The 140,965-nt window shown below is 49.8% G+C and overlaps 5 protein-coding genes, 2 long non-coding RNA genes and 2 other non-coding genes across 17 annotated transcripts in view; 4 read left to right on the forward strand and 5 right to left on the reverse strand.

Annotated features, from left to right (window-relative positions):
* Nucleotides 1-20,125: 20,125 nt before the first annotated feature.
* On the reverse strand, nt 20,126-31,038 carry NQO2 (N-ribosyldihydronicotinamide:quinone reductase 2). 6 transcript variants are annotated; one of them, XM_005223859.5, is made up of 8 exons: nt 30,880-31,038; nt 30,170-30,236; nt 29,648-29,756; nt 27,693-27,857; nt 23,236-23,366; nt 22,513-22,626; nt 21,617-21,718; nt 20,130-20,394 (listed from the first exon to the last, which is right to left on the reverse strand). In XM_005223859.5, exons 3-8 carry the CDS (start codon nt 29,652-29,654, stop codon nt 20,218-20,220), a joined length of 696 nt encoding a protein of 231 aa, XP_005223916.1. In that variant the 5' UTR covers nt 29,655-29,756; nt 30,170-30,236; nt 30,880-31,038; the 3' UTR covers nt 20,130-20,217. The 6 variants fall into 6 exon arrangements, with proteins under 6 accessions (NP_001029495.1, XP_005223916.1, XP_005223915.1 ...); XM_005223858.5 differs by having other exon boundaries at nt 30,050-30,236; XM_005223857.5 differs by lacking the exon at nt 30,170-30,236 and adding an exon at nt 30,304-30,490.
* A 165-nt stretch (nt 31,039-31,203) lies between these two features.
* LOC112443728 (uncharacterized) lies at nt 31,204-38,563 on the forward strand. The gene is made up of 2 exons (XR_003032139.2): nt 31,204-31,498; nt 31,796-38,563. It is a non-coding gene; the product is annotated as an uncharacterized lncRNA (long non-coding RNA).
* A 2,531-nt stretch (nt 38,564-41,094) lies between these two features.
* On the reverse strand, nt 41,095-46,939 carry LOC100848642 (uncharacterized). The gene is made up of 3 exons (XR_009492608.1): nt 44,838-46,939; nt 42,335-42,455; nt 41,095-41,949 (listed from the first exon to the last, which is right to left on the reverse strand). It is a non-coding gene; the product is annotated as an uncharacterized lncRNA (long non-coding RNA).
* A 49-nt stretch (nt 46,940-46,988) lies between these two features.
* Nucleotides 46,989-68,373, reverse strand: LOC617406 (serpin peptidase inhibitor, clade B (ovalbumin), member 6-like). Its single transcript, XM_010818631.4, has 7 exons — nt 67,578-68,373; nt 61,494-61,668; nt 61,156-61,305; nt 50,314-50,431; nt 49,240-49,382; nt 47,679-47,834; nt 46,989-47,499 (listed from the first exon to the last, which is right to left on the reverse strand). The coding sequence occupies exons 2-7, from the start codon at nt 61,656-61,658 to the stop codon at nt 47,095-47,097; spliced, it is 1,137 nt and encodes a 378-aa protein (XP_010816933.1). The 5' UTR covers nt 61,659-61,668; nt 67,578-68,373; the 3' UTR covers nt 46,989-47,094.
* LOC112443922 (U6 spliceosomal RNA) lies at nt 51,537-51,642 on the forward strand. Its single transcript, XR_003032323.1, has one exon. It is a non-coding gene; the product is annotated as a U6 spliceosomal RNA (small nuclear RNA).
* An 11,649-nt stretch (nt 68,374-80,022) lies between the features above and the next one.
* LOC132342099 (serpin B6-like) lies at nt 80,023-88,868 on the reverse strand. Its single transcript, XM_015460020.3, has 6 exons — nt 88,568-88,868; nt 88,248-88,397; nt 83,506-83,623; nt 82,408-82,550; nt 80,850-81,005; nt 80,023-80,662 (listed from the first exon to the last, which is right to left on the reverse strand). Exons 1-6 carry the CDS (start codon nt 88,730-88,732, stop codon nt 80,258-80,260), a joined length of 1,137 nt encoding a protein of 378 aa, XP_015315506.2. The 5' UTR covers nt 88,733-88,868; the 3' UTR covers nt 80,023-80,257.
* LOC112443920 (U6 spliceosomal RNA) lies at nt 84,729-84,834 on the forward strand. Its single transcript, XR_003032321.1, has one exon. It is a non-coding gene; the product is annotated as a U6 spliceosomal RNA (small nuclear RNA).
* Nucleotides 88,869-102,531: 13,663 nt separating the features above from the next.
* Nucleotides 102,532-111,560, reverse strand: LOC617396 (serpin B6). The gene is made up of 6 exons (XM_010818632.4): nt 111,296-111,560; nt 109,406-109,555; nt 106,597-106,714; nt 105,495-105,637; nt 104,038-104,193; nt 102,532-103,851 (listed from the first exon to the last, which is right to left on the reverse strand). The coding sequence occupies exons 1-6, from the start codon at nt 111,458-111,460 to the stop codon at nt 103,450-103,452; spliced, it is 1,134 nt and encodes a 377-aa protein (XP_010816934.2). The 5' UTR covers nt 111,461-111,560; the 3' UTR covers nt 102,532-103,449.
* Nucleotides 111,561-133,467: 21,907 nt separating this feature from the next.
* SERPINB6 (serpin peptidase inhibitor, clade B (ovalbumin), member 6) overlaps nt 133,468-140,965 on the forward strand; it is a 14,183-nt gene continuing 6,685 nt past the window's right edge. The window contains exons 1-3 of one of the 4 annotated variants that reach the window (XM_059880221.1): nt 133,468-133,564; nt 139,197-139,332; nt 139,831-140,005. In XM_059880221.1, coding sequence (XP_059736204.1) covers nt 139,268-139,332; nt 139,831-140,005 — 240 coding nt within the window. In that variant the 5' untranslated portion in view covers nt 133,468-133,564; nt 139,197-139,267. 4 annotated transcript variants of the gene reach the window in all.

Raw genomic sequence — 140,965 nt, forward strand, 5'->3', positions numbered from 1 at the left:
AGAAAACTATGTGCAGGTCAGGAAGCAACAGAACTGGACGTGGAACAACAGACTGGTTCCAAATAGGAAAAGGAGTACATCAAGGCTGTATATTGTCACCCTGCTTATTTAACTTCTATGCAGAGTACATCATGAGAAACGCTGGGCCGGAAGCAGCACAAGCTGAATCAAAATTGCTGGGAGAAATATCAATAACCTCAGATATGCAGATGACACCACCCTTATGACAGAAAGTGAAGAAGAACTAAAGAGCCTCTTGATGAAAGTGAAAGAGGAGAGTGAAAAAGTTGGCTTAAAGCTCAACATTCAGAAAACGAAGATCATGGCATCTGGTCCCATCACTTCATGGAAATAGATGGGGAAACAGTGGAAACAGTGTCAGACTTTATTTTTTGGGCTCCAAAATCACTGCAGATGGTGACTGCAGCCATGGAATTAAAAGACGCTTACTCCTTGGAAGGAAAGTTATGACCAACATAGCATATTCAAAAGCAGAGACATTACTTTGCCAACAAAGGTTCGTCTAGTCAAGGCTATGGTTTTTCCTGTGGTCATGTATGGATGTGAGAGTTGGACTGTGAAGAAACCTGAGTGCTGAAGAATTGATGCTTTTGAACTGTGGTGTTGGAGAGGACTCTTGAGAGTCCCTTGGACTGCAAGGAGATCCAATCAGTCCATCCTAAAGGAGATCAGTCCTTCGTGTTCATTGGAAGGACTGATGCTAAAGCTGAAACTCCAAAATTTTGGCCACCTCATGCGAAGAGTTGATTCATTTGAAAAGACCCTGATGCTGGGAGGGACTGGGGGCAGGATGAGAAGGGGATGACAGAGGATGAGATGGCTGGATGGCATCACCGACTCAATGCACATGAGTTTGGGTAAACTCTGGGAGTTTGTGATGAACAGGGAGGCCTGGCGTGCTGCGATTCATGGGGTTGCAAAGATTCAGACACGACTGAGCAACTGAACTGAACTGAATAAAGGGGAAACTGTATCCATGGGCGTGCAGAAATTCTGCCCTATCTTTCAATTAGTCTATAAATCTAAACTGTTCTTTTAAATGGTCTATTAATTTTTAAAATGCTAAAAAAGATCAGTCGGCTGTACTTGTGTGGGTGTATCCCTCTCTCTTTAGTTGATCTTGTGTTCATTACTGCAGCTTTAGGGTAAGTCTTCAAGCTGGGCAGTGTGGATCCAAATGTATGCTTTCTCAAAACTGTTTTAACTATTACAGCTTCTTTGCCTTTTTCTATACACTTGAGCATCAACTTCTCTGTATTTACCAAAAATCTAGGATTTTGACTGGAACTGTATTAAATGGATGTATAAGGGAATGTGTAAGGGGGTGGCTGGGGAGAACTGACTTACTATTGATTCTTCCAATCCACAATTATGGTGTGTTTCTATATTTAAGGATCTACTCTAATTTTTTGTTATCAGTGTATAGTTTTCAGCATAGAGACAGTGTTCATGTTTTGTTACATTATTTCATTTTTCTCTCATAAATATTTTAGTTTCAGTTTCCAACTGTACATTGCTATTATATAGAAATACAGCTTGCTATTGTATCTTGTGACCTCACTAAACTCTCTAATTTGTTCTGGAAGTTTTTTTTGTATATTCTTCAAATTTTTTTATGTAAGCAATCATATAATCTGCAAACAGGGACAGTTTTAGTTTTTCCTTTGCTGTGTGTGTAACTTCCATGTCTTTTCCTTGTTGCCCTGACTAGGTCTTCTAGGGTGATATGGAATAGGAGTGGTGGGTGGACATCTTTGCCCTAGTCTTTATCAGAAAAAGTTTAACATTAGCTGTAGGTTTTTGTGAAAGTGAAAGTCACCCAGTCGTGTCCACCTCTTTGTGACCCCATGGATTATACATATACAGTCCATGGAATTCTCCAGGCCAGAATACTGGAGTGGGTAGCCTTTCCCTTCTCCATGGGATCTTCCCAAACCAGGGATTGAACCCAGGTCTCCCAAATGCTCCGTATCAGCTTGCTGTTGCTGCTGCTAAGTCGCTTCAGTCGTGTCCAACTCTGTGCAACCCCATAGACGGCAGCCCACCAGGCTCCCCCATCCCTGGGATTCTCCAGGCAAGAACACTGGAGTGGGTTGCCATTTCCTTCTCCAATGCATGAAAGTGAAGAGTGAAAATGAAGTCGCTCAGTCATGTCTGACTCTTCTCGACCCCATGGACTGCAGCCCACCAGGCTCCTCCGTCCATGGGATTTTCCAGACAAGAGTACTGGAGTGGGGTGCCATTGCCTTCTCTGCTGTATCAGCTTAGGGACATTTCTTTCTATCCACATTTGCTGAGAAAGTTTTGTTTTTGTTTGTCATGAAGGATTCTACTGTGCTAATTAACGTAATCATTTACTTTTTCTGCATTAATGTATAATGGATTGCATTGATTTTTAATTACTGGACTGCCTTGCATGCCTGAGATATATACCCACATTGTCATGCCATTTATAAATTTGACCTTGGAGTACAAAATGAAGCCATTCAAAGGCTAACAGAGTTTTGCAAAGAGAATGCACTGCTCATAGCAAACACCCTCTTCCAACACAAGAGAAGACTACACATGGACATCACCAGATGGTCAACACCAAAATCAGATTGATTATATTCTTTGCAGCCAGAGATGGAGAAGCTCTATACAGTTAACAAAAACAAAACCGGGAGCTGACTATGGCTCAGATCATGAACTCCTTATTTCCAAATTCATACTTCATTGAAGAAAGTAGGGAAAACCACTAGACCATTCAGGTATGACCTAAATTAAATCCCTTATGATTATACAATGGAAGTGACAAATAGATTCACGGGATTAGATCTGATAAACAGAGTGCCCGAAGAACTATGGATGGAGGTTCGTGACACTGTACAGGAGGCCGGGATCAAGACCATCCCCAAGGAAAAGAAATCCAAAAAGGCAAAATGGTTGTCCGAGGAGGCCTTACAAATAGCTGAGAAAATAAGAGATGTGAAAGGCAAAGGAGAAAAGGAAAGATAAACCCATTTGAATGCAGGGTTCCAAAGAATACCAAGAAGAGATAAGAAAGCCTTCCTCAGTCATCAATGCAAAGAAATAGAGGAAATCAATAGAATAGGAAAGACTAGAAATCTCTTCAAGAAAATTAGAGATACCAAGGGAACATTTCATGCAAAGATGAGCACAATAAAGGACAGAAATGGTATGGACCTAATAGAAGCAGAAGATATTAAGAAGTGGCAAGAATACACAGAAGAAATATACAAAAAAGATCTTCATGACCCAGATAACCATGATCGTGTAATCACTCACCTAGAGCCAGACATCCTGGAATGCGAAGTCAAGTGGGCCTTAGGAAGCATCACTACCAACAAAGCTAGTGGAGGTGATGGAATTCCAGTTGAGCTATTTCAAATCCTAAAAGATGATGCTGTGAAAGTGCTGCACTCAATGCCAGCAAATCTAGAAAACTCAGCAGTGGCCACAGGACTGGAAAAGGTCAGTTTTCATTTAAATCCCAAAGAAAGGCAATGCTAAAGAATATTCAGAGTATCACACAACTGCACTCATCTCACATGCTAGCAAAGTAATGCTCAAAATTCTCCAAGCCAGACTTCAACAGTATGTGAACTGTGATCTTCCAGATGTTCAAGCTGGATTTAGAAAAGGCAGAGGAACCAGAGATCAAATTGCTAACATCCATTGGGTCATCGAAAGAGCAAGAGTTCCAGAAAAACATCAACTTCTGCTTTATTGACTACGTCAAAGCCTTTGACTGTGTGGATCACAACAAACTGGAAAATTCTTCAAGAGATGGGAATACCAGACCACCTGACCTGCCTCTTAAGAAATCTGTATGCAGGTCAAGAAGCAACAGTTAGAATTGGATATGAAACAACAGACTGGTTCCAAATAGGAGAAGGAGTACGTCAAGGTTATATATTGTCACCCTGTTTATTTAACTTATATGCAGAGTACATCATGAGAAACACTGGGCTGGATGAAACAAGCTGGAATCAGGATTGCTGGAAGAAACAGCAATAACCTCAGATATGCCAGGAGAAGTAAATGGCCACTCCATTATTCTTGCCTGGAGAATCCCATGGGCAGAGGAGCCTGGTAGGCCATGGTCCATAGGGTCACAGAGAGTCAGACACTACTGAAGCGACTAAGCACGCCCGCAGATATGCAGATGACAGCACCCTTATGGCAGAAAGCAAAGAAGAACTAAGTCTCTTAATGAACGTGAAAGAGGAGAATGAAAAAGTTGGCTTAAAACTCAACATTCAGAAAACTAAGATCATGACATCCAGTCCCATCACTTCATGGCAAATAGATGCGGAAACAATGGTGAACAGTGACAGACTTTATTTTTTGGGCTCCAAAATCACTGCAGATGGTGAGTGCAGCCATGAAATTAAAAGACACTTGCTCCTTGGAAGGAAAGTTATGACCAACCTAGACGGCATATTGAAAAGCAGAGACATTACTTTGCTAACAAAGGTCAGTCTAATCAAAGCTATGATTTTCCCAGTAGTCATGTATGGATGTGAGAGTTGGACTATAAAAAAGCTGAGCACTGAAGAACTGATGCTTTTGAACTGTGGTGTTGGAGAAGACTCTCAAGAGTCCCTTGGACTGCAAGGAGATCCAACCAGTCCATCTTAAAGGAAATCTGTCTTGAATATTCATTGGAAGGACCGATGCTGAAGCTGAAACTCCAATACTTTGGCTTCCTGATGCGAAGAGCTCACTCATTTGAAAAGATCCTGATGCAAAAAATGGGCCAAAGAACTAAATAGACATTTCTCCAAAGAAGACATACAGATGGCTAACAAACACATGAAAAGATGCTCAACATCACTCATTATCAGAGAAATGCAAATCAAAACCACTATGAGGTACCATTTCACACCAGTCAGAATGGCTGCGATCCAAAAGACTACAAATAATAAATGCTGGAGAGGGTGTGGAGAAAAGGGAACCCTCTTACACTGTTGGTGGGAATGCAAACTAGTACAGCCACTATGGAGAACAGTGTGGAGATTCCTTAAAAAACTGGAAATAGAATTGCCTTATGATCCAGCAATCCCACTGCTGGGCATACACACTGAGGAAACCAGAAGGGAAAGAGACACGTGTACCCCAATGTTCATCGCAGCACTGTTTATAATAGCCAGGACATGGAAGCAACCTAGATGTCCATCAGCAGATGAATGGATAAGAAAGCTGTGGTACATATACACAATGGAGTATTACTCAGCCATTAAAAAGAATACATTTGAATCAGTTCTAATGAGGTGGATGAAACTGGAGCCTATTATACAGAGTGAAGTAAGCCAGAAGGAAAAACATAAATACAGTATACTAACGCATATATATGGAATTTAGAAAGATGGTAACAATAACCCTGTGTACAAGACAGCAAAAGAGACACTGATGTATAGAACAGTCTTATGGACTCTGTGGGAGAGGGAGAGGGTGGGAAGATTTGGGAGAATGACATTGAAACATGTAAAATATCATGTAAGAAACGAGTTGCCAATCCAGGTTCGATGCACGATACTGGATGCTTGGGGCTAGTGCACTGGGACGACCCAGAGGGATGGTATGGGAAGGGAGGAGGGAGGAGGGTTCAGGATGGGGAACACATGTATACCTGTGGCGGATTCATTTTGATATTTGGCAAAACTAATACAATTATGTAAAGTTTAAAAATAAAATAAAATTAGGAAAAAAAAAAGAAAAGATCCTGATGCTGGGAAAGATTGAAGGCAGGAGGAGAAGGGGACGACAGAGGATGAGATGGCTGGATGGCATCACTGACTCGATGGACATGAGTTTGAGTAAGCTCCGGGAGTTGGTGATGGACAGGGAAGCCTGGTGTGCTACAGTCCATGAGGTCGCAAAGAGTTGGACATTACTGAAAGACTGAACTGATAAGTCACTGGGTCTGATTTGCAAACTTTTTGCTGAGAATTTTTGCTTTTATGTTAAAAACACACAGTGGTATAGTGATATGCCACAGGTATAGTGAGAAAGAATTATTTACTTACTTAATTGCTGTTATGGTAATGTTAGCTTTGTAAAAGGAGTTGGGAAATATTGTCTCTTTTATTTTCTGGATCAGATTGTGTAGAATTGATTTTTTCCTCATTTAAATAGTTGGTAGAACTCACCAGCAAAACTATATGGACTTAGAGACTTCGTTTTTGAAAGGTTATAAATTCAGTTTCTTCAGTAATCCTAGGACTATTAATTCTGTCTATTGCAACTTGGGCACATTTTAGTGGTTTGTAGTTTTCAAGGAATTGGTCCATTTCATCTAAAGTTTATGTGTGTAAAAATGTTTATAGTATTATTGGCATCTTAGTTTTTTTATTGTCTGCAGGTTTGTAGTGACATCCTGTCTTTAATAATTGTATCAATAATCTGTCTTTTCCTTTGTTGCTTTCTCAGTCTTTCTAGAGATTTATCAATCTCACTATTGTTTTAGAGAACCAGCTTTGAATTTAATTGATTTTCTCCATTGTTTTTTTTTTAATGTCACTTCTACTCCTATCTTTATTATTTCCTTACTTTTGTTTCTGTTGGGTGTATGTAGCTCTTTTTATTTTTACTTCTTAAGGTGGATGCTTAGATTGATTCAAGACCTTCTTTTCTAATATAAGCACTGAATGCTATAAATTTCTCTCTGCTGCTGCTACTGCTGCTAAGTCGCTTCAGTCGTGTCCAACTCTGTGCGACCCCATAGATGGCAGCCCACCAGGCCCCTCCGTCCCTGGGATTCTCCAGGCAAGAACACTGGAGTGGGTTGCCATTTCCTTCTCCAATGCATGAAAGTGAAAAGTGAAAGTGAAGTCGCTCAGTCGTGCCCGACTCTTAGCGACCCCATGGACTGCAGCCCACCAGGCTCCTCCATCCATGGGATTTTCCAGGCAAGAGTACTGGAGTGGGGTGCCATTGCCTTCTCTGAAATTTCTCTCTAGGCACTTCTCTAGCCGCATCTCACAAATTTTCATGTTGTATTTTCATTTTCACTTAGTTCAAAATATTAAAAAAAAATATTTTCTAATTTCTCTCAAGACTTCCTTTTTGACCCATGAATTATTACCGTATTTATTATTTTGGGCTATTCTGGGTCTCTTGCTTTGCACGGGCTTTCTCTAGTTGTATCAAGCGGGGCCTACTCTTCCCTGCAGTCCGCAGGCTTCCCATCGTGGTGGCTTCTTACTGCGGAGCGCAGGCTCCAGGGCTGGGGGCTCCAGTGCTGTGGCGTCCGGGCTCCAGAGCAGAGGCTCAGTAGTTGTGGCACGTGGGTTTGGTTGCCCTGCAGCGTGTGGGCTCTTCCCCAAGTGAAGTCTCTGTGTCAGCTCATCCTCACATCTGTGTCCTCTTGGTGTTAGCATCTCTTGATTTTCTTTTCCATGCAATTTGAGATCTTCCTGGTTCTTTGAACTCCAAGCAGTTAGTTTTGAACTGTGTTCTAGCTAAGTTTCATATTATGTCATGAAACCCTGGGTCTTACTGAAATCCCATGGAGAATTGTTAGTTTTTTTTTTTTTAAGCAGGTAACCAACCTGCAATGAGGGAGACCTGGGTTTGACCCCTGGATTGGGAAGATCCCCTGGAGAAGGGAAAGGCTACCCACTCCAGTATTCTCACCTGGAGAAGTCCGTGGACTGTGTAGTCCATGGGGTTGCAAAGAGTCAGACACGACTGAGCGACTTTTACTTTCCCTTTAAACCTGGTTAGGTTCAGCCCGGTAGTCCCAGAGGCCATCAGTGGGCTGTGGTTCCAGGCCGTGCAGGTCTTAAAACCTCGGCCGGGCTGTTCCGACCCAGCTCGTGTGTGCCACCTAGTGTCCAGTCTGGAACCTGAGCTGTGCTCTGCTCTCAGTCCTGGGTCAGGGGACGGGAGTCAGAGCTACATGGTGGTAGCTTGCAGGTGAGCCCAGGAGTTCACAGGCAACTTTAGGCTATGAATTTCCTGTGCTCCTGTCTCTGCCTCTCCATGGTCTCCCCAGTACTCTGTGGTACTATGGGACCTTATTTCCAGTGTGCAGAGAGAAAGCTGGGACTTTAATTTTCACAGACTCTGACACATGCCCCACTAAGTGCACCCGTCTGGAGTCAAGAGATGGGAGGAGACAAATGGAAAGAGTCACGGGGTCTGATCCCAGGGTCTTGGGGCCATGGTGTCACTGACTGGAGAGGAAGGCTTTGGGATATCCCAGGCTTCATTAATTGCCATGGCAGGATTACTTGCAAGCTGGATTGCTAAAGAAAAAGAATGGAATATTTCACACTTCCCTGAAAAGGAGCAATTCTCATTCTTGCCATTCAACCCAGAACCAGAGGGCTTCTCCTGGAGATGTTCTGTCCTTCAACCTGTGCCTACTTCAGGGTCTGGGGCTGTGCTGAGTTCAGGGGGATTCCCATTGCCAGGCTGGTAGGACTTCAAGCACTGGCCGTCCCCAATCTGTCTGCAATTTCACTTGCTACACTCCTGTAATAGCTTCTCAAAGCATCTCTCCCTGGTGGCTCAGAGGTTAAAGCATCTGCCTGCAATGTGGGAGACCTGGGTTCGATTCCTGGGTCAGGAAGATCCCCTGGAGAAGGAAATGGCAACCCACTCCAGTATTCTTGCCTGGAGAATCCCATGGACGGGAGAGCCTGGTGAGCTACAGTCCACGGGGTTGCAAAGAGTCGGACACGACTGAGCGACTTCACTTCACTTCACTTCAAGCATCTCTCCAGGCTTTACAGCCGCAGTCAGCAGGAGAGACTAGGTAGAAGACTGTGCCTTTCTTACCTAATTCAGAACCATAAAATCAAGCCAGAACTTCACATCCAGATGGTTCTACAGGACAGTTCTACCAAACATTCAAGGAACAAACAATTTCACTCTTAATCAAGTTAATCCAGGATACAGAGAAAGAGGCTGCACTCCCAACTCATTTTTTGCGGTTAAGTTTCATATTAAAATCTGACAAGGAAAGAGGAAAGAAAATTACAGGCTAATCTTAACTCATCAACATAAATGCAGAATCCTCTATTAGCAAACAATTCATAGAGATATAAAAAAGATAATACACAATGGCCCAAGTAGGTTTCCCAAGAAAGCATGGTTAGTTTATAATCAGGAAAGCAATCACTAAAATTTACTGAGTCAAGAGACTGAAGTTTAAAACATGCTTACCTTAATACATTTATACAAATAATGGAGAAATTCATCAATGATTCTTCATACTAATGGTGAATCCTTAAAAGCATTCACATTAAGATTAGTAATAAGACAAGGATGTCCAGCTATGGTATAGGAAGTTTCCCTAAAAACACAAGAAGGCGAAAGTGGACAAGAGTTGGAAAAGAAGAAACGAAGCAATCCTGTCCATGGATGAATGATGCCTCTGGTGGGGGTGGGGGCAGCTCAGAGCTGGCGCTCACAGGGTACCCCCGGGAGGTGCAGAGCTGTGCACCACGGGGACGTGGGGAGATGACGTGTCCTCCCGGTGGCCGGCAGCGAGGACAGTGACAAGCTGCGTGCACCTCTGGCAGAGGAGAGGCAGAGGCGGCACTGGCAGGAAGAGCTCTCTTGCTTGGTTTTCTGAAAACAGACGGACGGTGCTTATTGCCCAGTCCTCGTACACAAATATGCTTACACACACATGTACACACACATGTACACATTGCACACAGAACAATGCCAAAGCAAACAGGACCACGTCAACAAAACTAGTTTTTCATGCCTTTTTCCTTCTGTCTCCGCGCTTCATGCCTACTTTACATTCTGCTGTTGGGAAGGGCGAGGCCCCGAGGGCACTGAGCCTGCTGAGTGTTCCCCGCGCTCCAGTCCTGTCCCTTCACCCAGGGGCTTCCCAGGGCCGTGTCTGCAGTGGGCGGCTGCCAGGGAGGTGCTAGCATCCCTGTTCAGGAAACAGCAGGCTCGCCTTGGCTTCCTCTAAATGCAGTGACTTCTCTTTTTTTCCCCCCCCGTTTAGGAAGCATAAGCTAGGGTTCTGCTTCTATAGAGCTGCCCTCTGCCGGTGAAGGCACCCTCGGGAGGGTCCTGGGGAAGGGAGGGGAGGGGGACCCACCACAAAAGAAGGATAAGCTCTAGCACCGTTCTCGCTGTGGGTCACAGCATCCTGTGTCTTGCCCAGAGTCTCACGACTTCTGCCGAAATAGGATGTGACAGGCTGGCTTGTCAGCCCTAGGAGGTGCCCCTTCTTTGGTAAAAAAAAAAAATAGTAAAAGTGTTAGTCACTCAGTTGTATCTGACTCTCTGTAATCCCATGGACTGTAGCCCCTCAGGATTCTCTGTCTGTGGAATTTTCCAGGGAAGAATACTTGAGTGGGGTGCCATTCCTTTACGCCAGGGGATCTTCCTGACCCAGGGATTGAACCTGGGTCTCCTGCATTGTAGGCGGATTCTTTACTGTCTGAGCCACCAGGGAAGCTCATTCTTCTTCATCTTTTTTTATTTTGATGTATTTCTTTTTCACTGAAGGATAATTGCTTTACAATATTGTGTTGGTTCCTACATCAACATGAAGCCCATTCTTAATGATTGCATAATCCTGCTTCACCTGATTCCAACTCACAGTGAGCAGGTTTCTAGGCCATGAGTAACACCATGTATTTTTCCTCTCAGTTTGTGCCATTATGTCAGTGTGATACAGTGAAACTTGCTTCATCAAATAATACTTAGAATTTTCTTCATTAAAAAAAAAGTAACTTGGTGATTTTTAAACAATTTTCTTTAGATAAGTCCTCAAGAATGAACTTAAGACTCTGATGCTGGGAGGGATTGGGGGCAGGAGGAGAAGGGGATGACAGAGGATGAGATGGCTGGATGGCATGACCGACTCAATGGACATGAGTTTGAGTGAACTCTGGGAGATGGTGATGGACAGGGAGGCCTGGCGTGCTGTGATTCATGGGGTCACAAAGAGTCGGACACGACTGAGCGACTGAACTGAACTGAACGGAATATTTTCTTCATACATTCTCATTACTTCCAGAAAGGAGAAACAGCAAGGGTAGAAGAAAACACGGCTCCGCACACGTATCTGTGATGAGAAATCACCGTAGTGGAGAATGAGGTCCATGAAAGCACCAGACAGCATCATGGGACGTGAACCCAGGGGTCTCGGGAACAGCCTTTGAAGATGTGGAAAGGCTCGACTTGACTGGAAGGTATCAGTCACCCTAATTCATGGAAGTTTCTGACCATGTGGGTTATTGATCATGAAGCCTTTATGTGCAACGTGAAATGGAGCTGTCCCAGTGCTGTCAGGAGAGTTGGGCCGTAAAGAAGGCTGAGCGCCGAAGAACTGATGCTTTTGAACTGTGGTGTTGGAGAAGACTTGAGAGTCCCTTGGATCCAACCAGTCCATCCTAAAGGAAATCACTCCTGAATATTCATTGGAAGGACTGATGCTGACGCTGAAACTCCAATACTTCGGCCACCTGATGTGAAGAGCTGACTCATTAGAAAAGACCCTGATTCTGGAAAAGATTGAAGGCAGGAAAAGGAGGTGACAGAGGATGAGACGGTTGGATGGCATCACTGACTCAATGGACATGGGTTTGAGTAAACTCCGGGAGTTGGTGAAGGACAGGGGATCTGGCGTCCTGCAGTCCATAGAGTCACAAAGAGTTGGACGCGACTGAGCAACTGAACTGAACTGAGGAGGTAGAAGGCACATAGGAGGTTAAATAGGAGTTTAACATGAGGAATGTATCAGAGGAGCAATGAAAGAGCGCATGGAAGCCCTCAGCAACTCTCCAGGCGCCCCCGGGCCGAGGGACACAGCCCGCCAGAGCACAGCTGGCGGGGGGTTCAGGCCCAGTGGAGAAGGTGCGCCTCAGGCTGGCGTGGCTCTGGAGCTGCTGGGCGAGCAAGAGGCCACCCTGGGGAGCAGCCCCGAAACCCCAAGTGAGCAGGGCCGAGGCCTCCACGCACGGGCTGCATAGACCCTCCCTCCCAGCCACAGGTGGCTGGGTGCGACCGGGGGTCTGGTTCCCCTGCGGAGGGGGCCGTGCTGGTGGCATGTTCAGCTCCCTGCTGGGTAGGATCCAGTGGGTGTCCTGACACTGTGCCGTGGACCCCTGGCCTCCCTGGAGACTGCCCCAGAGCCAGTGGCCCCCTCTGTGGGCTGAGTGCCTGGCTGGTTACTGCCCAGGTTATTGGTTATTGTCCTCAGAGGACTGCCAGCCCCGGGGCCACAGTGCCCGTCACTTTCCTTTCTCTGAGGCGGCCTCGGGAGCAAAACTCATGTGACGGCAAGGACCTCAGACGTACAAATGTGCAGCCCACAGCACGGACATCACACAGGACTGTCAGCTGGAACCACCCCCCCCGCCTCCCCCGCCACGTTCACTCAGAGAAATGAGCATCCCAAAGCCCCTTCAAGACAGGCTGAATGCCCCTAAGCTCAAAGCAGACCCCCTAATGCGGCCTAGCCAAGCAGACCGAGCGGGGTCAGGCCCAGTGCACAGGATGTCCTGGAGTGACGCCTGCGGTTTTTCTGCCTTCTGCCTGCGGCTGAGACCAGCTACGGTCCAGGTCCCATGGAGCAAGAAGGCAGTTTCCCGTGGTGGCCATCACACTTCAGAATTCCACTCTCAGAGCCTCCAGCCACCCCCTTTCTGAGCAGACACGCTTCCTCCTGGAGACGGTCTTCTCTTCGGCCTTTGCTCCACGTAGACGTCCTGCATCCTGCAGGGAGCAGCATGAGGTGGCTGCACTTGGTTCCAGATGCCCTGGGGGCACCATGCTGGCATGTGTCATCCTGCTGCAGCCTCAGCCTGGGGGTGCCTGGTGCACCACACGTCAGAGAACGCACCCAGAAGGGCTGCCCTGGGCTCCGTCCCGAGGACTCAGGGGGTCAGTGCTCAGCGGGCATCGCTGGAAGGTGCTGTCCTTTATTAGCACAGTGGTCCCCAACCTTGCTGGCACCAGGGACTGCTTTCGTGGAAGACAACTTTTCCCTGGATGGTGTGGGTGGGGGATGGCTTCTGGATGATTCACGTGTATTACACTTATTGTGCAGTTATTCCTACATCAGCCCCACCTCCGATCATCAGGCATTGGCCCCCGGAGGCTGGGGACCCTTGCTTTAGCACAAAGCTTCACACAGCGCCAGAGAGGCGGCCACGAGGGCAAAGTAGGTGATCACGTCCCAACTGGAGTTTCGTCTTTATGTTCAGATTCAGCTCTTCAAGCTGATGACTGATTGTCCAGGCTGACTGTCAGGGCTGATGGGGGAGGGCCGGCTCACACCCCTGCCGCAGGGAGCAGGGCCGGGAGGAGGTGAGCTCAGTGGGACCTGCTTGGGCTGGGGTGTCTGTCGTGCTGCACCCCTGGGAATGAAGGAGGGGAGGGAACAGTTGGGGGAAGAGCCGTGGTGACACCCAGCACAGGGTGTTCATGATAGACTGGGATGGGAGGAACCCAGGGGACGGGGGAGAGTCACGGAGCCCCTCCAGGGAGGCCACTTGGTCCCTGCTCCCTCCAGCACCCGCCACCAGAGGGAAGCAAACGCCCAGCCCAGCCCGTCCCCCTCGGTGCTGGGGAGTGGGTCAGAGGCCCAGGCTCGGGGCTTCCTTCCCTCTGAGTCACTGGAGACCCAGACACCCTGGGGCTCATCTGCTCTTCCACAGGCCCAAGGCCAGGACGTACAGTAGGGGGCTTGCCACAGGGGGCTCCATGGCTTAGGGTGGCCGCACCTCAGATGAGAATTGATACGTGGGCAGGTGTTGACTCTCTCAGGCCAGTGTCCATGTGTGAAGATCACAAGCAGGGGACAAGCGTCAGGGTGCACAGAGACAAGGGGGACTCTCCTCCAATCCTCCAGCCTTGTCGGGCAGGAGTCCTGGGATCCCAGGGACCAGGACAATGGTGGCAAGGCCAGGTCCAAGCTGGCCACAGCTGGGTGGAAGGAATGCGGCTGACTGAGAAGCCTCAGCTGTGTTTGGCTTGGAGACTCAGAACATCAACTTTGTGGTCCTTGCGGTTCTGACTGTGTCCCCAGGACCACCCTCCCGTGGACTCGGACATCAATAACAACTAAGTGTGGACGCGTGTGAAGTACTAGATGGTGTACGACACGGAATGCCTGCTGCATAGAGACATTCTTTTCTGTAAAATACACAAGGCTGAAGCTTGTTATCTCCATCCTACAGACGCTGACACCAAGCTGCTGAGAAGATGACCTGCTCAACATCCCAGACTCAGCATCTGGCAGGACCAGGATGGCAGAGTCGGAGATCAGAACCATTAGCGGTGGAGCACGTGCCTAAGAGTTGATGAGCACGCTTTGTCTTGAGTGGGCAAAGTCCGAACCTGTTCTGATATCCTAAGTTTAAAACTCTGCTGTCCTTTTTTTTTTTTTGGACCTGTTATTTGGATAGGAAAGAGAGAGGGAGAATGACGGAGCATGAGGTCTTGTATTTATGAGAAAACCTGCCCTTATGAGAGCTTCCAGTCACTTGTGACCTACAGGCTCGAGGTATCAGGTAGTGCTGTGTTAATGAACAATGTCGTGTGCATACACATACTTCATGCAAACGTCTGTGCTAGGTGCTCCATCTTTTGAGGACAGCAAACAGAACCAGTACAAGCTGTCGGGTCAGATGAGACTGGTCTAGTCCAGCAGCGCTGAAAGCCCATCTCAGGCCCATGAGCTTGGTCAGTCGGTAGCTCAAAGGGCTCATTTGTCTGCACTTGGACTGGAAACGGATGTTCATGGCTTTGAAATGTAAGGGGGTACCACCAGCTCCTCTCCCTAAACCCCACTCCTGGATCTTGTTTTGCCATTCAACACGTGGTCACAGCTGGATAATTTCTTATGAAGAAAAAGAAGGGAAACCTTTAGAGAATGGGTGTAAATATCAACTGTAAACTCACCAGAGGCATCTTCTCTGCAGCCCTCAGCTCCGCGTCCACCACACAGAGATGGCACGGTACAGCCGCGGCCCTGCCGGCTCAGCTCAGCCACCTCCGGGGCACTTCAGGGATCCACTGAAAGACACGGACAGTGACCACCTTCTTACCTAAATCTGGAAAGAAATCCTCCCGGGAAAAAATTCCTCTCGGTGGTAATTCAAGGAAGAAGAAAAGCATCAGCAGCCTTACTGCGGCCCAGCTGAGCAGGAAGGCTTGCTCAGTGCACACTCTTTAACACAGAGATCGTTCACACTCAGTGGTAACTTGCACTGTTCACTGTCACTCGATTTCACAACACATACACCTGGAAAATAGGACAGCCTAAGTCACATCCTCTCATGATGAAACAAGCAAACCATTAGAAATCTTGTCTAACTTTGTTATTTTAGGTGATCAGTTTTGTGCTCTTCTGAAGATAAAAGAAGTTCACGTTGTAGACCCAGGCTGATGGGGCACTGATTCTGCCCTCAGCCACAGCCACACCCCGACAAGTATCGACCTGATTGTATTGTCTTCTCCTCCAGTCCTGGACTCAACCCACAGTGGGAAGGACTGGCCTAAGCTCCCCGAGACTGAGACCCATTACACTCAGATGGCAGGGTGACCACAGAGGTACAGGACCTGGGAAGGCCTGCAGGCTCGCTTGTCCTGTGCCTTGCTGTCCCAGGCCAGGGGCTCTGGACTCTCGGATGCCCCTGTGAGGATGTTCGTCCTCCCAGGAGGTGGAATGGGAAATACCCCCATGCCAGGGGGCAGCACCAAAGGCCAAACGCTGGGCTGGGGGACAGAGCGATGCAATTACATCATCAATTCTTGTTCTGCATCAGACCTTAAAAAGATAATACATACATAACCCAAAAATGTTTTAGGTCATTCTTCCAAGGAGTTTGAAATTCAAGTAAAATTCTTGTCAAGGCTTTTCATCCTCATCTCCAATAGCCCATGCTTCTAAACCTGCCACCTCTTGGAAAGATGGTTTTCTTCTTCCTGAAGAATTTATTCAGGGTTCCCAAATGGATGTTGCCAAAGGGGCCCTCTGTGAGCTCTGGCTTGTCTGCCAGCCCCAAACCCAGGGCCGTGGGCTGGGAGAGGACGGTCTTCAGAGGAGGGGTGGACAGAAAGGCCTGGGCTGGCAGGGCCCTGCTCCAGCAGCAGCTCAGGCCACCTGCGGCACCAGCTTCGGGCACAAATCCTTCGTGTTCCTCCAGTCAATCCCATGGGTCCTTAAATGCCCTTATTCACTGGGCTCCCCACTTCTACCCAAACTGCACAAAATTCTTGTTTGTTTTCTAGGGGTTTTCACTTATAACCCCTAAGAGGTGAAGGGCTTAGAAGTCTGAACTGCCCGCCAGCACTGTGTCTCTGACCCGGCCACCTGGGGGTCACGGTCAGGTTTGGACTTAGCACAGCCTCTGGACTTAGCCCACTGAGACAGTCACGTCTTAGATGGTTCAGAGCCCACCCAGCCCCTGGGGCTCCCACGGTAGGCTCTGAAAAAGCAACTCTCTCAGCTCATTCCCTCAGAAGGCTTTACAACAGTAAATACCTAGACTGACTCTTGTTACTTTTGCAAATGATTTCGAATGTATAGCTGTCATAGCTGATTTCTCAAAGGTCAGTAAAGACCTTTGTGCCCCTCCCATCACACTCCTATTCTGAATATCTCATTTTCATTCTACCACCTCAGTAGAATCTCCAGATGAGTTTGTGTCTGGCGTGTTTGTACACTTGGTCACGCGATCTTCTGTGACACTCGACATTATGCCTGAAGTGCGTACATCCACTCTCTCTCTATCCGTGTCTAACCAACTGCTTCACCTAGTCACTATTTTTTCAAACCCATTTGGTCACTTTTGAGTGTCTCTTGTTTGCTGCTCAGGTTTGATTCCATTTCCATTTCTTTAAATACCTTATACGCTGTTACTTTGTGTTATCTATCTCATAGCACTGATATCTGAAGCTCCTGCGTGGTAAAATCTACCACCTGGTGTTTCTGCTGATTTTCATCTCGTGTGGTCTCTGCATGTATTTGGCCATTTGGGGGTTTCTGTGAGGCTGACTTGCTCAGGGAGCATCCTCACAGGCGTAAGATGATGTTTTTCTCTGGAGCAAATCTGTTGACTTCTTCCTCTGCTGAGGACATTGTGAAGTGAAAGTCACTCAGTCATGTCTCTTTGTGAGCCCATTTGATTATACAGTCCATGGAATTCTCCAGACCAGAATACTGAAGTGGGTAGCCTTTCCCTTTTCCAGTGGATCTTCCCAACCCAGGAATTGAATCGGGGTCTCCTGCATTGCAGGCAGATTCTTTACCAATTAAGTGGGCCCACTTAATTTCTTTAGATTTCCCCTTGCTCTGTAGATGCGGGCAGAATTAGTCCCACTCCAGGACCCCACAGTGCAGGAGAGAGACTCTTCTACCCAGAGCTGAGACGGAGACAGCTCAGCGTCCTGTCTTACTGTGAGAAGGGCCTCCTTCTCAGGTGGGCAGCCCTCTCTCTGCGAGGTCTCAACTGAGCTGCCCCCAGTGCACACACCCAGGGCCTGGTCTCTCGCTTCTTTCTGTGCTGGAATACTGGTATCGTAGAGCACTGCTAGTAGAGAGTACTCGTAACACAGGGTATTGGTGTCGGCATGTGACCCGGAAGGTCCGTATTTCTGTCCATTCTGCCACCAGCAGCTCGTTAGGTGTTGTTATGGGACAAGGCTGCTGTGTGTGTTGCGGGGGGAGGGTGGACAGAGCTGGGACATTTCCCTGTTTCCTAAGATGTGTTTTTAGAAGTGTGTTTCTTGCATTTAAATGGGCTGTGGGGGCAGTGCTGCAGGAGGCCTTTTGAGAAATCTCATCTGCCATCTGCCAGAAGGAACTGGAAGTCTCAGTAGGATTTCAGTCTCAGTAGGATTTCAGTCTCAACCAGAAACTCTGTGGAGGCACCCGTATGACCCACAAACATGGGGCCCTTGCTGGGCTGGGCACTTGGCTCAGATTTCCTCTTTACCCACGATGAACTCGCCATGGGGTCTCTGTACACCATTTCTCAAAAAGGGCCTCTGTTCAGTGCTGCCCCAACCTCTGCCAGGTTTCTGAACCTGAGTGGCTGTGAGCCCAGGTGCCCTGCTGTGAGCCCAGGAGATCCCAGCAGAGAAATCCATCTCCTGGGCAGCAGCCAATGACACCCCCGGAAAGAAGGCTGGTTCCCCGACACTGCTGAAGACATCAGCTCCATACATCAGGCTACCTGGCTTCTCCGTGATGGCGCGTCGGTCAGGTTCCTCTGCAGACACACACGATGGTGTAGCAAAGCCGAGACACCTCTGCAGAGAAAACCCAAACCCCCAACCTCAGGAGCAGGGGAGCAGGGGAGAAAGGCCTTGGGCTGATGGCTGGCTTGTCCCCAGACATCGCAGCAAAGCCTTCCACGCCCTTTCTAGCCAACGCAGCATGACCACCAAGGAGATGATCTTAACAGGAGATGGCGCTGCCGTTTTCTGAAGAGTGAATCACATGTGAACATCTCCGCATGGAGAAGAAATCAAGTGAGGGCCTGGATACTGAAGGGCAGAACGAGGCTCAGGAGAGGTGCAAGCTCCCCAGGAAGTGGTCTCTCAATAAAAGCCGCAGGACTGTCCCGAGCAAGCTGTGACTGAGCTGTGACCGAGCCAACATCATCAAAGATGCTTTGTTGTGTGGATTCTGAGGATGGTCCACACGTGCTGAAGGGGGCAGAGGAAACCTCCGAGGAGTGTGTCCAAGGTCTGGGCCAGTTAGGAAGCTCCTCCTCTTGGACAGATGTCCAGATACAACCTGTGTCCCAAGGGCACAGAGGAGACTGGTGGCTAGATTCAAACCCTCCATGGGAAGGACATTTGGTGGTTCTCACACCTTTGTCCCAGGATGGGACCAGGCTGAGGAGACCCCAAGAGAACGAGGGTCGCTTCAGTGTCCTGAGGCCACAAGGGCAGTCAGTGTTCAAACCCCATCTTTGCTTCAAAGCACAGGGTCTCCTATGTAAGGTCCTGCCTGAACATCCCAGCACACCAGGATGAAGGCTGAAGAAGCTGCAGCAAGCACGGCATTTAAAGAATTGACACATGAAAGAGAAAACACAGAAGACGGGAGGTTTTGAAGAAGATGCGTCTGAAAAAGTTGCTCAAAAAGAGGGCCCAAAGAGTGTCTGAAGAAGCCAGTTCCAACGGTTTGAAAAGAACGATCTCGAGAGAACCGAGGCTCAAAAGAGATGATGAAGACAGTCTGGAGGGGACCCTGAGCAGGCACCTGGGGGGACAGCCCCAGAGAGGGTCTGGGATGGTGGCGCTGAAAGAAAACGCGGGGACGCTCTGAAAAAGCCTGAAGAAAATGGTGTCGAGAAAGGCAGAAAGAAATGACCCTGAAAAATCAATCTGATTCGAAGATAACAGCTCTGAGAGAGGGATGAAGATGTGAAGGGAAGCTAAGAACACGGAACACCGTCTGGTGGTGGATCAGATGAAGAGAAGAAAGAAAATGAGGGTGGAGGAGGGTCTGAAGACACCTGTGGGGCCAGGGGGGTGGACAGGGAGGAGGCAGGTGAGGGCGTGTGACCAGGAGGTGCAGCTGGGAGTGTGATGGGGGTGGTGGTGGGGCTGCTGAGGAGAAGGGCCCTGTCCTGGGCAGTGATGACGACCATGAAGAGGAGGGGCGGGGGGCGGGGAGACACTCTGGCTACATGTGCCCGCACCTCGGGGCCACGGCCAGTCCCATTCCCGGGACTCGTGCACACTGACAGACGCCTTCTCACTAAGGCCGGTGCCCTCACTTAGTAACCGGCCCTCAGGAATTGTAAAGAGATGCTGAGTAGTGCTCAATTAAAACTTAACACTCATGATATAAAAAGAAAAATGCACAAGAAGTTTAAACAGAGCACTACGACACAAGCTGTGAACAGATTACATTTTCCTCTGAAAAACAGAAATTCAAGTCAGTTGCAGAATAAAACAAATATCTAACAAATCCAGTTTCGTGCCAAAACTACAGACAAACACTACCTGCGAAGGCTGAATAAAGGAGAAGGAAAGGTATTAGAAACAAAAAGCGAGCCTGGGAGAAGGACCTGCCACCCCTCAGCAGAGAATCTGGGACAGCCAGCGGGGGGTGGGAGCCAGCCCGCAGGACCCTGGAGACACAGTCACACCCTGGCTGTCGTGACATCCTTTATTACATGCGCCTGAGTGGCATTACACGCGTCACAGCTCCCGTGTGGCCCCCGCAGTGTGGCGTGGCCTCCGTCACTGCCCAAAGTACCACGGGGGCGAGCACTGGATGGGCTCCTCCTCCCAGAGGGTCTTCAGCCTCTGCGCCCAGGAGGCCACCATCCTCTTTCTTTCTTCTTCGGACGCCATTTCAGGACCAAAACTGATCTGAGGGGCAAGGACTTTAAATCCGCAGAAGTGCAGTGTGCCGTGCTACAGCGCAAACAGGGGAGCGCGGTGAGAAGCCGCCCACCGCTCAGTCACCGGGAGAACGTGCACAGCTGGCCTCCAGGGAGCTCAGAGAACCTCCCACCACCAGGGAGCCGAGAATGCGGGCGCTGCCCTGCAGCCTCAGGGCCTGGCCGCTCCTGGGGGGCAGCGAGTGCTGGGTGGCTCCGACACAGCTGTCTAATCTCTGCTGCTGAGTCGCACACTAAGTTTTATTGTTTTGATTGCTTAGGTAAATTATGGCAACTCATGAAAGGGAAAGTTGCTCAGTCATGCCGGACTGTGCAACCCCATGGACTATACAGGCCAGAATACTGTAGGGTAGAATAGGGTAGCCTATTCCTTATCCAGGGGATCTTCCCGACCCAGGAATCAAACTAGGGTCTCCGGCATTGCAGGTGGATTGTTTACCAACTGAGCCACCAGGGAGCCCTGAATGAGGCTATTCCAGCTAAATGTGCCACCACGGAAGGCTGCTCAAGACATGTGTTAGGTGTAACAACAAGAAATGTGAAGCAGTACTTGCGGTGCACTGTTCATGTAAGAAAAGAAAGAAATATGATAGGCTGAGTCATCAAATGGACATGTGTAAGAACACAGGGCCCTCCCTGGTCCAGCCAGCCCAGTGGCCGGCACTCCATGCTCCCCGTGCAGGCGCCTGGATCCCATGTGCTGCAGCTGAGGGTGAGCATGCCACAGCTGAGGAGTCTGCATGCCCTGGTGGAGACCTGGCTCAGCCAAATAAATACGTGGATAAATGTTTTTTAAAAAGAATATACATGGGCTGTAAGGAAATACATTAAATCATTGAAAGTGATTGTTTTCAAAGGCATTAAGAGAACTGAATTTCTCTTTTTCACAGTCTCTTTGTTCCCATATGTACTTTTGCAAACTGAAACAAATGTGAAGAGTTTTAAAGCAGGAAGAATTGAAGCTCATGACACACGGAGCCACCTCAGGGCTCCTGTTTACCCAGAGCGGATACCGGCCAACCGGGCTCGGCTTGGCCTCTGGCCAAATAGCATCAAAGGTTCTCATGATCACAGAGTTTTCTCCATCAGGCAACCTTTTCAGGGCTGCCAAGTAAAACATCCAAAAGGCTAAGAGGTTATGATATCCTGTTTCCAGGGGAGTCAGCATGGCCTGGCCTTCAGGCCCCCCTCTCACCCGGGAGGAGCTAGGAGAGCTGTGTGTGGGGGGCGCATACCTGGAGGGGCCACAGGAAGTACCGGAAGTCTCCGTTCACCCCAGTCTTGGAGAACATGCTGGCCGTGCCGCCTGTGGTTAAGGACAGGATGGCCAGCTTACCCTGTGGAGGACAGCACGGGATTGGGTGTGGACCCCAGGGAGGGTCATCTATAGTGACTGGAGGGAAACCGAGGCCAGCTCCCCCGCCCCACCTTCCCTAATGGACGGACACACACTCCCATCTCTGTCCGGCCCAGCGGCAGGCGACAGCGACATCTGACAGGGCAGGGGAGGGGCAGCCAGAGGGAGTGGGCTGGATGGACAGCGCTAACAGGCCTGATGCTGGGGGAGTGGGCTTCGGGGGTGTGGGTGCAGGGGTTGGCTGGGAGGGTGCATGACGCCTGCGGCCAGCAGGGCCAGGCTCCCGGGGCTGGTCAGCAAAGGGCTGAGTCTCTTCACAGCCTGAGACACCTCTCACGTCTCAGCGCTCTGTTTGTGCACACTTGTTTTCTGAGGCTTTTGGAACTTGAACATCATCTGCTTGCACAGGAAATCCACAGCTACCACATCCTGTGCAGCGGCTGGGTCCACCATCCACTAGGGTTATCCTGCTTTCAAGGTGGGTCCAGGTGCTGAGAGGCGAACAGGTGCATGGCCAGGCACGAGTCCACGCTGCAGGGCAGGTGCCCCAGACCCCTGGCAGAGCACGCCGCCGGACGTGGACACCCTGCACCCTTTGCTGGAGGAAAGGGCTGTGACCCCAGGAGCCGTGCTTTCTCACCCGTGTAAGCCCTGCACACAGATGGTGCTCCGTGGGAGTTTGGTTAACAAAGGCAAACCAGAGGTGACTTGCTGAGATGCCCCGTCCTTCTCTGATGGACAAGGGTCCCTCATCCCGGTGGGTAGGGGTCATACCTTGAGGAAGCCGTCATCGTAGGAGCCGGGGAAGTCGAAGGCAAAGCCCTGACAGAGCACCCTGTCCATCCAGCCCTTCAGCACGGCGGGCACGCTGAACCAGTACAGCGGGAACTGTGGGGGAGCAGGAGGGGGTGCTGGGGTGTCCGTCTGCCTGGGGCTTCGGGGGTGCCGCCCCCTCTCCAGCCTGGGCAGGCGGGTGCCCCCTGGGGCCACACGCGTGGGCAGCTCTTCCCCCTGCTCTGAGGTGTGTAGGGTGGCGGCGGCGGCGGGCTGGGCGGGCAGGGCTGACAGTGTTTTGGTGGCTGCCGCAGGTGGCTCTGGGTCCCCCTGACGTCGCGACTGCGGGCCCCTGACTGAGCCCACTCTGGGGCAGCAGAACCATGACCCCAACCACGGGGCCAGGGGGAGGGTGCGGGAAGGAGCCTGCCCCCTCTCCGCCTGGGGTGAGACGTGGCATCTGGGAGTTGGGCCCAGGGGTTCTGAGGAGCTGAGCCTGACTCCACACTGCAGCAGGGAGGTCTCCCTGGAGCCACTGTGGTCCCCACAGAAGCCCCAACACCGCGTCCAATGACAGTGTCAGGGAAAAGAGACGAACACAGGCAACAACCCGTTCCCAGAGGGGGAAGGGAACCCGCGCTGGGGGCCGTACACCGTGGCCAGCAGCGTCTCTGGACAGAGTCTGCACACAGAGCCGGTACAGCAACGAAAGGGAAAACCAACCTGGAATATCACCAGGTTGGCCTCCTGAAGCTTCTTCTGCTCCTCAATGATGTCACTGCTCAGAGACTGCTTCTTGTAGGCCTTGTGGGCCTCCACGCCATAGTTGAAGAAGCCAGGGTTGGAGAGGGTGCCTGGGAAGCAGGACAAAGGCTCCCACTCAGCGGGACATCCACGGCCCGCCAGCCCCACAGTGACACTGCTGCCTGGACGCCCCCCAGCAAGGTCACTGAGACCTGACCGGGGGGTGGGCCCTGGGGTCAGACTGTGGACACAGAGGAACAGCTAGGGTCCTCACCTTCGAGGGGCCAGAGTCCAGGAGGGACAAATAACCACATGATTAACACGGAGCACGACAGGGCAGTGAGCTCAGGGCAGCCCCATGGCACACGGACCTCACTGCCCAGACGCGGGGGCCTCGCCCATGTGGGCAGCAGGTGAGCAAAGCGTCACGGGGATTTGACGATGGAGCAGGAGTTCTGCAGGCGGTGTGGAGGACCGGAGGGGAGGGGGCTCCAGTGCGTGATACACAGGGGACCGCAGCGCTGGCCAGAGGCAGGCCTCGGGGAGCTGCCGGGCCAGGGCGGGAGGCCGGGGGCCGCGGGTGGCCTGGCTGCAGGGCTGCAGCTCGGCCACGGGGGCTCAGCTCTGCGTGCACATGGGTTGCAGAGGGGGCCCATGGTTTATGCAGGAAACAGCCATTTTCTCGATTCAGCTCTGAAAAAGCTGTGGCCTCAGCAATTCTGGAGCAGGCCTGGTTGCAGGGGTGGGCTCAGGCAGCAGCAGGGCTGGGCCCTGAGGCAGGACCCCCACAGTTAAACGGAAAGACGAGGCCTCGGTGGGTTCCTGTCCAGCAGCACGACTCGCCTAAGCACTGCCCCCTGTTAACTGGTGGTTGAGGGTCTCCTCGTACCTCACTGGGCTCTAACCTCATCGTAACAGGCTGTTTCTACCTTTCATAACAACACGAGGGGCCAGGTAATTCCCAAGCGACCAGAGAGGAGTGGGGGGCTCAGGGTGGCCCCCCAGCACACAGGCCTTCAGGGTGGCCTGAGTAGAGCCGGCCCCACCTTTGGGCACCACGGCCGAGAGCATCCCAGGGCCCAGACTCCCCGGGCCTCACCTTCACTCAAAAGCTTGGCTGGGACCCTTCTGTGCGTGAGGTTGTGTGCTGACCAGAGCCCACAAGGAGGAGAGCCTGTGTCTCAGGCAGGCTGCCACCCCCAGGTGTGGAGCCCACCGCGGCCTCTGTGTGCTGCTGAGAGTGGTAAACAGATAACACGTATGTGGGCCACATGTACTCCAGGTAGAGTTTAAAGGTGAGAGCAGAGCAGAGGTGTGCAAGCGTCGGGGAAACGGGGATGTTTTATATGTGTGGGTGTGGATGCACTTTTTAGTAAGGCAGGAAATCCAGAGTCATGCAGACATATTGACTCACAGATTGAAACCAAAGATGGAGACAAAGCTAAATCAACATGGGAACTGGTAAGTTATAACATGTACCCTGAAGTGACACGGTCGTTAATAAGACTCCTGAAAGCTCCTCTGAAGGAGTAAATCCCTGTTTGTACCTGTATCTACAGAGCTCCTAAGCTCTACAGGAATGTGCGCTTTGTTAACATCTGGAGTAAGATCTACAATGAGCCACACCAAAGAGTTCTGCCTGCTTGACCTTGGGGCCGCGGGACAAGGAGGGTGTGTGAAGGGGCTGCTAGTGTTCACCCTCTGCCCACTGTTTACCACACTTAAAATGCTGTTTCTGCAGAGCCCGTGTCTTACCTGATTCCCTGAAACGCCAGTGGCCCCAGCACACAATACTCTGTGCCTCCCCAGCCCCTGCTCTGTTGCTTTTCAGTGAAAAGAGCTGTTTGGTTTATTAAAAGGGAAGGAAGACAAGGAGAGGCAAGGATACAACCATTACCACCAGTACTAAATGCTAAATCTGGAGTCTTGTTAACACAATTGCAAACAGGAGGGACCTAAAGGTATTTAATTTACTGGGAATTACTGGAAAGGCACGGGTGAAATTATTACTTGCAGATGGTTTGACTGTGTATCAGGAAAGACCCAGAGAATTGGCTTAAAACTACAAACAGTGAGAAAGTTGTAGCAGCCGCATGCATGCACGCACACAGACATGCACAGATCAGTCCTCTTCATGTAGAGGAACAAAACCCAGTAAGTAAGATTTATGCAAGATCTGCGTGAAGAGAACTCATAAATACACCTGGAGGGTTATAAAAGAACGTGATCACATGAGGAACCACGCCTGTTGCTGGAACAGAAAGATGTGGCACTGAAGTTCCGCTGTAAACAATCCGTTACCTTTAGAATCTTGCCAACTAAAGGCTGGAGCTTGCCATCTGCTCTATAGGGATTAAGTCACAAGCTGCTGTAGCCATTGATCTCCAACACCCCCCTGGAAGGAGTTCAGGGTGGAGATCAGGAATGAGGCGCTCTGTGCTCCGGGAAAAAGTAGAAAAACATGCCTTCAGATAGGTGTTTTCAGAAGGTTTTCTGAGCCCAATTCTTGTAAGTCTTCATGTCTTTAAAGCACTAAAATCATTAACGGTGGCATCTGCTCCTCATGGCTAGCAGCAATCTTCTGCCAAAATGAGCGCCTGATGACTGCATGACCCCTCTTCACCAAATCCCACACATCCTGACCTTCCCTCCACCTCTCTGGAGCAGTTTCAGAGATAGCCGAGAGGCCATCTCCCAGGCCATAGTCCTCACTTTACCCCACACAAAACTTAACTCACAGCTGTCTTTCCTGGTGGTTCAGACAATGAAGAATCTGCCCACAATGCGGGAGGCCTGGGTTTGATCCCTGGGTTGGGGGCGCCCCCTGGAGGAGGGCATGGCAACCCACTCCAGTCTTCTTGCTTGGCGAACTCCATGGACAGAGGAGCCTGGTGAGGTACAGTCCACGGGGTCACAAAGAGTCGGACATGACTGAGTGACTAAGCACAGCACAGCTGGCATGGTGTGCTTTTTATTTTTTCAGTCAACAATCTGGAAAGATAATTCAAAAAATCTTTATGGAAAAGTCAAAGTAGCTGTAAAAAAAAGTAAGACAAATGAAGGTGACCTAACTCTATGAGATAGTAAATGATTTGCCAAAATAATGAAAGTCATATGGTGCTGAGTCATGGACAGGAAAACAAACCAGCGCACAAAGGCAGAAGACGCCAAAACATGGGAATTCACGTCACAACAAGGGCGGCTTTTAAGTCAAGGCAAACAGCTAGATAATGTAATAAATGGGGATGAGTACATACTTGGGAAAAACTGAATCCACACCTCACATCACACATTGAGAGAAATTCTGAGTAGAGAAAGTATTTAACTTTAAAAAGTGGAACCTGCCAAATACTATAGCACCTTAAAAAAAATAAGCTTCGAGTTTATATAACACAAAATGCACAGGTCTAAATTAAAAGAGAAGCCACCACAGCAAAGCCAAAACAAAAATTAGGTATAAATGGATTTACAATTCATATTTCAAACCCTATACCAGAGACCATTTTCCACCTGTCTGATTGGCAGTTATCAAAAACTCGGTAAAACAAGGAAACGAGCACTTGCGAGCACTGTGGGCTGGAGAGTGAGCTGGTACAGCACTCACGGAAAGCAGTTTGATATTGTCTATGAACATTCGAGACACACATTCCCCCTGCCCAGCAGCTCCGTCTACTCGCACACGCAGGAAAGCGCCGGCCACCGTTCTTGCCGCAGTCCTGCTATCACAGCCAAAGAGAGAAGCAGCCGACACGGCCTGAGTGCGCACTACGGAAACCGCGGTGCCTCCAGACAACGGGGGTTCTGAGGCAGAAAGAGACAGCAACACGCAAAACAACTCGTGGGAACGCATGTTCCCATTTTTAAAAAGCGGAGAGAAAAGCCGTTATACTGTGAATTGCTTTAGGCACACCCAGAGACAGCACAAACTCGCCCCAGAAAGATGCAGAGGCGGTGGGAGACCCTGGTTCCTGTGGGAGCAGAGAAGCTGGCTGGCTGGGCGTGCAGGAAAAGCCACGCACTGCAGACCTTTTCCACATGAGACTTGTACATCACGTCCAATGATGAGTTTTGTTTACAAACTTTTTTAATTAAAAAAATAATTCAAAGAAGGCAAAAATCTCCTAACAATCTGATTTAAAAACGGGCAGAGGATTTGAACAGGTATCTTTCTGAGGAAAACACAGATGGCCAACAGGCATGTGAAAAGACGCTCAACATCACTGATTATCAGGGACACAAAGCAAAACCACGGCGAGATACCACCTCTTGCCGGTCAGAATGGCCGTCAGCAAGACAAGACACACCCAGCGCTGGTGAGGACGTGGAGGACGGCGGACCCTCGTGCGGCTGGCGTAAAGTGAAGCCACCGTGCGGAACAGTGTGGAGATTCCCCAAGAAAGTTAAAAAAAAAAAAACCCAGAGCATTTATGACTCACCAGTGATATCCTTCCCTGTGGCCCTGGGCTCAAAGTTCATGGCATAGAGGTCCGAAACGATGACGCTGCAGCCCTGCTGGCTCAGTTCAGCCACCGCCACGTCCTTCAGGGACCCGTTCAAAGACCTGGGCTCTTGGTGTGCGTAGACGATGAGCACTTTCTTACCTAAACCCAGACAAGAAACCATTTGTCTTGAAGAATAATTCCTCTCTGTCAAAGCTCCACAAGGACCAAGCTGACAAGAGGGCGCACACAACGGTTGAAGCTAAGTATGGAAGACCAACGCTTTTTACGGGAGACGGCTGTAAAACAAGGAGCATTTTAGGAACCTGGTTGTATCAGCTCACTTGAGTTTACTTGAGTTTACTACTTGAGTTTACTAACACAGGAGTCCAGTTACGACTCCCCAAGAATGACATGACTGCATTCTTTCAAAGCCCAATCTACTCTGGTTATCCACCAGGAGACGCTTTAGCCACGTTGCCTAAGCTCAGAATAAGAAACCACTGTGACTAATCTTTTGTGCTAACCCCTTGTTGGCAGGCCAGTCGCTGACACACAGCTCTGCTTCCTTCGTCTCCGCTGAAAACTGACACATAAGGTATTTTAAAAAAAAAAAAATCAGATCCTGAGTCCCATGGGAAGGCAGGGCCTATATTAAGCCCGGCTTCAGTGGACAGCCTAACAACAGAGGCTCCATCCACTACCTGGCGGTGTCATTCATACCAACAATCTCTGAAGCTGCACAGAGAAGGCAATGGCACCCCCCTCCAGTACTCTTGCCTGGAAAATCCCATGGACAGAAGAGCCTAGGAGGCTGCAGTCCACGGGGTCACAAAGAGTCAGACACAACTGAGTGACTTCACTTTCACGCATTGGAGAAGGAAATGGCAACCCACTCCAGTGTTCTTGCCTGGAGAACCCCAGGGACGGCGGAGCCTGGTGGGCTGCCGTCTGTGGGGTCGCACAGAGTCGGACACGACTGAAGCGACTTAGCAGCAGCAGCAGCTGCAGCTGCACTGTCCTCCTTCAGGACATTCTCCAAGGTCACGTACCAGTTCCTTCTAGAAGGCAGCTGTGGGGATGTGTTTAAATTTTCTGTGGGAACCTCTTAAAACTAAGATATTTAAACTCTTGATCCATATTATTCTGTTTAGGCCCTTAAGGAGAAAATATAAATGTTAGTTTGAAGCAAAGAGCTTTGGGGCACTCAGCAGAGTGTAAAGGCTGAACTGCACGAGTGAAATTAATGATTAACAGTTTTAACTTCTCAGACTCATTTGTTATAAAGGAACTTGGGGGCTTAACGGGAAACAGGATACAAATGAAATATCCACACTGATGGTTCTCAGCCAGGGAGTGCTACCTCCCAGGGAGTGTTTCACAACATCTGGAGACATTTCTTGGCTGTGGCATCTGGAGGGAGGCGCTGCTGGGTCGTGGAAGACAGAGAGCAAGGCTGCTGCGGAACGCAGCTGGGGACAGGCCCCCGACAGAGCGCTGATGCCAGCAGCGCCGCAGGTGAGAAACCCTAATGTACAACATATGCGTAAAATAACGTGAATTTTTATGTTATGAAATGCAAGGATTTTCATGCTATGGTGTTGAACAAAAAAATGTCACAATGGGATGCATGAGTCATGCGGTATTTCTAACCATGGTCACTCTTGGGGCTCAGTCACTCCATATCTATTGACTGAGCGGCTATGATGTCCCAAGGGGTCATCCCAGAGGCTGGAGGCAAAGCAAAGACAAGGTAAGCATTCTACTTTGGTGGGGCTGAAATGAACAATAAAACAAGTAAGAAAATACAAAACAAGATAATTCCAGGTAGCAGTCCACATTATAAACAAGTTTTATACACCAGTGTTGTCTGGAGTTTTTATAACAAAGTATTCAATTTCTACTAAATTTTTCTTTTAACAAAGTTTAACTCCCCCATAGCTAATAGTCACCTGCCATGTCCCAGGAAGATGGGTATTTTCTCTCTGAATCCTGCCGAGAAGAGGGTGTGCAGGGGGCCCTGAGCTCTCAGGCACGGTCACGCTCAGTGATGCCAACGACCTAGAAGAGGAAACAAATGCTAAGGGAGGTGGGGAGACACGGTGGGCAGCTGAGCATGCAGCCGTGGGCAGGCTGAGGCAGGGGAACAGCAAGCGTGAGGCAGCGTTGGGACTGGCCTGGGGTGCTCAGAGAGCCTACACGGTGGACATGTGGTTACAACAGAGCTGGGTGGTGGGAGATTCCGTCCAAGGGCTGGGTGGGTCAGTAGTGCAGGGGTGAGGACTTTATCCTGAGCCTAGCAGAAGCCCCCGGAGCATGTCCAGAGAGTGATGGGCTGCAGACTCAGGGAGCACCTGGTCCTGAATTCCCCGGGGTCAGGGCCCAAAGACAGTCTGGTTTAGGAAGAAAAGCTTTCATTTCAGTGCTGACAGCAGGGGAGGCATCCCCTTATCGCGCTGCCTGGTCCAGTGTACCTAGTCACGTCACCTGCCAGGCCGCTGGAGGCCTTGGAGTTCTGACTCCTCGTGGGGTCCAATTCTCCTAGTTGTACAGAATGAGAAACTGAGGCTCAAGAAGCAGGCCACTTGCCCAGCACTTCCCCACTGACCTTGCGCCACAGCAGGGAGAGCCGTCTTCTTCCGTGGAGAGGGTGCCCTTATCAGGCCGACAGGAAAACAGAAGCGTGCGGCTGCTAAACTACGTACATCAGGCCACACCAAACGCACTGACACCTTTTATGCACTCTATTTCGTTCCAGCCTCCTCGATCGCTCCTCTCGTGTTCCCTCCATCCCCCTAGAACCATAAACATCGGCGCAGGAAGCACACACCACATACATGTCCCACTTCTTGGATTTTCTGGCTGAGATTCTCAGGGACTAAGGTTGGAGAAGCTGAGTTTCGGGTCCTGGCACCCGGGGCAAAGGCCGAGCCGGAACCCCGAGGGCCCAGGCCTGGTCTCCGCGCCGCCCGCTCGCCGACCCCAGGCGGCCCCTTGCCGTCCGCGCGTGGGGTCAGCGCGGGCCGAGTCCAGGGCGGAGGGCAGCGGCTGGGGGCAGTGACGGGCCTGCGCACACCTGCGCCCCAGGCCTCGCAAGTGCAGGGGGAAGCTTGGGCACGCGGGGGTGGAAGCCCGCGGAGACCCCGGTCCCGGGAAGCGGCCCCCGGAGAGCGCGGACACTCACCTCGGCCAAAACGCCCGAGACGACCGGCAGGACGAGACTTCCCTCTGGGAGAACGTCCGGCGTCCACGCCACGATCCGGCCGCGCGGACTACGCACTCGCAGGCGTCGCGAGCGGACAATGCAGACGCTCTCCTCTGGGCAGGACGCGGGGGCAAGGCCGGCGGGGCCCCGCCCATGCCCCGCCCACGAGCGCCGAGGCCACGCCCCTCCCCTCCTCTCTCCGGAGCGCAGCCCCGCCCCCGACCTGTCTGGACCTCTCCTCGCGCTCGGCGTCCCGCCCCGGCATAAGCCCCGCCCACACGCCCTTCGCTCCGCCCCTGCCCTGTCGTAGCCCCTGGGAGCCGGACCGGGTGGCTCCGCGCCGCGGCGGCTGAAGGGATGGCAGTTTTAGTTCTGGGAAGGGGGGGCGCCGTGTCTGCCCCTCCCGCCGCCTCCGCCCCTAGACCCACTCAGGGTCAAAACACTCAGCCGTGAAAAGGATGAACGATCGGGGCCCCAGCAGCTGGGGCGAATCTGCAGAGAAATACGCTGCATGAAAATCGCCAATCCCTGAGGGTCCCCTCTGAACGATCACGTTTATGTAACATGCTTGAGATGAGATTCTAGAAACGGAGAACAGGTTAGTGGTTGCCGGGTTTCTGGTGGGCAGGTGTGATTCTAAGAGGGACCTTGTCGTGTCCCTCTTAGTCGTGTGCTGATGGGAATGTGCGGTGTGTGATCGTTCAGGCGGTGGCGTTGTTCTGTGGTCTGGCCTGACGTTCTTATTGGGGAGTCTGGGGGTAAAGGGCACACAGGCTGGTTCAAGGCCAAGGAGATGCCCGGAAGGCAGAGAGGCACCGAACTGGAGCCTGCAGACATGTGTGGGAGGGCTGCTGGTGGGCACTTTGGGCCAACTGTCTCTTTTCTCTCTTTCCAGCACTTTCTGGCCTGCACCACCTCATTTGTAGATCGCCCTGCCATTGGGACTCACTCAAGGACCCTCCCAAACTCTGCCTTGATTTCTGGTGTCCCGGGATGGCCCTTGGGGCTCTCCTGGTGGCTCAGACGGTAAAGAATCTGCTTGCAATTCAGGAGACCCAGGTTTGATCCCTGGGTCAGGAAGATACTCTGGAGATGTTCATGGCAACCCACTCCAGTACGCTTACCTGGAGAATTCCATGGACAGAGGGTCCATGGGGCTGCAAAGAGTTGGACACCACTGAGCGACTAACTCTTTCACCTTCAGGATGGGCCTAGAGAGCGAAGGCTGGTTCCCCTTGGAGCATAACCTTCCTGATGCAAACAGCTGCAGCGTCCGCAGCGTCTGGGTGGTCTGTCCGAGGCTGCTGTCTTTCTTGGGTTCAGAGTGAGGACGTGGCCTCTCTATGCGTGACATGCCCTCATGCCAGCAGTGGACAGGCCACCTTGTCTTGTGAGCCTGGGAGGTGCTGGAGGCCACTTTCATTTTAGAATGACCTTCACCTGAGGGAAAAGTTGTGGAGGCATTTCCAAATGTTCCAGAATGTCCTCAAAGATGAGATCTGGCTTAGTTTTCTTCCCTCTTTCTTGTCAGACTGAGATGATGTCCGCAAATCATCTTTGAGTCACGTGAAATGATTGCGACTAAGAAAGGCGGATGCAGGGACTCTGCGGCGACCTTCCAAGGGGGGTGACTGACGCTGTTGTCCCTTGGGAGGGGGGTTGTTCACGTCTTTGGTGCTGTGAGGTTGTGGTTGTTTATGCAAAGTCGTGTTCAACTCTTGCGACCTCATGGGCTGTGTAGCCTGCCAGCCTCCTCTGGGATTTCCCAGACAAGAATACTGGATTGGTTTGCCATTTCCTCCTCCAGGGCATCTTCCCAACCCAGGGATGGAACCTGCATCTCCCACTTGACAGGCAGATTCTTTACCACTGAGCCACCAGGGTGGTGTGAGGACCAATAAGGAAAGCAGCCAGATCTCCCGGTGACTGTGGAGCCGCAGGCAACCAGCCCGGGAGCCGTCTAGACCCTGGTGTGTGGGTGGAAGTGCTGGGCCGGAAAGGAGACCAACGTGCGACCCCGCCTCTGAAAACTCGCAGGTGCAGGGAGCTTCTGGGTCCAGCCGCGCTTTGATCCTAGTCCGCGACGAGGCAGCACCATCTGGCGGCCGCACGCGGGAATCGCAGGTGCGGAGGGGACGTCGCCCTCCGGACAAGGTCAGCTGGCCAGCCGGCAGGCCCTCGCCTGGGTCTTCAGGATGGTGAAAGCGCCAGCGGTGGATTGGATAGGGGCCCGTCTGACGAAGAGAAACATGATTCCCTGCTAATCTGGCATTTACTGCAAACAAGACATTCCTACCGTGAGACTAAGGAGGAGGCGGTGCTATTAAAATGTAGATGTAGCAAGCATGACCTCTAACGGTCACGAGTGGACTGTTCGTTTCACTTCTTGCAGTGGAGAAATACGCTTAGGCTTTCCGGCAGGTTGGGGGCGGGGGAGGCAGTTAAGCCAGCTGCATACTTCTTTCCCTCAGCTGCCCCTTATTTTGTGTTTCAGATGAAAATTAATACCGAGGGTTACCTTAAGACTAATCGAAGTAGCTTGAACGTTTTCCTAGAGAAGTAGTTCCTTTTGGTTTTATTTAATGGCTTTTCTTTCCTCTACGAACAGCATCTGCCTTCTTTTGGGAAACAAACTTCCTGAGAACTCAGGTTGTGTTTATAAATATATTTATCCATCTCTCTGCCTGGCCGCACTGGGTCTTGGCTGGGCGTGTGGGATCTAATTCTCCCACCAGGGATCAAACCCCGGGCCCCTGCATTGGGAATGTGGAATCCTATCTCCCGATCACCAGGGAAGTCCCTCTAGTTAATCTTTTTTTTTTATGGTGGTAAAATCTCTGTAACAAAGATCTGTCATTTCAACCATTGTAAGTACACAATGGCATTAATTCTATCCAGTGGCATTAATTACACTCATAATGCTATGCAATGTCACTATTTTTATTTCTGACAATTTTTCTTCACCCCGAACAGAAACTCACTAATCCTTAGGCAGTACCTCCAAACTCCCCACTCCCCACCCAGGTTCTGCACCGATAATCTTTCTGCTTTCTGTGAATTTGCCTTTTCTAGGTATTTCATACAAGTGGAATCATACAACAGGCGGCCTTTTGTGACTGGGTTCCTTCACTTAGCCTAATGTTTTCAAGGTTCATCCATATCGTAACACGTATCAGAACTTCACTCCCTTTTACTGCTGACTAATATTTTATTTTATGCATATACCACATTTTATCCGTTCATGTTGTTTTAACCTTTCACAGGTTGGTGGACACTTGGGTCATTTGGCTGTTGTGAATAATGCTGAAATAATTATTGGTGCACAAGTGTCTGAGCCCCTTTTAAACATCTTTTGGGTGTATGCCAAGGAGCGACATCGCAGCGTCATGTAGTAACGATTTTGCTTTTTAAGGAGCTGCCAAACCGGCTTTCACAGTGGTTCCACTGTTTTGGAGTAGGATCTGGCAATCCACTCCAGTTTCTTGCCTGGAGAATTCCATGGACTGGCTACAGTCCATGAAGTTGCAAAGAGTCAGACACGACCGGGAGACTAACACGTCACGTCCACTGCTTTACATTCCGATTGACTTCACTACATTTCTCATCAACATTTGTTATGTTGCTTTTTTTATTGTTGCAGCGCCCTAGTGGTTTTCGTACTGTCTCACTGTGGTTTTGTTCTGCTTTTCCCTGGTGACTAATGATGTTCAGAAGCTTTTCTTGTGCTCACTGGCCATTTGTTTACCTTTGATGAAATAGCTATACAAATCCTTTGTCTATTATGTAATTGGGTTGTTTGTCTATTTGTTGTTGAATAATAGGAGCTCTGTATATATTCTGGATGTTATCAGATTTATAATCTGCATTTTCTCCCATTCTGTAGGTTGTCTTTCACTTTTGGGGGGAGGGTCCTATTCCTCTAAAAGCAATTAACCAGACTTTTTCTTAGTTCCCTCTTATGGTTACTTCTCTTGATGAAAATGAAAGAGGAGAGTGAAAAAGTTGGCTTAAAGCTCAACATTCAGAAAACGAAGATCATGGCATCTGGTCCCATCACTTCATGAGAAATAGATGGGGAAACAGTGGAAACAGTGACAGACTTTATTTTGGGGGGCTCCAAAATCACTGCAGATGGTGAATGCAGCCATGAAATTAAAAGACGCTTACTCCTTGGAAGGAAAGTTATGACCAACCTAGATAGCATATTCAAAAGCAGAGACATTACTTTGCCAACAAAGGTCAGTCTCGTCAAGGCTATGGTTTTTCCTGTGGTCAGGTATGGATGTGAGAGTTGGACTGTGAAGAAAGCTGAGCGCCGAAGAATTGATGCTTTTGACCTGTGGTGTTGGAGAAGACTCTTGAGAGTCCCTTGGGCTGCAAGGAGATCCAACCAGTCCATTCTGAAGGAGATCAGCCCTGGGTGTTCATTGGAAGGACTGATGCTAAAGCTGAAACTCCAGTACTTTGGCCACCTCATGCGAAGAGTTGACTCATTGGAAAAGACTGATGCTGGGAGGGATTGGGGGCAGGAGGAGAAGGGGACGACAGAGGATAAGATGGCTGGATGGCATCACCGACTCGTTGGACGTGAGTTTGAGTGAACTCTGGGAGATGGTGATGAACAGGGAGGCCTGGCGTGCTGCGATTCATGGGGTCACAAAGAGTCGGACACGACTGAGCAATTGACCTGAACTGAACTGATAGTTGCTTCCAGCTTGCTGCTGAGTTCCCCAGGATAAGACTTGGAAGATGGTTGGAGGCATTGTCTTTGCTCAGGGAACAGGCTGGTTGTCTGAATCTCTTCAGGTTTCTTTGGACATTTCAGGATTAGCAGATGTCTTGTGTTTTCAGGGTGTCCCTTGTCTCCCTTTGAAGATCATCCAAACCCGGAAATTTCAAGAAGCAACATAGTGGCTTTTCTCAAATGTAACTAGAAGACATCGACCTGGCCAGTTTCGTTAGGAAATTAGCTATTATGATGATTCCCTTACAAAACCCCTGGTTTCTGAGAACTTTCACTTCCTGTGGTATTTTGGGAAGACCTGCTGCTTGTCAAGAGTGATCCATCTTGATTCCTCAAATGCTATGGCTGGGATTCTAATGACAACATGTCATGAACTGGCTTTTTCATTAATAAGTCGTACATGGATAATGTCCTAACAAAATGGTAATCTGGAGACCAGATTCAAGTAAAAAACTCTGTGGCTAACTAGGTTTTTGATGTTAAATGGCCAGTCATGCCATGAATAATTGACTCATTAAAAACGAGAACGCAGGCATCTCATATTTTAACTTATTTTAAATCATTGGCTCAATGGACATGAGTTTGAGCAAACTCCAGGAGATAGTGAAGGACAGGGAAGCCTGGCATGCTGCAGTCCATGGGGTCGCAAAGAGTGGGGCATGACTGAGCGACTGAACAATTCAGCAGTTAGTTGACAATCAAATACTGGCAAATTCAACATGCTTTTTAAAATTACTTTTGCATGTGCTTGGACCCAAGCAAACCTATAACTCCCTGTTTTTACCCCAAACCAATCGTGTTTTGGCAACTGTAGGAATAGAGATATTAGGCTCTCACGGTACACAGTGATCTATGGTGAGTGAGAGTTTGACTGAAAATTAAAAGTAAAGGGTACTTTCAAGCGTACTACTGGAATTGCAAAGATATTCGAGCAGAATTCTGTTCTATGACTTGTCTTCCTACTTCATGACTCAGTGATGAGTGTTGGATGAGAGGATGTGAATTGAATAAGTCCCTCTGCTATTCAAGGACAAGCTAGAACGGCACTTGATACTTCTGAGTAATTACTAGAAATAAGAACAGTGTGGGTTCGTGCCATTAGCATCAACACAGCGCTTACTGAATTCCCGCAGTGTGCTGCGTTCTTTATGTGGATTAGCTGACTTAGTCCCAACAGCAGCACCCAATGCAGTTTCTATTGTTATTTCCATTTCACAGATGAGAAAACTGAGGTCCAAAGAGTCTAGTAATGGTGCAAAGCACCCTAGCTCGAGAGCCCACCTTAAACTACGATACTGAATTAAAGATAAGTGTCCCCAGTGATAGGGCTGAAAGGGGGTGCAGGGACGTAGGAGGTTGTTCATTTCTCATAAGGTTAAAAAAAAGAACATCAGCCCAAACCACATTCCCTGCAACAGTAGAGGCTCGTAGGGGCGGGAGCAGCCTCCGACGTGCATGAACGTGACTCAGAGCACTGAGCGCGCAGCAGTCCTGTGCCTGTGTGCATCATGGGTGGCCCTTAATTCAAGCTTGGTTTCCGGCGTCCCTTACTTTCTTGATAATGTCCTTAGACACATGCAGCTTTTCAATTTTGATGAAATCCAATATATCTGTTTTTGTGTGTTTATCTTGAATGTTTGGTGTCATATCTAAGAGCCCACTGCCAAGTCCAAAGCTCCTGGACATTCGCTCCTGGGTTTTCTTCTAACAGTTTCATAGTTTAGTTCTTATATTTAGGTTTTTGATCAATTTTGAGTTTTTTTGGTAAGGGGAGAACTTCATCCTTGAGTATGGAAATCCAGTTGTTCAGAATCACCTACGGAAGAGAACACCCGCCCCCCACTGAATGGAATCAGTTGACCATAGATGTTTTAAACGAGGTCTCTCGTATTTGTTTTCACAAAATGATCGTGTGTGTTTTTCCCCTCTTCATGCTATTCCTGTGACGTGTGGCAGTGATAGCCTCTCTTATGTTGAGTCACCATTGTGTCCTGGACGAAGTCCCTCGTGGTCATGACGTGTAATCCTTTTAATATCTTGTTGGATGCGATTTGCTAGTGTCTTGCTGAGGCTTTTGCATCAATATTCATACGGAATATTGTCCTGTAATTGTATTTTCCCCTGGCGTCTGTGTCTTACTTTGGTGTTGGCCTGTGAGTTCACAAGTCCTCCCCACCCGGTTTCCTGTAAGAATTTGGGAAGGGTTAGTGTGAGAATTTGCCAGTGGGCTACCTGGTCCTGGAATCTGTTGGGAGGTTTTCCTTTTCCTTTTTAAAAAAACTTAACATTGAAGTGAGATATTTGGTTTGTGGGGAGTCAGTGAGGGAACTTGAGGAGTCAAGAATTATGTGTAATTTAATTCAGGCCCATACGACCTCATAATGATGTAACAGTTTCTTAATTTATTTCCTGTGATAGACTTTCCCATATTCTGGTTGTTCCAAATATTATGGTAATTATGTTTCCTAAATCATTGCTTTTCCTTGTCACACAATACTCAAAAAGCACGAATGTCTTCCTGTTGCTTGTAGAATTATTCATAATTTTTAAAATTTCATGAATTTTAAACAGATAACTTATTAATTCAAATTAATAATTTTAAAAGTGTAAATAATTGTAGAATTATTAATAATTTCAAAAAATTTTAGCATTCTACTCAATCTTCCTTTTGACTCTTTCTCACCTAACCTCTAAATAAGCTGCTTCTCCTGCCCTTATGGGAACTGTGTTCCAGGGAGACTGGTTCATTCATTCTCACTTCCATAACTACTTCTTTCTGGTTAAACCTGAAATAAGGAAGTGTTTAAGAGCAAAGCTCTACCAATTATAAGCCATGATCTTGAGCAGTCATTCCAAAGATACATATGTGTGCATTTTTCATTCATGTTGGGCTTTTTAAATAAAGAGGCTTTAAGTGGAGACTCTTATGCTGATGTTACATGTTCTGCCTCAGTGCAAATGTACATTGCCTGTGTTTTTCCTAGACCTTAGGAACAGAAGCTAATGATCAGGCTCTGCGAACGCCTTTTGTTCCCAGGGAGAAGTGAAACGAGTTTAGTGTAATGTCTCCGCCATTCATCTGCCGGTGTGTCGGCAGTCTGAAAGTCCCACTGGAGCCTCCTTCCCCTCCCTCCTTCCAGCAACTCTGGGCCTAACTAGGTCGCCCTCATCAGCTGTTCCTTCCAGGCCCCAGGCCCCAGGCACGGCCTGCTCACTGCCTGCCGCCTTTCCTCTGAAGCATCGCTGCACGGACACCCCGCGCCCAGGGAGCAAACCTCCGCTTCCCCACCCCGCGCTGCTGCAGAGCCATCTTCCCGATGCACCTCTCTGCTGTGTGACCCCAGCGCTCAGAATCCTCCAGGGACTCCCGCTGCCCGTCAGACAAAATACACACGTGTAGGCTGACAGACGAGGCCCTTTGTAGGTGTCCGGCCCGAACTGCCTCATATTTGTGGCCCAGCAGTAGTGACTTGTGTGTCTCCCCAGCCACGTGCACTTTTCCGTTTTCCCACCGCTGGTTTGGAAGCCCCTCCTCCTGCGGGCCTCTGGGCTCATCCTCCTCTTCACATCTCCACTGAGGGCAGTGGGTTCAGGACCCCTCGCTGAGTCTCCAGCCAGGCTTCTTGCTGTGTCTACTCATGCTGCCTCTCAAACGCAGCGTCATCACAGCACTGTGGTTTAGTTGCTAAGCCACACGATGTCAAATGCCGTTTATTTGCATGTCTGTGCGAGGAAAAACCTCAGTTCAGTCTTTCCCTAAATGGGGAAGAACCCAGTTCCTCCCTCCCGGGGTCTCTCTTCCTTATTCCTCACACAAAGCACTTCCCTGCTGACTCTTCTGGTGACCAAATGCGTGGAAGGCTTTCCCATACCAGTCAGTTCTCACGACACCAGCTGGGCGTCCTACAGTTTAAGTCGATTCCGACACTTTGTACCTGGAGACAGGGTCAGATCCCAGAGGCTAAGGGCTCAGCCCCACAAGGCCGCTCACTTGTCCCCCAAGTACCAGTCTGTCGCAGGTGACCCAGAGCTCCTGTCTGATACGAAGACAAATCAGAGGTTCCCACGGCCCCCTCCTGAGGCTTGATTAACTTGCTAGAATGGCTCCTAGAACTCAGTGAAAGGCTTACTCATCTTTACCTGTTTACTAAAGGATGTGATAAAGGACACTAATAAAGAGCCACCCACGGTGAGGTCTGGGTGGGTCCCGAGAGTCTCTGTCCCCATGGACTTAGGGTGCGTCCCCTCCCCGTGTGAATGTGTTCATCCATCTGGAAGCTCTCCAGGCCCCACACTATTCGGATTTTATGTGCAGAGGCTTGATCAATTATTAACTCCATTTTCAGACCTTCTCCCTTCTCAAGAGAATGTGGGGGTGAGGCTGAAGTTTCCAAGCTTCTCATCATGGCTTGGTCTTTCTGGGGAGCAGCCCTCATGCAGGAGCTCCACCCAGAGTCATCTCATGAGAACTGAAGACACTCCCATCAACCAGGAAATTACACAGGTTCCAGGAGCTCCATGTCAGCAGCTGGGGTCAGAGACCAAATTCTAGAACAAGAGACACTCCCAGTGTTCTTATCACTTAGAAAATTACCAGAGTTTCAGGGACTCTGTGCCAGGGGCTGGTGGCAGACACAAATCACGTATTTTTCTACTATCTCACAATATCTATCTGGTATCCTGAGGCCGGGACTATGTCTCTTACCATGACGTCCCCAGACCCCAGGGCAGCTCCTGGCCGACAGCGGGTACTCAATAGCAGGCTGTGGAAGGGGGCCTTCCCTGGGGGTCCAGTGGTGAAGAATCTGCCTTTCAATGCAGAGAACTCGGGTTCAATCCCTGGTTGGGGAACTAAGATCCCACCCACCTCGGGGGCAACTCTGCACACAGCAACTAAGACTCCATGTGGCAGAATAAATAAATAAATAAGATGAAAAAGAATAAAAAGTTCTGTAAGTTACACATTAAAAACAAAAAGTTTGTGGGATGAATGAAATAATTAGTTGTCGCACCGGCTGGTGTTGTCACCGTGGGCATTTCATGAATTCTGGGTGTTCAGGTAAAAAGTCATTGAGGGCGACGCAGTCACACGTCATCTGAGAATACTCTGTAGACGAGCCCAGGGCTGGCCGCGGCCCAGACGGCTCACCGGAGGAGCGGCCCCAGGTCCTCGCGCAGGTCCGCGCTGCCTTTGGAGTCGGGCAGCCCCGGAAGCGGGGGCAGTGTGAGCGCTGCTGCGACTTGGCGGGGAGGGGAGGGCGGCCCCGAGGCGAAGGCAGAGCACTTCCCGCCCGCGTTGCGCTCTGTCCCCTCCTGACGAGGGGCTGGTGGGCGACCTACGGGCGCATGGGCACCTAGAATGTGCTGAAAGCGCTTGCTTTCTTTAGAAAGAAGGAAAACGTTCTGAGCACCCTCCCCAAGCAGGAATAAGGAAAAATGCGTATCTCATGTCCCTTTTGGCTTCCGTCCGGACGCCGGTGAAACTTTAATGAATGGAAACCCTGGGTAGACAGACAGGGGTCCAGCAGGGGGCGCTCTCGCCCTGCAGCCACAGCGGAGCCCCACCGTGGAAGGGAGAGTCCCCTTCCTCCCCGCCAGGACTCCGCCGTGAGAAGCCCAGGCTCTGTTTACCCAGCCGGCCCGGCCCGTGTCCCCTCTATGAAAGCTGCTCCTTCCCTTGCCGGGTGCGGTCTTGCATGTGGCCGCCACGGCAGAGAGCCTTAAGTGCAATTCCCTGCTGATCCCGAATTGAATAAACCCAACTTTGCTGCAGAAACACCTGCGGTCTGTTTGCTTCAGGTCAACAGACGCAAGCTTGCATTTTGGAATGTAACCTCCTGCCCTTTGTGGGAAACCCAGCAAGTCTTCAAGGCCATCCCGCTCCCGGAGCACTAGGCCTGGCCAAGAAGGCACCCCCCTGAACCTCCAAGCCCACGCCCTACAGAGCAGGTCCCATTTCAGGCCCCGTCCCCCAGGGCACCACCTGCTGGGGTGGCAGCATCTGGGCGGTCTTGGCGGAAATTGGCCTCGTAACAGCTGAGCCCTGCTTGCCACAGCTTTTGTTTGTTTAGTTTTGGCAGATTCGTTGCCGCAGGGCCCGGTGAGGGCTGCTCTGATCAAACCACTAGGTCTCTCTTGGCATTTGAGGAGGCAGTTCTTGGAGCTCCTCACGAAGATTCACCCAGCTCCCTTCCGTGACGCTGCCCGGTGGCGGGCCCCATCCTGGACAGCGGGCCCTGGCTCATCTTGCTCTTCACTTCTTGTGACATGAGTCACCCAGGTGATTCCAGAGAAAGTGAGTGTCTCTAGATAAGAAAAGGAAAGAGAAAAAAGTAAGGGTGGGGGACCTTCTATTCAGTTATTTCACTATTTCTTAAAATTTTATGATCAGCAATGTTAAAAAATCTTGAGTAACAAGATTCCCTTAATTTATCTTAGATTTTAAGTGAGAGCATAACTGCAAAATAGATGACAAGTGAATAACTGGATCCAGTAAAATGGTGAGACCCAGATTCTGAAGGACCTCTTCCAGGTTTCAGGTGATTCAAGCCCAAGTAAAGCCCCTCTGTGCCTCACAGACCTTGCTGTGGGCACCTGTCTTTCAGATGCTGGGTTGACATGTACAGCTGGAAAGTACAAGTTTCATCTGAGCCACTAGATTAAAGACCTAAAATAATGACAAATACTTACCAAGCTAGAAAAAGCAGGGTTACTTTGCTTTGCTCTTGTGAAAGTGGAAGTTGCTCAGTCGTGTCTGACTCTTTGTGACCCCAGGCACCGTAGCCAGCCAGGTTCCTCTGTCCGTGGAATTCTGCAGGCCAGAATACTGCAGTGGGTAGCCATTCCCTTCTCCAGGGCATCTTCCCAACCCAGGGATGGAACCCAGGTCTCCCGCATTGCAGGTGGATTCTTTACCAGCTGAGCCACCAGGGAAGCCCAAGAATACTGGAGTGGGTAGCCATTCCCTTCTCCAGGCGATCTTCCCAATCCAGGAATCAAATCAGGGTCTGCTGCATTGCAGGCAGATTCTTTACCAGCTAAACTACCAGGGAACCCTGGCTCTTGTACTCTTGACAAAATAATCATTTTCCGGTTTAGATTTTCCTAATTTCCTAATATTTTACAGTTGTTTCTGATTGTCACCATTCAGAAGGCAAGCGACACGCTCCTCTCCATTCTGTCCTTAGAACACAACCTTCCTTCCAGTTCCTGCGGCTCCAGCCAGCATGCTCCCTCTCCCTCCTCCCTCTCCCTCATCCCTCTCCCTCCTCCCTCTCCCTCCTTCCTCTCCCTCCTCCCTCTCCCTCCTCCCTCTCCCTCGGATTCCCCGATTCTGGGGCTTGTAGGGCAGTGTTGATCTGTGGTGAGGAGCAACCCCCCACCCTCCTAACTCGCCACTTCCTCCTCAATTAAAGCAGACAGTACCGGCCCCTTCTGGACACTACAGTCCAGCTTCCACCTGCCCTTCTCCTCCTCAGTCTTCCTGGCTAGGTGCCCTTTCCGCTTTTTAACTGCTGATTAGCTCAGCTGAAAAAGAATCTGCCTGCAGTGCGGGAGACCTGGGTTCAATCCCTGGGTTGGGAAGATTCCCCTGTAGAAGGGAAAGACTACCCAGTCCAGCATTCTGGCCTACAGAATACTATACATGACCATACAGTCCATGGGGTTGCAGAGTCGGACATGACTCAGTGACTTTCACTTGCACTCTGGCGGAGCCTCAGCTTCTGTCCTCAGCTATGACTCTGACACACAGGCGCAGCTGGGCCGGTGAATCCCGCACGGGGCTCCTGCACCTACGTTCCATATCCTGTTCTGTTCCTACTTGTCTCCTGGACACCTTCACCTAATGCTCCGCAAGCACCACGAGTCCTCTTTGACAGAAGATGCGGGTTTGATCCCTGGGTCAGAATTCCCTGGAGCAGGAAATGAAAATCCTACGGGTGGATTTTCAGTCCATGATGGGCGACAGTCCACAGGGTCTCAAGCAGTCCGGCACGACTGACGACTGAGCACAGCAATGCTATGTTACACCCCTGACCCTCCCCTTCCCCGGGAAGCTCTCTTTCAGTTAATCACATCACAATGAGTACAGATACCTGAGTTACACTAGTAACTGGCACCTGCATCTCCACTCCTTTCCTGGCCCCTTGCCCCCAGTCCACCTGGTTCTCACATCCTGTGATGCCCGCCCTCATCAGCTCTGGGCAGCATCCCGTCACTGCTGCACTGCCCAGGCTCAGGCCCTCCTGGCTGTGCCCTGGTCCCCAGAGCCGAATCCTAGGGGCCCCTGGGTCCTCTCCCCCTGCACCCAGTCCATCCTGAGGGCCGGTGCTGGAGTCAGAAAGGAAACGGGAGGGAAGGAGGGGAGGATATGGATGAATGAAGGAATCACATTACTCGTCCAGTTTCAATCTTACAGTGGTTCCCAATGTTCTTGTTCAGTCCCTCAGTCGTGTCTGACTCTTTACAACTCCGTGGTCTGCAGCACGCTAGGCTTCCCTGCTCCTGGAGCTTGCTCAAACTCATGTCCATTGAGTCAATGATGAATCCAACCATCTCATCCTCTGTCGTCCCCTTCTTCTCCTGCCTGCAATCTTTCCCAGCATCAGGGTCTTTTCCAATGAGTCAACTCTTCACATCAGGTGACTAAAGTATTAGAGCTTCAGCTTCAGCCTCAGTCCTTCCAATGAATATTCAGGATTTACTTCCTTCAGGATTATCTGGGTGATTGCCTTGCAGTTCAAGGACTCTCAAGAGTCTTTTCCGACACCACAGCACCATGACTGACAGATAAAACCCCAATTCCTCAGAACGGCCTCCAGGTTCTTTCCAGTCCAGCCCTGCTCAATCCTTCCAGCCCGCCTGCCTCACCTTGGGCGCTCCCCGGCCCACACCCTCTGCCCGGTCCTGAGTGTACCTCCTGGGAGCGGGAGCCCTTTCCCACCAGTGACTCCGCCTGGTTGTTCCTCCTCCAGCCACCCCTGGACCTCACCCCTCCCTCGGGCTCGGCTCCTCTGTCACCCGGGGAGCCCAGCCCACGCCCCACCGCATCACTAGCTCTGACCCTCTGGCCCCTTCGGGCCGGCTACGTGCCCATCAGAGCCTCCACCCGCTGCACAGAAACACAACCTCTTTCCTGTCCCTCTGAACCCACAGAAGAGGAAGAGCGTGTTTGATCAGTTCTATCCCTCACCTCCTTTGTGACCAGACAGAGTCTTCCATACAATCAGCTTCCAACCCATAGAGCGTGGGGGTTTCCAGCTCTGCTACCTAGTGGGGCTTCGGGGGTAGGAAGATCTGTTGCTCCCGGGGCAGGTCTGTCTGTTGCCCCGCCCTCCTACATGGACCGGTCCTCCCCGCCCCTCCCGCTCTGCCCCGCCCCCCGGTCGTCCCGGCCCGCCCCGCCCCTCTGGTCGCGATATTTGGGCCCCAGAGCCGCGATCCCCGCCCAGCCCGCTCCTGTCGCACTCCGTAGCATATGTGTGGGGCGGTGGGGCCGCGGCAACTGCCTGTGCGAGGCGGAAGGCGGGCGGACCGGGCGGGAACTCGCGCTGGGCTGGGTTTCCTTTCGGACCCGGTGGCCGCGGCAGACGTCACGACGCTGTGAGTGTGGATCCTGGACCCCCGTGCCCGCTCGGGATCCTGGTGCAACGTGTATGGTTCTTACTGGCATGTGCGTGCAATGCAGAAGAGCTGTCCCTTAATGTGAAAGTCCCACTAGATGGTTTATCGTTTTTTTTTTTGATATCTGCAATGTCTTTATGATAAAACTGCTTAAATTTGGTCCCAAGTTTTTTTTCTTTTTTAGGATAAGACTTCTTTAATCTTTTTATGATTGACTAACCCTAACCCTAACCCACTCCAGTACTCTTGCCTGGAGAATCCCATGGACGGAGGAGCCTGGTAGGCTGCAGTCCATGGTGTCACTAAGAGTTGGACACGACTGAGAGACTTCACTTTCACTTTTCACTTTCATGCATTGGAGAAGGAAATGGCAACCCAGGACTGAAGCGACTTAGCAGCAGCAGCAGCAGCAGCAGTAAGGATTTTTATGTTATTACAAAGTGATCATGAAAGTCAGCTTATGATTATGTGACAGGTTATTTTCAAATTCATGGCTCAGGACAAACAAGAAGGATCTTAGTAAGTGGTACTCAGTGTTTGGAGATTTACTTCACAGTTGACAGAGGAACTAGGTAATGAACGAAGAAGTGGTTTTTAAACGTGAAAGTATTGTTTTCCTCTGCTCATAAAAGTAGTTTGTAGATGTGTGACCATGTGTTCAGCTTCTGTCTCTTGTGTTGTTCAGTCGCTCAGTCATATCCGACTCTTTGTGACCCCATGGACTCCAGCCCGCCATGCCTCCCTGTCCTTCACACACTCCCGGAGTTCATCCAAACCCAAGTCCATTGAGTCGGTGATGCCATCCAACCATCTGATCCTCTGTTGTCCCCTTCTCCTCCCGACTTCAGTCTTTCCCAGCATCAGGGTCTTTTCAAATGAATCAGTTCTTCGCATCAGGTGGCCAAAGTATTGGAGCTTCAGCTTCACCATCAGTCCTTCCAATGAATATTTAGGTCTGATCTCCTTTAGAATGAACTGGTTGAAACCTTAGCTGCCTCTTTATCTCCAGTACCAGCAGCAGGATGGAAAGTCACCCGGTGTACATCCATGACGTGGTCAGAACCGACCCCATCTCGTGAACAGGACCTGTCTGCTCATCTCTGACCCCGGGGGCAACTGAACATGCTCAGGGAATGTGCACGGTCAAGCAGATCCTCCAGTGCAGACACAGTGGCTCATTGATGGACATCTCCCGGTCTGGGTTCATGGCCCTCCCCTCTTCTGCTGCTTTATGGAGGGCTCACATTTGGTCTCCCCTCGGCTGCCATAGCCTCTGCTTCGCTCTGGTCTCAGGAGCAGGGCCACTGAGCAGAGGAGAAAGGGAAGCCCCGCTCATCCTTCCAGGCCTGGAGCAGACAGCGCTCTCCCCGAGGGCCTGGACGGGGTGGGCGGAGGGAGGACCCAGAGAGCAGGCAGCCAGTGCTCTCCACCGACGGGACCACCGAGCACCCGCCTCCGATGGCAGCTGCAATTTTGAGAAGGCACGGGACACGAGAACACATGGGCACACGCACACGCACACAGACACACACAGACACACACAGGGGCGCCCACACACACACATACAGACACATACATACACAGACACAGACACACAGACGTACACACACACACAAGTCACACACACAGACACACACAAAGACACACACACACAGACACACACACAGACACACACAGCACGCGCACACACACACACACACACAGAGACACACACAGGCGGTCTCGATCAGCCCTTTATTTGTGGACCTTCGCCAAGGTCACCGGGGTTCCAGCTCTTCGCAGAGATCGGGGAGAGCGGTGAGGAGCACTGGGCGCCCCCCACCTCGTCACGGCGAGCAGAAGCGGCCGCAGAACAGGATGGCCCCGGTCCTGCTGTGCTGGATGAAGAAGAGGAAGGGGTGGTCGGCACAGAACCGGGGCACGATCCTCAGGATTCTCGGGGTGATCCTGGCCACTGTGGCGGCTGCGGCCTCTGTGCCCTCTTCAGTGACCTCCACGAAGGACTTGTGCACGATCTTGGACAGATGCAAGTCTTGCTGGCACGACATCCCGCTGAAGTCAGCCTGGGCCGCCTCGAAGGCGTCGGTCACGCCCAGGTCTCGGAGGACGCACTCCATGTCGTAACTCTCCTCCAGCGTGAAGCGGGGCAGGAACACCTCCACCTCGTCCTCGTCCATCACATCCAGCTTCGTCCAAGTGACGAATTTCTCATAGGTCAGGGCCTTCTCCACCTGGAGGAGAAGGTAGATCTCAGGGTCTGCAGCAGCGCTACCCCGGGCACCTTCCACTGTGACCCGCACACTGTGCCTTGCGGGCCCGGGGCAGCCTGCCGGCTGCACACGAGTTCCCAGAGCCCAGTGCCCAGCAGGGATCCCGATGAGACCCCAAGGGGCCACGGCTGGCTGGTTACCGTGTTCAAGTCTGTGCTCTCACTGGGCAGCAGGATGACCATGTTCAGTTCTTTGCCTACGTAGGGAAGCACCAGAATCTGGGTGCTTATTTCTCCAATGTAGGTTGATTTAAAGGTGGACTTCTTGAACATCATTTGCACAGGTTTCTCCATGTTCTATAAAAGGAATACATAAATGTTAAGTTGAAACAAGACCTGTGGACACGCTGGATGAGTCATCAGAGCCGTCCACCTGAGCCCACACATTCTGTCCTGTCTTCCAGACCCACCCCAGCTCCGTGTCGTCAGCTCGTCTGCACGGCTCCAGCTCCCACCCCTGGTTCCCAGCACTCAGGCCTCAGGCTGCTGTTCTCCTGCTGACCCAGGAGGGCTCCACACAGACTTACCCAGCAGGACCTCTTCCCCGGCACCTGCCCACCTGACATCTGCATCTGGATGCAAAGGAGCCTCCAGGTTGGCTCCCACACTGGCGTCTTGTGTTCCCCTCTACCTGTTCCATCTATACTTTCCCATCTCTGCTCATGGCGACACCACTCATCCCCCAGGCAGACCCTAGAGTGTCTTGGGCCCCTGTCCTTCTCACCTGATAGCTGACCCATGAACAACCATGTTGGCTCTACTTTTAAAGACAACAGGGCTGCCCTGGTGGCTCAGGGGTAAATAATCTGCCTTCCAATGCAGGAGACACAGGCTCCATCCCTGGTCTGGGAACACCCCACAGCCCAGGGGCTTCTAAGCCCATGGGCCACAACTACTGAGCCTGGGCTGAGAGCCCGGGAGCCGCAGCTCCTGAAGTCACGGGCCTGGAGCCTGAGCTCTGCACCAACAGAAGCACCGGCAGGAGAAGCCCGAGCACCGAGCCAAGAGGGTCTCTGCCACGGCAGCTGCAAGAAAGGCTCTGCGGCAACAAGACCCTGCACAGCCAAATAAATAGATACAATTATTAAAAAACAAAACAAAACAATCTGACTTGTGCTTCCTACCCCCACCACTCTCAGCCCAGCCATGGTCATCAGGAAAACTTCCAAGTAACCTCCCTGGTCCTGCACACGGGCCCGCAGGGCTCTGGGGGATCAGAGCCACTGTGAGAGGCCACAGGCTCTGTGAGAGCTCAGAGGAGGGACACAGGAACCAGGAACCTGGGCTGCGGAGACCGCTAGGAAGGTTTCTGGACAGCCCTGCAGAGAAAGGCGTCTGTGTAGGTAGCTCCTGACGGGAGGGGGACAGACGGTAGGAACCAGGCCCAGGGAGCGTCACAGCCACAGTCTGAAGTTTGAACTGGATCTCAGGGGTTCTAGGAGGCCCAGAGACCTGCGAGCTGCCCCGTGGGATGTGTGATACAAGACGGAACACCGGCCGCACAGACCTCCCCTGATGATACAGCAGAGGAGGAGCAGGGGGAGAGGAAGCCAGGGTTTGCCCAGGTCTACATCTGGGCTGCCAAGGCCACGAGAGGCACAAGTTCCTTGAGGTCAGCCTCCTGGCAGGCTCCGTAAACCAAGGGGACCCCAGGGACCGTTTCCAAGAACCTCCTCCCTTATTATGACGCATTCTTGTTCACCTTGCTGACTCTGAAAGGCCTTTCCTTGGTGTGCTCTTTGTTAAACTGTGTGTCCCAGTTCCCTTTGAAGTAGATGGCATTCACGAGAACGAGACGTGTCATGGCGTTAACTGAATTTGCAGGGAGCAAGTCTCTAATTTTACCTGCAAAGAAGATTTAAAGACACCAGTTAGCTAACAGGGTTTCCTGGTGCAGGTGCTGGGCACAGTACTTACTGGTCCGTCCCCTGGAGGAGTCCCCCATACAACCACGTACAGGGAGTTGTCTGTTTACTCGTTAAGTTGGGTCCCACTATTTGTGACCCCATGGACTGTAGCCCACCAGGCTCCTGCGTCCATGGGATTCCCCAGGCAAGAATACTGGAGCAGGTTTCCATTTCCTTCTCCAGGGGATCTTTTGACCCAGGGATCCAACCCGCCTCTCCTGAATTGGCAGGTGTATCTTTACCATCCGAGCCACCAGGGAAACCCATGCAGGGAGCCTGGCCCCTAAAGCTAAATCAGCGACAAAAACCTTAAAGTCTCCACTCAGTAAAATACCATGAGTTGCATAAAACACATACAATGAACAAATAATAGGGCAGGATAATTCACAGTGACAGAAAAAGGAATGTTCGGTCTACAACGTGAGGGGACTGTCCTGAAGGGGAGAGGCCGAAGCCAGCGTGCAGAGCACGAAAACGAAGAAGCGCAGGTGGACGAGGGCTTGACCGAGTGTCCTGCAGTGATGCTCAGCGACCCGCAGAGCATGCGCTCTGCTGCACAGGCAGGGAGGTGGAGCCCGATCCAGAGCCTTCCTCCCACCCTTTGTGAAAAGGCAGACTATATGAACATTAACTGCAACAGCCAAAAGTCAAAGTGTGATTGCTCCGGAAGAGGTGCACCAAATATTGATGAGGAGGGGGGAAGCTAGAGAAATTGATTACTGATTAAATTTCAGAAGTGGATTTGAAAGTTTCCAGTTCTTTAGAGAAAAAAGCCATTTCTGTTTACATTTGATGGTCTTGGGAAGGAACTGATGGAAAATAAGACTCATTCAAATACTGTGTGAACAGAAGTAGTGACACGTCCTCACCTTCTGTCTTTTCGGCTACCCAGGTATTTATGTGCTTCCTGGACTCCTCCGTAGCGCTGAGAAAGTCCAGCTCTTCCATCTCTGCTTGGTAGAATATGCGGCAGGAATCTTTGAAAGACTAGGAGAGATGGAATGACAGAATCACATGGCTACAGAAACAGACAACGCCAAGAGCTTACTTCTTCACCGTGCCGACCTCAACACTGATCATTTGACGGTTACTTGTGTAATGTACAAACGAATGTGCAGAATTAACCTTCAATCTGGTTTCTCAGTTTTCAGCTACATTGAATAAATAACTGAGTAAAATCACAGGCTTCCCAGGTGGCACAGTGGTAAAGAATTCGCCTGCAAACGTTGGAGACAAGGGTTTGATCTTGTGCGGAAGATGCCCTGGAGAAGGAAATGGGAATACACTCCAGTATTCTTGCCTGGACAGTCCCATGCACAGAGGAGCCTGGAGGGCTACAGTCCATGGGTTGCAAGGAGTCAGACACGACTTAGCGACTAAACAACAACAACACAGCCATTCAAGAGAGGCGATGCGGCAACACTGCCGCCAGCACACGTTCCGGGCATCACTGCCGTGTGACCCTGGAAAGGTTGCTGCGTCTCTCTGGCTTCCTCGCCCCCTGGAAGCAAGGACACAGCAGTAGCTACGTCTCAGAGGTGCTCTGAGGACCAGGAGAATTGGCTCTGTCCGATGTCACGTGGCTGAGTTCTCCGAACACCGTGGACCCTGCATGTCGTGGTCCGGGTGCCTCCTTTCATAGAACCCTCACATCATTCAGGCTCTGCCAACCTACTGCTCCACTTCTTAATCGGGGCTTTTGAAAAAGATGTCAGTCTCCCAGTCTAAGAAAATGGTCTGGAAGCAAAGTGGTCACCTACAAGTCGATACCTCATCATACCCTTGGTGATTTCAACAGCTTTTAAACATATCTGAAAACAAGTGCCTGCTTCTTAAAATACTATTTAGTAAGTAATGACCAGTCAAAAAGCAAACTAAAGCAATATCTAATCATACATTGTGATTGGTATTGGATTCTTGGATACTTGATCAGTATGAAATAACTGACAAATATTTCTCATCTTTTGATTTTATATTCCATACCAAAATAATGTTCTAAATATCAGTGCTTTTCTTGGGATTTCCTAAGAAGGCAGAGGAATAGGATGGGGAGACCACTTTCTCCCCCACAAATTCATCAAAAGAACAATGAGTGCTCACTTCGGCAGCACATACAGTAAAATGGAACGATACAGAGAAGATTAGCATGGCCCCTGCGCAGGGATGACATGCAAATTCATGAAGCATTCCATATTTTACCCAAAGCAATCTATAGGTTCAATGCAATCCCTATCAAACTACCAACGGTATTCTTCACAGAGCTAGAACAAATAATTTCACAATTTGTATGGAAACACAAAAAAGCTCAAATAGCCAAAGCAATCTTGAGAAAGAAGAATGGAACTGGAGGAATCAACCTGCCTGACTTCAGGCTCTACTACAAAGCCACAGTCATCAAGACAGTATGGTACTGGCACAAAGACAGAGATCTAGATCAATGCCACAAAATAGAAAGCCCAGAGATAAATCCACGCACCTATGGACACCTTATCTTTGACAAAGGAGGCAAGAATATACAATGGAGAAAAGACAATCTCTTTAACAAGTGGTGCTGGGAAAACTGGTCAACCACTTGTAAAAGAATGAAACTAGAACACTTTCTAACACCATACACAAAAATAAACTCAAAATGGATTAAAGATCTAAACGTAAGACCAGAAACTATAAAACTCCTAGAGGAGAACATAGGCAAAACACTCTCCGACATAAATCACAGCAGGATCCTCTCTGACCCACCTCCCAGAATCTTGGAAATAAAAGCAAAAATAAACAAATGGGACCTAATTAAATGAAAAGCTTCTGCACAACAAAGGACACTCTAAGCAAGGTGAAAAGACAGCCTACAGAATGGGAGAAAATAATAGCAAATGAAGCGATGGACAAAGAACTAATCTCAAAAATATACAAGCAACTGCTGCAGCTCAAATCCAGAAAAATAAATGACCCAATCAAAAAATGGGCCAATGAACTAAACAGACATTTCTCCAAAGAAGACATACAGATGGCTAACAAACACATGAAAAGATGCTCAACATCACTCATTATCAGAGAAATGCAAATCAAAACACAATGAGATACCATTTCATGCCAGTCAGAATGACTGCTATCCAAATGTCTACAAGCAATAAATGATGGAGAGGGTGTGGAGAAAAGGAAACCCTCTTACACTGTTGGTGGGAATGCAAACTAGTACAGCCACTATGGAGAACAGTGTGGAGATTCCTTAAAAAACTGGAAATAGAACTGCCTTATGATCCAGCAATCCCACTGCTGGGCATACACACTGAGGAAACCAGAATTGAAAGAGATGCCTGTACCCCAGTGTTCATCGCAGCACTGTTTATAATAGCCAGGACATGGAAGCAACCTAGATGTCCATCAGCAGACGAATGGATAAGAAAGCTGTGGTACATATACACAATGGAGTATTACTCAGCCATTAAAAAGAATACATTTGAATCAGTTCTAATGAGGTGGATGAAACTGGAGCCTATTATACAGAGTGAAGTAAGCCAGAAAGAAAAACACCAATACAGTATACTAACGCATATATATGGAAGTTAGAAAGATGGTACTGATAACCCTGTATGTGAGACAGCAAAAGAGACACAGATCTATAGAACAGACTTTTGGACTCTGTGGGAGAGGGTGAGGGTGGGATGATTTGGCAGAATGGCATTGAAACATGTATAATATCATATATGAAAGGAATCGCCAGTGCAGGTTTGATGTAGGATACAGGAAGCTTCGGGCTGGTGCACTGGGATGACCCAAAGGGATGGTATGGGGAGGGAGGTGGGTTGGGGATTCAGGATGGGGAACGTGTGAACACCCATGGCGGATTCATGTTGATGTATGGAAAAACCAATACAATATTGTAAAGTAATTAGCCTCCAATTAAAATAAATAAATTTATATTAAAAACAACACAAAACAGAAGAACAATGAACACTGAGTAAATTCCATAAAACAACTTCTGAATGCTGGCAGAGGACATCAGGCACCCAGAAGAGTAGCCCATTGTCTTTGAAAGGAGGTCGGAAAAAAATACAAAAGATAAAAAGAGAGACAAATGAGGTAGGTACGGAGATCCATCCCAGGAAGGGAGTCTTAAAAGAGAAGTTTCCAAACACCAGGAAACACTCTCACTGGAGAGTCTGTGGCAAGCTTTGGAACTTCAGAGGGCAACATAACTGGGAGGAAGAATAAATAAATAATTAAAACTCACAGATTACGTGCCAATGGAGGAGCAGCGCAGACGCCTGCATCGCCACTCGCAAGTGGGGGCTGGGCAGGAAGGTGCGGGCTGCATTGATTAGAGTAAGGACCGGGCCTGAATGCCCCGAGGACAATCTGAGGAAACTAGCTTGAGATAGCAAACCAGACTGTGGGATAGCTACCCCGCGAAAAGCTCTCACCTAAGACACCGCCAGGCCCGCTCACAGGAACAAAGGAGTGACTAGAGCTAGCCGGCTGCGGACCAGCCCATCCCCCGTGGAGACAGGCAGGTGAGGGCAGACAGACCCAGACGGGGGCAATCATGGCCCCAGAGAGGCATCATCTACCAAAATGCAAGCAGGCCTCGTCGCTAACCAAGACTTCTTGGGATTCTGGACGGTCGACATCTGCTGGGAGGGTCGCAGCCAGAGATCAGCTCCCCAGAAGAGACACATGGCACACCTGAGAAGGCACACCTACTGTACACCCAGAAAACGGAGCAGCAGGGATGGGGGAGGCCATAAGTCGCAGCCTTCAACTGGGGGCGACTGCTCTCCAAGCACCTGGTCACCTGAGCTGCTTGGACCTGGGAAGGGCACAAAACACAGGCCCAACCAAGTCTGTGCCTTTGAAGAGTATCCAAGCACCCAAACCTGAGCGGCTTAGACCTGGGAGGTGCATGCAGCCCAGGGCCAGCCTCAGACAGTTCCCGGCAGAGCAACCTAGAGCCTAAGCAGCATAGACAGGGAAAGCACACATGCCGTGAGCGGTGGCAAACCCAGTGTGGCCGAGACACGGCGAGCACTCCCCACACACGCCAGTGATATTTGATTTCAGCGTCCCTCCCTCCCCACAGCACAACTGAACCAGTGAACCTAAAAAAGTGTCCACTACCGTCCCCTTGTGTCAGGGCAGAAATTAGACACTGAAGGGACCAGCAAATAGAAGAAGCTAAAACAGAGGGAACCGCCTTGGAAGTGACAGCTGCAATAGATTAAAACCCTGTAGTTAGCACTGACTACATAGGAAGGGGCCTATAGATCTTGAGAAATATAAGCCGGATCAAGGAACTATCTGAAAATGAACTGACCCCACACGTCCACAACAACACCAGAGAAAGTCCTAGATATATTTTTACTATTATCATCCTTTAAATTAAAAAAAAAAAATTGTTTTTGAGTCCTCTATTACTCCTTTAATTTTCATTTTTATAACCTACTATTACTTTGCAACAAAAAAGGCCATATTTTTTAAAGGAAACTTCATATATATCTATTTTATAATTTTTGTGACTTTTTTGTCCTTTAATATTGTATTTTTGAGAATCCAACCTCTACTCTTGATTTTAATCTTTGCTTTTTGGTATTTGTTATCAATTTTGTACCTTTAAGAACCCAATCTTCAATACCCATTTTTACCTGGGAGCAAGATTACTGGCTTGACTGCTCTCTCCCTTTGGATGCTCCTTTTTCTCCACCAGGTCGCCTCTATCTCCTCCCCCCCCCTTCTCTTCTCTACCCAACTCTGTGAATCTCTCTGTGTGTTCCGGAAGGTGGAAAACATTTAGGGAACCGATTACTGGCTGGATCTGTCTCTCTCCTTTTGATTCCCCCATTTATCCTCCTGGCCACGACTGTCTCCTTCCTCCCTCTTCTCTTCTCTGTGTAAATCTGTGAACATCTCTGAGGGATCCAGACTGTGGAGAGCACGTAGGGATGTGATTACTGGCTAGCTTGCTCTCACCTCTTTTGATTCCCCTTCTCCTACTGGCCACCTCTGTCTCCTTCCTCCCTCTTCCATTCTCTGTATAACTCCATGAACATCTCTGAGCAGTCCAGACTGTGGAGAGCACATAGGGACGTGATTACCAGCTAGCTTGGTCTCTCCCCTTTTGATTCCCTCTCTTCTTCTCCTGCTCACCTCTATCTCCCTCCACCCTCTTCTCTTCTCCATGTAACTCTGTGAACCTCTCTGGGTGTCCCTCACCATGGAGAAACTTTTCATCATTAACCTAGATGTTTTATCATCGGTGCTGTATGGATGGAGAAGTCTTGAGGCTACTGTAAGAATAAGACTGAAAATCAGAGGCAGGAGGCTTAAGTCCAAATCCTGAGCACACCAGAGAACTCCTGACTCCAGGGAACATTAATTGATAGGACCTCATCAAACGCTTCCGTAACTACACTGAAACTAAGCACCCGCCAAGGGCCAACAAGTTCCAGAGCAAGACTTACCACGCAAATTCTCCAGCAACACAGGAACACAGCCCTGAGCTTCAATATACAGGCTGCCCAAAGTCACTCCAAACCCAGTGACATCTCATAACTCACTACTGGACACTTCATTGCACTCCAGAGAGAAGAAATCCAGCTCCACCCACCAGAACACCGACACAAGCTTCCCTAACCAGGAAACCTTGACAAGCCACCCGTCCAACTCCACCCACAGTGAGGAAACTCCACAATAAAGAGAACTCCACAAACTGCCAGAATATGGAAAGGCCACCTCAAACACAGCAATATAAATAAGATGAAGAGGCAGAGAAATACCCAGCAGGTAAAGGAACAGGATAAATGCCCACCAAACCAAACAAAAGAGGAAGAGATAGGGAATTTACCTGGTAAAGAATTACAAATAATGATAGTGAAAATGATCCAAAATCTTGAAAACAAAATGGAGTTACAGATAAATAGCCTGGAGACAAGGATTGAGAAGATGCAAGAAACGTTTAACAAGGATCTAGAAGAAATAAAAAAGAGTCAATATATAATGAATAATGCAATACATGAGCTCAAAAACGCTCTGGAGGGAACCAACAGTAGAGTAACAGAGGCATAAGATAGGATAAGTGAGGTAGAAGATAGAATGATAGAAATAAGTGAAACAGAGAGGAAAAAAGAAAAACGAATTAAAAGAAATGAGGACAATCTCAGAGACCTCTGGGATAATGTTAAACACCCCAACATTCAAATCATAGGAGTCCCAGAAGAAGAAGACAAAATGAAAGACCATGAGAAAATACTTAAGGAGATAATAGTTAAAAACCTCCCTAAAATGGGGAAGGAAATAATCACTCAAGTCCAAGAAACCCAGAGAGTCCCAAACAGGATAAACCCAAGGCAAAACACCCCAAGACACATATTAATCAAATTAACAAAGATCAAACACAAAGAACCATATTAAAAGCAGCAAGGGAAAAACAACAAATAACACACAAGGGGATTTCCATAAGGATAACAGCTGATCTTTCAATAGAAACTCTTCAGGCCATAAGGGAATGGCAAGACATACTTAAAGTGATGAAAGAAAATAGCCTACAGTCCAGATTACTGTACCCAGCAAGGATCTTATTCAAATATGAAGGAGAAGTCAAAAGCTTTATAGACAAGCAAAAGCTGAGAGAATTCAGCACTACCATACCAGCTCTCCAACAAATGCTAAAGGATCTTCTCTAGACAGGAAACACAGAAAGGGTATATAAACTCAAACCCAAAACAATAAAATAAATGGCAATGGGGTCATACTTATCAATAATTACCTTAAATGTAAATGGGTTGAATGCCCCAACCAAAAGACAAAGACTGGCTGAATGGATACAAAGATAAGACCCCTATATATGTTGTCTACAAGAGACCCACCTCAAAACAAGGACACATACAGACTGAAAGTGAAGGGCTGGAAAAAGATATTCCATGCAAATAGAGACCAAAAAAAAAAAAAAAACCAGGAGTAGCAATACTTATATCAGATAAAATAGACTTTAAAACAAAGGCTGTGAAAAGAGACAAAGAAGGACACTACATAATGATCAAAGGATCAATCCAAGAAGAAGATATAACAATTATAAATATATATGCATCCAACATAGGAGCACAGCAATATGTAAGACAAATGCTAACAAGTATCAAAGGGGAAATTAACAATAACACAATAATAGTGGGAGACTTTAATACCCCATTCATACTTATTGATAGATCAACTAAACAGAAAATTAACAAAGAAACACAAACGTTAAATGATACAATAGACCAGTTAGACCTAATTGATATCTATAGGACATTTCACCCCAAAACAATGAATTTCACCTTTTTCTCAAGCACACATGGAACCTTCTCCAGGATAGATCACATCCTGGGCCATAAATCTAGCCTTGGTAAATTAAAAAAAAATTGAAATCATTCCAAGCATCTTTTCTGACCACAATGCAGTAAGATTAGATCTCAATTACAGGAGAAAAACTATTAAAAATTCCAACATATGGAGGCTGAACAACACGCTGCTGAATAACCAACAAATCACAGAAGATATAAAAAAAGAAATCAAAATACGTGTAGAAACGAATGAAAATGAAAACACAACAACCCAAAACCTCTCGGACACTGTAAAAGCAGTGCTAAGGGGAAGGTTCATAGCAATACAGGCATACCTCAAGAAACAAGAAAAAAGTCAAATAAATGACCTAACTCTACACCTAAAGCAACTAGAAAAGGAAGAAATGAAGAACCCCAGGGTTAGTAGAAAGAAAGACATCTTAAAAATTAAGGCAGAAATAAATGCAAAAGAAACAAAAGAGGCCATAGCAAAAATCAACAAAGCCAAAAGGTGGTTCTTTGAAAGGATAAATAAAATTGACAAACCATTAGCCAGACTCATCAAGAAACAAAGGGAGAAAAATCAAATCAATAAAATTAGAAATGAAAATGGAGAGATCACAACAGACAACACAGAAATACAAAGGATCATAAGACACTACTATCAGCAATTAATGCCAATAAAATGGAAACTTGGAAGAAATGGACAAATTCTTAGAAAAGTACAACTTTCCAAAACTGGACCAGGAAGAAACAGAAAATCTTAACAGACCCATCACAAGCACGGAAATTGAAGCTGTAATCAGAAATCTTCCAGCAAACAAAAGCCCAGGTCCAGATGGCTTCACAGCTGAATTCTACCAAAAATTTAGAGAAGAGCTAACATTTATCCTACTCAAACTCTTCCAGAAAATTGCAGAGGAAGGTAAACTTCCAAACTCATTCTATGAGGCCACCATCACCCTAATACCAAAACCTGACAAAGATGCCACAAAAAAGGAAAACTACAGGCCAATATCACTGATGAACATAGATGCAAAAATCCTTAACAAAATTCTAGCAATCAGAATCCAACAATATATTAAAAAGATCATACATCATGACCAAGTGGGCTTTATCCCAGGGATGCAAGGATTCTTCAATATCCACAAATTAATCAATGTAATACACCACATTAACAAATTGAAAAACAAAAGCCATATGATTATCTCAATAGATGCAGAGAAAGCCTTTGACAAAATTCAACATTCATTTAAGATAAAAACCCTCCAGAAAGCAGGAATAGAAGGAACATACCTCAACATATAAAAGCTATATACGACAAACCCACAGCAAACATTATCCTCAATGGTGAAAAATTGAAAGCATTTCCCCTAAAGTCAGGAATAAGACAAGGGTGCCCACTCTCACCACTACTATTCAACATAGTTTTGGAAGTTTTGGCCACAGCAATCAGAACAGAAAAAGAAATAAAAGGAATCCAACTTGGAAAAGAAGTAAAACTCTCACTGTTTGCAGATGACAAGATCCTCTACATAGAAAACCCTAAAGACTCCACCGGAAAACTACTAGAGATAATCAATGAATATAGTAAAGTTGCAGGATATAAAGTCAACACACAGAAATCCCTTGCATTCCTATACACGAATAATGAGAAAATAGAAAGAGAAATTAAGGAAACAATTCCATTCACCATTGCAATGAAAAGAATGAAATACTTAGGAATATATCTACCTAAAGAACAAAAGACCTATATATAGAAAACTATAAAACACTGGTGAAAGAAATTAAAGAGGACACTAATAGACGGAGAAATACACCGTGTTCATGGATCGGAAGAATCAATATAGTGAAAATGAGTATATAACCCAAAGCAATCTATAGGTTCAATGCAATCCCTATCAAACTACCAACGGTATTTTTCACAGAGCTAGAACAAATAATTTCACAATTTGTATGGAAATACAAAAAAGCTCAAATAGCCAAAGCAATCTTGAGAAAGAAGAATGGAACTGGAGGAATCAACCTGCCTGACTCCAGGCTCTACTACAAAGCCACAGTCATCAAGACAGTATGGTACTGGCACAAAGACAGAGATCTAGATCAATGGAACAAAATAGAAAGCCCAGAGATAAATCCATGCACCTATGGACACCTTATCTTTGACAAAGGAGGCAAGAATATACAATGGAGAAAAGACAATCTCTTTAACAAGTGGTGCTGGGAAAACTGGTCAACCACTTGTAAAAGAATGAAACTAGAACACTTTCTAACACCATACACAAAAATAAACTCAAAATGGATTAAAGATCTAAACATAAGACCAGAAACTATAAAACTCCTAGAGGAGAACATAGGCAAAACACTCTCTGACATACATCACAGCAGGATCCTCTATGACTCACCTCCCAGAATCTTGGAAATAAAAGCAAAAATAAACAAATGGGACCTAATTAAAATGAAAAGCTTCTGCACATCAAAGGACACTCTAAGCAAGGTGAAAAGACAGCCTGCAGCATGGGAGAAAATAATAGCAAATGAAGCAATGGACAAAGAACTAATCTCAAAAATATACAAGCAACTGCTGCAGCTCAAATCCAGAAAAATAAATGACCCAATCAAAAAATGGGCCAATGAACTAAACAGACATTTCTCCAAAGAAGACATACAGATGGCTAACAAACAGATGAAAAGATGCTCAACATCACTCATTATCAGAGAAATGCAAATCAAAACACAATGAGATACCATTTCACGCCAGTCAGAATGGCTGCTATCCAAAAGTCTACAAACAATAAATGATGGAGAGGGTGTGGAGAAAAGGAAACCCTCTTACACTGTTGGTGGGAATGCAAACTAGTACAGCCACTATGGATAACAGTGTGGAGATTCCTTAAAAAACTGGAAATAGAACTGCCATACGACCCAGCAATCCCACTGCTGGGCATACACACTGAGGAAACCAGAATTGAAAGAGATGCCTGTACCTCAATGTTCATCGCAGCGCTGTTTATAATAGCCAGGACATGGAAGCAACCTAGATGTCCATCAGCAGACGAATGGATAAGAAAGCTGTGGTACATATACACAATGGAGTATTACTCAGCCATTAAAAAGAATACATATGAATCAGTTCTAATGAGGTGGATGAAACTGGAGCCTATTATACAGAGTGAAGTAAGCCAGAAAGAAAAACACCAACACAGTATACTAACGCATATATATGGTCCTACAGGCAATGACCAAACGGTTCCAGGAAGCGTGAGGTCGTGACTGGGGTCCCACACCCCACCCTCCGTGTGGGTCTCAGCCCACAAGGCCAGTCTGCAACACAAGGCCCGCCTCCCGTCTCCACACGTCCTCGGTCTCTATCTGCTTCGGGCAATCAGGAGTATGACTTACCGAGAGGAAATCGTAAGTCTTCTCTCCAAAAAGCCTGTTGGCGGTTCTGAGCAAGTACTGTGTGTCCGTCCTATTAACTTCGCTGAGAAGGTTCTGGAAACCCTGGTGGACATCTTCACCTCCCCCACTGCTCTTGTTTAGAGAAAGCGTCTGAAAAAAAAAAAAAACCAGATAAAAAAGCACAAGTGCAGTACGCCCTGACTACAGGAGAGTGAGGCCTGTCTGCCGAGCGAGGCCTGTCTGCTGAGCAAGGCCTTTGGGATTCGGATCACGGACACCGGCTCACGGGCCAAGGAAAGAGCATCGGCCGCCGCCCAGAACCGGCTTCCCGAACGTACCTGGCACATCTGGGCTGCGGTGTTGCCCCTGGCTCCCATGAGGACCATGGCCAGGGCAGAGGAGATGCTTAGGGGCGAGATAAACACATTTTCCGAGCTGCCCTCACCCAGCTTTTTCAGAAGGGTCAAGGCGAAGGTGCCGTTTGCTTCTGACAGCGCATCCATGGTGGCGAGGCTGAAAGGATGGATTTAAAATCAGTGTCACGCAAATTCAGGCCACAGGTCGGCCACGTCTCACTCCGCTCTTAACTGTTGTTAGCACTGACGCTCTGCTTGGACGAGCAAACAGGTACACGCACAAAACTCGGTTTCCTCGGGGCCTCAGACCCCCCCGTGGGCTTCTGACACGTGAACACGGCTGAGACACGCTGCCGACACACAGAGTGTGCTGGGACACAGCCTGGGAGGGTCGGGAAGGAGCTGTGGGCTTTTGCTCCCATTTCTAGATTGTTCGGTGTGTTTGGGGCCTATAGGTACGATTTTATAACAAGAATCATTCAAAATGATCAATCAAAATGCACAGTTACACAAGTTGAACATTATGTAAAGAGAGAGAAAGACCCCAGCCTTGAGATAAAAGAAGTAAATCCCGTACAAAGAAGCATGAAAGCCTCAAAGACAAACCCCCTGAGGCCCATGTCTCCTCCTATGGGACCTCCACCTGTGCCAAAGCCCGAATCCAGGGCCCTGTGCCCAGGCCCAGGGTCTGCTCACCCTGCTTGGGACAAGGGCTTGGGATGCCCCCATGTCCATCTCCAGGGCCCGGCCTCAGAGGTCGACAGCCCCGCCACGGAGGGCGTTTGGTCCAGAACAGGACACTGTGGGGAGGGGCGGGGGTACGTGAGGGTTCAGGGCCTCTCTGCCTGGTGGGAAGGGATGACAGCTGAGAGATCCCCAGTTCTTCAACAGAAAGCAGCGTCAGTCCTAGATACCGACGTGGGAGAAACAAGCAGGTGAGCCCGAGGAAAGGGTGCGAAGCCGCAGGGCGTGCAGGCTGGCAGCCCCGCTCCGGGCCCTGCGTCAGCTCCCTGATTTCTGCTCCTTGCATGAGGACAGGGACGCACCAGGTAATCTGTGCTCCTGATGGCGTGCAGGGCAGCTCACCCCAAAACACTCCACGGCAGCACACTGATTGCTCTGAAGTAAAGAGACTTGAGAAACAGCTGGTGCAAAAAGCGTGCTCTGCCCTTCTTCTGCTCACCCTGAAAGCTGAAAATAAATCTCCATGTGGAAATATCGTCCCTGTACCAGAGGTAGAGAGACATCTTTATGGCCAAAGAGGGAAACAAAAGGCTGAAAAGGCTGTACAAGGAACCAGCAAACCCTGTTTCTTCACAAACTTGCTCCCCAGGCAAAAACCCCTTGTTTTGTCAAATCTTCACACACACACAAAGCTGCCTGCCTTGTCACTTCTTGAGTCTTATATCTTCGAGGTTCACACAAAATTCAGTGGCGTTGGTTTTTTGCTATTGATTTGTCTTAGGTCAATTTAATTTCTAGACCAGCCAGGAAGAATGTAGAGGAGAGGAAACACTCCCCCCACACACATTCTCTTCCATCTTTAATATCCAATTTCTTGCTTAGTAGCTAAGTCATGTCTGACTCTTTGGTGATTCCATGGACTACAGCCTACCTGGCCCCTCTGTCCATGGATTTTCCAAGCAAGAATACTGGAGTGGGTTGCCATTTCCTTCTCTAGGGGATCTTTCCGACCCAGGGCTGAACCCGAGGCTCCTGCATTGCAGAAGAATGCTTTCCACTGAGCCAGCAGGACAGGCCTTAATATCCAATACCTTAACACTAATACAGAAAAAAGCAGAGTGCACTTGTCTTCAAAGGCCACAGTGAGGCTGCTGGTAGTTCTTTCCATCCACTGACAACAGTTGCTGATGGTCATTAAAGGTGAGCGCACACCCACTCCCTGTGAAACCGCTAAACTGAAAAGGAAGGAATGAAGCAGTGAGGCCCAGAGGTTTGTTCAGGGTACTCTGACGGCAGAAAATACGTCCATCGCAAGATAAGTGAACAGCCCACGCTGATACAGGCCCTGAAATCAGACTGGAAGCGGTGCTTCGTGCACTCCCCGGGGCACTGAGACAGAACACCAGAGGCAGCACCGTGCTCCCCAGGCAGGAACTCGGGAGGGTCCTGTACCCAGGGCTGGTGTGAATTGCTCTGATAGTTCAGGCCCTGCAGACTCAACTCAGGAAACAGTGCAAAGGAAAGTTATCAGAAACAACACGAAATGAGCATAATTAGCAAACTATGTGATGGCTGACCTGCAGAGCAGCCAGAATCAAGGAAGAAGTCTTAAAACAGGGAAAAGGATGGAGCAAAACCAGCTCCAGAAATAGCTGATTTAAAAAGCAGCTTAGCTCTGCTGGGCTCCAAGGAACAGAGTGAGAGCTGAGCACCAGGTCATGACTCTGCAGTCCAGCCTTCATCATTATGGCAGCGCCCCCTCCCCAAAAAGACACACAGAGACAGAGGGGTGGAGAGCAAACCAAAACACCCTTTTTCAAACAGAAACGTGAAGAGGTTGAGAACCATTCGTTTCCAATACTGACAAAGTAAGACAGGGATTCTTCTCACCCTGTGCAAGTGACGCTATAAAGTGCTGCCCCAGTGTTTCCAGTGTAATTAAGGATTGCTGTTGCTGTTCAGTGACTAAGTCGTGTCCGACTCTTTGATGACCCCGTGGGCTACAGCCCGCCAGGCTCCTCTGTCCATGGGATTCTTCAGGCAGGAATACTGGAGTGGGTTGCCTCCTCCAGGGGATCTTCTGGACCCAGAGATCAAACCTGAGTTTCCTGCACTGGCAGGTGGATTCTTTCACACTGAGCCACCTGGGAAGCCTCAAATACATTTCAAAGTGCAGAGAACAGCACAGCGTCTATGAAATGCATTTCTGCAGCTGTGCTCAAGTCAAGTGCAAAGAAAGGTATTCGTGAAAGTGAATGTCGCTCAGTCATGTCCGACTCTCTCGCCCCCATGGACTATACAGTCCATGGAATTCTCCAGGCCAGAATACTGGAGTGGGTAGCCTTTCCCTTCCCCAGGGGATCTTTCCAACCCAGGGATTGAACCCAGGTCTCCCACATTGCAGGCGGATTCTTTACCAGCTGAGCCACAAGGAGGCCCAAGAATCCTGGAGTGGGTAGTCTATCCATTCTCCAAGGGATCTTACCGACCCAGGAATCAAACCAGGGTCTCTTGCATCGCAGGCAGATTCTTTACCAACTGAGCTATCAGGAAAGCTCATTATCACCTTTAGGGAAGGTATACGAAGATATAACAAAGATAAGATAGACCCATGGACTTCCCTAGTTGCTCAGTTGGTAGAGAATCTGCCTGCAATGTAGGAGACCCCACTTTGATCCCTGGGTCGGAAAGCTGTGCTGGAGAAGGGATAGGCTACCCACTTCAGTATTCTTGGGCTTCCCTTGGTTCAGCTGGTAAGGAATCCGCCTGCTTATTAACAGTCTCACGACTTGGTGAGACTGTTAATGAGATATTTCAGATGAGATGAGATATTTCAATTAGCTTAGATAGATAATGAAGTTGGACTTCCCTGGTGGCTCAGATGGTAAAGAATCCTCCTGCAGTGCAGGAGCTCCAGGTTCGAGCCATGGGTGGGGAAGATCCCCATTAAGGGGCAGCTCTTCTCCATTCAATGCACATGCCAGTAAGAAGCATACACATTTCACAGGACCCCAAGAGAGCGCAGGGGCCAGGATCCACACTCACTGCGTCGTGACGTCCACCGCTCCACCTGGTCCGAAAGGAAACCCAGCCCGGTGCCAGCCCCCGCCCAGCCCACTGCCTTCTGCCTCGGGCAGGCCGGTGCCACGGCCCCACCGCCCCACACGTACCAAGCACGGTAGGAACAGGCTGGGCAGGGATGGAGGCGCTGGGGCCCAAATACCTGGGCTGGAGGGGCGGGGCTGAGCTGAAGACGGGAGATGTGGGCAGAGCGGGAGGGGCTGGGCTGACCCAGCCATGCTGGAGGGCGGGGCAATAGCCCTGCACGGGGAGCAACAGCATCTTCCTACCCTGCAGCCCCACTAGGTAGCAGAGCTGGAAACCCCACGCTCTATGGATTGGAAGCTGATTGTATGGAAGACTGTATCTGGTCACAAAGAGGCGAGGGATAAAACTCATCAAACACGCTCTTCCTCTTCTGTGGTTTCAGAGGGACGGGAAAGAGGTTTTGTCTCTGTGCAGTGGGTGGCAGCTCTGATGGGCAGGTAACCAGCCCAATGGGGTCAGAAGGATGGAGATAGTGATGCAGTGGGGCTTGGGCTGGGCTCCCCGGGTGACAGAGGAGCCGAGCCCGAGGGAGGGGTGAGGTCCAGGGGCGGCTGGAGGAGGAACAACCAGGCGGATTCACTGGTGGGAAAGGGCTCCCGCTCCCAGGAGGTACACTCAGGACCGGGCAGAGCGTGTGGGCCGGGGAGCGCCCAAGGTGAGGCAGTCGGGCTGGAAGGATTGAGCAGGGCTGGACTGGAAAGAACCTGGAGGCTCTTCTGAAGAATTGGGGTTTTATCTGTCAGTCATGGCCCTGTGGTGTCGGAAAAGACTCTTGAGAGTCCCTTGAACTGCAAGGCAATCAACCCAGACAATCCTAAAGGAAGTAAATCCTGAATATTCATTGGAAGGACTGAGGCTGAAGCTGAAGCTCTAATACTTTAGTCACCTGATGTGAAGAGCTGACTCATTGGAAAAGACCCTGATGCTGGGAAAGATTGCAGGCAGGAGGAGAAGGGGATGACAGAGGATGAGATGGTTGGATTCATCATTGACTCAATGGACATGAGTTTGAGCAAGCTCCGGGAGATGGTGTGCTGCAGTCCACGGGGTTGCAAAAAGTCAGACACGACTGAGGGACTGAACAAGAACATTGGGAACCATTGTAAGATTGAAACTGGACGAGTAACGTGATTCCTTCATTCATCCATATCCTCCCCTCCCTCCCTCCCGTTTCCTTTCTGACTCCAGCACCAGCCCTTAGGATGGGCTGGGTACAGGGGTAGAGGACCCAGGGACCCCTAGGACTCGGCTCTGGGGACCAGGGCACAGCCAGGAGGGCCTGAGCCTGGGCAGTGCAGCAGTGACGGGATGCTGCCCAGAGCTGATGAGGGTGGGCATCACAGGATGTGAGAACCAGGTGGACTGGGGGCAAGGGGCCAGGAAAGGAGTGGAGATGCAGGTGCCAGTTACTAGTGTAACTCAGGTATCTGTACTCATTGTGATGTGATTAACTGAAAGAGAGCCTCCCGGGGAAGGGGAGGGTCAGGGGTGTAACGTAGCATTGCTGTGCTCAGTCGTCAGTCGTGCCGGACTCCTTGAGACCCTGTGGACTGTCGCCCACCATGGACTGAAAATCCACCCGTAGGATTTTCATTTCCTGCTCCAGGGGAGCTTGCTGACCCAGGGATCAAACCCGCATCTCCTGTCAAAGAGGACTCATGGTGCTTGCAGAGCATTAAGTGAAGGTGTCCAGGAGACAAGTAGAAACAGAGCAGGATACGGGACATGGGTGCAGGAGCCGCATGCGGGATTCACCGGCCCAGCTGCGCCTGTGTGTCAGAGTCATAGCTGAGGACAGAAGCTGAGGTCCCGCCAGAGTGCAGGTGAAAGTCACTCAGTCGTGTCCGACTCTGCGACCCATGGACTGTGTGGTTCATGTTTAGAATTCTGCAGGCCAGAATGCTGGAGTGGGTAGCCTTTCCCTTCTACACGAGATCTTCCTGACCTAGGGATCGAACCTGGGTATCTGCCATCTCAGGCCAATTCTTTACCATCTGAGCCACCAGAGAAGCCCCAAAGAGATACATAGGGGGCATGAACTCCTTCTAACAATCAGTTAAAACTCAAAAGATTTTGAAATGTTATCTTTTCCAACTAAATTTTCCCTATGTGATTACTTTTAAGAACGTAGCATTGTATGTGAAAAATATTTCCCTATCTGGTTGAATCTGAAGGATCCTGACAAAAAAAAGAAAAAAAGAAAAACAGGGCATTGAACTTCCCGACCCAGGATGCAGTGAGTATAACCATAGTGTCAGTGCAATCAACACTTACAAGAGGTCTTCTGGAAGCTATTTCAGAAGTTTCCCAACACTGTCCAGAAGGGAGGAGGTTTCCGCATTTTTCAAAGGCTTTATTTCATGATCTGACTTTCAGCTCTAGAGAAGAAACAGAGTTGGTTCTGGCAAGCGCACCCCAACAGGTCTGGGTCACCCGTCAGAGCACCATCTCCCACCACCACCAAGGTCAGTCCCTCTTGGCCTCCTAACTCTCAGCCCAGTGAGTCCTGTCCGGGTATTGTTAGCAAAAGACCATACCTGCTGCTCAGCCCGCGGGCACTCAGATGCCATTTCTCAGCAGCCTACAAAGAGCAATGCTGAGCATGGCCCTGTTCTGCAAAGGTTTCTGGAACTTTGAAGGCGTTTCTCCCTCTAAACTTGGTTTTTCCTTAACTTTGAAGACCTTTCTCCCTCTAAACTTGGTTTTGCCTTAACTTTGAAGACCTTTCTCCCCCTAAACTTGGTTTTGCCTTAACTTTCAAGACCTTTCTCCCTCTAAACTTGGTTTTGCCTTAACTTTGAAGACCTTTCTCCCTCTAAACTTGGTTTTGCCTTAACTTTGAAGACCTTTCTCCCTCTAAACTTGGTTTTTCCTTAACTTTGAAGGCCTTTCTCCCTCTAAACTTGTTTATTCCTTAACTTTGAAGACCTTTCTCCCACCAAAATTGATTTTTCCTTAACTTTGAAGACCTTTCTCCCTCTAAACTTGGTTTTTCCTTAACTTTGAAGACCTTTCTCCCTCTAAACTTGGTTTTGCCTTAACTTTGAAGGCCTTTCTCCCCCCAAACTTGATTTTTCCTTAACTTTGAAGACCTTTCTCCCTCTACACTTGGTTTTTTCTTAACTTTGAAGGCCTTTCTCCCTCTAAACTTGGTTTTTCCTTAACTTTGAAGACCTTTCTCCCTCTAAACTTGGTTTTTCCTTAACTTTGAAGACCTTTCTCCCCCCAAACTTGATTTTTCCTTAACTTTGAAGACCTTTCTCCCCCTAAACTTGTTTATTCCTTAATTTTGAAGACCTTTCTCCCTCTACACTTGGTTTTTTCTTAACTGTGAAGAACTTTCTCCCCCTAAACTTGGTTTTGCCTTAACTTTGAAGACCTTTCTCCCTCTAAACTTGGTTTTTCCTTAACTTTGAAGGCCTTTCTCCCTCTAAACTTGTTTATTCCTTAACTTTGAAGACCTTTCTCCACCAAAATTGATTTTTCCTTAACTTTGAAGACCTTTCTCCCTCTAAACTTGGTTTTTCCTTAACTTTGAAGACCTTTCTCCCCCCAAACTTGATTTTTCCTTAACTTTGAAGACCTTTCTCCCTCTACACTTGGTTTTTTCTTAACTTTGAAGGCCTTTCTCCCTCTAAACTTGGTTTTTCCTTAACTTTGAAGACCTTTCTCCCCCTAAACTTGTTTATTCCTTAATTTTGAAGACCTTTCTCCCTCTACACTTGGTTTTTTCTTAACTGTGAAGAACTTTCTCCCCCTAAACTTGGTTTTGCCTTAACTTTGAAGACCTTTCTCCCTCTACACTTGGTTTTTCCTTAACTTTGAAGTCCTTTTTCCCTCTAAACTTGTTTATTCTGTAACTTTGAACACCTTTATCCATCTACACTTGTTTTTTCCTTAACTTTGAAGACCTTTCTCCCTCTACACTTGGTTTTTTCCTTAATTTTGAAGACCTTTATCCTTCTAAACTTGGTTTTTCCTTACCTTGGAAGACTTTTATCCCTCTCAACTTGGTTTTTCCTCAATTTTCAAGACCTTTATCCTTCTAAACTTGGTTTTTCCTTACCTTGGAAGACTTTTATCCCTCTCAACTTGGTTTTTCCTTCATTTTGAAGAACTTTCTCCCTCTACACTTCTTTCTTCCATAACTTTGAAGACCTCTGTCCCTCTCAACTTGGTTTTTCCTCAATTTTGAAGAACTTTATCCTTATAAACTTGGTTTTTCCTTACCTTGGAAGACTTTTATCCCTCTCAACTTGGTTTTTCCTTCATTTTGAAGACCTTTCTCCCTCTAACTTCTTTCTTCTGTAACTTTGAAGACCTTTGTCTCTCTAAACTTTTTCTTCCTTAACTTTGAAGAACTTTCTCCTGCTAAACTTGTTTCCTCCATGAGTGGTCCACCCTTGCTTAATGAAGATTGTTACCTCAAGTAGCAGGGAAGTCTCAGCCTCTCCCATGAATGTGGCACTGGGCTGGGCGCTGGGCACCTGGCTGAGGACACAACCTCCGACCTGAGGTGCCTTACAGGTGATGAGAACACCAGAAGTGCTCAGAGGTATTTCCTAGATCTTATGAGAAAACATCCAGATGGTGGCAGCCACACACAAATTCCCCAAGAAAGTCCCGGGCAGACACTTCACTCCAGATGGACTTTATGGAGGAGCTTCTGTGTTCCCCACTAGGTAACCAGCCTTAGGACAGCCTCATTCTCCTTGACTTGATTTTGTGTCCGTACCATCAACTGCAGTGACTGGACTGATTTCTAAAGGGATGGTGAGGCTTCCTGAAGGATGTGATTATGCACAAATGTTAAAGCTCTTCAGCCAGACGCAGAGGGAAACAGCATTTTAGATCTGGGTCTTCCCGGTGATGTCAGTGAACAGGTCCTCTGAGAATGACCTGGGAGGTCCTGGGAGGTGGCCACTGGGGGATGGGGGCATGTGATCAGGAGGGGATTGAGGAGAAGTCGGTGGCAGGAAGGAGGCTTGAAATCCAAGTCAGCCAGATCGGGAAGGGCCTGCACCCAGCACACGGGACCCAGAGAAGGGCGCCTGGTGGTTCCAGGGTTCCACACATAAAGTGCTGGGCAGTCGGCTCCCCTGCTCCCTGCACCCCTGTCCTCAAGTGTTTTAGCTTCTGTAAAGAAACAAGAGGTGGCCAGGAGGAGGGGACCCGAGCCCAGGAAGGTGTCCCAGTGTTTGGCAACACTGAAAGACAGATCAGGCTGATGGCTAAAAACGAACGTTGATTAACCAGGAGATTCCTGGATCCCGAGGCTGACCCAGCACCACCCCCAGTGAGGTCAAGCCCCCAAAATGGCACCAGGAGCTGAGAGGAAGGATGTGTGAGTCACAGAGGTGCTCTTGGCTCTGCAGCCCAGTCAGAGGGCCGGGACCCCTCCTCTGGCTCACTAATCTCCGCCCCCCCCCCCCCACCACGCTGTGTGTCACATGGCAGAGAAGCGGGACTTCAAGTATGGCCGTTCGGAGGGTTTTTTCCAGACCAAGGAATTTTATGAAAACTACACAGATTGAAAGCTTCAGTTTTACAAGAGGCTTGTCTCTAAAAACCCTGTTCAGTCCTAATGTGGATTTATGACACAGAGGAAAGGACCAGGTTGGACCTAAAGAGACACTTAAGAAGCAAGTCAAATGATAGGGGTAAAATTCCCTGAGACTCAGAACTGAAGCAATCGCAGTGTGCCTCAGAAAGAGGTGAGAGGTCCTGGGTGGGCGGTGAGGGTGGCGGTGACCTGCCCAGGAGCGGAGAGCTGGGAAGGGAGGACCCAGGGTGGTCCTCCTACAGGACAGCGGGAACAGGGAGTCGGGGGGACACACAGGCTGGGCTACATGGGGTGGGTGTATTGGGAGTGACGCCAGGGAGGGGGGCTGCAGAAACAAGAAAGGAGGCAGACATAATTCAGAAGCAATATTAAAATTCAAAATCAGAGTTGCAGACGTGTATCTCTCAGCCCGCGTTTAAGGCATGTGCTAGCATTGCTGGTATTTCCTTTTCACGAATGTCTGAACCTGACTTCCTGACAGCATTTACACCTATTTGCTCCACAGAGTTGGTGGGCAGTTTCCAGAAGACACTGCGTGTCACGTTCGTTAACTTCAGTGAGAAGTGATGGGAAGCTTGGTAAACATCTGCCTCCACCACTGTTGATGGGAAATACCACCACTGACTTTGCACGACACCCACTAGGCCCCCGAAGAGAAACCTCCAGACACACCGCTGTGCTGGAGATGTGGTGGGTTCCGACGTGAAAGGGGCCCGATTACGTGTCCGGCCAGCATTGCTCACAGGCAGCATGGCTGACGAGTGGGGTCAGATGACCATTCCTGATGTGGTTCCTGTGCTCCTCCACTAGAGGCCAGCTGCACCTCCCTCCATTATGACAACAAAAATACCTCCGGGCACGCTACCTGTCTTTAAGGGGGGACAGTGCCCACCAGCTGATAATGGTGTCACAGACTCATTCAGCCCAGGAGGGCATAAGTCATGATAACCGGAGGAAGACAGGAAAAATCTCTTTGGGACTGAATCTAACCTGGCCTGGGGAATACAGGGAAGAGCATATGTAGAAATGAAAGTGAAAATGGTTCACCAGCAACTTCATAGAATTTTCCAGACCCAGCGGAGACTTTGTCACAATGAGAGTATAGGTGATTCCTGTATCCCCCACCACCCCGACCCCCACCCTGGCCAGAGATTACCTGCTCCATGAGCAGAACCAGGACCCCGGGGAACCCCAGTTGGGTTCCCTGGACGCACCTCAGGCGAACGTGCACATACCCTGGCACTAACTGCTGTTGTTAATCATATTACATGTGAAATTATATACACGATATCAAGCATATGTTAACATTGTACATATGGCGAGGTTCCAGGACACATTGACCCTGAGTTTGTGGTGATCGTTTATCGGAAACCAAGACACCTGATTACTCACAAGCAGCCAGTCGTGGCTGCCCGGGCTCATAACCCGTGACTCTGGGCAACAGGCCCTGGTGGGCGAGAGCCCCTTTCCCTGTGCACCAGCTGCCAACACTTCTCTGAGCCGGAACCACGCACACTCAGCTTTTAGAGCCTCAGAGCCTCAGAGCCACACGCCCGGGGCAGGGCAGGTGTGACCCAGCTGTAAGCAGGGGGAGATGTGGCTGAGGAAGCAGGTGAGTCTGAGCCGAGAACCGCAGAGAGCCCCGACTGCTGCTGGCTCGCCTTCGGGTTGCTGTCTGCCCTACCATCCAGGACAGAGTTCTGCAGATAAAGAGCGCAGTTCTTCGCAAAGAAGAGCCATATTTAAATCCCCATGTCCTGAATTGGTTTGCCAGTTTTACCTTCATTTTCCGTTTGAAGGATTCCTTAACAAGAGAAACCCCATGTTCTGTTCAGCTTAGCCCCTCAGTCATGGCCAACTCTTTGTGACTGCATGGACTGCAGCATTCCAGGCCTCCCTGTCCATCACAAACTCCTGGAGCTTGCTCAAACTCATCGAGTCGGTGCAACCATCTCATCCTCTGTCACCCCCTTCTCCTCCAGCCCCCAGTCTTTCCCAGCATCAGGGTCTTATCCAATGAGTCAGGTTTTTGCTTCATGTTGCCAAAATATTGGAGCTTCAGCTTCAACATCAGTCCTTCCAATATTCAGGACTGATTTCCTTTAGGATTGACGGGTTTGATCTCCTTGCAGTCGAAGGGACTTTCAAGAGTCTTCTACAACACCACAGTTCAAAAGCATCAATTCTGTGATGCTCAGTCTTCTTTATGATCCAACTGTCCTATCCATATATGACTAATGGAAAAACCATAGCTTTCCCTATATGAACCTTTGTCAGCAAAGAAACGTCTTGCTTTTTAATATGCTGTATAGGTTAGACATAAGTTTTCATCCACGGAGCAAGCGTCTTAATTTCATAGCTGCAATCACCATCTGCAGTGATTTTGGAGCCCAAGAAAATGAAGTCTCTCACAGCTCCACTGTTTTCCCATCTATTTGCCATGAAGTGATGGGACCAGATGCCATGATCTTCCCTTTTTGAATGCTGAGTTTTCAGTCAAATTCTCCTTCTTCTCTTTCACTTTCATCAAAGGCTCTGTAGTTCCTCCTGGCTTTCTGCCATAAGGGTGGCGTCATCTGCATATCTGAGGTTATTGATATTTCTCCTGGCAATCTGGATTCCAGCTTGTTACACACAAATAAACAGGTTTAATTGTCAATAGATTCCTTGACTTAATTTCAGCATGCAGGTATAAAAAGAAAAGAAATAGAAACCATAGAGAGAAGTGACAGCACTCACATCACCGAGGTGGGTTCCCAGCCGACCTCCAGACTGGAGTTTCCCTGGGAAATGCCGAATGAGGTCGGTCTGGACCCCCAGCTAGGAAAGGATCCCGGGCTGTTGAGACTTCACACTGCGCTTATGGGGGCTGCCATTTATAATCCCAGGCTGCACATTGATATCATCATCGGCTCAGTGAAAAAAACGCAGCTCCGGTTTTTTCTTTAACTGTGACAATGCTGTTTGTTTCACCTTGTGAGTCAGAAGATTCCTTAGACTGGCGCCTAACATCAGGAGCTAAGAAATTCCAAGGCCCATGCACTTTCATATGTAAAGTGCCCCTTGACTTGCTGGTAACGATTGTCATGCTTGCAGGCAGGTATGAGGGACAGCAGGGTCCAGGGTCTGAAGTCGGTCAGAGGTATGCTGCCCTTTTCCTGAAGCCTGAACCAGGCTACCTCCACTTTAATTTAAACTCGGGAGATTGTGGAAGAAAGGGAGGACAGATTTTGGCAAGAATGTGAGTGGGATCGCACAGGATTTGTTCTTTTGGACGGATGTGTTTCACTTGGCGTCACATCCCCGAGGGTCATCCGTGTCAGAGCCTGTGTCCGGCTCACCTTCCTCTTAAAGGCGGGTGCGTCTCCGTTGTGTGGAGACTACACTCTGTTACCGTTTGTCTCGGATGGACGGGTGGGAGGCCTGCACACCTGGCTGCTGAGAATAACGCTGCTGCAGACACGTGGCTGCGAGTGTCTGTCTGAGACCCTGCTCTCAGTTCTTCTGGGGACACACCCAGAAGTGGAACTGGACCTCATGCGGGCCTTCTGTGTGGAGGCTATGAGGAATGGCCGTATTGTTTCAGCCCCATTTTCACAAGCAGATGGATCATCATGGGATCTTTCCTCCAGATTCCCAGTGGATGACAAAGCGCTTGGCTCTGCGGTCCTGAGACCACTCCATGAAGCCGGGGAAGGGCCACCTGTGCCTCTGGGGGCACCTGAGGACAAAAGCAGTCCTGGGTGGGTAAGACGGGGAGGGGGGCGTGACTGTGTCAACCGGCACCTCTCTGCTCGAGGCTTTATCTTACTTGCTTTGCTCAGTCGCTAATTTGTGACCAACTCTGTGGCCCCGTGGACTGTAGCCCACCAGGCTCCTCGGTCCACAGGGTTTCCCAGGCAAGAATCCTGGAGGGGTTTCCTCCTCCAGGGGATCTTCCCGACCCAGGGATCAACCCTTCATCTGCTGCACTGGCAGGCGGATACTTCACCGGAGAAGCCCACAGGAACGCTGAGGGTGAGCACAAGGCCAGAGGGACATTGACACGAGGACGCTGGCTCAGAAGAGGAAGACGACTGTTTCTGCCAGGAGCGGGGAACATGCCGCCTGCACCTTGACCTCAGATAACCAAGGAAAGTTGCAAATAGAGGCAGGGCGAACTGCCAGGACCATCCGCGTCCTCCTTCCGGGAGGCTGTGAGTGAGTGGTGGAACTACAGGGCTGGGCAGTGCAGGCGCTAAAGCAGACAGCCACCATTTTCCGGGCGATTTCTGAGGTTTGAACACAGAGAGAGGAAGGGACGGGGGAGACTGTGCCCTGCTGCCGGAGGTGGGGGAAGGGAAGGGTTCTGTGCAGCCTGAGTCCACAGGCCTCTGGAGGAAAGCACCTCTTCCTTAGGGGACCTCAGTCACGTTCAACTGACTGGACCAGGCCCACCCACGTGCTGGCGGCCAGTCTGCCTTACTCAAAGTCGACTCATTTAATCCTCATTTCCTGTAAAAGCTACCTTCACGGAAACATCTTGATTGGTGTTAGACCAGTTAACTGGTCCTCTGGCCCAGTCAAGGCGACAGACAAAGTTAATGGTCGCGCTGGGCTGCCTCGTTTTTCCCGTGCTCACGTGTGGATGGGAGAGTTGGACCGTAAAGAAAGCTGAGTGCCGAAGAATTGATGCTTTTGAACTGTGGTGTGGAGAAGATTCTTGAGAGTCCTTTGGACTGCAAGGAGATCCAACCAGTCCATCCTAAAGGAAATCAGTCCTGAATTTTCATGGAAGGACTGATGCTGAAGCTGAAACTCCAATACTTTGGCCACCTGATGCGAAGAGCTGACTCACTGAAAAAGACCCAGATGGTGGGAAAGTTTGAAGGCAGGAGGAGAAGAGAAGGCAGAGGATGAGATGCTTGGATGGCATCACCGACTCAATGGACATGAGTTTAAGTAAACTCCGGGAGTTGGTGATGGACAGGGGGGCCTGGCGTGCTGCAGTCCATGGGCTTGCAAAGAATAAGACACGGCTGAGCGACTGAAATGATCTGAACTGGGCTACTTCTTTCTCTCATGGAAACACATGCTGTGTGGAGTTCAAAAGCCAACTATGGACCAAATGTTGTATATCCCGACCAAAATGTGTATATATTTTAATGTGGAAAGAGTGGATTGAGAAGATCTTTCATTTCTCAGGATTTGCTTTGAGCTTACCTGCTACTCAACATCTGAAAAAAAGACTATATTTCTCCATAAAAGGTACTATAGTCCACGGCAGGACTGGCTCCGTAATTTGCAGGGTCTGGAGCAAAATGAGAACGCAGGACCCTCTGCTCAAAAGCTATAAAGGATCTGAAGACAATGAAAGCAGAGCACTGAGCCGCGGGTCCTTCTGGGGGGCTCAGGGAGGCCCACCAGCCACTCCTCCTTGAAGCCGAGCTGGTCACAGACAAGATCAGGGTCTGTCTCTGCGACCCTGAGTCTGTGGGATTCTCTAGGCCGGAATCCTGGAGTGGGGAGCCAGTATCTCCCGGGGACCTTCCCAAACCAGGGATCGAAGCCCAGTCTCCCGCACTGCAGGCGATTCTTCCTGCTCTGAGCCACCAGGGAAGGACTATGACGAGGACAGGAATTCCAAGTTTATTGATAACAAATGCACGGAAGATTCTAAGGCGATTTTATTTAAAAATTTTAATAAGATCATATTGAAAAATACAGTTTTGCAGAAACTGCCAATGACATTTAACGCAGTAGATCCAGCTAAGAAAGAGATGCGCAGAGGCCGAGCTGTGTGACAGGTTCTGTAACACACGGGCCTACTGTGTCCATCGTCACAGCTTCCCACTGACGGCCTGGTGGGGATGAAGGACAGACGCCTCAGACCCTGGAGGGACAGACAGCTCATTTCAGGTGACAGTGGTCCAGGCTGGGGCGAGGGGGGCGCTGACGCCGCTGGCCACCCGCCGCCGCTCCCAAGGGCAGCGTCTCTGCAGCCTGTCTCTCCTCACGGCTCAGGTGCTGACTTGGGAGCATCAGAGACAGCGGACTAGAGACAGGCTGAGAATGTTGGTCACACCCATTAGGTTAGAGGGAGCCCAGCTCTGATGACACCACAGGGAAGCCAGTGGACATCGCATTGCTCTCTACCCAAACCTCAGCATTGGCTTGGCGTGGGCCCACGTCTCAGCAGGGAACATGGGCAGCTGCAGAAAGCTTCATGCAGTTCAGTCACTCAGCTCGAGTCCGACTCTTTGTGACCCATGCAATCGCAGCAATCGCCAGGGCCTCCCCTGTCCATCACCCAGAGTTACTCAATACTCATGTCCATCAAGTCAGTGATGGCATCCAACCAACCATACTCTCATCCCTTCCCCCTGCTTCAATCTTCCCATGGCATCAAGGCTTAAGCCGTGAACAGGACCTGTCTGCTCATCTCTGACCCCGTGGGCAACTGAGCATGCTCAGGAGTGTGCACGGTCAAGCCAGTTGAACTCGCCTCTGACCACAGACCCTCCAGTGCAGACACAGAGGCTCGGGGATGGACTTCTCTGGTCTGGGTTCACGGCCCTCCATAAGAGAGAGATTTGATTTGCTTTGAACTGTGGTGTGGAGAAGATTCTTGAGAGTCCTTTGGACTGCAAGGAGATCCAACCAGTCCATCCTAAAGGAAATCAGTCCTGAATTTTCATGGAAGGACTGATGCTGAAGCTGAAACTCCAATACTTGGCCACCTGATGCGAAGAGCTGACTCACTGAAAAAGACCCAGATGGTGGGAAAGTTTGAAGGCAGAGGAGAAGAGAAGGCAGAGGATGAGATGCTTGGATGGCATCACCGACTCAATGGACATGAGTTTAAGTAAACTCCGGGAGTTGGTGATGGACAGGGGGCCTGGCGTGCTGCAGTCCATGGGCTTGCAAAGAATAAGACACGGCTGAGCGACTGAAATGATCTGAACTGGGCTACTTCTTTCTCTCATGGAAACACATGCTGTGTGGAGTTCAAAAGCCAACTATGGACCAAATGTTGTATATCCCGACCAAAATGTGTATATATTTTAATGTGGAAAGAGTGGATTGAGAAGATCTTTCATTTCTCAGGATTTGCTTTGAGCTTACCTGCTACTCAACATCTGAAAAAAAGACTATATTTCTCCATAAAAGGTACTATAGTCCACGGCAGGACTGGCTCCGTAATTTGCAGGGTCTGGAGCAAAATGAGAACGCAGGACCCTCTGCTCAAAAGCTATAAAGGATCTGAAGACAATGAAAGCAGAGCACTGAGCCGCGGTCCTTCTGGGGGGCTCAGGGAGGCCCACCAGCCACTCCTCCTTGAAGCCGAGCTGGTCACAGACAAGATCAGGGTCTGTCTCTGCGACCCTGAGTCTGTGGGATTCTCTAGGCCGGAATCCTGGAGTGGGAGCCCAGTATCTCCCGGGGACCTTCCCAAACCAGGGGATCGAAGCCCAGTCTCCCGCACTGCAGGCGATTCTTCCTGCTCTGAGCCACCAGGGAAGGACTATGACGAGGACAGGAATTCCAAGTTTATTGATAACAAATGCACGGAAGATTCTAAGGCGATTTTATTTAAAAATTTTAATAAGATCATATTGAAAAATACAGTTTTGCAGAAACTGCCAATGACATTTAACGCAGTAGATCCAGCTAAGAAAGAGATGCGCAGAGGCCGAGCTGTGTGACAGGTTCTGTAACACACGGGCCTACTGTGTCCATCGTCACAGCTTCCCACTGACGGCCTGGTGGGGATGAAGGACAGACGCCTCAGACCCTGGAGGGACAGACAGCTCATTTCAGGTGACAGTGGTCCAGGCTGGGGCGAGGGGGGCGCTGACGCCGCTGGCCCACCCGCCGCCGCTCCCAAGGGCAGCGTCTCTGCAGCCTGTCTCTCCTCACGGCTCAGGTGCTGACTTGGGAGCATCAGAGACAGCGGACTAGAGACAGGCTGAGAATGTTGGTCACACCATTAGGTTAGAGGGAGCCCAGCTTCTGATGACACCACAGGGAAGCCAGTGGACATCGCATTGCTCTCTACCCAAACCTCAGCATTGGCTTGGCGTGGGCCCCACGTCTCAGCAGGGAACATGGGCAGCTGCAGAAAGCTTCATGCAGTTCAGTCACTCAGTCGAGTCCGACTCTTTGTGACCCCATGAATCGCAGCACGCCAGGCCTCCCTGTCCATCACCAGAGTTACTCAAACTCATGTCCATCAAGTCAGTGATGGCATCCAACCATCTCATCCTCTGTCATCCCCTTCTCCTCCTGCCTTCAATCTTTCCCAGCATCAAGGCCTTTTCAAATGAGTCAGTTCTTCGCATCATGTGGCCAGAGTATTAGAGTTTCAGGTTCAGCATCAATCCTTCCAATGAACATTCAGGACTGATTTCCTTTAGGATGGATTGGTTGAAACCTTAGCCGCCTCTTTATCTCCAGTACCAGTGGCAGGATGGAAAGTCACCCAGTGTACATCCATGACGTGGTCTGAAACGCCCCCATCTCGTGAACAGGACCTGTCTGCTCATCTCTGACCCCGTGGGCAACTGAGCATGCTCAGGAGTGTGCACGGTCAAGCAGTTGAACTCGCCTCTGACCACAGACCCTCCAGTGCAGACACAGAGGCTCGGGGATGGACTTCTCTGGTCTGGGTTCACGGCCCTCCCCTCTTCTGCTGGTTTCTGGAGGGCTCACGTTTGGGGGTCTCTGAGGCCTGCTCCTCCTGCCTGTGGCTGCCATAGCCTCTGCTTCGCTCTGGTCTCAGGAGCAGGGCCACTGAGCAGAGGAGACAAGGAAGCCCCGCTCATCCTTCCAGGCCCGGAGCAGACAGTGCTCTCCCCAAAGGCCTGGACGGGGCGGGCAGAGGGAGGACCCAGAGAGCAGGCAGCCAGTGCTCCCCACCGACAGGACCACCGAGCACCCACCTCCGATGGCAGCTGCAGTTCTGAGAAGGCACGGGACACGAGAACACATGGGTAGGCACACACACACACACACGCACGCACACACACACAGACACACACACACAGACATACACACATCACAGACACACAGACACACACACACAGACACACACACAGACATACACACACCAAACACAGACACACACACACACACAGACACACACACACGCACACTAAAGAGACACACACAGACACACACAGGCGCATACACACACACACACGGGCGCGTGCACACACACAGACACACACAGACGCACAGAGGCACGCAAACACACACACAGACACACCCACAGACACACAACACAGACACACACACACAGGCGGACTCAATCAGCCCTTTATTTGTGGACCTTCGCCAAGGTCACCGGGGTTCCAGCTCTTGGCAGAGATCGGGGAGAGCGGTGAGGGGCACTGGGGGCCCCCCCACCTCGTCACGGCGAGCAGAAGCGGCCGCAGAACAGGATGGCCCCGGTACTGCTGTGCTGGATGAAGAAGAGGAAGGGGCGGTTGGCACAGAACCGGGGCACGGTCCTCAGGGATAGCCCCCTGATCCTGGCCTCTGAGGTGGCCACGGCCTCCGTGCCCTCCTCGGTGACCTCCACGAAGGGCTTGTGCACGACCTTGGACAGGTGCAGGCCTGGCTGGCACGACAGCCCGATGAAGTCGGCCCGGGCCGTGTTGAAGCCGTCGGTCATGCCCAGGTCTCGGAGGACGCACTCCATGTCGTAACTCTCCTCCAGCGTGAAGCGGGGCAGGAACACCTCCACCTCCTCCTCGGCCAGCATGTCCGGCTTCGTCCACACGACAAATTTCTCGTAGGTCAGGGCCTTCTCGACCTGGAGGAGAAGGTAGGAGATCTCAGTGGCTGCATCAGTGCTGCCTCTGGGACCGTCCGCTGCGACCCACGCTCCGCGCCCTGTGGGCCCGGGGCGGCCTGCCGGCTGCACACGAGTTCCCAGAGCCCAGTGCCCGGCAGGGATCCAGATTAGACCCTGGGCCCCGGGGCCATGGCTGCCTGGTTACCGTGTTCAAGTCAGTTCTTTCTCTGGGCAGCAGGATGACCATGTTCAGCTCTTGGCCGACATAGGGAAGCACCAGAATCTGGGTGCAGATTTCTGCAATGTAGGTCATTTTAAAGGTGGACTTCCTGAACATCATTTGCACAGGTTTCTGCACATTCTATAAAGGAAATGGATAAACCTTAAGTTGAAATAAGACCTGTGGACATGCTGGACGAGTCATCAGAGCCGTCCACCTGCGCCCACACACTCTGTCTTGTCTTCCAGACTCACCTCAGTTCTATGTCATCAGCTCATCTGCACGGCTCCAGCTCCCACCCCTGGTTCCCAGCGCTCAGGCCTCAGGAGCTGTTCTCCTGCTGACCCAGGAGGTCTCCACATGGACTTTGTCGGCAGGACCTCTCCCCCGGCTCCTGCCCACCTGACATCTGCATCTGGATGCAAAGGAGCCTCCAGTTCGGCTCCCACACTGGCGGCTCGTGTTCCCCTCCACGTGCTCCATCTATACCTTCCCATCTCTGCTCGTGACGACACCACTCATCCCGCCGCCAAACCCTGGAGAGTCCTGGGTGCCTTTCGCGCCCCACAGGTGACCCATGAGCAAACCATGTTGCTCTAGTTTTAAAGACAACAGGGCTGCCCTGGTGGCTCAGGGGTAAATAACCAGCCTTCCAATGCAGGAGACACAGGCTCCATCCCTGGTCTGGGAACACCCCACAGCCCAGGGGCTTCTAAGCCCACGGGCCACAACTACTGAGCCTGGGCTGAGAGCCCGGGAGCCGCAGCTCCTGAAGTCACGGGCCTGGAGCCTGAGCTCTGCACCAAGAGAAGCACCGGCAGGAGAAGCCCGAGCACTGAGCCAAGAGGGCCTCCGCCACGGCAGCTGCAGGAAAGGCTCGCGGCAAGAAGACCCGGCACAGCCAAGATAAATAGATACAATTATTAAAAAAAAAATAAGACAAAACAATCTGACTTGTGCTTCCTACCCCCACCACTCTCAGCCCAGCCACGGTCCTCAGGAAAACTTCCAAGTAACCTCCCTGGTCCTGCACATGGGCCCGAGGGGCTCTGGGAGATCAGAGCCACTGTGAGAGGCCACGGGCTCTGTGAGAGCTCAGAGGAGGGACACAGGAACCAGGAACCTGGGCTGCGGAGACCGCTAGGGAGGCTTCTGGATAGCTCTGCAGAGAAAGGCATCTGTATAGGTAGCTCCTGACAGGAGAGGGACAGATGGTAGGATCCAGGCCCATGGAGCGTCACAGCCACGGTCTGGAGTTTGAACTGGATCTCCGGAGTTCTTGGAGGCCCAGAGACCTGTGAGCTGCCCCGTGGGATGTGTGATACAAGACGGAACACCGGCCGCATGGACCTCCCCTGATGATACAGCAGAGGAGGAATAAGGGAAGAGGAAGCCAGGGTTTGCCCAGATCCACATCTGACCGCCAGGGCCACAAGAAGCACAAATTCCTTAAGGTCAGCCTCCTCTCAAGCTCCATAAACCAAGGGGACCCCAGAGACCATTTCCAAGAACCTCCTTTGCTTTATGACACATTCTTGTTCACCTTGCTGACTTGGAAAGGCCTTTCCTTGGTGTGCACTTTGTAAAACTGTTTGTCCCAGTTCCCTTTGAAGTAGATGGCATTCACGAGAACCAGACATGTCATGGGGTAGACAGAATTTGCAGACAGCAAGTCTCTAATTTTACCTGCAAAGATTTAAAGAACCAGTTAGCTAACAGGGTTACCTCGTGGAGGTGAAGGGCACAGTACTTACTGGTCCGTCCCATGCAGGAGTCAGTGCACAGACCAGAGGGTTCCCTGTCCCCCAGACAACCACGAACAGGGAGTTGTCTGTTTACTCACTAAGTTGGGTCCCACTCTTTGTGACTCTGTGGACTGTAGCCCACCAGGGTGTTGCATCCATGGGGTTCCCCAGGCAAGAATACTGGAGCAGGTTCCCATTTCCTTCTCCAGGGGATCTTTCTGACCCAGGGATCCAACCCGCCTCTCCTACATTGGCAGGTGTATCTTTACCATCCGAGCCACCAGGGAAACCCATGCAGGGAGCCTGGCCCCTAAAGCTAAATCAGCGACAAAAACCTTAATGTCTCCGCTCAGAAAATACCATGAGTTGCATAAAACACATACAATGAACAAATAATAGGGCAGGATAATTCACAGTGACAGAAAAAGGAATGTTCGGTCTACAATGTGAGGGGACTGTCCTGAAGGGAAGAGGCCGAAGCCAGAGTGCAGAGCACGAAAACGAAGAAGCGCAGGTGGACGAGGGCTTGACCGAGTGTCCTGCAGTGATGCTCAGCGACCCGCAGAGCATGCGCTCTGCTGCACAGGCAGGGAGGTGGAGCCCGATCCAGAGTCTTCCTCCCACCCTTTGTGAAAAGGCAGACTATATGAACATTAACTGCAACAGCCAAAAGTCAAAGTGCGATTGCTCTGGAAGAGGTGCACCAAATACTGATGAGGAGGGGGGAAGCTAGAGAAATTGATTACTGATTAAATTTCAGAAGTGGATTTGAAAGTTTTCAGTTTTATAGAGAAAAAAAGCCATTTCTGTTTACATTTGATGGTCTTGGGAAGGAACTGATGGAAAATAAGACTGATTCAAATACTGTGCAAACAGAAGTAGTGACACGTCCTCACCTTCTGTCTTTTCGGCTACCCAGGTATTTATGTGCTTCCTGGACTCCTCTGTAGCACAGACAAAGTCCAGCTCTTCCATCTCTGCTTGGTAGAATTTGCGGCAGGAATCTTTGAAAGACTAGGAGAGATGGAATGACAGAATCACATGGCTACAGAAACAGACAACCCCAACACCTTACTTCTTCACCGCGCCGACCTCAACACCGATCATTTGACGGTTACTTGTGTAATGTACAAACGAATGTGCAGAATTAAACTTCAATCCGGTTTCTCCATTTTCAACTACATTGAATAAATAACTGAGTAAAATCACAGGCTTCCCAGGTGGCACAGTGGTAAAGAATTCGCCTGCAAACGTTGGAGACAAGGGTTTGATCTCGTGCGGAAGATCCTCTGGAGAAGGAAATGGGAACGCATTCCAGTATTCTTGCCTGGACAGTCCCACGCACAGAGGAGCCTGGAGGGCTACAGTCCATGGGTTGCAAGGAGTCAGACACGACTTAGCGACTAAACAACAACAACACAGCCATTCAAGAGAGGCGATGCGGCAACACTGCCGCCAGCACACGTTCCGGGCGTCACTGCTGTGTGACCCTGGAAAGGTGCAGTGTCTCTCTGGCTTCCTCGCCCCCTGGAAGCAAGGACGCAGCAGTAGCTACGTCTCAGAGGTGCTCTGAGGACCAGGAGAATTGGCTCTGTCCGATGTCACGTGGCTGAGTTCTCCGCACACTCTGGACCCTGCATGTCGTGGTCCGGGTGCCTCCTTTCATAGAACCCTCACATCATTCAGGCTCTGCCAACCTACTGCTCCACTTCTTAATCGGGGCTTTTGAAAAAGATGTCAGTCTCTCAGTCTAAGAAAATGGTCTGGAAGCAAAGTGGTCACCTACAAGTCGATGCCTCATCATACCCTTGGTGATTTCAACAGCTTTTAAACACATCTGAAAACAAGTGCCTGCTTCTTAAAATACTATTTAGTAAGTAATGACCAGTCAAAAAGCAAACTAAAGGAATATCTAATTATACATTGCGATTGGTATTGGATTCTGGGAATACTTGATCAGTATGAAATAACTGACAAATATTTCTCATCTTTTGATTTTATATTCCATATCAAAATAACGTTCTAAATATCAATGCTTTTCTTGGGGCTTCCTAAGAAGGCAGAGGAATAGGATGGGGAGACGACTTTCTCCCCCACAAATTCATCAAAAAAACAATGAGTGCTCACTTCGGCAGCACATACAGTAAAATGGAACGATACAGAGAAGATTAGCATGGCCCCTGCGCAGGGATGACACGCAAATTCATGAAGCATTCCATATTTTACCCAAAGCAATCTATAGGTTCAATGCAATCCCTATCAAGCTACCAATGGTATTTTTCACAGAGCTAGAACAAATAATTTCACAATTTGTATGGAAACACAAAAAAGCTCAAATAGCCAAAGCAATCTTGAGAAAGAAGAATGGAACTGGAGGAATCAACCTGCCTGACTTCAGGCTCTACTACAAAGCCACAGTCATCAAGACAGTATGGTACTGGCACAAAGACAGAGATCTAGATCAATGCCACAAAATAGAAAGCCCAGAGATAAATCCACGCACCTATGGACACCTTATCTTTGACAAAGGAGGCAAGAATATACAATGGAGAAAAGACAATCTCTTTAACAAGTGGTGCTGGGAAAACTGGTCAACCACTTGTAAAAGAATGAAACTAGAACACTTTCTAACACCATACACAAAAATAAACTCAAAATGGATTAAAGATCTAAATGTAAGACCAGAAACTATAAAACTCCTAGAGGAGAACATAGGCAAAACACTCTCTGACATACATCACAGCAGGATCCTCTATGACCCACCTCCCAGAATATTGGAAATAAAAGAAAAAATAAACAAATGGGACCTAATTAAAATGAAAAGCTTCTGCACAACAAAGGACACTCTAAGCAAGGTGAAAAAACAGCCTTCAGAACAGGAGAAAATAATAGCAAATGAAGCAACGGACAGAAAACTAATCTCAAAAATATACAAGCAACTGCTGCAGCTCAATTCCAGAAAAATAAACAATCCAATCAAAAAGTGGCCCAAAGAACTAAACAGACATTTCTCCAAAGAAGACATAGAGGTGGCTAACAAACACATGAAGAGATGCTCAACATCACTCATTATCAGAGAAATGCAAATGAAAACCACTATGAGGTACCATTTCACACCAGTCAGAATGGGTGCTATCCAAAAGTCTACAAGCATAATTGCTGGAGAGGGTGTGGAGAAAAGGAAACCCTCTTACACTGTTGGTGGGAATGCAAACTAGTACAGCCACTATGGAGAACAGTGTGAAGATTCCTTAAAAAACTGGAAATAGAACTGCCTTATGATCCAGCAATCCCACTGCTGGGCATACACACTGAGGAAACCAGAATTGAAAGAGACACGTGTACCCCAATGTTCATCGCAGCACTGTTTATAATAGCCAGGACATGGAAGCAACCTAGATGTCCATCAGCAGATGAATGGATAAGAAAGCAGTGGTACATATACACAATGGAGTGTTACTCAGCCATTAAAAGAATACATTTGAATCAGTTCCAATGAGAGGGATGAAACTGGAACCTATTATACAGAGTGAAGTAAGCCAGAAAGAAAAACACCAATACAGTATACTAACGCATATATATGGAATTTAGAAAGATAGTAACAATAACCCTGTATGCAAGACAGCAAAAGAGACACAGATGTACAGAACAGTCTTTTGGACTCTGTGGGAGAGGGCGAGGGTGGGATGATTTGGGAGAATGGCATTCAAACATGTATAATATCATATATGAAATGAATCGCCAGTCCAGGTTTGATGCATGACATAGGATGCTCCAGGCTGGTGCAGTGGGATGACCCAGGGGGATGGTGTGGGGAGGGAGGTGGAAGGGGGTTCAGGATGGGGAACACGTGTACACCCGTGGCAGATTCATAAGTATATCGCAAAACCACTACAATATTGTAAGTAATTAGTCTCCAATTAAAATAAATAAATAAATATCAATGCTTTTCTTTAAATATCCACCAGAAAAAAAAAGAAGTTAGGGAAAATTAGCCAATTCTTTTTGTTTAATGGAAATTTTGCTTTTCTGTATATCTAAGGCTCATACAAAGAGACAATAAAATAGCATGTAGCTAAGACTGATAAAAACAAGTAAACCAGGTTGTAAAAAAAATTCACACCGAGCTGTACAAAATTACCAATATTTGACCTCATGGTGACTACATTCACTTTACACCACCTGTTTTAAAACAGTTAATTTAGAGTCTGAAACAAGTGTGGAAAATAATGAAAAAAGTCATATAACAGAATAGGATTGCTATCCTAAACATACAAAGAACTAATTTTTTTTTAAAAAGACATAAACCCCAAAAGTAAAACTACACAAAGGACATATAAATAGGCACTTTCAGAAAAGATACAAATGTTTGAGTGACATGCAAAGCTGCTCAGTCTCGTGAGCAATCAGAATGTTAAAGGCTGAGCACCTGCAGTGCTGAGCAGAGGGTGGACGTGCCCACCTGCTACCCTTCCTGAGGATGACGGGAAGGGCTGCAGCCGTCGGGGTGGGAATGAGGCAGAATTCACTGAGATCTGAGAGCCTCCCTCTGTCCCTTCCCTCTAAAGTCCATCTGGAGTAGCACCCACACACAGGACAGAACCACACACACAGGGTCCCTGCCGGCTCGGCCCAGGCTGGGCCCCACCCCACGCCCACCCGGGGCTGGCGGCTGCGTCTCGGTACAGCCACCCCTGAGCACGCCGCCCACCACCGTGAGGAAGGGTGAGGCAGACACACACTGCTGCCGAGGCTGAAGCCCCATCACTGTGGCCACCAGATACGAAGAGCCGACCCATCGGAAAAGACCCTAATGCTGGGAGACATCGAAGGCAAAGGAGAAGGGGGGACAGAGGACGAGGGGTTGGATGCATCACCGACCCAATGGACGTGACTCTGAGCAAACTCTGGGACGCAGTAGAGGACAGAGGAGCCTGGGCTGCTGCAGCCCATGGGGTCAGAAAGAGTCGGACACGGCTCAGCGACTGAACAACAGCAGCCACACAGGTAGTGAGATGCAAAGCCTTTCTCTAGGTACAGGGGACAAGCCCTCAGACTGGGTGTGGGGGCGACGTGGAAGAGAGTTTGGGAGGACTCTGGCTCTGTCTGCGTTTTATATAATAAGAACACACTCACAGGTTACTTGAGGTGTGTATGAAAAAAATTTAAAAATCATGAAGCACTGTAATTAAATAGAAACAGAGTCAAATAGACATAAACTTAAAAAAAAAATTCTGCACAGGAAAAGATAATCAAAATATTTACATGTATAAAAGAATTGAGCAAGTCTCACAATGCACAAAATACTTCCAACATGTGAAAAACAACACCAGAAATATTCTATTTAATCACGTCTTTCTTTGGGCCAACTCCTCTGCAATTGTGGTATGATCCGTGTTAGTCCTCTGACAATCATCTCACTGAAGCTTCATGAATATGTGAACAAGGCTGTTACAGGGCTCCTCTTACAGCCAATGACCAAACGGTTCCAGGAAGTGTGAGGTCGTGACTGGGGTCCCACACCCTGCCCTCCGTGTGGGTCTCAGCCCACAAGGCCTGTCTGCACCACAAGGCCCGCCTCCCGTCTCCACACAACCTCAGTCTCTATCTGCTTCAGGCAATCGGGAGTAGGACTTACTGAGAGGAAATTGTAAGTCTTCTCTCCAAAAAGCCTATTGGCGGTTCTGAGCAAGTACCGTGTGTCCGTCCTATTAACTTCGCAGAGAAGGTTCTGGAAACCCTGGTGGACATCTTCACCTCCCCCACTGCTCTTGTTTAGAGAAAGCGTCTGAAAAAAAAAAAAAAACAGATAAAAACACACGAGTGAGGTACGCCCTGACTACAGGAGAGCAAGGCCTGTCTGCCGAGCGAGGCCTTTGGGACTCAGATCGCGGACACCGGCTCACGGGCAAAGGAAAGAGCATCGGCCGCCGCCCAGAACCGGCTTCACGAACGCACCTGGCACATCTGGGCTGCGGTGTTGCCCCTGGCCCCCAGGAGGACCATGGCCAGGGCAGAGGAGATGCTTAGGGGTGCGATAAGCACATTCTTCGAGTTGCCCTCACCCAGTTTTTTCAGAAGGGTCAAGGCAAACGTGCCGTTTGCTTCTGACAGTGCATCCATGGTGGCGAGGCTGAAAGGATGGATTTAAAATCAGTGTCACGCAAATTCAGGCCACAGGTCGGCCACGTCTCACTCCGCTCTTAACTGTTGTTAGCACTGACGCTCTGCTTGGACGAGCAAACAGGTACATGCACAAAACTCGGTTTCCTCGGGGCCTCAGACCCCCCCGTGGGCTTCTAACACGTGAACACGGCTGAGACACGCTGCTGACACACAGAGTGTGCTGGGACACGGCCTGGGAGGGTCGGGAAGGAGCTGTGGGCTTTTGCTCCCATTTCTAGATTGTTCGGTGTGTTTGGGGCCTATAGGTACGATTTTATAACAAGAATCATTCAAAATGATCAATCCAAACACACAGTTACACAAGTTGGACATTATGTAAAGAGAGAGAAAGACCCCGATTAGCATAACCTGAAGCCTTGAGATAAAAGACACGTAAATCCCGTACAAAGAAGCATGAAAGCCTCAAACACAAACCCCCTTACGCCCAGGTCTCCTCCTATGAGACCTCCACCTGTGCCAAAGTTCAAATCCAGGGCCCTGTGCCCAGGCTCAGGGCCTGCTCACCCCACTCAGGACAAGGGCTTGGGATGCGCCCACATCCACCTCCAGGGCCCGGCCTCGGAGGTCAACAGCCCTGCCATGGAGGGCGTTCGGTCCAGAACAGGACACTGTGGGGAGGGGCGGGGGTGCGCGAAGGTTCAGGGCCTCTCTGCCTGGTGGGAAGGGATGACAGCTGAGAGATCCCCAGTTCTTCAACAGAAAGCAGCGTCAGTCCTAGATACCGACGTGGGAGAAACAAGCAGGTGAGCCCGAGGAAAGGCGCGAAGCCACAGGGCGTGCAGGCTGGCAGCCCCGCTCCGGGCCCTGCGTCAGCTCCCTGATTTCTGCTCCCTGCATGAGGACAGGGACGCACCAGGTAATCTGTGCTCCTGATAGCGTGCAGGGCAGCTCACCCCAGAACACTTTACGGCAGCACACTGATTGCTCTGAAGTAAAGAGACTTGAGAAACAGTTGGTACAAAAAACGTGCTCTGCCCTTCTTCTGCTCACCCTGAAAGCTGAATATAAATCTCCACGTGGAAATACCCTCCCTGTACCAGGAGGCAGAGAGACATCTTTATGGCCAAAGAGGGAAATGAAAGGCTGAAAAGGCTGTACAAGAAACCAGCAAACCCTGTTACTTCACGAACTTGCTCCCCAGGCAAAAACCCCTTGTTTTGTCAAATCTTCACTGACGGGGTCCACCCCCAGCAGGATCCAAGGGTATCCTCGGGAAGGATGGCATTGGCGATAGAGATAACATGGGTCTTATAATGAACTGGAACCTGACGACCCGGGATTGAACGATAAGAGAATAAAGGAGAAAGAATAAAGAGGAGAAAAGGAGGCTGATATTCCTTGGTTTACACAGAAAGCCAATAAAGCCCCCGGCACGGGACTTGCTCTGTTCATGGAGGCCACAGGCGCCCTCTCGGTGGGGTGAAGACGCAGGACACCTTCCCGATTTGGTCTTAGAAGCCCGGGCAAAAAAGTGAACTCAGAGAGCCTCTGTGCTCCAGGGAATCAGCCTGGAAAAAGAAAGAGAGAGAGAGAGAAAGAAAGAATGACACAGGGAGACCCAGCTTAGGTGGAATGGGTCTGTAACTTTATTTTCAAAAGGGGCTTTTATACCCTGAGTCACACATTTCCAGAAGTGAAAGATACAAAGTCATGCAGAATCAGCCCAACATTACATCAGTTTTACCTTTATCAAAACCAGGACATTTTTTGCATAGCTATTCATAAACAAGGGTCTTATGTTATGTCTGGCCCTGCGGTCTGTTAACATTTCATGACTCTTTCCTGATAAAGGGTGATCAGCCAGAAAACTTGTTTTCCCCTAAAGTGTTTTTTCTTTATTTCTCCCAGCCTCAGAAAGTACTAAATAAAGTTACATTCTCACGGAGCAAAGGTGCAGTGGGTCACAACAAAGAAAGAACTTACTAGCTCAAAGGTATGATGCGGTTAACACCAAGGCTGCTGCTTGTTTTCTTACATTCCAGCTACATTAACTAACGCACTCCCAGGTGCAAATGGACAAGGGATATGGGAGCCTGGCAGCAAGCCCTGGTCCAACAATGAAGCCCTTTACCAGTACTGTTCTAATAACCTTTCATCCCTCAAAGGGCTCTGTGCTCATTAGGACTTTTAGAATGCCTAGGCTTCCCATGCCTTTCATGGTTGGGGAGTTGTGAGCAATTATGTGCGTTAGTTGTAAGGGTATGGATAAACCTGCCAAGCAAGCTAAAATGCGAACAGAGAGGTTAGGATTGAAATACTCCTTTCAAGCCCAGGAGACTATAACTAGAGCCCTAAGTTGATTTTTTTTTCAGTGAAAGGTGGTCAGGGAGAGCCCCCTGCTAATGTCACAAGAGTTGGTGAAAGGCATAGTATACTAAACAGTGGACAGACAGACTTCGGTTTCAGGGCAGATGCTCCAGCAGGTCTGGGGGTCCCTCGAGTCCTGATCCGCCTTTGCCTGTCAGGTCTCCTCTGCATGACCTTTGTCACGGGTGGGATCTCCCGTGGTGGCCCCCGGCACTTCACACACACAAAGCTGCCTGCCTTGTCACTTCTTGAGTCTTGTATCTTCGAGGTTGGCACAAAATTCAATGGCGTTGGTTTTCTGCTATTGATTTGTCTTAGGTCAATTTAATTTCTAGACCAGCCAGGAAGAATGTAGAGGAGAGGAAACACTCCCCCCACACATATTCTCTTCCATCTTTAATATCCAATTTCTTGCTTAGTAGCTAGGTCATGACTGACTGTTTTGTGACTCCATGGACTACAGCCTACCTGGCCCCTCTGTCCATGGATTTTCCAAGCAAGAATACTGGAGTGGGTTGCCATTTCCTTCTCCAGGGGATCGTTCTGACCCAGGGCTGAACCCAAGGCTCCTGCATTGCAGAAGGATTCTTTCCACTGAGCCAGCAGGACAGGCCTTAATCCAATACCTTAATCCAATACCTTAACACTAATACAGAAAAAAGCAGAGTGCACTTGTCTTCAAAGGCCACAGTGAGGCTGCTGGTAGTTCTTTCCATCCACTGACAACAGTTGCTGATGGTCATTAAAGGTGAGCGCACACCCACTCCCTGTGAAACCGCTAAACTGAAAAGGAAGGAATGAAGCAGTGAGGCCCAGAGGTTTGTTCAGGATACTCTGACGGCAGAAAATATGTCAATCGCGAGATAAATGAACAGCCCACGCTGATACAGGCCCCGAAATCAGACAGGAAACGGTGCTTCGTGCACTCCCCGGGGCACTGAGACAGAACACCAGAGGCAGCACCGTGCTCCCCAGGCAGGAACTCGGGAGGGTCCTGTACCCAGGGCTGGTGTGAATTGCTCTGATAGTTCAGGCCCTGCAGACTCAACTCAGGAAACAATGCAAAGGAAAGTTATCAGAAACAACACAAAATGAGCATAATTAGCAAACTATGTGATGGCTGACCTGCAGAGCAGCCAGAATCAAGGAAGAAGTCTTAAAACAGGGAAAAGGATGGAGCAAAACCAGCTACAGAAAGAGCTGATTTAAAAAGCAGCCTAGCTCTGCTGGGCTCCAAGGAGCATAGTGAGAGCTGAGCACCAGGTCATGACTGAGAGAGTTATTTCCTAGACAGGTTGATAAGGAGTCTAGGGGTCCCCAAGGAGACAGGGGTCTGGAATTCTCAAGGAGGAAGAAAGGACAAACCTTTTTTCCTTCTCTACAGTCCTTAGGATTATATAACAATAATGTATCCTGCCTGAGGATAGTCGAACCCAAAACAATAAAGTAAATGGCAACGGGATCATACTTATCAGTAATTACCTTAAATGTAAATGGGTTGAATGCCCCAACCAAAAGACAAAGACTGGCTGAATGGATACAAAAACAAGACCCCTACATACGTTGTCTACAAGAGACCCACCTCAAAACAGGGGACACATACGGACTGAAAGTGAAGGGCTGGAAAAAGATTTTCCATGCAAATAGGGACCAAAAGAAAGCAGGAGTAGCAATACACATATCAGATAAAATAGACTTTAAAACAAAGGCTGTGAAAAGAGACAAAGATGGTCACTACCTAATGATCAAAGGATCAATCCAAGAAGAAGATACAACAATTATAAATATATATGCACCCAACACGGGAGCGCCGCAATATGTAAGACAAATGCTAACAAGTATGAAAGGAGAAATTAACAATAACAATAATAGTGGGAGACTTTAATACCCCACTCACACCTATGGATAGATCAACTAAACAGAAAATTAACAAGGAAACACAAAAGTTAAACGATACAATAGACCAGTTAGACCTAATTGATATCTATAGGACATTTCATCCCAAAACAATGAATTCCACCTTTTTCTCAAGCGCACATGGAACCTTCTCCAGAATAGATCACATCCTGGGCCATAAATCTAGCCTTGGTAAACTCAAAAAAATAGAAATCATTCCAAGCATCTTTTCTGACCACAATGCAGTAAGATTAGATCTCAATTACAGGAGAAAAACTATTAAAAATTCCAACATATGGAGGCTGAACAACACCCTGCTGAATAACCAACAAATCACAGAAGAAATCAAAAAAGAAATCAAAATTTGCATAGAAACTAATGAAAATGAAAACACAACAACTCAAAACCTATGGGACACTTTAAAAGCAGTCCTAAGGGGAAAGTTCATAGCAATACAGGCATACCTAAAGAAACAAGAAAAAAGTCAAATAAATAACCTAACCCTACACCTAAAGCAACTAGAAAAGGAAGAAATGAAGAACCCCAGGGTTAGTAGAAGGAAAGAAATCTTAAAAATTAGGGCAGAAATAAATGCAAAAGAAACAAAAGAGACCATAGCAAAAATCAACAAAGCCAAAATCTGGTTCTTTGAAAGGATAAATAAAATTGACAAACCATTAGCCAGACTCATCAAGAAACAAAGGGAGAAAAATCAAATCAGTAAAATTAGAAATGGAAATGGACAGGTCACAACAGACAACGCAGAAATACAAAGGATCATAAGAGACTACTATCAGCAATTATATGCCAATAAAATGGACAACGTGGAAGAAATAGGCAAATTCTTAGAAAAGTACAACTTTCCAAAACTGGAACAGGAAGAAATAGAAAATCTTAACAGACCCATCACAAGCATGGAAATTGAAACTGTAATCAAAAATCTTCCAGCAAACAAAAGCCGAGGTCCAGACGGCTTCACAGCTGAATTCTACCAAAAATTTAGAGAAGAGCTAACACCTATCCTGCTCAAACTCTTCCAGAAAATTGCAGAGGAAGGTAAACTTCCAAACTCATTCTATGAGGCCACCATCACCCTAATACCAAAACCTGACAAAGATGCCACAAAAAAAGAAAACTACAGGCCAATATCACTGATGAACATAGATGCAAAAATCCTTAACAAAATTCTAGCAATCAGAATCCAACAACACATTAAAAAGATCACACACCATGACCAAGTGGGCTTTATCCCAGGGATGCAAGGATTCTTCAATATCCGCAAATCAATCAATGTTATACACCACATTAACAAATTGAAAAATAAAAACCATACGATTATCTCAATAGATGCAGAGAAAGCCTTTGACAAAATTCAACATCCATTTATGATAAGAACTCTCTAGAAAGCAGGAATAGAAGGAACATACCTCAACATAATAAAAGCTATATATGACAAACCCACAGCAAACATTATCCTCAATGGTGAAAAATTGAAAGCATTTCCTCTAAAGTCAGGAACAAGACAAGGGTGCCCACTTTCACCATTACTATTCAACATAGTTTTGGAAGTTTTGGCCACAGCAATCAGAGCAGAAAAAGAAATAAAAGGAATCCAAATTGGAAAAGAAGAAGTAAAACTCTCACTGTTTGCAGATGACATGATCCTTTACCTAGAAAACCCTAAAGACTCCACCAGAAAATTACTAGAACTAATCAATGATTATAGTAAAGTTGCAGGATATAAAGTCAACACACAAAAATCCCTTGCATTCCTATACACTAATAATGAGAAAACAGAAAGAGAAATTAAGGAAACAATTCCATTCACCATTGCAACAGAAAGAATAAAATACTTAGGAATATATCTACCTAAAGAAACTAAAGACCTATATATAGAAAACTATAAAACACTGGTGAAAGAAATCAAAGAGGACACTAATAGATGGAGAAATATACCATGTTCATGGATTGGAAGAATCAATATAGTGAAAATGAGTATACTACCCAAAGCAATTTATAGATTCAACGCAATCCCTATCAAGCTACCAACGGTATTCTTCACAGAGCTAGAACAAATAATTTCACAATTTGTATGGAAATACAAAAAACCTCGAATAGCCAAAACTATCTTGAGAAAGAAGAATGGAACTGGAGGAATCAACCTACCTGACTTCAGGTTCTATTACAAAGCCACAGTCATCAAGACAGTATGGTACTGGCACAAAGACAGAGATCTAGATCAATGGAACAAAATAGAAAGCCCAGAGATAATCCACGCACCTATGGACACCTTATCTTTGACAAAGGAGGCAAGAATATACAATGGATTAAAGACAATCTCTTTAACAAGTGGTGCTGGGAAAACTGGTCAAACAATTGTAAAAGAATGAAACTAGAACACTTTCTAACACCTTACACAAAAATAAACTCAAAATGGATTAAAGATCTAAATGTAAGACCAGAAACTATAAAACTCCTAGAGGAGAACATAGGCAAAACACTCTCTGACATACATCACAGCAGGATCCTCTATGACCCACCTCCCAGAATCTTGGAAATAAAAGCAAAAATAAACAAATGGGACCTAATTAAAATGAAAATCTTCTGCACAACAAAGGACACTCTAAGCAAGGTGAAAAGACAGCCTGCAGAATGGGAGAAAATAATAGCAAATGAAGCAACGGACAAACAACTAATCTCAAAAATATACAAGCAACTGCTGCAGCTCAAATCCAGAAAAATAAATGACCCAATCAAAAAATGGGCCAAAGAACTAAATAGACATTTTTCCAAAGAAGACATACAGATGGCTAACAAACACATGAAAAGATGCTCAACATCACTCATTATCAGAGAAATGCAAATGAAAACCACTATGAGGTACCATTTCACGCCAGTCAGAATGGCTGCGATCCAAAAGTCTACAAGCAATAAGTGCTGGAGATGGTGTGGAGAAAAGGAAACCCTCTTACACTGTTGGTGGGAATGCAAACTAGTACAGCCACTATGGAGAACAGTGTGGAGATTCCTTAAAAAACTGGAAATATAACTGCCTTATGATCCAGCAATCCCACTGCTGGGCATACACACTGAGGAAACCAGAATTGAAAGAGATGCCTGTACCCCAGTGTTCATCGCAGCACTGTTTATAATAGCCAGGACATGGAAGCAACCTAGATGTCCATCAGCAGACGAATGGATAAGAAAGCTGTGGTACATATACACAATGGAGTATTACTCAGCCATTAAAAAGAATACATTTGAACCAGGTCTAATGAGATGGATGAAACTGGAACCTATTATACAGAGTGAAGTAAGCCAGAAAGAAAAACACCAATACAGTATACTAACGCATATATAGGGAATTTAGAAAGATGGTAACAATAACCCTGTGTACAAGACTGCAAAAGAGACACCGATGTATAGATCAGTCTTATAGACTCTGTGGGAGAGGGAGAGGGTGGGGAGATTTGGGAGAATAGCATTGAAACATGTATAATATCATGTATGAAACGAGTCGCCAGTCCAGGTTTGATGCACGGTACTAGATGCTTGGGGCTGGTGCACTGGGACGACCCAGAGGGAGGGTAGGGGAGGGAGGAGGGAGGAGGGTTCAGGATGGGGAATGCGGGTATACCTGTGGCGGATTCATTTCGATATTTGGCAAAACTAATACAATACTGTAAAGTTTAAAAATAAAATAAAATTAAATAATAAATAAATAAATAAAAAGCAGCCTAGCTCTGCTGGGCTCCAAGGAGCAGAGTGAGAGCTGAGCACCAGGTCATGACTGAGAGAGTTATTTCCTAGGCAGTCTAGGGGTCCCCAAGGAGAGAGGGGTCTGGAATTCTCAAGGAGGAAGAAAGGACAAACCTTTTTTCCTTCTCTACAGTCCTTAGGATTATATAACAATAATGTATCCTGCCTGAGGATAGTCTCTGGATTAAACTTTCTGGCTAATTCTGTTATCTTAAAATGTAAATTATGGGAGTAGGTCTGGTGAGGTCTTTACAACCTCCAGACATTCTTTGGATTCACTGGAGAGTATATAACTTCATTGCTAACACTAGCAAGCGGGTACTCCTTCTGCCCCCTTCTGATGCCTATGTCAGAAGCTCTCTCTATCTCCTTTATACTTTAATAAAACTCTGTTACACAAAAGCTCTGAGCGATCAGGCCTCGCCTCTGGCCCCAGATTGAATTCTTCTCCTCTGGGGGCCAAGAATCCCAGTGTCTTCGTGTGATTCAAAAACAACCTTTCATGACTCTGCGGTCCAGCCTTCATCATTATGGCAGCGCCCCCCCTCCCCAAAAAGACATAGAGAGAGAGAGGGGTGGAGAGCAAACCAAAACATCCTTTTTCAAATAGAAACATGAACAGTTCAAGAACCATTCGTTTCCAATACTGACAAAGTAAGACAGGGATTCTTCTCACCCTGTGCAAGTGACGCTATAAAGTGCTGCCCCAGTATTTCCAGTGTAATTAAGGATTGCTGTTGCTGTTCAGTCACTAAGTCGTGTCCGACTCTTTGATGACCCCATGGGCTACAGCCCGCCAGGCTCCTCTGTCCATGGGATTCTTCAGGCAGGAATACTGGAGTGGGTTGCCTCCTCCAGGGGATCTTCTGGACCCAGAGATCAAACCTGAGTTTCCTGCACTGGCAGGTGGATTCTTTCACACTGAGCCACCGGGAAAGCCTCAAATACACTTCAAAGTGCTATGAAATGCATTTCTGCAGCTGTGCTCAAGTCAAGTGCAAAGAAAGGTATTCGTGAAAGTGAAGGTGAATGTCGCTCAGTCATGTCCGACTCTTTCGACCCCATGGACTATACAGTCCATGGAATTCTCCAGGCCAGAATACTGGAGTGGGTAGCCTTTCCCTTCTCCAGGGGATGTTTCCAACCCAGGGATTGAACCCAGGTCTCCCACATTGCAGGCGGATTCTTTACCAGCTGAGCCACAAGGAGGCCCAAGAATCCTGGAGTGGGTAGTCTATCCATTCTCCAAGGGATCTTACCGACCCAGGAATCAAACCAGGGTCTCTTGCATCGCAGGCAGATTCTTTACCAACTGAGCTATCAGGAAAGCTCATTATCACCTTTAGGGAAGGTATACGAAGATATAACAAAGATAAGATAGACCCATGGACTTCCCTAGTTGCTCAGTTGGTAGAGAATCTGCCTGCAATGTAGGAGACCCCACTTTGATCCCTGGGTCGGAAAGCTGTGCTGGAGAAGGGATAGGCTACCCACTTCAGTATTCTTGGGCTTCCCTTGGTTCAGCTGGTAAGGAATCCGCCTGCTTATTAACAGTCTCACGACTTGGTGAGACTGTTAATGAGATATTTCAGATGAGATGAGATATTTCAATTAGCTTAGATAGATAATGAAGTTGGACTTCCCTGGTGGCTCAGATGGTAAAGAATCCTCCTGCAGTGCAGGAGCTCCAGGTTCGAGCCATGGGTGGGGAAGATCCCCATTAAGGGACAGCTCTTCTCCATTCAATGCACATGCCAGTAAGAAGCATACACATTTCACAGGACCCCAAGAGAGCGCAGGGGCCAGGATCCACACTCACAGCGTCGTGACGTCCACCGCTCCACCTGGTCCGAAAGGAAACCCAGCCCGGTGCCAGCCCTCGCCCGATCTGCCCGCCTTCTGCCTCGGGCAGGCTGGTGCCACCGCCCAACCACCCCACACGTACCGAGCACGGTAGGAGCAGGCTGGGCAGGGATGGAGGCGCTGGGGCCCAAATACCTGGGCTGGAGGAGTGGGGCCGGGAGGGATGACCTGAGATCGGGCAGAGCAGGAGGAGCGGGGTGGGAAGGGCGGGGCGGGGCGGGGCGGGAGGGGGATGCAGTGGCGGGTGTGGTGGGGCGGGGCGGACCGGGCCATGCCGGAGGGCGGGGCATCAGTTAGACCTGCACAGGGAGCAACAGCATCTTCCTACCCCGGAAGCCCACTAGGTAGCAGAGCTGGAACCCCCACGCTCTATGGGTTGGAAGCTGATTGTATGGAGGACTCTATCAGGTCACAAAGGAGGCGAGGGATAGAACTGATCAAACACGCTCTTCCTCTTCTGTGGGTTCAGAGGGACAGGAAAGAGTTGTGTCTCTGTGCAGCGTAACGGGCCCGATGGGGTCAGAAGGTCGGAGCTAGTGATGCGGTGGGGAGTGGGCTGGGCTCCCGGGGTGACAGAGGAGCTGGGCCCGAGGGAGGGGTGAGGTCCAGGGGCGGCTGGAGGAGGAACAACCAGGCGGAGTCACTGGTGGGAAAGGGCTCCCGCTCCCAGGAGGTACACTCAGGCCTGGGCAGAGGGTGTGGGCCTGGGAGCGCCCAAGGTGAGGCAGGCAGGGCTGGAAGGATTGAGCAGGGCTGGACTGGAAAGAACCTGGAGGCTCTTCTGAAGAATTGGGGTTTTATCCGTCAGTCATGGCGCTGTGGTGTCGGAAAAGACTCTTGAGAGTCCCTGAACTGCAAGGCAATCACCCAGATAATCCTGAAGGAAATAAATCCTGAATATTCATTGGAAGGACTGAGGCTGAAGCTGAAGCTCTAATACTTTAGTCACCTGATGTGAAGAGCTGACTCATTGGAAAAGACCCTGATGCTGGGAAAGATTGCAGGCAGGAGGAGAAGGGGACGACAGAGGATGAGATGGTTGGATTGATCATTAACTCAATGGACATGAGTTTGAGCAAGCTCCGGGAGATGGTGATGGACAGGGAAGCCTAGCGTGCTGCAGACCACGGAGTTGTGAAGAGTCAGACACGACTGAGGAACTGAACAAGAACATTGGGAACCACTGTAAGACTGAAACTGGACGAGTAACGTGATTCCTTCATTCATTCATATCCTCCCCTCCCTCCCATCCGTTTCCTTTCTGACTCCAGCACCGGCCCTCAGGATGGACTGGGTGCAGGGGGAGAGGACCCAGGGACCCCTAGGACTTGGCTCTGGGGACCAGGGCACAGCCAGGCGGGCCTGAGCCTGGGCAGTGCAGCAGTGACGGGATGCTGCCCAGAGCTGATGAGGGTGGGCATCACAGGATGTGAGAACCAGGTGGACTGGGGGCAAGGGGCCAGGAAAGGAGTGGAGATACAGGTGCCAGTTACTAGTGTAACTCATGTATCTGTACTCATTGTGATGTGATTAAGTGAAAGAGAGCCTCCCAGGGAAGGGGAGGGTCAGGGGTGTAACATAGCATTGCTGTGCTTAGTCGTCAGTCGTGCCGGACTCCTTGAGACCCTGTGGACTGTCGCCCACCATGGCCTGAAAATCCACCCGTAGGATTTTCATTTCCTGCTCCAGGGGAACTTGCTGACCCAGGGGTCAAACCCCCATCTCCCGTCAAAGAGGACTCATGGTGCTTGCGGAGCATGAAGTGAAGGTGTCCAGGAGACAAGTAGGAACAGAGCAGGATACGGGACGTGGGTGCAGGAGCCGCACGCGGGACTCACCGGCCCAGCTGCGCCTGTATGTCAGAGTCATAGCTGAGGACAGAAGCTGAGGCCCCGCCAGAGTGTGAGTGAAAGTCGCTCAGTCGTGTCCGACTCTGCGACCCATGGACTGTGTGGTTCATGTTTAGAATTCTGCAGGCCAGAATGCTGGAGTGGGTAGCCTTTCCCTTCTACAGGGATCTTCCTGACCTAGGGATCAAACCTGGGTATCCGCCATCACAAGCCAATTCTTTACCATCTGAGCCACCAGAGAAGCCCCAAAGAGATACATAGGGGACATGAACTCCTTCTAACAATCAGTTAAAACTCAAAAGATTTTGAAATGTTATCTTTTCCAACTAAATTTTCCTTATGTGCTTACTTTTAAGAACGTAGCATTGTATCTGAAAAATATTTCCCTGTCTGGTTGAATCTGAAGGATCCTGACAAAAAAAAGAAAAAAAGAAAAACAGGGCGTTGAACTTCCCGACCCAGGATGCAGTGAGTATAACCATAGTGTCAGTGCAATCAACACTTACAAGAGGTCTTCTGGAAGCTATTTCAGAAGTTTCCCAACACTGTCCAGAAGGGAGGAGGTTTCCACGTTTTTCAAAGGCTTTATTTCATGATCTGACTTTCAGCTCTAGAGAAGAAACAGAGTTGGTTCTGGCAAGCGCACCCCAACAGGTCTGGGTCACCCACCACCACCAAGGTCAGTCCCTCTTGGCCTCCTAACTCTCAGCCCAGTGAGTCCTGTCCGGGTATTGTTAGCAAAAGACCGTGCCTGCTGCTCTGCCTGCGGGCACTCAGATGCCATTTCTCAGCAGCCTACAAAGAGCAATGCTGAGCATGGCCCTGTTCTGCAAAGGTTTCTGGAACTTTGAAGGCGTTTCTCCCTCTAAACTTGGTTTTTCCTTAACTTTGAAGACCTTTCTCCCTCTTAACTTGTTTCTTCCATAACTTTGAAAAATCCTTCTTTAAACTTTTTTCTTCCTTAACTTTGAAGACCTTTCTCTCTCTAAACTTGTTTCTCCATGAGTGCTCCATCCTTGCATAATGAAGATCGTCAACTCAAATAGCAGGGATGTCTCAGCCTCTCCCACGTCATGGCACTGGGCTGGGTGCTGGGCACCTGGCTGAGGACACGACCTCCTACCTGAGGTGCCTCGCAGGTGATGAGAACACCAGAAGTGCTCAGAGGTACTTCCTAGATATTATGTGAAAACATCTAGATGGTGGCTGCTGCTAAGTTGCTTCAGTCGTGTCTGCCTCTGTGCGACCCCATAGACAGCAGCCCACCAGGCTTCCCCATCCCTGGCATTCTCCAGGCAAGAACACTGGAGTGGGTTGCCATTTCCTTCTCCAGTGCATGAAAGTGAAAAGTGAAAGTGAAGTCGCTCAGTCGTGTCCAACCCTTAGCGACCCCATGGAATGCAGCGTACCAGGCTCCTCCCTCCATGAGATATTCCAGGCAAGAGTACTGGAGTGGGGTGCCATCGCCTTGTCCACTAGATGGTGGCAGCTACACACAAATTCCCCAAGAAAGTCCCCGGCAGACACTTCATTCTGGATGGACTTTATGGAGGAGCTTCCGTATTCGGTGTGGTTCCCACTAGGTGACTGGCCTTAGGACAGCCTCATTCTCCTTGACTTGATTTTGTGTCCGTACCTCAACTGCAGTGTCTGGACACATTTCTAAAAGGATGGTGAGGTTCCTGGGGGATGCGATTAAGTACAAATGTTAAAGCCCTTCAGCCAGAGGCAGAGGGAAACAGCATTTTAGAGCCGGGTCTTCCCGGTGATGTCAGAGAACAGGTCCTCTGAGAATGACCTGGGAGGTCCCGGGAGGTGGTGGTGGGGGGAAGGTACATGTGTCCTGGAGGGGACTGAGGAGAAGACAGTGGCAGGAAGGAGCCTTGAAATCCAAGCCAGATCGGGAATGGCCTGCACGCAGCACACGGGACCCAGAGAAGGGCGCCCGGTGGTTCCGGGGTTCCACACAAAGTGCTGGGCAGTCAGCTCCCCTGCTCCCTGCAGCCCTGTCCTCAAGTGTTTTAGCTTCTGTAACGAAACAGGAGGTTGCCGGGAGGAGGGGACCCGAGCGCAGGAAGGTGTCCCAGTGCTCGGCAACACTGAAAGACAGATCAGGCTGATGGATAAAAACGAACGTTGATTAACCAGGAGATTCCTGGATCCCGAGGCTGACCCAGCACCACCCCCAGTGAGGTCAAGCCCCCGAAATGGCACCAGGAGCTGAGAGGAAGGATGTGTGAGTCACAGAGGCAGCCCAGTCAGAGGGCCGGGACCCCTCCTCTGGCTCACTAATCTCCCCCCACCACCACGCTGCGTGTCACATGGCAGAGAAGCGGAACTTCAAGTATGGCCGTTCGGAGGGTTTTTTCCAGACCAAGGAATTTTATGAAAACTACACAGATTGAAAGCTTCAGTTTCACAAGAGGCTTGTCTCTAAAAACCCTGTTCAGTCCTAATGTGGATTTATGACACAGAGGAAAGGACCAGGTTGGACCTAAAGAGACACTTAAGAAGCAAGTCAAATGATAGGGGTAAAATTCCCTGAGACTCAGAACTGAAGCAATCGCAGTGTGCCTCAGAAAGAGGTGAGAGGTCCTGGGTGGGCGGTGAGGGTGGCGGTGACCTGCCCAGGAGCGGAGAGCTGGGAAGGGAGGACCCAGGGTGGTCCTCCTACAGGACAGCGGGAACAGGGAGTCGGGGGGACGTACAGGCTGGGCTACACGCACACACACACACACAGACACACACAGACACAGACACACACACACACACACGCACAGACAGAAACTGACACAGACAGACACACAGACACGCACAGACAGAAACTGACACAGACAGACACACAGACACGCACAGACACACACACAGGCGGTCTCGATCAGCCCTTTATTTGTGGACCTTCGCCAAGGTCACCGGGGTTCCAGCTCTTCGCAGAGATCGGGGAGAGTGGTGAGGGGCACTGGGGGCCCCCCCACCTCGTCACGGCGAGCAGAAGCGGCCGCAGAACAGGATGGCCCCGGTCCTGCTGTGCTGGATGAAGAAGAGGAAGGGGCGGTTGGCATAGAAATGGTGCACGACGCCCAGGCTTCGCCTGATCCTGGCCTCTGAGGCGGCCACGGCCTCCGTGCCCTCCTCGGTGACCTCCAAGAAGGACTTGTGCATGACCTTGGACAGGTGCAGGCCTGGCTGGCACGACATCCCGCTGAAGTCGGCACGGGCCGCGTTGAAGGCGTCGGTCATGCCCAGGTATCGGAGGACGCACTCCATGTCGTAACTCTCCTCCAGCGTGAAGCAGGGCAGGAACACCTCCACCTCCACCTCGGCCAGCACGTCCGGCTTCGTCCACGTGACAAATTTCTCGTAGGTCAGGGCCTTCTCGACCTGGAGGAGAAGGTAGGAGATCTCAGGGTCTGCAGCAGTGCTGCCTTGGGGACCGTTCACTGTGACCCACGCTCCGCGCCCTGTGGGCCCGGGCAACCTGCCAGCTGCACACGAGTTCCCACAGCCCAGTGCCTGGCAGGGATCCAGATTAGACCCTGGGCCCCGGGGACACAGCCGCCTGCTTACCGTGATCAAGTCAGTGCTTTCAAATGGCAGCAGGATGACCATGTTCAGCTCTTGGCCGACGTAGGGAAGCACCAGAATCTGGCTGCAGATTTCTGCAATGCAGGCCGTTTTAAAGGTGGACCAGTTGTAAATCATTAGCGCACGTTTCTGCACGTTCTATAATGGAAATGGATAAACGTTAAGTTGAAACAAGACCCGTGGACACGCTGGACGAGTCATCAGAGCCGTCCACCTGCACCCACACACTCTGTCCTGTCTTCCAGACCCACCCCAGCTCCGCGTCGTCAGCTCGTCTGCACAGCTCCAGCTCCCACCCCTGGTTCCCAGCACTCAGGCCTCAGGCTGCTATTCTCCTGCTGACCCAGGAAGTCTCCACATGGACATTCCCAGCAGGACCTCTCCCCCGGCTCCTGCCCACCTGACATCTGCATCTGAACGCAAAGGAGCCTCCAGTTCGGCTCCCACACTGGCGGCTCGTGTTCCCCTCCACCTGCTCCATCTATACCTTCCCATCTCTGCTCGTGGCGACACCACTCATCCCGCCGCCAAACCCTGGAGGGTCCTGGGTGCCTTTCGTGCCCCACAGCTGACTCTTGTGCAAACCATGTTGGCTCTAGTTTTAAAGACAACAGGGCTGCCCTGGTGGCTCAGGGGTAAATAACCCGCCTTCCAATGCAGGAGACACAGGCTCCATCCCTGGTCTGGGAACACCCCACAGTCCAGGGGCTTCTAAGCCCACAGGCCTGAGCACCGAGCCAAGAGGGCCTCCACCATGGCAGCTGCAGGAAAGGCTCTGCAGCAAGAAGACCGGGCACAGCCAAGATAAATAGATACAATTATTAAAAAGAAAATACAAAACAATCTGACTTGTGCTTCCTACCCTCACCACTCTCAGCCCAGCCACGGTCCTCAGGAAAACTTCCAAGTAACCTCCCTGGTCCTGCACATGGGCCCGAGGGGCTCTGGGAGATCAGAGCCACTGTGAGAGGCCACGGGCTCTGTGAGAGCTCAGAGGAGGGACACAGGAACCAGGAACCTGGGCTGCGGAGACCGCTAGGGAGGCTTCTGGACGGCCCTGCAGAGAAAGGCGTCTGTGTAGGTAGCTCCTGACGGGAGGGAGACAGACGGTAGGATCCAGGCCCATGGAGCGTCACAGCCATGGTCTGGAGTTTGAACTGGATCTTGGGGGTTCTAGGACGCCCAGAGACCTGCGAGCTGCCCCGTGGGATGTGTGATACAAGACGGAACACTGGCCGCACGGATCTCCGCTCATGATACAGCAAAGGCGGAGCAGGAGGAGAGGAAGCCAGGGTGTGCCCAGATCCACATCTGGGCTGCCAAGGCCACAAGAGGCACACGTTCCTTGAGGTCAGCCTCCTGGCAGGCTCCGTAAACCAAGGGGACCCCAGGGACCGTTTCCAAGAACTTCCTTCGCTTTATGACACATTCTCGTTCACCTTGCAGACGTTGAATATCCCTTCCATGGTGCGCCCTTTGAGAAATGGTTTAGCCCAGTTTCCTTTGAAGTAGACGGCGCTCACGAGAACCAGACGTGTCATGGGGTTAACTGAATTTGCAGGGAGCAAGTCTCTAATTTTACCTGCAAAGATTTAAAGAACCAGTTAGCTAACAGGGTTACCTGGTGGAGGTGCTGGGCACAGTAGTCACTGGTCCGTCCCCTGCAGGAGTCAGTGCACAGATCAGAGGGTTCCCTGTCCCCCAGACAACCACGAACAAGGAGTTGTCTGTTTACTCACTAAGTTGGGTCCCACTCTTTGTGACCCCGTGGACTGTAGCCCACCAGGCTCCTGCATCCATGGGGTTCCCCAGGCAAGAATACTGGAGCAGGTTGCCATTTCCTTCTCCAGGGGATCTTTCTGACCCAGGGATCCAACCCGCCTCTCCTGAATTGGCAGGTGGATTCTTTACCATCTGAGCCACCAGGGAAACCCATGCAGGGAGTCTGGCCCCTAAAGCTAAATCAGCAACAAAAGCCTTAAAGTCTCCGCTCAGAAAATACCATGAGTTGCATAAAACACATACAATGAACAAATAATAGGGCAGGATAATTCACAGTGACAGAAAAAGGAATGTTCGGTCTACAACGTGAGGGGACTGTCCTGAAGGGGACAGGCCGAAGCCAGCGTGCAGAGCACGAAAACGAAGAAGCGCAGGTGGACGAGGGCTTGACCGAGTGTCCTGCAGTGATGCTCAGCGACCCGCAGAGCATGCGCTCTGCTGCACAGGCAGGGAGGTGGAGCCCGATCCAGAGTCTTCCTTCCACCCTTTGTGAAAAGGCAGACTATATGAACATTAACTGCAACAGCCAAAAGTCAAAGTGCGATTGCTCTGGAAGAGGTGCACCAAATACTGATGAGGAGGGGAAAAGGTAGAGAAATTGATTACTTACTGAATATATTTCAGAAGTGGATTTGAAAGTTTCCAGTTCTTTAGAGAAAAAAGCCATTTCTGTTTACATTTGATGGTCTTGGGAAGGAACTGATGGAAAATAAGACTGATTCAAATACTGTGCGAACAGAAGTAGTGACACGTCCTCACCTTCTGTCTTTTCGGCTACCCAGGTGTTTATGTGCTTTGTGGGCTCCTCCGTAGCGCTGACAAAGTCCAGCTCTTCCATCTCTGCTTGGTAGAATATGTGGCAGGCATTTTTGAAAGACTAGGAGAGACGGAATGACAGAATCACATGGCTCCAAAACAGACAACACCAACAGCTTACTTCTTTACCGCGCCGACCTCAACACTGATCATTTGACGGTTAGTTGTGTAATGTACAAACGAATGTGCAGAATTAACCTTCAATCTGGTTTCTCAGTTTTCAGCTACATTGAATAAATAACTGAGTAAAATCACAGGCTTCCCAGGTGGCACAGTGGTAATGAATACACCTGCCAGTGTTGGAGATGAGGGTTTGATCTCTGTGTGAGGAAGATCCCCTGGAGAAGGAAGTGGCAACACACTGCAGTATTCTTGCCTGGACATTCCCACGCACAGAAGAGCCTGATCCACGGGATCGCAAGGAGTCAGACACGACTTAGCGACTAAACAACAACACAGCCATTCAAGAGAGGCGATGCGGCAACACTGCCGCCAGCACACGTTCCGGGCGTCACTGCCGTGTGACCCTGGAAAGGTGCAGCGTCTCTCTGGCTTCCTTGCCCCCTGGAAGCAAGGACGCAGCAGTAGCTACATCTCAGAGGTGCTCTGAGGACCAGGAGAATTGGCTCTGCCGATGTCACGTGGCTGAGTTCTCCGCACACTGTGGCCCCTGTATCTTGTGGTCCAGGTGCCTCATTTCATAGAACCCTCACATCATTCAGGCTCTGCCAACCTACTGCTCCAGTTCTTAATCGGGGCTTTTGGAAAAGATGTCCATCTCCCAGTCTAAGAAAATAGTCTGGAAGCAAAGTGGTCACCTACAAGTCGATACCTCATCATACCCTTGGTGATTTCAACAGCTTTTAAACACATCTGAAAACAAGTGCCTGCTTCTTAAAATACTATTTAGTGAGTAATGACCAGTCAAAACCAAACTAAAGCAATATCTAATCATACACGGCCATTGGTATTGGATTCGTGGAATACTCGATCACTGTGAAATAACTGACAAATATTTCTCATCTTTTGATTTTATGTTCCATATCAAAAACATTTTAAATATCAATGCTGTTCTTCAAATATCCACCAGCAAAAAAAGGAAGTTAAGGAAAATTAGCCAGTTTTTTGTGTTTATTGAAAATTTTGCTTTTTTGTACATCTAAGGCTCAAAGATGACAATAAACTTGCATGTAGCTAAGATTGATAAAAACAAGTAAACCAGGTTCTAAAAAAAAGTTCCCACCAAGCTGTACAAACCTTACAAATATTTGACCTCATGGTGACTTTGTTCACTTTACACCACCTGTTTTAAAACAGTTAATTTAGAGTCTGAAACAAGTGTGAAAAATAATGTAAAAAATCATATAACAGAATAGGATCGCTATCCTAACACATGATTAACTCATTAAAAAAAAAAGACATAAAGCCCAAAAGTAAAATACACATAGGGCATATAATAGGCAATTTTCAGAAAAGATACAAATGTTTGATCACCATGAAAAGCTGCTCAGTCTCGTGAGCAATCAGAATGTTAAAGCCTGAGCACCTGCAGCGCTGGGGAGAGGGTGGACGCACCCACCCCGCTACCCTTCCTGAGGACGACGGGAAGGGCTGCAGCCGTCGGGGTGGGAATGAGGCAGAATTCACTGAGATCTGAGAGCCTCCCTCTGTCCCTTCCCTCTAAAGTCCATCTGGAGTAGCACCCACACACAGGACAGAACCACACACACAGGGTCCCTGCCGGCTCGGCCCAGGCTGGGCCCCACCCCACGCCCACCCGGGGCTGGCGGCTGCGTCTTGGTACAGCCACCCCTGAGCACGCCGCCCGCCACCGTGAGGAAGGGTGAGGCAGACACACACTGCTGCCGAGGCTGAAGCCCCATCACTGTGGCCACCAGATACGAAGAGCCGACCCATCGGAAAAGACCCTGATGCTGGGAGACATCGAAGGCAAAGGAGAAGAGGGGACAGAGGACGAGGGGTTGGATGCATCACCGATTCAATGGACGTGACTCTGAGCAAACTCTGGGACGCAGTAGAGGACAGAGGAGCCTGGGCTGCTGCAGCCCACGGGGTCAGAAAGAGTCGGACACGGCTCAGCGACTGAACAGCAGCCACACAGGTAGTGAGATGCAAAGCCTTTCTCTAGGTACAGGGCACAAGCCCTCAGACTGGGCGCGGGGGCGACATGGAAGAGAGTGTGGCAGGACTCTGGCTCTGTCTGCGTTTTATATAATAAGAACACACTCACAGGTTACTTGAGGTGTGTATGAAAAAAATTTAAAAATCAGGAAAGCAGTGTGATTAAATAGAACCAGAGTAAAAAACACAAAAATTAAAAAAAATTTCTGCATAGGAAAAGATAATCAAAATGTTTACATGTATAAAAGAATTGAGCAAGTCTCACAATGCACAAAATACTTCCAACACGTGAAAAACAACATCAGAAATATTCTATTTGATCACTTCCCTGTTTGGGCCAACTCCTCTGCAACTGTGGTATGATCCGTGTTAGTTCTCTGACAATCATCTCACTGAAGCTTCATGAATATGTGAACAAGGCTGTTACAGGGCTCCTCTTACAGCCAATGACTGAACGGTTCCAGGAAGCGTGAGGTCGTGACTGGGGTCCCACACCCCGCCCTCCGTGTGGGTCTCAGCCCACAAGGCCTGTCTGCACCACAAGGCCCGCCTCCCGTCTCCACACGACCTCGGTCTCTATCTGCTTCAGGCAATCGGGAGTATGACTTACTGAGAGGAAATCGTAGGGCTTCTCTCCAAAAAGCCTGTTGGCAGTTCTGAGCAAGTACTGTGTGTCCGTCCTATTAACTTCGCTGAGAAGGTTCTGGAAATCCTGGTGGACATCTTCACCTCCCCCACTGCTCTTGTTTAGAGAAAGCGTCTGAAATCAAAAACAGATAAAACCCACCACTGCAGTAAGCCCGGACTACAGGAAATGGACACAACACTAAAGTCAGCCTAAGCACCGAACTGATCCTCACCGCAGCTTAAAACAAGACTCACCCAAATAAAGGCACAGTGGCTCTGGGAAGTTCCCCAGCCTGCCTCCCGCAGGGGCTCAGGCAGCGACAGCGGGAGCAGAAATGCCCCTTGAGAGCCCAGGGCCCTGTGCTCACGGTCTGCCTGCAGACAGGGCCGTGGACAGGCCTCCTGTCTCTGCACAACAGGCCACATCTTTGGGTCTGGACTGGCCTTGGGACGGGCTCCGACCAGCGGGACACAGAAGTGGCTCTTCCGGGCCCGGGCCTTCGTAAAGGCCTGGCACCCCCACGTTCGTGTCTTGCCCCCTGTTGCCAGGGCGCAGAAATGCCCAGCCATCCTGCTGGGGCCTTGTGACAACACGGCAGAGCAGACACACGGAGGAGAGCACCTCGCGGGATCAGGGCCGCTCCTGGACCATGAGGAGCCCAGCGGGCACCATGCGGCCAGGACACAGAGTGCCAGGCACGGTCCCGGTCATTCCGGGTCATGGGAGGTTTGTTTGGGAGCCACCAAGAGAAGGTCCAGACAGACATTCGGCCCGGTTCCGCTGTAACACGAACCTAAAGCCTGGGCAAGGGCTTTGCACCCAGTGACCGGCCGAGGCCGGAGGGCTGGGGGGCACCACTGCTGGAGGAGAGGAGCTCAGGCAGGAGCCCTGGAGAGACCCCCATGCAGGGCGGGAAGACCTGCCCTGCCCCTAAAATCGGAATCTGCACAGGAGGTGCCCAGAGAGAGGGCGGCCCCTTCAGAGTTGGGAGAGTGGGAGCGGAGACAGTGCCGAGCTCAAGAGGGGACTGCTCCCTTTTCAGCAGAACTTAAAGGGAACACACGCGTCTCCCAGGCGGCACAGTGGTAAAGGATCCACCTGCCAGTGCAGGAGACTCAAGACTCGTGGGTTCGATCCCTGGGTCGGGAAGATCCCCTGGAGGACATGGCAACCCACACCAGTGTTCTTTCTGGAGAACCCCATGGACAGAGGAGCCTGGAGGGCTACAGTCCACGGGGAAGCAGAGAGTCAGAGATGACTGAGCACGAGCACCCGCGTATTTGTGCCCTAACACTTGCTGGGTGGAGGGTGCCAATGTTTCTCACTCCCAGCCTCTCCAGCTGGCACAGGACCCTGAAAGTGATGGCCTTAGGGCAAAGGTCAAACTCAAGGCCAGGCTCAAGGGCGGGATCAGGACTCTGTTAAACCTGGAGACCCTCGGACCCCAGGCAATTGGGAAGGGTAAGGGCACCCCACGTGCGGGAAGGCTGTGACCCCCAGGGGGCCAGAGGTCAGCGCCCCGAGGCCACTGCAGCCCAGGAGCTGGCGTCCACACCCTGTGCAGCCTGCCCGGGGCCGGCTCTGGGCGTCTCGGCAGGACGGGCCTCGGCCAGCAGGGCCTTGGGCAGCGGGTCCGAGCAGAGGCTCGATGACGCTTGCTCATTCAAGCCTGTCCTGCTGGAATCGGGTGCTGCGCGGTCAGGAGCCCCAGACCACCAGCCAGAGAGACGCTGAGGGGACGCCCAGGGACGGGGCAGATGGGGGAGTAGGCCTGTCTGTCGAGCAAGGCCTTTGGGATTCAATCGTGTACACCAGCTCACGGGCCAAAGAAAGAGCTTCAGCTGCCGCCCAGAAGCGGCTTCCCGAACGTACCTGGCACATCTGGGCTGCGGTGTTGCCCCTGGCCCCCAGGAGGACCATGGCCAGGGCAGAGGAGATGCTTAGGGGTGCGATAAGCACATTTTTCGAGCTGCCCTCACCCAGCTTTTTCAGAAGGGTCAAGGCAAAGGTGCCGTTTGCTTCTGACAGCGCATCCATGGTGGCGAGGCTGAAAGGATGGATTTAAAATCAGTGTCACGCAAATTCAGGCTACAAGTCGACAGCATCTCACTCTTCTCTTAACTGTTGTTAGCACTGACGCTCTGCTTGGACGAGCAAACAGCTACACGCACAAAACTCAGTTTCCTCGGGGGGCACTCAGACCCTCCTGTGGGCTTCTGACACGTGAACATGGCTGAGACACGCTGCTGACACAGAGAGGGTGCTGGGCCTGGGAGGGTGGGAGGGAGCTATTGGCTTTTTTTCTCATTTCTATTGTGTTTGGGGCCTCTAGGTATGATTTTATACCAAGAATCACTCAAAATGATCAATCCAAACACAATTACACAAGTTGAATGTTTTGTAAAGAGAGAGAAAGACCCCACTGAGCATGATCTGAAGCCTTGAGATAAAGGACAAGAAAACCCCGTACCAAGAACACGAAAGCCTCAAAGACAAGCCCCCGTGACGCCCAGGTCTCCTCCTCTGGGACCTCTGCCTGTGCCAAAGCCCGAATCCAGGGCCCCGTTCCGAGCCCTTGCCGCCCCAGGCCCCAGCCCTGTCACCCCGCTCGGGACAAGGGCTCAGGACGCGCCCACATCCACCTCCAGGGCCCGGCCTCGGAGGTTGACAGCCCCGCCACGGAGGGCGTTCGGTCCAGAACAGGACACTGTGGGGAGGGGCGGGGGTGCGCAAGGGTTCAGGGCCTCTCTGCCTGGTGGGAAGGGATGACAGCTGAGAGATCCCCAGTTCTTCAACAGAAAGCAGCGTCAGTCCTAGATACCGACGTGGGAGAAACAAGCAGGTGAGCCTGAGGAAAGGGCGCGAAGCCACAGGGCGTGCAGGCTGGCAGCCCCGCTCCGGGCCCTGCGTCAGCTCCCTGATTTCTGCTCCCTGAATGAGGACGGGGACGCACCAGGTAATCTGTGCTCCTGATGGCGTGCAGGGCAGCTCACCCCAGAACACTCCACTGCAGCACACTGATTGCTCTGAAGTAAAGAGACTTGAGAAATAGCTGGTGCAAAAAGCGTGCTCTGCCCTTCTGCTCACCCTGAAAGCTGAAAATAAATCTCCATGTGGAAATATCGTCCCTGTACCAGAGGTAGAGAGACATCTTTATGGCCAAAGAGGGAAACAAAAGGCTGAAAAGGCTGTACAAGGAACCAGCAAACCCTGTTTCTTCACAAACTTGCTCCCCAGGCAAAAACCCCTTGTTTTGTCAAATCTTCACACACACACAAAGCTGCCTGCCTTGTCACTTCTTGAGTCTTATATCTTCAAGGTTCACACAAAATTCAGTGGCGTTGGTTTTTTGCTATTGATTTGTCTTAGGTCAATTTAATTTCTAGACCAGCCAGGAAGAATGTAGAGGAGAGGAAACACTCCCCCCACACACATTCTCTTCCATCTTTAATATCCAATTTCTTGCTTAGTAGCTAAGTCATGTCTGACTCTTTGGTGATTCCATGGACTACAGCCTACCTGGCCCCTCTGTCCATGGATTTTCCAAGCAAGAATACTGGAGTGGGTTGCCATTTCCTTCTCCAGGGGATCTTTCCGACCCAGGGCTGAACCCGAGGCTCCTGCATTGCAGAAGAATGCTTTCCACTGAGCCAGCAGGACAGGCCTTAATATCCAATACCTTAACACTAATACAGAAAAAAGCAGAGTGCACTTGTCTTCAAAGGCCACAGCGATGCTGGTGGTAGTTCTTTCCGTCCACTGACAACAGTTGCTGATGGTCATTAAAGGTGAGCGCACACCCACTCCCTGTGAAACCGCTAAACTGAAAAGGAAGGAATGAAGCGGTGAGGCCCAGAGGTTTGTTCAGGGTACTCTGACGGCAGAAAATACATCAATCGCGAGATAAGTGAACAGCCCACGCTGATACAGGCCCCGAAATCAGACAGGAAATGGTGCTTCGTGCACTCCCCGGGGCACTGAGACAGGACACCAGAGGCAGCACCGTGCTCCCCAGGCAGGAACTCGGGAGGGTCCTGTACCCAGGGCTGGTGTGAATTGCTCTGATAGTTCAGGCCCTGCAGACTCAACTCAGGAAACAGTGCAAAGGGAATCTCATTATCAGCTTTAGGAAAGGTATAAGAACATATAACAAAGATGAAATAGACCCATGGACTTCCCTAGTTGCTCAGTTGGTAGAGAATCTACCTGCAATGTAGGAGACCCCACTTTGATTCCTGAGTTGGGAAGATCTGCTGCAGAAGGGATAGGCTACCCACTCCAATATTCTTGGGCTTCACTTGTGGCTTAGCTGGTAAAGAATCCCCCTGCAACGTGGGAGACCTGGGTTCGACCCCTGGGTTGGGAAGATCCTCTGGAGACGGGAAAGGCTACCCAGTCCAGCATTCTGCCCTGGAGAATTCCATGGACTGTATAGGCCATGGGGTCTCAAAGAGTCGGACATGACTGAGTGACTTTAACTTTCACTAAGGTGACAATGGCAGCCCACTCCAGTGCTCTTGCCTGGAAAATCCCACGGACGGAGGAGCCTGGTGGGCCGAAGTCCATGGGGTTGCTAGGAGTCGGACCTGTCTGAGCGACTTCACTTTCACTTTTCACTTTCATGCATTGGAGAAGGAAATGGCAACCCACTCCAGTGTTCTTGCCTGGAGAATCCCAGGGACAGGGGAGCCTGGTGGGCTGCCGTCTCTGGGGTTGCACAGAGTCGGACACAACTGAAGCGACTTAGCAGCAGCAGCAGGGTGACAGTAAGGCTTGTTTTAATGACTCTCTGGGCTTAAAGTAATCTTAAGGTGCTACCCTCGCCACACAGGGCACTGTGCCATCCCAGCTGCCCCCAAGTCACCCTGACTGCCAGGCACAGCTGAGGAGGAGGTGGGTCTTCTGAGCTTAGGTTCCCCCTTCACTGGGATTTTACCAGGCCTTGACCAAATACCGATTTTCAGTTCCTTGCAAACCGATGTCTTTCCTTAAAGTGAAGTTTGTGTGCCCCCTATCTGGGCTGTGTAATGCAGGGCTCCATTGTGTAAAGTGGCTCTGAGGCTCTTAGTTTAAATCTTGGGCCTTTAGGTTGGTTGATGTAACTACCGTGCTTGTGAGCCTCGCAGCCGGGAATAAGCACTTGTACGCAGCAATCACAGAGGGGTCTCAGGCAGCATTTCCTGGAACAGGACTGAAATCTTCTTGCGCCTTTTCAGAGCTCATCTTGTTTCCTTCATCCTGAGCTTATTAAGAGTCTCACGACTTTTTACAAACGAGATATTTCAATTAGCTTAGATAGATAATGAAATTGGACTTCCCTGGTGGCTCAGATGGTAAAGAATCCTCCTGCAGTGCAGGAGACCAAGGTTCGATCCCTGGGTCAGGAAGATCCCTTGGAGAAGGACATGACAACCCACTCAAGTATTCTTGCCCGGAGAATTCTCTGTCCATGACAGAGGAGCCTGGAAAGGTACAGTCCATGGGGTCCCAAGGAGTCACACTCGACTGAGGGACTAACCCCTGCCTTCTTCAAACTGGCAACTCAAGAAACTTCCCCTACCCCTTCCCCTCTGGGAACTTTTAAGGCCCCTGTCACCCCTGTGGACTGACTGTTCTTCTGTGCACCTCCTACCGGCCGGCGCAGAAGTTGTTATCTGCAGGGCACTGGGCAAGGCATGGCTGCCTGCTGCGGGCAGAGAGCTCTGCTCTCATCTGCCTCCCTCTCCTGCATTTTCCATCTCATTTTCTGCAAGACACAGTTGACTTTCTCTTCCAATTTTTCTAGTGCTTTTCTCCAACCTTAGCCATTCTATCCCTCATTACTAAAGACTCCGAGTCCTCTGCTGTTCTTTCCTGCCCTCCGCTCCAGTTACCTGGAGAATGTCAGTCACAGGCTGCTGTGTTGTCTTCTGCTCCTCTCATTCTCTCTCTTCTTCTGGGGTTTTTGCTGCTGTGGTTGGTGTTTATAATACTTGGCTGTCTTTCATACACAGGCTTTCCACAAATGCCTGACAATACTGGGATGTTCGTTATATTAAGGAGAAAACACAAAACAAGGTTGGAAATTGTTTACATGGCAGGATGTGAGTGATCTAGGGGTGAGCAGCTTTTTTTTTTTTTCGTGTGGATCCAGCAAATGAAGGAGCCTCCTGGTCTGGTGGCAGGCAGGGTAGAGGCTGGGTGGTCCACGGGACCTGTAATCCCCTCCTTTCAGTATGAAGCAGGGCAAAGGCTACTAGAGTTTTGCCAAGAGAACGCACTGGTCACAGCAAACAAGGCCACGGCAAAGGCAGAGGAGCCAGAGACCAATCGCCAACATCCGCTGGGTCATCGAAGAGCAAGAGGGTTCCAGGAAAAGATCTATCTCTGCTTCATTGACTATGCCAAAGCCGTTGACTGTGCGGATCACAATAAACTTGAAAATTCTGAAAGAGATGGGAATAGCAGACCACCTGACCTGCCTCTTGAGAAATCCGTATGCAGGTCAGGAAGCAACAGTTAGAACTGGACATGGAACAACACACTGGTTCCAAATAGGAAAAGGAGTACATCAAAGCTGTATATTGTCACCCTGCTTATTTAACTTATATGCAGAGCACATCATGAGAAATGCCGGGCTGGATGAAGCACAAGCTGGAATCAAGATTGCCGGGAGAAACATCAATAACCTCAGATATGCAGATGACACCACCTTTATGGCAGAAAGTGAAGAAGAACAAAAAAACCTCCTGATGAAAGTGAAAGAGGAGAGTGAAAAAGTTGGCTTAAAGCTCAACATTCAGAAAACTAAGATCATGGCATCTTGTCCCATCACTTCGTGGCAAATAGATGGGGAAACAGTGGAAACAGTGGTTGACTTTATTTTGGCGGGCTCCAAAGTCACTGCAGAAGGTGATGGCAGCCATGAAATGAAAAGACACTTACTCCTTGAAAGAAAAGTTATGACCAACCTAGACAGCATATTAAAAAACAGAGACATTACTTTGCCAACAAAGGTCTATTTAGTCAAAGCTATGGTTTTCCCAGTAGTCAGGTATGGATGTGAAAGTTGGACTATAAAGAAAGCTGAGCGGTGAAGAAGTGATGTTTTTGAGCTGTGGTGTTGGAGAAGACTCTTGAGAGTGCCTTGGACTGAAAGGAGATCCAACCAGGCCATCCTAAAGGAAATCAGTCCTTAATATTCATTGGAAGGACTGATGCTGAAGGTGAAACTCCAATTCTTTGGCCACCTGATGGGAAGAATTGACTCATTTGAAAAGACCCTGATGCTGGGAAAAATTGAAGGCGGGAGGAGAAGGGGATGACAGAGGATGAGACAGTTGGATGGCATCACCAACTCAATGGACATGAGTTTGGATAAACTCTGGGAGTTGGTGAGGGCAGGGAGGCCTGGCGTTCTGTGGTCCATGGGGTTGCAAAGAGTTGGACATGACTAAGCAACTGAACTGAACTGAACTGAGATAATCCAGGATTATCTCATTTCAAGATCCTTGATCACATTTGCAAAGACCCCCACTCCCAAGAAGGTCATGTGCACAGATCACAGGTGAGTCTCCTGAAGGGGCAAGTTTGGGTCTGTCACAGTGTGTGCGTGTGTGCTGACACAATCACACCGAGATACAGAGGGACATTGGAAGTATCTGATCAGGGCAGAGCTTGCACACTTATATGAGTTTGGATAAACGCTGGGAGTGTGTGAAGGGCAGGGAGGCCTGATGGGCTGCAGTCCATGGGGTCGCAAAGAGTCGGACGCGACTCAGCGACGGAACGAGACAACACGAGAGACAAGCTAAACACATGGTCACACATCTACAAACTCTTTTTTGAGCAGAGTAAAACAGTACTTTCATGTTGAAAAACCACTTCCTCGCTTATTACCTGGTTTCTCCGTCAACTGTGAAATAAATCTCCAAACACTGAGTACCATTTACTAAGATCCTTCTTATTTGTCCTGAGCCGTGAATTTGAAAATAACCTGTCACATAATCATAAGCTGACTTTCTTGTTCACTTTGTAATAACATAAAAATCCTTACTAGTCAATCATAAAAAGATTAAAGAAGGCTTAATCCTAAAAAAGAAAAAAAAAAGGACCAAATTTAAGAAATTTATCATAAAGACATTGCAGGTATCAAAGAAAACGATAAACAGTCTAGTGGGACTTTTACATTAAGGGACAGCTCTTCTGCATTGCATGCACATGCCAGTAAGAAGCACACACATTTCACAAGACCCCAAGCGGGCGCGGGGGTCCAGGATCCACACTCACAGCGTCGTGATGTCCACTGCCCGGCCACCCCACCTTCCGCCTCGCGCAGGCCAGTGCCGCGGCCCCACTGCCCCACAGGTACAGTAAGGAGCGCGGTCAGGAGCGGGCTGGGCAGGGACCCTGGCGCTGGGGCCCAAATACCTGGGTTGGAGGGGCGGGCAGAGCAGGAGGGGCGGATGGATTGAGCCATGCCGGAGGGCGGGGCGACAGTTAGACCTGCACAGGGAGCAACAGCATCTTCCTACCCCCGAAGCCCACCTAGGTAGCAGAGCTGGAAACCCCCACGCTCTATGGGTTGGAAGCTGATTGTACGGAGGACTCTATCAGGTCAGAAAGGAGGCGAGGGATAAAACTGATCAAACACGCTCTTCCTCTTCTGTGGGTTCAGAGGGATGGGAAAGAGGTTGTGTCTCTGTGCAGCGGGTGGAGGCTCTGATGGGCAGGTAACCAGCTCGATGGGGCAGAAGGTCAGAGCTAGTGATGCAGTGGGGCGTGGGCTGGGCTCCCGGGGTGACAGAGGAGCCGAGCCCGAGGGAGGGGTGAGGTCCAGGGGCGGCTGGAGGCGGAACAACCAGGCGGAGTCACTGGTGGGAAAGGGCTCCCGCTCCCAGGAGGTACACTCAGGACCGGGCAGAGCGTGTGGGCCGGGGAGCGCCCAAGGTGAGGCAGGCAGGCTGGAAGGATTGAGCAGGGCTGGACTGGAAAGAACCTGGAGGCCGTTCTGAGGAATTGGGGTTTTATCCATCAGTCATGGCGCTGTGGTGTCGGAAAAGACTCTTGAGAGTCCTTGAACTGCAAGGCAATCACCCAGATAATCCTGAAGGAAATAAATCCTGAATATTCATTGGAAGGACTGAGGCTGAAGCTGAAGCTCTAATACTTTAGTCACCTGATGTGAAGAGCTGACTCATTGGAAAAGACCCTGATGCTGGGAAAGATTGCAGGCAGGAGGAGAAGGGGATGACAGAGGATGAGATGGTTGGATTGATCATTAACTCAGTGGACATGAGTTTGAGCAAGCTCTGGGAGATGGTGATGGACAGGGAAGGGGTCGACTGGAAACAACAGGGTTCAAACTGGATGAGTAACATGATTCCTTCATTGATCTGTTTCCTCCCCTCCCTCCCATCCGTTTCCTTTCTGACTCCAGCACCAGCCCTCAGGATGGACTGGGTGCAGGGGGAGAGGACCCAGGGGCCCTTAGGACTCGGCTCTGGGACCAGGGCACAGCCAGGCGGGCCTGAGCCTGGGCAGTGCAGCAGTGACGGGATGCTGCCCAGAGCTGATGAGGGCGGGCATCACAGGATGTGAGAACCAGGTGGACTGGGGGCAAGGGGCCAGGAAAGGAGTGGAGATGCAGGTGCCAGTTACTAATCTAACTCAGGTATCTGTACTCATTGTGATGTGATTAAGTGAAAGAGAGCCTCCCGGGGAAGAGGGGGTCAGGGGTGTAACGTAGCATTGCTGTGCTCAGTGGTCAGTTGTGCCGGACTCCTTGAGACCCTGTGGACTGTCGCCCACCATGGACTGAAAATCCACCCGTAGGATTTTCATTTCCTGCTCCAGGGGAGCTTGCTGACCCAGGGGTCAAACCCGCATCTCCTGTCAAAGAGGACTCACGGTGCTTGCGGAGCATGAAGTGAAGGTGTCCAGGAGACAAGTAGGAACAGAGCAGGATATGGGACGTGGGTGCAGGAGCCGCATGCGGGATTCACCGGCCCAGCTGCGCCTGTGTGTCAGAGTCATAGCTGAGGACAGAAGCTGAGGCCCCGCCAGAGTGAGAGTGAAAGTCGCTCTGTTGTGTCCGACTCTGTGACCCATGGATTGTGTGGTTCATGTTTAGAATTCTGCAGGCCAGAATGCTGGAGTGGGTAGCCTTTCCCTTCTACACGAGATCTTCCTGACCTTGGGATCGAACTTGGGTATCCGCCATCGCAGGCCAATTCTTTACCATCTGAGCCACCAGAGAAGACCCAAAGAGATACACAGGGGACATGAACTCCTTCTAACAATCAGTTAAAACTCAAAAGATTTTGAAATGTTATCTTTTCCAACTAAATTTTCCTTATGTGATTACTTTTAAGAACGTAGCATTGTATCTGAAAAATATTTCCCTGTCTGGTTGAATCTGAAGGATCCTGACAAAAAAACGTAAAAGAAGGCATTGATCTTCTCGACCCCGGAATGCAGTGATTATAACCATAGTGTCAGTGCAATCAACACTTACCTTATAAGAGGTTTTCTGGAATCTATTTCAGAAGTCTTCCAACAATGTCCAGAAAGGAGAAGGCTTCTGCGTTTTTCAAAGTCTTTATTTTCATGATCTGACTTTCAGCTCTAGAGAGGAAACAGAGCTGGTTTCTGGCAAGCACACCCCAGAAGGTCTGGGTCACCCAGCAGAGCACCATCTCCCACCACCACCAAGGTCAGTCCCTCTTGGCCTCCTAACTCTCAGCCCAGTGAGTCCTGTCTGGGTATTGTTAGCAAAAGACCGTGCCTGGAGCTCTGCCTGGGGGCACTCAGATGCCATGTCTCAGCAGCGTACAAATGGCAATGCTGAGCAAGGGCCTGTTCTGCACAGGATTCCGGAACTTTGAAGACCTTTCTCCCTCTAAACTTGATTTTCCTTAACTTTGAAGACCTTTCTCCCTCTAAACTTGATTTTCCTTAACTTTGAAGACCTTTCTCCCTCTAAACTTCTTTCCCCCATGAGTGCTGCATCTTCCATAAGGAAGACTGTCAACTCAAACAGCAGGGACGTCTAGGCCTCTCCCACGAGCGTGGCACTGGGCTGGGATCTGGGCACCCGGCTGAGGACACGACCTTTGGCCTGATGAGCCTCCCAGGTGATGAGAACCCCAGAAGTCCTCAGAGGTACTTCCTAGATGTTTTGAGAAAACATCTAGATGGGGGCAGCCACACACAAATTCCCCAAGAAAGTCCCGGGCAGACACCTCACTCCAGACAGACTTTATGGAGGAGCTTCCATATTCTGTATGGTCCCCACGAGGTGACCGGCCTTAGGACAGCCTCATTCTCCTTGACTTGATTTTGTGTCTGTACCATCAACCACAGCGTCTGGAAAGATTTCGAAAGGCATGGTGAGGCCTCCTGGGGGATGTGATTATGCACAAATGTTAAAGCTCTTCAGCCAGACGCAGAGGGAAACAGCATTTTCGATCCAGGTCTTGCCGGTGATGTCAGTGAACAGGTCCTCTGAGAATGACCTGGGAGGTCCCGGGAGGTGGCGGTGGGGGATGCGTCCTGGAGGGGATTGAGGAGAAGACAGTGGCAGGAAGGAGCCCTGAAATCCAAGCCAGGCCAGATCGGGAAGGGCCTGCACCCAGCACACGGAACCCAGAGAAGGGCACCCGGTGGTTCCGGGGTTCTGCACATAAAGTGCTGGGCAGTCGGCTCCCCTGCTCCCTGCACCTCCTGAACGTGACTTCAGGTTCCGGATTTGCCCCAGCTCAGAACCTCTCACATGTGAGTGGCTTTCCACCTAGAAAATCGTCAGATCCTAAATGCAGCAGACCTCGTCTGTCCTGCACACCTGTCTTATCACCTCCCATCCCAGCTCCTCACCCCACCTCAGAGCATGTGCGTGGTGGGCTCTGCTTCAAGATGATCCACAGACTGTTTTCTTCGCAGAAACACTGCAGGACCCATCCCAGAGTCTCGGGTGTTCCTGCCCTGTGAACACAAGGGTAAGACAGGAAACAGCCAGAGCAAGCAGAGGTTTTAAAAGAATGATTTGCCCTAAACTCGTTTAATATTTTTTTCATTTCAGTTATCTCCCAGCCAAGTGCTGGGTTTATTATGTTTATTTGTTCATGTCATGCACAGTCCTCTGAGTCAGAAGGTGGTGTGTGAGATGAGAGGCAGACGTCTTGGCTCAGTGCTCTGAAGTGGAAGAGAAGGGTGTCGGGGTTCCCCAACCCCCTGAATTGGGTGCTCTTCCCAGAGAGGCCTGCAGCTCTGGCCATCCCTGGGCCCCCGTGCCAGCTGTCCGCCCGCCCAGGAGTTAGCGTCCAGTCTGGAGCCAGGCATCGTTCGACGTGTCCGCAGGAAGGACAGGAGGCAGGGGGCTTTGTCTTGCTGCGGGCCTCTCTTTCCACAGGGCGTCCAGGTGAGCCCTGATCCAGGGCTGTCTGGACGCAGCGCCGGCCCCCGCCTCCCCTGATGTTCGCAGCCATCAGGGCAGACGCCCGGGGAACGCCTCTGACCCCAGGAGGAGAGGCAGGAGGCCCGCAGGCCCGCCACGCGGCACCCCACCCTCTGCCTGCTCTCAGAGACGCTGCTTCAGGGCCCGGGCGCTGCAGGCCTCGCTGAGGGCGCTCCCACCGGGAGCCAGCAGGACGCCCACCCCCACTGTGCGCGGCGCCAGGGGCCTCTCCCGCTCATCCTCAGCCCCGGGCCTTCACGCTCCTGACAAGAGGGCTCTCTCCTCTACCGTGGACGCGGTCGCCCCTGTGTGCCAAGGCCTGAGGGACTTCCCTCCGTCCGGCTTGTATCCTTGTGGTAGGAGATGGGTTTAACCAAGGATGAAAAACCTGAGCTCGAAATGAGAAAAAAAGCTTTTCATTTTTTTCTCCCTCTTCTCCCAACAGTAGATACATGGACTATATCCCGCCAGGCTCCTCTGTCCATGGGATTCTCCAGGCAAGAATACTGGAGTGGGTGGTCGTTCCCTTCTCCAAGGGATCTTCCAGACCCAGGGATCAAACTGATGTCTCCCGTATTGGCAGGTGGGTTCTTTACTGTCTAAGCCACCAGAGAAGTCCCAAAAAGATACACAGGGGACATGAAATCCTTTTAAGAATCAATTAAAAATCAAGAGATTTTGAAATGCTATCTTTTCTATCTGAAATTTCCCTATCTCATTATTTTTGAGAAAGTAGCACTGTATCTGAAAAATATTTTCCTATCTGGTTGAATCTGAAGGATCCTGCCAAAAAAAAAGAAAAAGAAAAAGAAGGCCCCTAGAAGGAAGCATTTTCGGAAGTTTTCCAGCACTGTCCAGAAGGGAGGAGGTTTCCATGTTTTCAAAGTCTTTATTTCATGACCTGACTTTCAGCTCTAGAGAAGAAACAGAGTTGGTTTCCGGCAAGCGCACCCTAACAGGTCTGGGTCACCCATCAGAGCACCATCTCCCACCACCACCAAGGTCAGTCCCTCTTGGCCTCCTAACTCTCAGCCCAGTGAGTCCTGTCCGGGTATTGTTAGCAAAAGACCGTGCTTGCAGCTCGGCCTGCAGGCACTCAGATGCCATTTCTCAGCAGCCTACAAAGAGCAATGCTGAGCATGGCCCTGTTCTGCAAAGCCTTCCGGAAATTTAAAGGCCTTTCTCCCTCTAAATTTGTTTCCTCCATGAGTGCTGCATCCTTCCACAGTGAAGATTGTCAACTCAAATAGCAGGACCAGGTTGGACATAAAGAGACACTTAAGCAATTCAAATGATAGGGATAAAGATTTCCTGATTCAGAGCTGAGGCCGTAGCAGTGTGACTCAGAAGGTGGTAAGAGGTCCTGGGGGCAGGAGGGATGGTGGGGGTAGTGGTGACCTGCCCAGGAACCGAGGGAAGGGAAGGGAAGGGAGGACTCAGGGTGGTGGATTCCGACGTTAAAGGGGGCTGATTACGTGTCCAGCCAGCATTTCTCAAAGGCAGCACTGCTGACACTTGGGGTCAAATGACCACTCCTGCTTCTGTTGGGTCCCTACCATTTCTGTCTTTTATTGTGCCCATCTTTGCATGGAATGTTCCCTTCAGATCAGATCAGATCAGTCGCTCAGTTGTGTCCGACTCTTTGTGACCCCATGAATCGCAGCACACCAGGCCTCCCTGTCCATCACCAACTCCCGGAGTTCACTGAGACTCACGTCCATCGAGTCAGTGATGCCATCCAGCCATCTCATCCTCTGTCGTCCCCTTCTCCTCCTGCCCCCAAACCCTCCCAGCATCAGAGTCTTTTCCAATGAGTCAACTCTTCACATGAGGTGGCCAAAGTACTGGAGTTTCAGCTTTAGCATCATTCCTTCCAAAGAAATCCCAGGGCTGATCTCCTTCAGAATGGCCTGGTTGGATCTCCTTGCAGTCCAAGGCACTCTCAAGAGTCTTCTCCAACACCACAGTTCAAAAGCATCAATTCTTCGGTGCTCAGCCTTCTTCACAGTCCAACTCTCACATCCATACATGACCACAGGAGAAACCATAGCCTTGACTAGACGAACCTTTGTTGGCAAAGTAATGTCTCTGCTTGAATATGCTATCTAGGTTGGTCATAACTTTCCTTCCAAGGAGTAAGCGTCTTTTAATTTCATGGCTGCAATCACCATCTGCAGTGATTTTGGAGCCCCCCAAAATAAAGTCAACCACTGTTTCCACTGTTTCCCCATCTATTTCCCATGAAGTGATGGGACCGGATGCCATGATCTTCGTTTTCTGAATGTTGAGCTTTAAGCCAACTTTTTCACTCTCCTCTTTCACTTTCATCAAGAGGCTTTTTAGTTCCTCTTCACTTTCTGCCGTAAGGGTGGTGTCATCTGCATATCTGAGGTTATTGATATTTCTCCCGGCAATCTTGATTCCAGCTTGTGTTTCTTCCAGTCCAGCATTTCTCATGATGTACTCTGCATATAAGTTAAATAAGCAGGGTGACAATATACAGCCTTGATGAACTCCTTTTCCAGGCTTCAGCAATATGTGAACCGTGAACTTCCTGATGTTCAAGCTGGTTTTAGAAAAGGCAGAGGAACCAGAGATCAAATTGCCAACATCCGCTGGATCATGGAAAAAGCAAAAGAGTTCCAGAAAAGCATCTATTTCTGCTTTATTGACTATGCCAAAGCCTTTGACTGTGTGGATCACAATAAACTGTGGAAAATTCTGAAAGAGATGGGAATACCAGACCAACTGCTCTGCCTCTTGAGAAATTTGTATGCAGGTCAGGAAGCAACAGTTAGAACTGGACATGGAACAACAGACTGGTTCCAAATGTTCCCTTGGTATCTCTAATTTTCTTGAAGAGATCTCTAGTTTTTCCAATTCTATTGTTTTCCTCTATTTCACTGCATTGATTGCTGAGGAAGGCTTTCTTATCTCTCCTTGCTATTCTTTGGAACTCTGCATTCAAATGGGTATATCTTTCCTTTTCTCCTTTGCTTTACACTTCTCTTCTTTTCACAGCTGTTTGTAAGGCCTCCTCAGACAGTCATTTTGCTTTTTTGCATTTCTTTTCCATGGGGATGGTCTTGATCCCTGTCTCCTGTACAATGTCATGAACCTCCGACCATAGTTCATCAGGCACTCTATCTATCAGATCTAGTCCCTTAAATCTATTTCTCACTTCCACTGTATAGTCATAAGGGATTTGATTTAGGTCATACCTGAATGGTCTAGTGGTTTTCCCCACTTTCTTCAATTTCAGTCTGAATTTGGCAATAAGGAGTTCATGGTCTGAGCCACAGTCAGCTCCCACTCTTGTTTTTGCTGACTGTATAGAGCTTCTCCATCTTTGGCTGCAAAGAATATAATCAATCTGATTTTGGTGTTGACCATCTGGTGATGTCCATGTGTAGAGTCTTCTCTTGTGTTGTTGGAAGTGGGTGTTTGCTCTGACCAGTGCGTTCTCTTGGCAGAACTCTATTAGCCTTTGCCCTGCTTCATTCTGTACTCCAAGGCCAAATTTGCCTGTTACTCCAGATGTTTCTTGACTTCCTACTTTTGCATTCCAGTCCCCTATAATGAAAAGGATATCTTTTTTGGGTGTTAGTTCTAGAAGGTCTTGTAGGTCTTCATAGAACCATTCAACTTCAGCTTCTTCAGCGTTACTGGTTGGGGCATAGACTTGGATTACTGTGACATTGAATGGTTTGCCTTGGAAACGAGCAGAGATCATTCTGTCGTTTTTGAGATTGCATCCAAGTACTGCATTTTGGACTCTTTTGTTGACCATGATGGCTACTCCATTTCTTCTAAGGGATTCCTGCCCACAGTAGTAGATATAATGGTCATCTGAGTTAAATTCACCCATTCCAGTCCATTTTAGTTCGCTGATTCCTAGAATGTCGACGTTCACTCTTGCCATCTCCTTTTTGACCACTTCCAATTTGCTTTGATTCACGGTCCTAACATTGCAGGTTCCTATGCGATACTGCTCTTTACAGCATCGGACTTTGCTTCTATCACCAGTCCCATCTACAGCTGGGTGTTGTTTTTGCTTTGGCTCCATCCCTTCATTCTTTCTGGAGTTATTTTTCCACTGATCTCCAGTAGGATATTAGGCACCTACCTACCTGGGAAGTTCATCTTTCAGTATCCGATCTTTTTGCCTTTTCATACTGTGCATGGGGTTCTCATGAAATGGTAGGGACCTAACCGAAGCAGAAGATATTAAGAAGAGGTGGCAAGAATACACAGAAGACCTATACAAAAAAGATCTTCACAACCCAGATAATCACGATGGTATGATCACTCACCTAGAGCCAGACATCCTGGAATGTGAAGTCAAGTGGGCCTTAGGAAGCATCACTACGAACAAAGCTAGTGGAGGTGATGGAATTCCAGTTGAGCTATTTCAAATCCTGAAAGATGATGCTGTGAAAGTGCTGCACTCAATATGCCAACAAATTTGGAAAACTCAGCAGTGGCCACAGGACTAGAGAAGGTCAGCTTTCATTCCAATCCCAAAGAAAGGCAATGCCAAAGAATGCTCAAACTACTGCACAATTGCACTCATCTCACATGCTAGCAAAGTAATGCTCAAAATTCTTCAAGTCAGGTTTCAACAGTGTGTGAACCATGAACTTCAAGATGTTCTAGGTGGATTTAGAAAAGGCAGAGGAACCAGAGACCAAATTGCTGTTGGCTCAAAAAAGCAAGAGGAGTTCCTGGAAAACATCTATTTCTGCTTTATTGACTATGCCAAAGCCTTTGACTGTGTGGATCACAATAAACTGGAAAATTCTTCAAGAGATGGGAATACCAGACCACCTGTCCTTCCTCTTGAGATATCCATATGCAGGTCAGGAAGTAACAGTTAGAACTGGACATGGAACAACACACTGGTTCCAAATAGGAAAAGGAGTACATCAAGGCTGTATATTGTCACCCTGCTTATTTAACTTATATGCAGAGCACATCATGAGAAATGCCGGGCTGGATGAAGCACAAGCTGGAATCAAGATTGCCGGGAGAAACATCAATAACCTCAGATATGCAGATGACACCACCCTTATGGCAGAAAGTGAAGAAGAACTAAAGAGCCTCTTGATGAAAGTGAAAGAGGAGAGTGAAAAAGTTGGCTTAAAGCTCAACATTCAGAAAACTAAGATCATGGCATCTGGTCCCATCACTTCATGGCAAATAGATGGGGAAACAGGGGAAACAGTGGTTGACTTTATTTTGGGGGGCTCCAAAATCGCTGCAGATGGTGACGGCAGCCATGAAATGAAAAGACACTACTCCTTGAAAGAAAAGTCATGACCAACCTAGACAGCATATTCAAAAGAAGAGACATTACTTTGCCAACAAAGGTCCATCTAGTCAAAGCTGTGGTTTTCCCAGTGGTCAGGTATGGATGTGAGAGTTGGTCTATAAACAAAGCTGAGCCCTGAAGAACTGATGCCTTTGAGCTGTGGTGTGGAGAAGACTCTTGAGAGTGCCTTGGACTGCAAGGAGATTCAACCAGTCCATCCTAAAGGAGATCAGTCCTGAATGTTCATTGGAAGGACTGATGCTGAAGCTGAAACTCCAATACTTTGGCCATCTGATGTGAAGAACTGACTCATTGGAAAGACGCCGATGCTGGGAAAGATTGAGGGCAGGAGGAGAAGGGGACGACAGAGGATGAGATGGTTGGATGGCTTCACCAACTCAATGGACATGAGTTTGAGTAAATTCTGGGAGTTCATGATGGACGGGGAGGCCTGGTGTGGCGCAGACCATGAAGTCGCAAAGAGTCGGACAAGACTGAGCGACTGAACTGACTGAGGATTGTATCCTGGGAGACAGCACCTCAGATAGCTCTGAGAAACTGCTCCAAAGAGGTAGTGGGGTAAATTAATATATTCGATTCTGGTGAATGGGGGAGTTCAATGCAATCACACACTTATGAGAGGTTTTCTGCTTCACAAAGAGCTGATGCTGCCATGAAGGGATTTAGTGCTTTCCTAGATATGATGAAGTGCAAGGAGTGGGATCATGAAATCAATTCCTGAAACTCTCTATCCAAAGACCTGTTCCACCAGTTTCCCAAGAGCACAGAGTGCCTCAGTCCCCACCCTGAATTCCCCACAGCGGGTGTTGGAGGCTGGCACTGCAGCACAGGGTTCAGTCCTGCTAAACCACCAGGCTCCTCTGCCCACGGGATTCTGCAGACAAGAATACTGGAGTGGGTTGCCATTTCCTTCTCTAGGGGATCTACTTGACCCAGGGATTGAACCAGGGTCTCCTGCATTGCATGCAGATGCTTTACCATCTGCGTCACTGGGGTTAACTAAAGTGAAAGTCACTCAGTCATGTCTGTCTCTTTGAGACCCCATGGATGTATTCTTTACTATAAGAGCCACCAGAGAAAGACCTCGGCAAGCACCAATTTGTAGCTGACAATGCTGTGGATCCAAGCATCTGAATGTAAAAGGTGGTTTCTGGTTTGAAAAAAAAAAAAAAAAGGAAGTCCCCTTTTCTCAGTTTACAAAGCTGTGGGGTAAAATACTATCTCCTGGAAGGAGAGCAGTGCCTGGCCGCATCTCTCTGTCTTCCCCTTGTAGTCAGTTATCTTAACTGTGACCATGGAGGCAGTAGATTCACGCTGGATTTTCCTAAGAATTCTAGCAGGGACACAGAAAGGTCAACATCAGGCGGGTATTGAAGGACCCTGGGTTTACCCGCTTGCAGGTCATGGTTGCACTTAGGGAAGGAGAGCCAGTGGGGTGAGGAGTCTTGTCTAGCACGTGGTCCCTATGCATCTGGGAGAGCTGGGTGACCCCCGAGAGAAACACGCTCCAGTGTCGGCGCCTGAAGCTCTGCGAGTCGGAAAGAAGGCAGGTTGTTTGCCCCAGTCCCCAAAAGCGCTCAAGGAAGCCGAGGTCTTTGCAGTAAATCTAGGAGCAGGGAGCGAGGTGGGAGGGGGTTGTCCTGCTTGGGTGGAGCTCAGGGCCCTTCCCAAACTGTCCCGAAAGAGAAGACATGGAGGATCCTGGGGTCTGAAATCGTGTAGCGGTTCAGTGGAGAAGACTCTTGAGAGGCCCTTGGACTGCAAGGAGATCCAGTCAATCCTAAAGGAAATCAACCCTGAATTTTCATGGGAGGGACTGATGCTGAAGCTGAAGCTCCAATACTTAGGCCACCTGATGCAAAGAGCTGACTCACTGGAAAGACCGTGATGCTGGGAAAGATTGAAGGTGGAAGGAGAAGGGGATGACAGAGGATGAGATGGTTGGATGCCATCATTGACTCAGTGATTATGAGCTTGAGAAAACTCAGGAGATGGTGAAGGACAGGGAAGTCTGGTGTGCTACAGGCCATGGGGTCGCAGAGTCAGATACGACTTAGCGGCTGAACAAGTGCCCCAAAGAGGGCGCAGTCTCATCATTCTTCTCTCTTCGGGCAGAGTCCGATTTTAACCCACTTCCTTAATTACCTGGCACTTCCCAGGTGCACACTGGTAAAATGTCCGCCTGCTCTCTAGGAAAAGCAGGAGATATGGGTCCGATCCCTGAGTCGGGAAGACCCCCTGGAGAAGGAAGTGGCAACCCACTCCAATATTCTAGCCTGGCAAATCCCACGGATAGAGGAGCCTGGAGGGCTACAGTCCATGTCCATGGGGTTGCAAATGGTTGGCTGTGACTAAGTGAGCACACACACACTGGCAAAAGGCAAGGTTACAGGCATTCTGTCCATATGAGGGGTCCAGCTCTGTGTCCACGGCCTCATAATGTGCTGTCTGCTGCCCACTGCTCTGTCTTTCAGAAGGACCAGGACTTGAGCACGTTTCACAACTGAATCTTTGGGTGTGGCTGCTGCAGTTTCTCTGAAAGTACTGCTGGGCCATGAGATCTGAAAAGCTTGTAAATACTGTGGATCGCTAACCAGATATGCTCTGTGTCACCTGGATTACTTCTGTTGTTTGTGGGAAACATCCCAGGGTTCACTGTCTCTAAGGAAGCCAGACAGATATAGAAGCTGCCTGGAGCTTATTTCCTGGAACTTATTTCAGGTCCTCCATTGGAGGCCGGAAGTTCTGCCCCTGGACTAGTCTAGAGCTTTGCGTTACATGGTAAATGTCCGTTTAATTAGCGTGAATCAGTAAGCAATTGACATAATCATCGATGGTCTCACCCATTAGGGTAAGTCTTTTTTTGTTATGCGTCTAAGCCCCCAGTGGACTATTTAGAGACAGCCTTTCTTGGCTCCTTGACTGCAACCTGATTTTTAAAAGACACGGCTAAATCAATCTGCATGCATCTCCATCACGGACATCAGGCAGATACTCTCTAGCGTTTCATGAGTCCGTCAGTTCAGGCAATGCTGGAAAATTCACTTAGAAACAATCCTATTACTGGTGCAAACATCCCGGTGGAACCTGCGGTGAGGAGGTGAGCACCCTCTCCTTCTGTGTTGGAGCTGAAGCGTCAGCAGGACAGAATGCACTGACCAGGGGGACGTTTAGTGGCTGCTCTGCGTCTGGTCCTGGGTGACTTGCTGTGTGTGTCAAAACTGACTTGTGTTAAGTGACCTGGATATGGGTTGCGACGTGCTTTCTAAATGTATTTTTGGCAGCATATCATTTCCAACATTTGAAAGAAGGATTATTTTCAAAAATAAAGCATAGCGAATGAAAACACTGACTTGTAACAATCCCAAATTCACAAATGACATAAGCTGTGTTTAGACCCATGATCAGCCTCCTTTGTCCGTGGTTCCAGATCATTGGCTGGAAATTCAGACTGCTTGATGCATGCCTAACGGGCTCTGTTTACTTGTATTTTCCTCGGAGTGCTGAGTCCTTTGAAATGGAAAGAGAAGAAACCAGCCCCCTACCTTGGGACAAGTAGGGAAAGAAAATGTCCTTTCCTTTCTGAGGATCAGATGTTCTGTCAGGGTTAGCACCAGGGACCAGTTGGGCGGGGTCACAAAGACAAACTTTGTTGACATCATTCCTACCTTTGGGGCGAATCCTCTAAACACGAGACACCAACTGTTTGCCTGCAAGTTTTACTTTCCTTTTAAGTTCGAAGGATTCATTAACAAAAGACACCACTTGTTATACACAATAAACAATTTCAATATTTAATAGAGGATCATCTGGTTTGATTTCAATCTGTGGTCATCAAAAGAAGAGAAATAGAAACAATAGGGAGAATTAAGTGTATCCATCACCAAACTGGGCTGACAGCCTACATCCAGACTTGAACAGTCCTGTGTGTGCGTGGTAAGTCGTCTCCCTGGTGTCCGAGTCTTTGCAATCGTGTTAGGCTCCTCTGTCCATGGGATTCTTCAGGCAAGAACACTGGAGTGGGTTTCCATTACCTTCAGGGGATCTTCCCAACCCAGGGACTGCACCTGCGCCTCTTACATCTCCTGCGTTGGCAGGTGGGTTCCCTAGCACCAGTGCCACCTGGGAAGCCCTGAACAGCGCTGCCGCATCTGCTAGTCGCTTCAGTCATGTCTGACTGTACGACCCCAGAGACGGCAGCCCACCAGGCTCCCCCATCCCTGGGATTCTCCAGGCAAGAACACGGGAGTGGGTTGCCGTTTCCTTCTCCAATGCATGATAGTGAAAAGTGAAAGCGAAGTTTCTCAGTCATGTCCGACTCCTAGCGGCCTCATGGACTGCACCCTACCAGGCTCCTCCGTCCATGGGATTTGCCAGGCAAGAGTACTGGAGTGGGGTGCCATTGCCTTCTCCATGAACAGCGCTGGGAGTCCCAAATAACAGCTATCTGGAGTCCCAGTTGGGAAAAGGTCCCTGGCTGTGCATCCACCCCATGGGTGAGACTTCAAATTGCAGTTTTCGGGGCTCCTGCTTATAATCAAAAGCCGCAAACTGATATCATCAGTTTGCATGCAAAAATACAACTCTGGTTTAACTTTTGCAATGCTGTTTGCTTCACCTTGGAAGTCATAAGATGCTTTAGCAGCTGGGGGCTGGCCAGGGGATGGCTAAGGCCATCAAGCAAGGAAGACGAAAGTCCCTTCCTGTGGCCAGTCGCAGGTGTTCTTGCAGAGTCCTTGGAGTGTCTGCGGTTCAAAGATTCCTGATTCCACCTGGTAAGGCCGAGGCCTAAGTCCATCTCCTTGATGGACTCTCGGCTCTGCTTAAAACCCCTTGTCACAGTGACTCAATTTTATTTCTCATTTTACAATACGTTGCTTATTTCTGCACAAAGATAAGCTGGAAGGACAGAGCCAAGTGAATAAACCTGGGGTGAAAAGGGCTGGAGAACTTAAGGGTAGAAGTGAGATACCTGAGCTTCCCTCAGTGTTTACTACTCCAAAAACGAAACTAAGGTACTCACACCAGGGGCTTGCTGCTGGCATCTAGTGGGTAGAGGGGCAAGCACAGCCCTCCCACAGCAACGAATTATCCGGCCAGAGGTGAGTACACGGTGGCTGTTGACAGCCCCTGGCTTAAGCTTTAGGGCGGAGAATGCACTAAGCTATCTAAAGGTGAAAGTCGCTCAGTCGTGTCCGACTCTTTGTGACCCCATGGACTGTAGCCCGCCAGGCTCCTCTGTCCATAGGATTCTCCAGGCAAGGATACTCGAGTGGGCTGCCATTCCCTCCTCCAGGGGATCTTCCCAACCCAGGGATCGAACCCCTGTCTCTTAGGTCTACCTGCATTAGTCAGGTGGGTCCTTTACCACCAGCACCAACAGTGGGCCTTTAGAGAAGTCTAGTGAAAGTCGTTCAGTCCTGTCCGACTCTTGGCGACCCCATGGCCTGTAGACCCCCAGGCTTCTCTGTCCATGGGATTCTCCAGGCAAGAATACTGGAGTGGGCTGCCTTTTACTTCTCCAGCGGGTCTTCCCCACCCAGGGATCGAACCTGGGTCTTCTATGGTGCGGGCGGATTCTTTACTGTGAGCCAAGAGGGACGCCCCCAGCTCTCCCAGGTTTCCAAACTGAACCTGTCGTGTTTCAGACGAGGCTGGCATTCTCCCCACTGCGGTCACCGGCGCCCTGTCCGCCCTCCAAGGCTGCGCCGGGCGGGCAGGCCAGGGTCCCACCGCGCTTGGTTCACACGGGCCTCTGTGCACCGGGAAGAGCGCGCCTGGCTTCGCGCAGAGACTCAAGCCCAGGTGCCCGGGCGACGCCCCTCCGGACCAAGTATCAGCCCGTGCGCCCCGCGAAGACCCCGGGCTCGCCCGCTGAAGGCCTCCTAGGGCTGGGCCTTCGCTCCTCCTGCGGCCCCGGGTAGCAGTCGCGCACCGGGCACCTCGCTCGCCCCTGCTGTTCGGCCCCACCCCAACCGCGCCGCACGGCCCTCCGCACCGGTTCGGTCCGGTCCGGGGCTCGGTCCGGCGGCGGGGCCCGCCCCTCCCCCTCTGCCCCGCCCCTCCCGCTCGACTCCGGCCCTCGGGTCCTGCCAGCCCCGCCCTCACGCTCGGCCCCGCCCCTTCCACTCGTTCCCGCCCCCCGGGCCGGCTCGCCCCGCGCCTCCAGTTCGGCCCCCGCCATCCCGTCCTTCCCGCCCCGCCCCTTCCGGTCTGCCCCGCCCCTCCCCCTCGGCCCGGTACCTGCCGCTCGCCCCGCCCCTCCCGCTCGGCCCCTCCGTCGGGTCCAGCCTGGTCCGGCCCGGGCCGCCCCTGCCCGCGCGGTGTTTGGGCCCGGCGCCTCTGTCCTCGCCCAGCCTGCTCCGGCCGCGCTCGGGTACGTTTCGGGAGGTGGGGGCCGCGGAACCGGCCTGCGCACTAGGCGGGCGGCGGGCGGGGGCGCGCGCCGGGCTGGGTTTCGTTTCGGATCAGGCGGCCGGGGCGGACGTGACGACCCGCTGAGTGTGGCGGCGCCGCCGGCTGGGACCGGGGACTGGAGGACCCTCGTGGGCGCGGCGCCCAGGTACCCTCGGCGAGCGCCGGGCGTTGGGGACCCGGGGGACCGGTGGAGGCCGGAGGACAGACAGGAGCTGGCCTGAGTGCCCAGGTGACCCTCGGGCTTGCGCCGGGCGTTGGGGACTCGGGGGGCCGGGGGCGGGGGCTTCAGAGACCGGACAGGAGCCGGCCTGTGTGCCCAGGCGGACCCGGCGCCCAGCGGTCTCCCGCCCACCGCGCGGCCTGCGCTCAGGGTCCCTCAGGCCTGCGAGGATAATCGTGAGCACCGTTTCAGAGCTTGTTTGTTAGGGCAGTTTTTGTTTTTGTAGACACGCTGCAGGCGCAACATTCCGAGAGTGGGCATCTTCAGTGCTAAGAGGGCCTGGGAGAAACTTTAGTCGCACCCGGGTGCTAGATAAGTTGGCACCTGAGTTACTTTCTTCCCTTCTCTCTCCCCACCCCCCACCACCCCCCATAAAGCTCTAGTTTGAGAGGAAAAACAAAGTATGGGGAATGAACCTTCACATGCTGCCAGGATTACTGAGCCGCTGGGGGAGGCCGGGTTCTGCTGCGACCCTGGCTTCCGGCCCAGTGGTACCTGGCCAGACTGTGTGCCTGCCCGCTGATGTGCTTTAGGGCGGAGGCGGAGAGGGCGTGTGCAAAGTAACCCTTGGACTGAGGTCCCCATGAACAGGAAGGGCTGTGCTTATCAGTGTTCTGGGGCGTATGGTGTCCAGAATTCCCCACAACTGGTGGCTGACTGCACCCTCAGCGTTATACCACCCCACAGAAAGGTCACGGTTTTAGTCAAACTTGGCCATGTAAGCTAAGTATTTAGAAGCATTATGAGGCCAATGCCAGTCCAAAGTGTTGTATTACAACTCAGCTGCTGGCCTGATCACTCGGGCGAGTAACAGGAGAGCGAAATGAGAGTAAATGGAACCACTGTTCTTTTCTGTTTGCACTCAGAGCAGGCTACATACACAAAGGGCTTGTTCTCACACCCCTGGAAGCCCACACACCTTACGCCACCAAGCTTTCTGGACCTGAGACGAGACCTGGACATGAGAAGAAGGGAAAGCCTGTGCAGTTCTGTTCACCATTTACTGAACACCGACTGTGGGTCAGGCGTCAGTTGATGTAATCCCCTCAGTAAACCTGTAGAGTAGAAGGAACCATCCCAGTTACACATTAGATAACACACACACACACACACACACACACACACACCAGGCAGGGACAACACAGGAGCCAGTTCAGTTCAGTTCAGTCATGTCTGACTCTATGCAACCCCATGAATCACAGCATGGAGGCCTCCCTGTCCATCACCAATTCCCGGAGTTCACTCAGACCCTGCCCCCAAATCCCTCCGAGCATCAGAGCCTTTTCCAATGAGTCATCTCTTCGCATGAGGTGGCCAAAGTATTGGAGTTTCAGCTTCAGCATCAGTCCTTCCAATGAACACCCAGGACTGATATCTTTAGGATGGACTGGTTGGATCTCCTTGCAATCCAAGGGACTCTCAAAAGTCTTCTCCAACACCACAGTTCAAAAGCATCAATTCTTCAGTGCTGAGCTTTGTTTACAGTCCAACTCTCACATCCTTACATGACTGCTGGAAAAACCATGACCTTGACTAGACGGACCTTTGTTGGCAAAGTAATGTCTCTGCTTTTGAATATGCTATCTAGGTTGGTCATAACTTTCCTTCCAAGGAGTAAGCGTCTTTTAATGTCATGGCTGCAGTCATCATCTGCAGTGATTTTGGAGCCCCCAAAACAAATTCTGACACTGTTTCCACTCTTTCCCCATCTATTTCCTATGAAGTGATGGGACCAGATGCCATGATCTTCATTTTCTGAATGTTGAACTTTAAGCCAACTTTTTCACTCTCCTCTTTCACTTTCATCAAGAGGCTTTTTAGTTCCTCTTCACTTTCTGCCGTAAGGGTGGTGTCATCTGCCTATCTGAGGTTATTGATATTTCTCCCGGCAATCTTGATTCCAGCTTGTGCTTCTTCCAGCCCAGCGTTTCTCATGATGTACTCTGCATAGAAGTTAAATAAGCAGGGTGACAATATACAGCCTTGATGTACTCCTTTTCCTATTTGGAACCAGTCTGTTGTTCCATGTCCAGTTCTAACTGTTGCTTCCTGGCCTGCATATAGGTTCTCAAGAAGCAGGTCAGGTGGTCTGGTATTCCCATCTCTTTCAGAATTGTCCACAGTCTATTGTGATCAACACAGTCAAAGGCTTTGGCATAGTCAATAAAGCAGAAGTAGATGTTTTTCTGGAACTCTCTTGCTTTTTCCATGATGCAGCAGATGCTGGCAATTTGATCTCTGGTTCCTCTGCCTTTTCTAAAACCAGCTTGAACATCTGGAAGTTCACGGTTCACGTACTGCTGAAGCCAAGTTTCCAATAAACCAGACTTCATGAGGAATTAAGGCACCCTTTATCCACCACAGGGGCTTCCCTAGTGGTGCTAGTGCTAAAGAACCCGCCTGCCAATGCAGGAGACATGAAAGACATGGATTTGAACCCTGGGTCAGGAGGAGCCCCTGGAGGAGGGCATGGCAGCCCACTGCAGTATTGTTTCCTGGAGAATCCCATGGACAGAGGAGCCTGGCAGGCTGCAGCCCACGGGGCCATGAAAGGCTGGGACACGACTGCGACTGAACAGCAATCCTTAATTACACTGGGAGCACTGGGGCAGCGCTTCGTAGCGCCACTCGCACAGCGTGAGAAGAATCCCTGTCTTACTTTGTCAGTATTGGAAACGAATGGTTCTCAACCTGTTCACGTTTCTATTTGAAAAAGCGTGTTTTAGTTTGCTCTCCACCCCCCCGCCCTGTGTCTTTTTGGGGAGAGGGGTGCTGCCATACTGATGAAGGCTGGACTGCAGAGTTTGGTGCTCAGCTCTCACACTGCTCCTTGGAGCCCGGCAGAGCTAAGCTGCTTTTTAAATCAACTCTTTCTGGAGCTGGTTTTACTCCATTCTTTTCCCTGTTTTAAGACTTGTTCCTTGATTCTGGCTGCTCTGCAGGTCAGCCATCACATAGTTTGCTAATTATGCTCATTTCGTGTTGTTTCTGATAACTTTCCTTTGCACTGTTTCCTGAGTTGAGTCTGCAGGGCCTGAACTATCAGAGCAATTCACACCAGCCCTGGGTACAGGACCCTCCCGAGTTCCTGCCTGGGGAGCACGGTGCTGCCTCTGGTGTTCTGTCTCAGTGCCCCGGGTAGTGCACGAAGCACCGTTTCCTGTCTGATTTCGGGGCCTGTATCAGCGTGGGCTGTTCACTTATCTCTCGATTGACATATTTTCTGCCGTCAGAGTACCCTGAACAAACCTCTGGGCCTCACATCTTCATTCCTTCCTTTTCAGTTTAGCGGTTTCACAGGGAGTGGGTGTGCGCTCACCTTTAATGACCATCAGCAACTGTTGTCAGTGGACGGAAAGAACTACCACCAGCATCGCTGTGGCCTTTGAAGACAAGTGCACTCTGCTTTTTTCTGTATTAGTGTTAAGGTATTGGATATTACGGCCTGTCCTACTGGCTCAGTGGAAAGCATTCTTCTGCAATGCAGGAGCCTCGGGTTCAGCCCTGGGTCGGAAAGATCCCCTGGAGAAGGAAATGGCAACCCATTCCAGTATTCTTGCCTGAAAAATCTGTGGACAGAGGGGCCAGGTAGGCTGTAGTCCATGGAGTCACAAAAGAGTCAGACGTGACTTAGCTGCTAAGCAAGAAATTAGATATTAAAGATGGAAGAGAATATGTGTGGGGGGAGTATTTCTTCTCCTCTAGGTTCTTCCTGACTGGTCTAGTAATTAAATTGACCTAAGACAAATCATGGCACCCCACTCCAGTACCCTTGCCTGGAAAATCCCATGGACGGAGGAGCCTGGTAGGCTGCAGTCCATGGGGTCGCTAAGAGTCGGACACGACTGAGCGACTTCACTTTCACTTTTCACTTTCATGCATTGGAGAAGGAAATGGCAAACCACTCCAGTGTTGTTGTCTGGAGAATCCCAGGGACAGGGCAGCCTGGTGGGCTGCCGTCTCTGGGGTCGCACAGAGTCGGACACGACTGAAGCGACTTAGCAGCAGCAGCAGCAGCGAGACAAATCAATAGCAGAAATCCAACCCCACTGAATTTTGTGCAAACCTTGAAGATACAAAACTCAAGAAGTGACAAGGCAGGCAGCTTGTGTGTGTGTGAAGATTTGACGAAACAAGGAGTTTTTGCCTGGGGAGTAAGTTCATGAAGTAACAGGGTTTGCTGGTTCCTTGTACAGCCTTTTCAGCCTTTCGTTTTCCTCTTTGGCCATAAAGATGTCTCTCTACCTCCTGGTACAGGGAGGGTTTTCCACATGGAGATTTATATTCAGCTTTCAGGGGAACAGAAGAAGAGTATGGTTTTTGCACCAGCTATTTCTCAAATCTCTTTCAGTTCAGTTCATTTGCTCAGTCATCTTTGACTCTTGGCGACCCCATGAATCGCAACACACCAGGCCTCCCTGTCCATCACCAACTCCCAGAGTTCACTCAAAGGTCCATCGAGTCGGTGTTGCCATCCAGCCATCTCATCTTATGTCGTCCCCTTCTCCTCCTGCCCCCAATCCCTCCCAGCATCAGAGTCTTTTCCAATGAGTCAACTCTCAACATGAGGTGGCCAAAGTATGGACTTTCAGCTTCAGCATCATTCCTTCCAAAGAAATCCCAGGGCTGGTCTCCTTCAGAATGGACTGGTTGGATCTCCTTGCAGTCCAAGAGACTCTCAAGAGTCTTCTCCAACACCACAGTTCAAAAGCAGCAATTCTTCAGCACTCAGCTTTGTTTACAGTCCAACTCTCACATCCTTACGTGACTGCTGGAAAAACCATGACCTTGACTAGACGGACCTTTGTTGGCAAAGTAATGTCTCTGCTTTTGAATGTGCTATCTAGGTTGGTCATAACTTTCCTTCCAAGGAGTAAGCGTCTTTTAATGTCATGGCTGCAGTCATCATCTGCAGTGATTTTGGAGCCCCCAAAACAAATTCTGACACTGTTTCCACTCTTTCCCCATCTATTTCCTATAAAGTGATGGGACCAGATGCCATGATCTTCGTTTTCTGAATGTTGAGCTTTAAGCCAACTTTTTCACTCTCCTCTTTCACTTTCATCAAGAGGCTTTTTAGTTCCTCTTCACTTTCTGCCGTAAGGGTGGTGTCATCTGCATATCTGAGGTTATTGATATTTCTCCTGGCAATCTTGATTCCAGCTTGTGCTTCTTCCAGCCCAGCATTTCTCATGATGTACTCTGCAGAGAAGTTAAATAAGCAGGGTGACAATATACAGTCTTGACGTACTCCTTTTCCTATTTGGAACCAGTCTGTTGTTCCATGTCCAGTTCTAACTGTTGCTTCCTGACCTGCATACAGGTTTCTTAAGAGGCAGGTCAGGTGATCTGGTATTCCCATCTCTTTCAGAATTTTCTACAGTTTATTTTGATCCACACAGTCAAAGACTTTGGCATAGTCTCTTTACTTCAGAGCAATCAATGTGCTGCAGTGGAGTGTTTTGGGGTGAGCTGCTCTGCAGCCCATCAGCAGCACAGATTACCTGGTGAGTCCCCGTCCTCATGCAGGGAGCATAAATCAGGGAGCTGACTGACGCAGGGCCCGGAGCGGGGCTGCCAGCCTGCACGCCCTGCGGCTTCGGGCCCTTTCCTCAGGCTCACCTGCTCTGTCTCTCCCAGGTTTGTATCAGGCTCAGCAGTCATCCCTTCCACCACTCACAGAGAGGCCCTGAACCCTCGTGCACCCCCTCCCCTCCCCCAGTGTCCTGATCTGGATCAAACGCCCTGGGTGGCGGGGCTGTCGACCTCCGAAGCCGGGCCCTGGAGGTGGACGTGGGCGCATCCCAAGGCCCTTGTCCCAAGCGGAGTCAGCAGGGCCTGGGCCTGGGGCAGCAGGGGAAACCCCGAGGAAACCGAGTTTTGTGCATGTACCTGTTTGCTCTTTGAAGCAGAGCGTCGGTGCTAACAACAGTTAAGAGCAGAGTGAGATGTGGTTGACCTGTGACTGAATTTGCGTGACACTGATTTTAAATCCATCCTTTCAGCCTCGCCACCATGGATGCGCTGTCAGAAGCAAACGGCACCTTTGCCTTGACCCTTCTGAAAAAGCTGGGTGAGGGCAACTCGAAAAATGTGTTTATCTCGCCCCTAAGCATCTCCTCTGCCCTGGCCATGGTCCTCCTGGGGGCCAGGGGCAACACCGCAGCCCAGATGTGCCAGGTACGTTCGGGAAGCCGCTTCTGGGCGGCAGCTGAAGCTCTTTCTTTGGCCCGTGAGCTGGTGTACACGATTGAATCCCAAAGGCCTTGCTCGACAGACAGGCCTACTCCCCCGTCTGCCCCATCCCTGGGCGTCCCCTCAGCGTCTCTCTGGCTGGTGGTCTGGGGCTCCTGACCGCGCAGCACCCGATTCCAGCAGGACAGGCTTGAATGAGCAAGCGTCATCGAGCCTCTGCTCGGACCCGCTGCCCAAGGCCCTGCTGGCCGAGGCCCGTCCTGCCGAGACGCCCAGAGCCGGCCCCGGGCAGGCTGCACAGGGTGTGGACGCCAGCTCCTGGGCTGCAGTGGCCTCGGGGCGCTGACCTCTGGCCCCCTGGGGGTCACAGCCTTCCCGCACATGGGGTGCCCTTACCCTTCCCAATTGCCTGGGGTCCGAGGGTCTCCAGGTTTAACAGAGTCCTGACCCCGCCCTTGAGCCTGGGCCTTGAGTTTGACCTTTGCCCTAAGGCCATCACTTTCAGGGTCCTGTGCCAGCTGGAGAGGCTGGGAGTGAGAAACATTGGCACCCTCCACCCAGCAAGTGTTAGGGCGCAAATACGCGGGTGCTCGTGCTCAGTCATCTCTGACTCTCTGCTTCCCCGTGGACTGTAGCCCTCCAAGCTCCTCTGTCCATGGGGTTCTCCAGAAAGAACACTGGCGTGGGTTGCCATGTCCTCCAGGGGATCTTCCCGACCCAGGGATCGAACCCACGAGTCTTGAGTCTCCTGCATTGGCAGGTGGATCCTTTACCACTGTGCCGCCTGGGAGACGCGTGTGTTCCCTTTAAGTTCTGCTGAAAAGGGAGCAGTCCCCTCTTGAGCTCGGCACTGTCTCCGCTCCCACTCTCCCAACTCTGAAGGGGCCGCCCTCTCTCTGGGCACCTCCTGTGCAGATTCCGATTTTAGGGGGAGGCCCAGCCTTC

The sequence above is a fragment of the Bos taurus genome, chromosome 23, assembly GCF_002263795.3.
Source record: "Bos taurus isolate L1 Dominette 01449 registration number 42190680 breed Hereford chromosome 23, ARS-UCD2.0, whole genome shotgun sequence".
Taxonomy (NCBI): domain Eukaryota; kingdom Metazoa; phylum Chordata; class Mammalia; order Artiodactyla; family Bovidae; genus Bos; species Bos taurus.

What these genes read in the sequence shown, in the direction of transcription:
- LOC132342099 (XM_015460020.3), bottom strand. Translation starts at nt 88,732, where the DNA reads ATGGATGCACTGTCAGAAGCAAACGGCACGTTTGCCTTGACCCTTCTG. An exon ending in GGCCTTTCCAAGTCAGCAAG is followed by an intron (nt 81,006 to 82,407) that starts GTGAACAAGAAT and finishes TTTCCTTTATAG; the next exon opens with AATGTGCAGAAACCTGTGCA. An exon ending in AAAGAACTGACTTGAACACG is followed by an intron (nt 80,663 to 80,849) that starts GTAACCAGGCAG and finishes CTTCTCCTCCAG; the next exon opens with GTCGAGAAGGCCCTGACCTA.
- LOC617406 (XM_010818631.4), bottom strand. Translation starts at nt 61,658, where the DNA reads ATGGATGCGCTGTCAGAAGCAAACGGCACCTTCGCCTTGACCCTTCTG. An exon ending in CCGCAGCCCAGATGTGCCAG is followed by an intron (nt 61,306 to 61,493) that starts GTACGTTCGGGA and finishes TTTTTTTTTCAG; the next exon opens with ACGCTTTCTCTAAACAAGAG. An exon ending in AGACTTACGATTTCCTCTCG is followed by an intron (nt 50,432 to 61,155) that starts GTAAGTCATACT and finishes CATCTCTCCTAG; the next exon opens with TCTTTCAAAGATTCCTGCCG.
- LOC617396 (XM_010818632.4), bottom strand. Translation starts at nt 111,460, where the DNA reads ATGGATGCGCTGTCAGAAGCAAACGGCACCTTTGCCTTGACCCTTCTG. An exon ending in GGTAGCCGAAAAGACAGAAG is followed by an intron (nt 105,638 to 106,596) that starts GTGAGGACGTGT and finishes AAATCTTTGCAG; the next exon opens with GTAAAATTAGAGACTTGCTC. An exon ending in GGATATTCAACGTCTGCAAG is followed by an intron (nt 104,194 to 105,494) that starts GTGAACGAGAAT and finishes TTTCCATTATAG; the next exon opens with AACGTGCAGAAACGTGCGCT.
- NQO2 (NM_001034323.2), bottom strand. An exon ending in CACAGGGAAGGATATCACTG is followed by an intron (nt 23,367 to 27,692) that starts GTGAGTCATAAA and finishes CCTGCTTCCCAG; the next exon opens with GCACCCTCTCCAACCCTGGC. An exon ending in ACTTCCTGTGGCCCCTCCAG is followed by an intron (nt 20,395 to 21,616) that starts GTATGCGCCCCC and finishes TTTGCGCTGTAG; the next exon opens with CACGGCACACTGCACTTCTG.